Raw genomic sequence first — 117,320 nt, 5'->3', positions numbered from 1 at the left:
CATCTTGGGCTCAAACATTTAAAGCAGCTATATGATCAATATTTTTTCATCATAATAATGGATCTGTAACTGTGGCTGGCGCAGGACAGAAAAGACAAAAACCCCAAAGAGACAACAAATAAGGAGCAAATCCAAAATACAGTATTTAACCGTGAAAAAGGGCAGAGGGCAATAGGAAGCATGCTGAGCTACTGACAGGAGCAGGTCAGGTGGAGTTATTAGAGGGATGGTGAGCCTGGCTGGAATACTATAGTATGGAAAACCAGACGTGAGTGAGGGAGTGAGGAGGTGAGTGAGGAGGGATTCCTGACAGGATTGTTTCGAGTTATAAACTGGTGATAAATTATCTCCAAGCTTTTCAGCATCTTTCAGCACATTGTTTTTGGTTTTATGGACCACATCAGTGACGTTTTCTAACTTTCAGATGTTTTCAGCAAAAAAGCTTTGAAAACCCACTGTACCCTGAAACATCTTACCACAAGTAGACAAAGGTAGCAAAAAGCTGGTGATCAGAGGCTGCTTTTCCTTATGCAAACCTGTCTCCTTGATTCCTTTCCTCGTCTCCTCTCCTTGAAGCAAGGAGAGAAGAGTTGAGGCAACAGGCATTAAACCAATGAGACAGCCTAGCCAGTTAAATATGTGCACAGCTGCATCAGTTGTCTATTATTCTGTTGTACCGCTGTATTCTATGATCTTGGTCATATGACCGTAAGTCCATGGCAACTTATATACATACTGACGTTGCGTCTAGTTGCTTTCAATTTCATTATATCAACTTAAAAGGTGGTGATATGTCAATGTTGTGTTTATGGCTTGTTTCCGCTGCGCTTCAAGGGGCAGGGAAATGTGTTTTTGGAGCCTAACTTCAACCTCCCAGAGGTTCTTTAAGGTCTCCTATACTCCGCTGCTTTATAAACTAGACTCTTAATGAGTGTCTGGAACTTTTTCTAAGACACAGCTGCAAACTGTGAGGCCCATCTCGAGGTCTTCCGCTCAGGTTGCTAGATTTTGTTATTTTATGCTTTCATTGAGGGTGATTTATCGTTTCACTCCTTGAACGTCATGCAGGCTGTCCAGGGTTCCTGTAGACAGTCACCCAGCTGGAGTCGCCCAGAATTACGGTACTTGCTGTCGTCTCTCTCTCACCACGTTCCCCTGACCTTTGTTTGACTACGTATAGGCTACCATCTCTCAGGATGATCTCAAATCTAATCATGTAATTAAATTATAAGAACCTCATTACTTTGAATCGCCTGCAGAAGTAAAGCCTTGTCTCAGGTCTCATTACATGACATTTCTTCTTCCGTGAACAGTCTGGTTTGTTGGATGATGAAGGACGAGTAGAAAAGAGGGGGGGTCTTCACTTTGAGAAATTAAGCCCCTTAAATCTTTCTTCTATTAGAGGAGGATGAGCCATCTGACAGCTGCAGTTAAAAGTCTCCTTTTAAAATGATATCTTTTATGTTATGTTTAATGTATGTCAATAGTGTGTCAGTGAAGGGTTAATTCAAGTGTTGCTGTTACTTTGTGTTCTTTTGAAACAAAAGTTAATGAGCTGATTATCAAGGGGAACAATGATGAAACATTTGTAACCCAATAAAGCATTGTTTGGGCAAGACTTCTGGAAAAAAAAGCTTTTTATTTTGGAAAGTTTCTCACCTTTTGTGCATTTGAAAGAAATGAACACTTGATGGAAAAAGAAACACTGATTGAAACAGGCTTTTTTTGGTTGATCACATTGTCTGCGTTTTGTTTAAGCCTTACATGTACGGATTCTTTGATTGCAAAGCTGCAGCAAAACAAATATGTGATATGCTGATAATGCAGGTTGCTTCAACATCTAATATTCATTGAAGTTATTTACCACACATTTGAGCAGCTGATCACATGAGCTGAACACAGTTGCTTTAGAAAGGCTATGAATGCAGGGTGTTCATTATGACCTAAATGTTCAAAACGTCACTTACCGTAGGATAATAAATATATTCCAAGTGGGCATATTTAGAACATATTTATATGTCATTTCTTGACGTGATTTCATTGCATATTTACTTCTGCTTTGCTGTATATCTACAGATGTGATAAAAAGTCAAGGTAGGGCAAAATAAAAGGGCACAAATTAATGAGGATGACCTTAAATCTGCAGTTATCGCACTGATGCATGTGTTTCCTATTTAATCCCTTTAAAAGTTTCCAACATAGTAAACTTCTTTTATGACTTTATTTGCAAACAGATGCAATGACAGTTGTCGTCACGCAGCGGCGAACATTATCTCCACAATCGGCAGGAAACGACTTGCTCTTGATGTGTAATCTAATAAATGTGAAATACGAAGCTGCATGGGACTGTCGGGACGTATTTCCTCCATCTTCAATGTTTGTCAGGATGTTTTTTTCATTTATTGTGTTCCGGCGACAGTAAACAAGTCTCCCCATACCTCACAGCGACTATGGCAAATTGCCAAATGAGATCAGGATCGTTTCTTTTTTTTCTCTTCATCACTTGTTTTCCATTTCTCTTCATGTCTCATTAGTCCAAACTTTGGGACGACAGAATAGTTAATATGAGCAGATCAGGTTCCTTGTCTCTATGGTTTTGCACAGGAACCACATCTAAAGATCACATTTCCCTGTTGATTTTGTGCATTTTATCTGAAGGCCAGTTTATTTAAACTCCTATGGGGACATAATAAGTAGGCCCATGTCTGTGTGAGAGAGAGATGGAAGGTTTTGGAAAGGCACAGATTTTTCTTCAATTTTCCAAAAGAGCGTTTTGTTTACTTACCTCGGTTGGCACAATAGTAAAATCTTTGACTGAACATAATTTCCTTTCTGCTGGCAAAACATCAAATTCTGAGGCAGATTTTAAAACTGTTGGAAACACGGTCGACGACCTTGATGCAGAGCAAACAATGGGGTGATGCTCTGACAAGTGGGAAATTCCTGAACAATCAAGGTCTGCAATAAGTAAAAGAAACTGGGGAAGAAAAGGTTCGAGGAAATGAAGAAAAGAATGAGAGAGATAAAAGAACTGGAACTACATCATGAAATATAAAAGCCAGCATTAGGCTATCAATTGAAATATAAAGAAGGGCTGTAGGCCAACACTAATTTTTAACGTTTTACAAAGTTGGGATGAACCAGATCCGTAGAAAACAAGTGTTAAATTGCGCAATGTTTAGCCTATTCATGGTCAAAACCAGGTCTCTGTTCATGTTATTCTGGTTGCTATAGCTCTGCCACACTGCTAACCACAACCCTTTGAGGAAGAAGACAAAACCGAGACAAATAATAACAAGGCTTCTATTTTTTGGGATCAGCTACAAAGACATCTCTATCGCTATCTCTACTGACTGTGTATTTGTGAGACCGATGCAGTCCTACAGTTTGCAGACATATTCCTGTCTGCCGTCCTGCATTTAGGGGGATCTATTGGCAAAAATGTAATACAATATTAATAAGTATATTTTCTTAAGTGAACAATCACCTGAAATCGAGAATCCTGTTTTCGTTACCTTTGAATGAGCCGTTTATATCTACATACGGATAGATATAACGGCATCTGCATCGCTGCTGCAAACCCTCAAGAGTGCTCTGAGCACAGAAGTTTTTGCAGTTGGGCTTGTGTGCTCATCTCAAATTCAAACAACGAATTGCACTCAATCTCCACTCTGTTTTAGAACAATGCGTACCACATAAAAGCCCGCTATTGTGTTTTCCAGATGGGTTTTGCATGAGGAGTTGATAATAAAATACTATTAAATGCACCATCGCCTCGGATGTCATGGTAGAAACTAAACTGCTGGATTCAGGGTTCCACTTGAAGGGCAAGTTTCCTGCAGCTGCTGTGGTTCAGGTGTCACAGAAGTACAGTGCCCATTTTAAAAGGATCGCTTCACATAAAATATTTCCTAAGCAGTGGATATGTCCCAGCGGCAGAAAAGTAATAAATTCTCAATTAAAAACTTAGCAGTGGTGAGAGGTTTTGAAAAGAAGTTAATGGCCCTGTTCTTAAGCCTTCGCTTAGCAAACAGATATTTTAAGCACAATAAAACACATATGTTTTCCTTCAAATGAATTTCTCAAAAGCATCTTTTATTATTCAGCTCACGAATCAATGTCTTTAAAAGGGAACATGTGGAACCTTTATGTTGATGTCCGATCAGTGTTGTGAAGTCAATTGAAGCAATAAACAGAGGCGACATTGGACAGAAGCTTGCGCGCAATGCTTCCTGGTATTAGACTATAGGGTTGTCTGGTAATGAATTCATTCAGCAGGAAAGGAGCATGGATAAACGTCAGGTTAGAATAGCTTATGCAGCTTTCAAAGTGTTTGTGTTCACTGTATTGTTTTGGATAACACTTTTATCTAATAAAGATATTGGATCAGTTACAGTTTGGAGTTGAGTGGAGCTTGCCAAACAGCTCACTTCTCCTGGCGCCATCTTGGAGTACGTGAATGAGTGACTTCTATATAGAAGGCTACATCCCATAGACTGTAAATAAGAAGACGTCATTGACATTGACGTCAACCATTAGTTTGTGGACTGCCGTTCTCAAGCCATGGGTTCAGCATTTTGGCCGTGGGTATTAAGATTTGATGCTGTCGCCATCTTGACATTTTGCAACCAGACGTGATACGAGAGGGTGAAGTACTACCCAACGCTGAAGAAGACATTTTTAGACGACCAAAGCAGTAGCAATTAACTTTCATGATCTGAAAACACACTGTGAAAGGGTTAAGGACGAAAACACGGACAACTCCTAGACCGGACAATGCCGTGGTAGCAACCTGTCAATCACAAGGTGTCCACGCCCTAAAACATATTCTGCTTTCTCTGCCTTATTGTTCATCGCACCACAGTGTGCTAAATGAACATCATGCTGTATTGAAGAAGACTTGAAACTAGCGATTGAGACCATAAAAGTTGTTTACTGAGCTACTGACTTCTATGTATTCAGACTTCTTTTTGCAACCAGAGGAGTCGCCCCCTGCTGGTTATTAGAATGAATGCAAGTTTCAGGCACTTCTGCATTGGCTTCACTTTTCAAACAAGGTGGTTGTCGCATGCAACATTCACAGAAATACGTTTTCATTGAAAATCGTTTTTACCTCAACATTTCGATCCCTGCAGGAGCCAGGTGTGAAATGATGGCCTCACACTCTTCAGTTTCAGGTGTCATAAAAGACAGAAAGTGACCTTTCCTTTCCTGACACTCACCAACAGCAGGAAGGGAAAACAGGGCTCAGAGTCAACAACCAATTACTCAGACAGAGTTGTCAGAGGCCGAATAGGCCGCAGCAACAGTCCAAACCAGCAGCATTAATGATCTCAAACCAGGCTTCACTTCAAGCTCAACGTGGCCTACTTAACACTGTGTGCCTCAGATCAAGTGCTCTGCAGGCAGATAATGAAGAAGCCGAAGAATAATGAGAGAGAGAAACAGAGGGGACGCAGCCCGGATGACGAGTGCTCTGTTACTTGTGTTTTGTTAATACTCAACAAGCCCATCTGTGATCTTCTTCAGTGATAGAAGAGTAGTCATCTCTGGAACAAATCTCCAGTGGATTGTGATTCAACCACAGCTATGTAGACTATTATGATAAAAAAAAAACAATTAAAGAGCTATTTCTATGCTTGTCAGCATTATAGGTTGAATATTATAAATTATATTATAGGTTAAAGGTGGCGTTATGGAGGATAACTTTATGAGATGCAACAGATAAGCTGCTTTGAAGAGTGTTTGTTTTGTCATATCTTCATGATCCAGCATCTTTCCTGCTATACCCACTAGATATATTCGCCAGTGGCATCTCCTCCTCGGTGATTTTTCTTCGATCATGCCCTGTAAAACACATACAAATAAAAATAGGGGTGTGAGACTGTGATTTACTGTGTAAAACTGCAGTGCTTACATTCTAAAAGATTCCAATTTTAGTGATTTGCAGGTTAAGCTGTCTAGACAGGCTACATTTGGTTGCAAAGTGCTCATCATCTTTACCCTGATAGTGTACAGATTCTGTAAAATTATTAAAAAAAAGCTTTAGTTAGCAGGCTTAGTTTAAATATACAAATTTGGATTTTTAAAACAACCTGAGCCAGGTTTTAATATCGTCTGACCTGCAAATCAGAAAAATAAATGCTAGCTGTAGTTTGTTTAATTAACTGGATTGGAAGGTTTTATATTTTGGAATATTTTCATCTTGAAAAACGTGAATAAATAAGATTCGATTTCTTCGTTCCAGAGGGAAATTTGTTTCCACAGCCAGCACACAGAAACATACAGATATGATGCAGGAGCAATATACTGCATATATACGATATAAACAGTATACAAAGTCTTCATGTAAGACTGCATGTGCAGTGACATCATTGTATATATTGTGTTGGCATTTTAATGCCACAATTAACACATGACCAGGTAAACAAACACGTGTTGTTGATGATTGTGGTTATGGCTTGGATTAGTTTTGATCTTTAGCTCCTGTTTTAGCCTCTCCACCGACCTGAAACTATACTGTCTATATCTACCAGACTCACAAACTGACAAAGACTGCTTCATGGTCAATAGGACACTCACTGCTTTTCCCAGCCAGCCTTTGACATAATGGCCTGAAAACAGGTCAAATAAGCTTCCTGAACTATTATTAGAGCCTCTGCAATTTGCAACAAACAGCTCCATTAAAACATCAATGGAGCACCAAGCAGGCACTTCACTGCTTCATTTAAGGTTTTTCTAACCACACTAGTGCTTTGGCTGTGCAATTAAAGCCAAATTATTTTTTTAATTTTACTTTATATGGTGTTATGAAGCTAGGATTTTAATTAAAAATTATAGTTAAATGTATCAGCGGCCATTTAATGCTCTGATTAATGTTTTTAGCATGCTAGCGGCACCATTTCCGCACTGAAATATCTCATCAAATATAGCCATGAAATTTGATACACCCTTGTTCCCCCCAGGAAGAACTGGAGTAACTTTGGTGATCCTCTAACTTTTTATAGCACCATCATCGGGTCAACGTTTTTATTTCCATCTGTGCAATACTTTGCTTTATACTAAAAACTGGACATTCCCATCACCCTCAGATGCACTTCTTATTTAGACAGAGCGGCCAGCGTGGTTGTAGACTTCTTTCTTTGTGTAATTATAAAAACTATAGAAGTAATGAAAATATTTCAGTGGCAAATACTCAACAACCCAAAAGGGAGAAATGTAAAGTGTGATTTAGGGTCTGACCGATCGGCTATTTTTGAAAAAGGTATCTTTTTTTTACAGAATGGAGGGTCAGAATGGAAACTCAGGGAAAGTGAATACAAATAAAAAATAAATATGGTTAGAGACAAGCTGCTGTCTTTCATTTTGTAAACATACTCAAAATACTTTCACACTTTCAAGAGAAAATATATAGGCCACACCATCAATATCACAACCAGTGCTCAATCATGAAAACATCAGGAGTAAAACTGTTCTGGGCATAAAGTTTCCTCACAAGGGATTCATTGGAAGTAATAAAATGGTAGTCACTCAATGTGTTTTAACAGTAGATGAACTGCTGAAAATTGGAAGCAAGGTGTTATTAAACATGTTATATCTTGCAGTTTCATATAAGTCAAGAAAGCAAATAAGCGTATTTGTCAACATGTCAAACTTGGTAAATATATATGTATATAATCTAAGAAAGCAGAATTCAAGTATCCTACTTTCAGCAACAGGGGAGCCAAAAGACTGCATTGAAACTACTTCAGGAATGCTGACTGTCTGTTTTCGATCCACTAAAGGAAGTGATGAGGTAATGGGAATGATAATGACAGCTCTGAATAAAGGCCGAGAGAGGGACCTGTTTGTCCTTCATCTCGCCGACCTCTCACTAGTCTCCAGGATTTGGCTTTTGAACGGAGCAGAAGCAGCAAAAATCTGATTTAAGTGATCAAAGATGCAGCTGGTGATTCTCCTGAGTCAACACAAACTTTACTGTGAAAGTGTGTGTGTGTGTGTGTGTGTGTGTGTGTGTGTGTGTGTGTGTGTGTGTGTGTGCACCACAGATAACAGTGTTGTATTTGATCCCATGAATTTTCATTCATACTGGATCAATTAATCCATCCAAAACCAAACTAGTGACATGTTCTGTGACCTATAAACCATTTCCTACTGGACGGATGTGCTTTAATAAATTAGGGGTCATTATAACTCTTGGTAGATATGTTTAGTCCTCTTTGGGGAATTGGCCTACCAAAGCATTTTGAGCCCAACCCACTGGGGGAACCACACATATCACAACCTCAAAACACATTGAACAGAATTTCACCCTTACTGGTGCTCTTGGGGCAATTATTAACCAACATCTGAAGAGGCATATTGATACATTTTGGCATGGCCTATTTAGCATTATATGCTACAGTATGTTAAGCCTTTGCTCAATTAGCTTATGCTTCCCATAAGATATGATCCCAATCATGAAGATGGTGCTGTCAAGTGAAAACATTGAAAGGCCGACAGATTGACTTACAAATTTAAAAACATTGGCATCTCAGTTTGCTCTCCATTAAACCTCTTGGACAATAAAGAACAAATCTTTAATATAAGTGTGAAAAGATTGGTAAATAAAACATGGCCGCTATCTTTTAAAAAAAACGTTGCAAGGCGCGGGGCTTTGCAGGATATTTTCCATCACTCAGGTTGTCTTTGAGCAATCCAACTCAGTGAATAAATCCTGCAATCAGTCCTGAACGTACATACCAAGTCTAGTTCACATCTGGTACAAGGGGAGCAAAAGTTGGGAGTTTGAGTGTGTAGTTACTGAAATGCTGCATACGTTGTAATGATAAATGAATGAAGCGTTTGATTGGCCTCACTCCTTAAGACTAAAACCAGCTGAGGTGGCTTTGCTCGGCTTTGTGAAGCACTAAACCCTTTCACTGCTGCGTGCAGCCTTGATTTTGGCAAAGACAATGGGGACAGGCTTTCTGTTGGCCGACAACGGGTTAGAATACGTTTTGTTTTGTGTCAAGCTGTCAGCCACAGTTTATATTTGCTGTGGTCTCTTTGTACATTTTTGTGATTAATAAGCCAAAGTTCTAATTTGTATGACTTGAGGATGTGAGAAACTGACACCTTGCAGCAAACTATCTAATGGTCAATCAGCTATTTAGTGAGTGCTATCTTATTTAAAAACTATTGATATTACAGGCTTTTTGCTCCAACGGTTGCTCCTCCATTGTTGATTTTCAGACTACCCTCTCTCTTATTATCCATCAATTTCATCCGACAGTATCAAGAGCCTTGAACCCACATGGTTTGATTTAATACCCACATGTCTGTGCATTTTAAAGTCAAAATCAGTATTTAGCCCAAACTGCAACTGTGTTATACAACTAACAAAGAACCTTTGATTAGAAATTGACAAAGAGAATAAATATTTTTTGAAGTGGAGTTCCCATTGTTCTCTTGTGTACCCCCAGAGCCCTCTAAACGGCTTCGACTTGTTCCACGTGTTAATTTGAATCGATTTGAAACTGGTTGTTATTTAATACGATTCATTATATAAAGATTGATATTGTTTACAATTGTTTTTCATTCATGTGATTTGTTATGTTCAGTGTAGTCTCCTTTATTCAGTAGGTTTAAGTTTGCAGCATATTGACAAATTCTATTTTTCATGTTGAGTAAGTTCTGTTTATCGTTAAAAATTAAAATTTAATCTATTGAATTCAGATTGTAACCAGCCAGCTCCGTCTAATTCTTCAAATAGCTGCGCTACTCTCCAATCTTCTCTCCCTGTAAACGGCAGAAGTACCGGAGGTTGAGAAATAACAGACAGAGACGTGTCCCTAGAAAAGTGCAGCTAACAAAACCATTGTTCTGTGTTTGCGGTTTTTTTCTAGCAGTTTTTAAAAGCACATAAAAGTTATTCAACTTTTTAGCGCAAGGCACGGAGCCACAGCTCTCGTCATTGTCACACTTTGCCCAGGCAGCCAACCAAATCAACCAAGACTTCCTCCATATGTGCTGTATACATGCAGCAGATTTTAGGACTAACTTGAACAAGTTTTCACCGGCCTGAACTCCATTCCTCACAGATGTCTCCTCCCATGGACTCCACATTTACAGTATTTGCATCACCAAACAGAGGAGACGGAAGAAATCCCTGGAAATGTGTGCGTCTGCTGCTGCTGGTTAATCTGACAGGTCAAGCTATATAAGCATCCAGCATGGAGAAGCCATGCCTTGCTGTGTCAGCTTCATGTTTGCAGGTAGGTGGAGGAAAAAGAGGATTATAATCCAAAAGGGAACAAAGAATCCACCCAGCTTCTCTGGCATGCCGCTGCAATTGCCGCTGCAATTGCCGCTGCAATTCATTCAAATAATTTCTTTGACTGTATTATTCACATGGGCCAGACAGTAATACTACAGCTGGTGTTATTAATGATACTCTATTTTATCAGCATATCATTGTCTAACGTGTATTGGATGGATGAGTATGGGGCTTAATAAGCCCAGTGCTGTTCTTCGTCAGGTCCATCGCTCCACTCTGGCTAGGGATCTATTGCTCACGCGATAATTTATGATCGCTTTCTTTCTGGCAAAATTATCAGCAAAGACATTCCTGTTGAGAAGAACTCAAGACAAACATTTTTGGACTTCCATCTATCAGTATCTCCTCTTCTCCTTCCATGACCTGGTATTTGAATGTGCTTCAAGTTCTATCTTGCCAATTTTAAATCTGTGTGAGCTGTGGAGGCCAACATCAAGGAACCAGAGCTCTCTAATAAAAAGATGAGGTCAAATGTAAAAATGTTCTGGATTGTGGCTCTGAGAGGCTGTTCGTTTGTTTGAGCTAACATGCTAACAAACTCAAAGCTAATATGCTTATGTCCCGCAGCTACAACGTTTACGGTCTTAGTTTAGCATGTCATTTTCTGATTTGCACTAAACACAAAGCGCATCTGAGGGTGATGTCATTGCAGGTTTTTGGTCATCAACCAAAGTATTGGACAAATTAGAATTTTGACCTGATTATTACATGTTATCCTGAGAAAAACATGAATGTCTGCACCAAGGGTCACGGCAATCCAATATTTGTATAATAGTTGTTTTACTCAAAGACACAAATATGGACGTCAAAGTCAGTTGGATTCATCATCTGGGGAACAAAAAAAATCTGTAATGTTTATGTCAATCCAGCCAAAGTTATTGAGACGGTCACGGTTGGTTTAAGCAGGGCCCAAATGCAGACTAATACAGAGAATGATACATTTTTGGTCTTTATTTTTAAAAAATGGAAGAGTAAAAGAGCTTACAGAATCATGAGCAGGCAAGGATCGAATACGAGGAGGCAGTCCAAACAGGTGATGAGGAAAGGAGGGATAGTCCGAGGTCAGCTGGTGGACGGATGGAAAATAGCAATGGCTTTATTTGGGGAACTAGAAATGTGGCTGGAGAGACAAAGTGTGATCAAGATACTACATTGTGGACCAAAATGGTGGACAAAACGACATTCAAGAGGAAGTTGTGACAGTTCAAGGAAAAATACGACAAAAAGACTTCAATCAGGAATAACAAATGAATGAAGTAAAGATAGTTTGACAAAGTCTTGACAAAAAACGTTCAGACTCCACATGTATTCGAGGGGCGTCTGTGCTGAGCAGCAGCAAGATAAACCCCCCCCCCCCGTGGAGTCCAGGCACCAGTGATGGTGTTGGCTGATGATTCTGCTGAGAGGACATGATGAAGCTGATGAAATGATGAAGTTGATGAAACTGCGATGATGGAGAGGCGGAGCAGCATGAACGCACTAAAGGCAGAGAGAGAATCTTATTCAAGAAGAGACAGCAGCCACATGATGGGCTAACAATGTCGTTGTGTCACTGCGCTATTCAAAAGATTTCACCAGCTGATGAGAGCATGCTGATATTACGATCGACAGCCCCAAACAATGACAGCACGAAATCCTGAGTGATGCGTGTGTGAGAGGGAATGGCAGGGTGTGTGAGAAGTAAACTACAGGCCCAAGCATGCAAAAGAACAGTCTTCCTGATGGAACTTACTCTAGAGCTTCATTATAATCAATCCAAGGCACACGTGTGAGAGGAAACAGAGCAGCAGCAGATATATCCCTGATGATCCATTCACATCTCCGGTCTGTTTACATTCCCATCCTATTCACAAGAAGCATTCTCTTTTTCCAAAGAAAAGAAAACAGGCAGCTACAAATTCCACTTGAATCTGATCAAAGAATTGTTTATTCTGACTGATGTGAAGAGCATTTCACTGAGAAAACCTGTGGAGATTATGTGGAGAATGGAAATGACACGGCCCTCACACAGCCAGGAACGTCATGGACGTCTGCACATGTGGAATGACAACAAAGCTGCACACACACGTCACGGACACACACACCAGGACTAATGTGGCTCGAGCTTCCAGCTCGATGTGAACGTGCGAAGGAGAGAAAGCCAAAGCAGCAGGAGGGGAGGATCGCCTGTCCAAAAGATTTACGTGTCTGGAATAGTTCATATCAATCTGAGCCGGAATGGTTTGAGAGCTTCCAAATTGACACCAAATGTAATTTTCACAAGGAATCGTATCATATCCACGTGAAGAGTTAAACAGCAATACAAGAATACCAGAATACAAGGTAACCCGCAGTGAGCAATACATTATGCATTGGTCAGTTTAAGGGTAATGTATTCCTTTAAGCCCATGAGTTATAGTGGCTTAATGTTTTACACATGACTATAAAGGATCATTAATAGGAATGAACCTACAGAGAATTAACACCAGACTGCATTTCCCCTTAGCGTGACAGAATTTTATAGCTTTTTATAGCATCCTTCAAGTGATGATGTCAGTGTTGTGTTAAGCGTGTTTCCGCTGCATGTTTAAGAGAGTCGAAAGGGGCACAGAAGGACTTCACAAGGATCGTAACTTTTTAACGGAGCACTCCGCTCACACATGGAATTCAGTTTGGTTGTTACAAGGATCACTTCTCTGCCTGTGAAAACAGCTGTAAAACAGCTTCTGTGGCTTTACAAAGATTCACAACACATCCATAATGATGTCATCAGGGCTATCTCGACTCCACGTTTTTAACAGAAAGCCTTCGTTACAAACTGGAGGTGTGGTGTTTGAGTGAAGGATTGATAGGATATAATAAACGAGTTGGCATTACAGATTCAGTGTTTTTGGAGCTTAACCGGGACTATAAAGGTCTGGATAGCTCGGCCTATTGTGACAACTCTGTTCCAGTAATTATTGTAATGCAATGCAACAAATGCTTTTGTTATTAGTTACACATTGGGTTTGGGAGGTGAAAGAGAAAAGAAAGCCACAGAAAACACTATCAACAGGTGATTCTTTTCTCTCACTCATGTTTTGTTCTTGAAGACTTTTTCAAATGTAACTTTCCAATCCTGTGACCACCAAAAAACATTCCCTCCCGTTGTTTTCTTTTGTTTGATTTTGGGTGAACCAACCCATTAAACATGCTTCGTGTAGCAGGTTGGCTGCATACGTTGATAAAATGAACACGCAAGAACCAAGTCCTCACTCAGTCAACTGTGTCCTCTGAATGTTTCCAAAAGTCTGCCTCCATGACCACACACACACACACACACACACACACACACACACACACACACACTAGGGCTTGGCTGGGTCGTTAACTGGGTCGACTTAATCCTAAAGTATGATCGTCCCGCACTTCCTGCTCACACACACTCACACACACTCTCACACACACACACGCACACACACACGCACACACACACACACACACACACACACACACTAGGGCTTGGCTGGGTCGTTAACTGGGTCGACTTAATCCTAAAGTATGATCGTCCCGCACTTCCTGCTCACACACACACACACACAATCAATATCTCTCTTTGTTTGAAAGTGCATGTGTGTGTGTATGTGTGTCACATCACACTGAGGGTGTTTAAGAGAAAATGATTAACACAAAGCTCCTGTTTAAAGTGATCTCTTCGATATTGACGGTTTTAATGGGTTTATAAGTGCACACACACAGACACACACAGCGCTCTAATTAATTAGTTTGCACTGACTCTCTCACTCTGAACTACTGTTTTGTCGCAGCATTGCTGTCCTCATTGTAGGTTAATGGCTGTAATGGAAAAAGCTTCATTCCATTTACGTGGATGTTAATGTGTTTTTAATGCTCTCATGTAAACAGGGATTAGTTGTCTGTGGTGCCATCATTACAGGTTTAGGGGTCAGGATGTTTGACACATCGCTTCAGCCTTGTTAACATGAGAAAAAGGATCTTTGATACCTCAGAGGAAGAAACTGCATCAACTTATTGTGGGCATAGTGTGTGTGTTGTTTAAACGTATCATCACAATCTGTTTTATTCCCCTTTTTTAAATACATCAAAGTTTAGTGGCTTGCAACATCGTGCAACAACAAAACTAAACCACCCAAATGAAATTTTGCTTTGGATATTGTTTGGATTTCCTGATATATTTAAGAGTAAATATTTAAGATAAAACTGAAATCACTCTAGGTTAATACATAAGGATATAGTAAAACATTTTAAATGTAAAAACCTCAGTAAAGGACACAGAATGTATTTCCCCCCCATAATTCATATAGCAAAATCACAGCAGCCTTTCAAGTCTTCACGAAGCTTCAAGTCTTCATATTGAATCCAAAGACAACTCTGTCAAGCATCCTCATCAACCATGAGAGGATATGAGGGACATTTACATATAAGAAGCCACGCGATGCTTGGATCCACCCTGTCCAACGTGAAGTATCATCAAAGAGACAAAAACGCCTTCTGGGTCGTTGGTGGAAGATTCAGCTGAGTTTGGTGTAACTGACAAAGGTTATTAACAGGTTATAACGTTATAAACATTCATCACAGTTTACAGACTCCAGATTTTAATGGGGTTTTTTTGCTGTTTTTAAACATGCATTTAAAGATTGTCTGGCCACTTGGGTGCATTACAAGCTGTAAACACAATACTGACATTTAACATCTTCAACAATATTCCACTTCGGCCTTTCATAGTCACGCAGATATTCAGACAACAGCACAACCTCGACGGTGATATTACTTTTATACAACAGTTCTGCAAGCACCGTTTATTAGTTAACAGTTATCGGCATGAAATGATTATGATTTGAATCAGCTAAGAAATAAATAGTTGAATTCAGTGGTCTTTAACTTTCAATATTAAGTATTCAGTAGCTGTGCAAATGCAAATACTGATGTTCCAAACACCTTTCATGCCGGGACACTCGGCTCCTTCAGCTTCACACATCTCCGGCCCTGATCGAGAAGCATGGCCCCTTGCTAGCAAGGCATTAAATATTTAACATTCCCCCAACTACAGAGAAAGACGAGACCGTGGACCAGAAAGAGAGAGAAGCGAGCAGCAAACGTGACACAAACACATAGCGGCAGCGAGTCAGTGCTGCGCTTTGAACATGCAACCAGAAGTTTAAGGGTAAGCGCACACTTGAGTTAGCTTTATTGGGAAAATAAAGCATTATACGGGTAAATGCAGACACTGACGAACGTGTTATGTTCTCTTTCGGTCTGGTTTGTTTTATACTTTTTAATGAATGGCCCAGGGAGAACATCTTATTGAAGTTTGTAACACTCACACTGTTGAACCAGCTCCTTAAAATGAAGATTAATGAATTCAGTGTGTTCTTTTTCTTTGACGCCTGATGATAGGCATTAATCTATACTCATTAATAAAAATGTTGTGGGATGTACTTTAACAAATGCAGTTCATTTACATACTACACATACATATAGCCAAGCATTAGCACGGTCAAATGAATGCATTCTGAGCTTTTCATCGACACACATGATCCCTTTCAAAAAAGTTTCACACCAGCTGCTTTGTAAAGTCACATCTCTCCCCCTCTCTCTCGCTCTCTCTCTCTCTCTCTCTCTCTCTCTCTCTCTCTCTCTCTCTCTCTCTGTCTCTCTCTCTTCTTGTTTTTCAATCTACCATCTGAGTAGCCGTGGCCTGAAGGCAGGCTTTGTTAGCGGGACATCGTGAGAGCATCATGCCCCCCCCCCTCTAATGTAATCAGTCTCAGTGAATTACAAGAGCGCCCTAATGGCATTAGGACCTGGTGACACTCATTTAGTCCACTTAAGTCCCCGCATGTCTCCAACTTTGGAAAGTTGGAACTGAGAGAGTGACAGCTGTCTAAACAGCATCTCTTCCTGGTGAGACAGGAGAATTACAGTCAGGATTTTTCATGCTGAATGACGTCTAAAATCTCACTCCGGAGCTGTCAAATTCTTCAAAGAGGATCTCTAATCTTCACTCGAGGCACTATCTTAAAATACGATAATCTGAGTTAAGCTCGATTTTGTCATATTAAATATTTAACTTATTTGTCCAGAATGCAAATCAAAACCTCGGAGAAAGAGAAATGTTTGTTGAAACTCTGAACCAGGAAATAAAGGGAGCCAAAAAGAGACTTTGGTCTAACATTATCCCCACTTTCACATTAGGCAGAAGCCAAATCAGCTCCTGTCATTTATTCATACCTGCGTTGAGGCTTCGCTGATAACGTACAGTGCTTGCTCTTAGCATGTTAAACGCGCTGTTCATGGCCCCTCATGCCTTTGAAGATGCTCTGCATGTGATTCTGTGACTGATGAGAGTGAGCTACACGCAACATCAGTCATCAATCATCTTCAAAGCTCACTTCTTTTGCTGTCAAAAGCAAACAGAATACAGTTAAGGCTCATTATTTATACACACACGCACACACACAGACGTATTATTATACTTGTACAGCTGAGGTGGGCTAACAGTGGTCGTAATTAATAATTCACACCATCTCAACCTCTTCGATCAAAATATTATATTGTTTATAACCTTCTGCGGCTCAACAGTTCAAAGTGTGTGTGTGTGTGTGTGTGTGTGTGTTTTTTTATTATCAGAGACCTCGTTAGCCACTTCCTTGGACATGGTCCCCTATTTTTTCTAAAGGAATGAACTTCTGACGGGTTTTTTTTCCATAGCAGTCACTTCAAACCATGTCTACTAACACTTTTAGATCTGAGTGGAATATGTGATGAATATGTCAAAAGAAGAGGGGGCAGTTTTCTTTGAATCAGCATGTTCAAGGTCAAACTCATCTGGGAGCAGCTCTGGTGTATACATTTTTTATGACTTGACTTCTCTCGTACTTTACAACTCAAATCAAAGGACTTGATGAAAGACCCGCAGCAGACTGAGGCAATTAAAGACGACCATTTATGAACTGTTTTCCATTCTTCTGTCGTTTTGAAAATATAATGACTGTATCATTTTTGTATTGATCTCATATTTGTACATAAAAGTGTTGAATTCCAAATCCAGAGCATATTTATGATTGAGAGATTGCCTCCACACAGCAACAGCTGAGCTGGCGGCTAGAAGCTAACAGCACGAACAGTGCAAACAACAGCAACAGTGCTGGCAGAGCGAACAGCGTTAACTACATGCGAGCCATTGAGGCGCACAAACACACATTGGTACTCACGTGGACAAACATCGGTCGGTCAGCCGATAACACACTGACGCATGCAACCGATTCAACACAACAGCCTTTCATTGTTACAGGAAATCTTCATGGAGTGAAACAAAGAACTTGTAAAACAATAACACAATATAAACTATGTCTACAGCATCACAATATCACATATAGGATAAGCAGCAGGCTCCTCGTGAGGTGCACCTCCTGGATGTTCGTATCTGGATTCTGTCTGCATGTTTTTAGAAATTGACTGGATTAGTGGAAAAACAAACTTCGAAATGTACTGTGTCCACTTATTGGCTCTGATTTACATGCCTGAGAATAATTGAAAGAGACTTTTATTATAGGAATAATTGCACTGGGTGCTGAAACAAGCTACGAGCTGTAAAAAATAAGCACCGACTTATTTGCCAATTATACAACATCTTTATTTGAAGGTTTACTCTCAGAGGTATGTATTTAATTGCCTCCAGATTCCTGTGGCTGAATAAAACAGTCAATCTGCATCTCTCAATAATTGAAAGCAACATGTGCACAATCTGCCACATTATGTTCCACATGTAAGAAAACAACAAACAAGTCAGGCATCACAGCACATAATTAAGCCTATTTACAAGAATGTTATATTATGTGATCATCTTGGGAAAATGTATGTTCATCATTTAATAATAAATACATGAAATACATATTTTTTCTTATGGAAAAAGGAGGAATAGCAGACGTAGTATTGACAAAATTGGACATTTTATGATCAAGTCTAATTGTAGTTTCTCTGTAAATAATTGAATTTAGAATCACATTGGGCAATTTTACAGCTAAGTTAGGTGGGACTGTTTGCAGATTCTTCTCTCGTAGCGGAATGATTCTGCACATTTTCCCATGAATGAGACCACATACAGACCATGAGGTGGAGGGAACCGTGTGACCAGTAGTACCCTCAGATACACCATTGTCTTTCACCGGCCAATTAGACGCAACGGAATTTTACCGGGAAACAATCGAGCCAATAAATCAATCGACTTTTTGTCTTAAAAATAAAAACAAAATCAGGTCGGGGCAGTTTATCAGAGACAGCCAAACAAAGGAGGCAATAAATAACACCTGTTTTCAAGCTGTCTGTTTGTGTCTATGCTCTGACTTGTTATGTGCATATTGTGAACTTGTTAAATCCCTTTAACAAGCAGGAGTTTGGAGGCGAACCACAAAAACCTGCTGCTCATTTTGACGAAGATGGACTCCACCTGTACGAGCACAATCTGTTTTGAAATGTCAGTGAGCCGTTTGTCTCTGAAACAGACTGATCTCACTCCAAAAACCAGAAGAGTGGACAGAGTGGAGGAGATTTTACAGCTGCAATACAATCATAGTGAGAAGATTATAGGCATTCAAAAATGGGCATTTGAACAGATGACGGTAATTGCCCAGAATCAATTTATTCTTATTATTGTTATCGTAGAAGCCGTGGTATAACTTTTAACAGGGGGAAAAGACTAAACTTTTGCCAGCAGTAACACAATTTGATTCTGCAATGTCTGCATTCTCCGGGTGGTTTTTACTCCGGCATCTGGTGGGATTTAGAGATGTTGTGTATTTTAAGCTGCACTGTTGCCATTTGTTATACACCAATGTCCGTGACACTATAAAAAGAAAACACGGTTTTTAAGTGCATCCGGTCCCTCTGAGACGATGTACTGCGAGCCATCATGAGCATGAAAAGGATAGAAGAGACAGGTTAGATTGATGGAAATACTGCAAATCTAAAGTTTGTGGAATTTTTCTCAACCCACAGAGGAGCTTGTAAACAGAATGTTTATGCTTATAAATGATTAAAATCACCAAAACCCTGATTTACAAGGTTTTCTGGTAAACGTGTATTATTATTAATCAGACTATTTATAATTTGTAAAAGTACAACCATCTATATATCTCAAGTTATATCTAAAAATATCCAAATTCAAGTGGGATATCATATATACTGGTTACATAACTAGTTTTACTTCATATGTATGTGAAGTTGTACCTAAACTTTAGTTTAAACCTAAATCAAATCATCCGTGCCGTGGTTGTCTATAAAGAACAGCTCTTACAAAGTCAGCTATAATGTATGGGTTATAATTAGGAGCATTGTGATTAAAGAAAAGAAATTGAGGTAAAACAAACTTGAAAAACTGTTTTATTCACACAAGAGACACTTTCAGGCATTTGTAAAGAAGAACATGTCTTTACGCCGAGATGCCAACAATTATCCTGTACTGTTCCAGACACACACCTACTTTGGCAAAATGCTGGTGTTACAAGGAAAGTAAATTGTATTTAACCTTTGGGTTGACTTTACTGTTTGTTTTTTTTCAGTTCAGACAGGTTTAAGTAACCTGAGAATATCAAAACTTTATCAGACTTTCAGATCATTTCCACTACCAGTCTGTAAAATATAGTCTTAAATTAATAATAACTTTACCTTTATTATGCCCGAAGCAGAGGGCTGGCCAAATCTATCACAGGTTGGGTTTCCTTTAAGAAAAAGATTTCTTATGACCGTGATGAGAAACTTTTAGAATTTGAAATGAATGTCTCACTTTGTGTCCTTTCTTTTTCAGCATCTTCTTCTCTCAGTCCCATATTGTCCCTCCTCCAGAACTGCTGTTTTTGGTTCACTACCTTTCTCATTTTTCCACTTCCTGCTGCTTTCAGTCTCCTTTGTCATCGCTGCTGTCCTGCTGTCTCAGGACCCTCTCCAGACGTTTTGCCCTAATTGGAGGCAGTTGCTCATACAAATCAAAGCCAAACTCTGAGCGCTGTTGTGGCAGACGGAAGAGCAGCAAGTGGTTCCTCAACACCTGGAAAGAGGAGGTGAGAAGAGCAGCAGAGGTTATGGTTACCAGGATGTATGTGGGAAAATTGTGGAGTAGTTCAACTAATTTGAAAAAATGATATGATTAAAACATGGATATCGACATTTTGATTCAGCTGTAACACCAGAACTAGTTAGCAAGTTAGCAGAGAGGTCTAAACAGCTATTAGTCTGATGACTATTTAGCCTCTGGAGACAAGGCCCACATTTCAAAGAGGGTCTAACTGCAGGTAGTGCTGAGAAGACTGCATGAAATGCAATAATAAATAAATAATAGTAAAAATGATTTAATGAGGACTGAAGGCCGTAGTATTTATTATTGCAGCGCGGCCTCTCCCTTGCTCTGTGTTGGGGCTGAGCCTCTAACACACAGAGAGATGTCAGCGGATCAGAGGGGCAGCGGTGAAGACAGTGAAGATAACTCCAGTTAATGAGCAACGATGCTCGTTATTGTAAGTGCAGTGATTCGTGCATACGTATGGAGAATAGACAGAATATGATACTAACTTGTGTCTGTGTTCTTTATTTATTCTTTATTTAATTCACATTTTAGATTGTTTCCAGATATGAGATATTAATTAAATTTAAATATATTTTGTATTTCATTCTAAAGCAGTTCAGAGTGCTTTACATTAAAATGAAAATGAAAATAAAAGCCACATGAATATTGAAGAAAATTCTCGATTAAAACTAAGGTCTGTAGTTTGGAAGAACAGTCTTGGAGCAAGTCAAAGGAAAACTGTTTACTTCTTTAGGTGCATGAAAGCCTGAAAACCATCTCACAGGACTTACAAAGTGCTCTGGACACATGCAGGAGATTTCCACCTTGCTACCAGATTCCAGGTACTCACAGACAAGCTGTCTTTAGCTTTAGCACCCACCACCAAAATATCAACTTTCTGACTGTTCAGCTGGAAGAAGTTTGCTGCCATCCAGAGGTCGATTTCTTCAGAGCAGCTGACTTGGTTGGAAATTGTCAGTGGATAGATGAGAAGCTGCATGTCATCTGCATAATTATGGGAGCTTGTTATGTTTGCTTATGATGTAGCCAAGGGGAAGCATATGTTAAATAGAGGAGGACCAAGGATGGAGCCCTGCGGGACCCCACACACTAATGTGTGACTGTCGGAGTTGAAGTCTCCAAGTGTTACAATAAAACTTTGATTATGCAGGTTAGTTACAAACCACCTGAACCTGAACCGTGCCAAGCAGACCCACTCAGCTCCTTAACCTTTCCAGCAGGATCCCTCCTTATTAGGACTTAATTAATTAAATAAGGGCTTTAGGTTTTCATATTGGAAGTTGATTTACTTGAAAGAATAAGCCACAGGGTGTCTGACAACAGCTCAAAAGGTTGCGTTTCACAGAGTGACACAGCCAGTCAGGGCATGGAGCCATGGAAATAATGCGAAAAAAATAGATATTTGAATAGTTTGAGTTTAAGAAAAAATATTCAAACATCATTATTGGCCAATTCTGACACACTTAATACATGATTCACCCTGAGAGATAAAAATAAAACTGGTGGTGGATGGTGGTGAAGAAGAGAAACAGACTGATTTGTCAAAGGATGTGGAGAAAACACCCTTGAGGGGCAGAGTTGGTCAAAAAACACCTCGCAGCGTATAAAGACCAGAGAGTGTGAAGGATGAAAAAGGCAGTTGATTGCAAAAAGTAGAGAAGTACCTCATCGGTCAGGTAGTAAATCTTCCTCAGCATACTGTGTCGAGCTGCTTCAACCTCCTGGAGAAAGGACGAGAGCATTAAAGATCAAACGGCCTCACTGAAGTATACTGCACTGACGCACTTCAAGTCTTAAATGTATATTTAATATATTCTACACCTGCATGCATGAGCGTTTTCAGCAACATTGCTGTAAAAGAATGTCTTTGTGAAAGGAGTAAATAAGTTTAAGTCGCTGAATGTGTTTCGTATTCGAGGGCGTTCGCCCCAAACCTAATATATAGTCACAGACCATGACTTAAATCAATATTTAGGATCATGAAAGAGTCAAGTGTGAGACCAACTCAGAGGATGCTCCTCTGACAGTTAATTAACAGCATGTGAGTTTTGCAGAAGCATAAAACCTGAAGGCTATGAAGGCTCATATTTGGTGCAGAAAACGTGCAGAAATCCTCGAAAAAACATTCACGCAAATCCAACCTTCTATTCAGTGCAGCTGTAGCAGCTCCCGCATTCGCTAAATTACAACATGTGTGGCAGTTTGCGCTATGTTTTACTGTGGCTGACATTGAAAAAATGCACGAAGCACAATCTTAACATTAATAAATAATCAGAGAAATTCAGAGAGGGCAGGGCAACAGAATTCACCAACAGCTGCTCGGATGCCACACAATGCCGTACCTGTGCTGCAGCGTCCTGAGAGAAGATGAAAGCATTGACGTGAGACAAGGTAACCATATACAAGACAGGACACCAGCGAGGCTTCAGGGTCCCCGTAACCAAAGAGCGGAAGTAGAGGTGGAGGAGAGGGAGGGAGTCTTCAGGGGGGGAGGTGAACCGCTCGATAGGAATGGAGAGCTTCAAATGAAGTGACAGAAAGATAATACATTAATCATAGTATATTCAGGCAACTGTTAAATTACTCTAAAAGTAATCTTAACACATGAAAAGGCAACTAATGAGAATCAAAGCAGGAACATCCTCATCCTCACCTGTTCCACAGTGACTCCCAGTGACCTCATCATTCCCACATGTTCTCCAAACACAGCCAGCCTCATGGTGGCGCTGTACCTCCGCTGCAAGGGTAAGAGCACCCAGGAGCCAAACAGCCGGTCTCCAAAGGACACAGCTTCGTACTGGGACAAAAGAGCCGAGTACAGGTCCTGGAAGGAAGCTAGACCGGGAGGAGGGACGTTCAGGTCCAAAGAGTCCAGCCTGGATCGCCTGAAGGTGGAAGAGATTTGGTTTAACACCATTCTCTGTGCACAATTTAGCTTTTGTACTGAAAGAATAAGGATATCAAAACATTTTAAGACCTGGTCATCAGTCTGAACAAACCCCAGGTCAGTTTCTGAACAGGTCTCTCCAGGAACAAGTCACTGGAACACAGGAACACACAGGACAGGCGGGCGAGTTTGGCTACAGGAAGGATCACCTACATGACAAAATGTTCTGGAGGTTAGTTACAATTACAAATAGAATTAAAACTGCGAGCAGTGATGAACGGGCCCTCGCCTCCCTTGCGCGTCGGGGCTTGCGGCGGACTCCGGCCTGCGCGTCGGAGAACGTCCGCGACCGCGGGACGGCGGGTCCGCGAGCGAGACGTCGTCGATCCCGCGTGGGACCGCCCGATGCTGGAAATGATGCTTTGCAAATAGTACTACGCTAAGGAAAAATGACACCAAAATCAAAATGGCCGACTTTGGTAGGTTTTAGAGCATGGTGCCAAGAGACTTATTTTTAAGTCTCCGCAGGATACGTGCGCCTACCGAGTTTCGTACGTGTAGCTCAAACGTAGCGCCGGGGCTGCTCTTTTGAAATATTGTAGGGGGCGCTACAGAGGCAATTTAAAACGGACAAGGCCAGAAATCGTACCACATATTTCTTCCGATGCCTTTGACACATGTGCAAAGTGCCATGAATTTTTGAGCATCCTAACCTACTATGCTATGGAAAAATGACACCAAAATCAAAATGGCCAACTTCGGTAGGTTTTAGAGCATGGTGCCAAGAGACTTATTTTTAAGTCTCCACAGGATACATGTGCCCACCAAGTTTCGTACATGTAGCTCAAACGTAGCGCCGGGGCTGCTCTTTTGAAATATTGTAGGGGGCGCTACAGAGGCAATTTAAAACGGACAAGGCCAAAAATCATACCACATACTTCTTCCGATGCCTTTGACACATGTGCAAAGTTCCATGAATTTTTGAGCATCCTAACCTACTGAACCATATTTCCTTCAGCCAGTAGGTGGCGCTATGAGTTTTCTGAATTTTTTCAAATCAGGTATGTTCAGGCTTTAAGTGGCATCATGCACAAGAAGTTTTGTGCAAATTGGATAATGTACCTTGGAGTTATAACAACTTCAATTTTGCATGGCGAACGATGCGTCGCCACGGCAACAGCGTTCAACGAAAACGCACAATACTTATGGCGATTCTTCATCAATGTCTTAAAGCCATCCTAGCACAATTTGTGACTAATCGGGTCACGTGGCTAGGAGGAATAAATGAAAGTCTAAAAAAAAACATTGCCTTCAGCCAGTAGGTGGCGCTATGAGTTATCGAAATTTTTTTAATTTTTGTGTGTTCATGCTTGAAGAGGCTTCATGCACAAGAAGTTTTGTGTGGATTGGATTATGTACCTTGGAGTTATAACAACTTGATTTTTCATAAAAATGATGCAAAATGGCCGCCACGCCACGTCAAGGTTCTTCGATGAAAGCGCTAGCTTTTAATAATTTTTAATCACAAAGGTCTTAAGAGCACCCTGAACAAATATGAAGTCGATCGCATAAATGCTCTAGGAGGAGTTCGTTAAAATACGAAGGCTGCAAAATGCGAAAAGTGCCAAAAAACACAACTTTGCGGGTTTACTGTACCGCCCCCTATTGGTTGAATGCAACAAAAGTCTCAGGGTATGTTACGGTATGCGATGTGCACATATGCTGAAAGTTTCGTGAATTTTCGACAATGGGTTGAGAAGTTATGTGTATTGATATTAAGCCACGCCCCTAGGAAGTTCATTGGTCCATATCTTTTCAACGCAAATAGATATCAAAAAGCTTTTGATAATTCTGAGTGATCTACATCCACTAATGATCCACAGCAATTTTGGTAGCAATAGGAGCCAGCGTGTAGGAGGAGTTCGCAAAGATGTGTTTTACACTAAATTCAAGATGGCGGAAAATCTAAGTAGGCGGAGCTTAGGGGTCTGAGAGGCTTTTTTTTAGATCTAGCGGATTAGGACATGTGTGTCGAATTTCAAGTCAATCGGAAAAACTGGCCGAGGGGCGTGGCCGGTCCGCTTTGTAGGGGGCGCTAGAGAGCCATTTTTTTACACACAAGTATGCAACCTTGCGCAGCAGAGTTTCTCCACCACACCTGAGAGGTGTCCAAATTTGGTGAGTTTTCATGCATGGCAAGTGCCCCTACTAGCTCATTCCCTACAAAAATTAAAACTGCGAGCAGTGATGAACGGGCCCTCGCCTCCCTTGCGCGTCGGGGCCGGCGGCGGACTCCGGCCTGTGCGTCGGAGAACGTCCGCGACCGCGGGACGGCGCGTCCGCGAGCGAGACGTCGTCGATCCCGCGTGGGACCGCCCGATGCTGGAAATGATGCTTTGCAAATAGTACTATGCTGAGGAAAAATGACACCGAAATCAAAATGGCCGACTTCTGGTAGGTTTTAGAGCACGGTGCCAAGAGACTTATTTTTAAGTCTCCGCAGGATACGTGCGCCTACCCAGTTTCGTACGTGTAGCTCAAACGTAGCGCCGGGGCTGCTCTTTTGAAATATTGTAGGGGGCGCTACAGAGGCAATTTAAAACGGACATGGCCAAAACTCATACCACATACTTCTTCCGATGCCTTTGACACATGTGCAAAGTTCCATGAATTTCTGAGCATCCTAACCTACTGAACCATATTTCCTTCAGCCAGTAGGTGGCGCTATGAGTTTTCTGAATTTTTTCAAATCAGGTATGTTCAAGCTTTAAGTGGCATCATGCACAAGAAGTTTTGTGCAAATTGGATAATGTACCTTGGAGTTATAACAACTTCAATTTTGCATGGCGAACGATGCGTCGCCACGGCAACAGCGTTAAACGAAAACTCACAATACTTATGGCAAATCTTCATCAATGTGTTAAGGCCATCCTAGCACAATTTGAGACTAATCGGGTCACGTGGCTAGGAGGAATAAATGAAAGTCTAAAAAAAAACATTGCCTTCAGCCAGTAGGTGGCGCTATGAGTTATCGAAATTTTTTTAATTTGTGTGTGTTCATGCTTGAAGAGGCTTCATGCACAAGAAGTTTTGTGTGTATTGGTTAATGTACCTTAGAGTTATAACAACTTGATTTTTCATAAAAATGATGCAAAATGGCCGCCACGCCACGTCAAGGTTCTTCGACGAAAGCGCTAGCTTTTAATAATTTTTAATCACAAAGGTCTTAAGAGCACCCTGAACAAATATGAAGTCGATCGCATAAATGCTCTAGGAGGAGTTCGTTAAAATACGAAGGCTGCAAAATGCGAAAAGTGCCAAAAAACACAACTTTGCGGGTTTACTGTAGCGCCCCCTATTGGTTGAATGAAACACAAATCACAGGGTATGTAACGGTATGCGATGTGCACATATGCTGAAAGTTTCGTGAATTTTCGACACTGGGTTGAGAAGTTATGTGTATTGATATTAAGCCACGCCCCTAGGAAGTTCATTGGTCTATATCTTTTCAACGCAAAGAGATATCAAAAATCTTTTGATACATCTGTGTGATCTACATCCACTAATGATCCACAGCAATTTTGGTAGCAATAGGAGCCAGCGTGTAGGAGACGTTCGCAAAGATGTGTTTTACACTAAATTCAAGATGGCCGAAAATTTAAGTAGGCGGAGTTTCGGGGTCTGAGAGGCTTTTTTTTAGATCTAGCGGATTTGGACATGTGTGTTGAATTTCAAGTCAATCGGAAAAACTGGCCGAGGGGCGTGGCCGGTCCGCTTTGTAGGGGGCGCTAGAGAGCCATTTTTTTACATACAAATATGCAACCTTGCGCAGCAGAGTTTCTCCACCAGATCTGACAACTCTCCAAATTTGGTGAGTTTTCATGCATGGCAAGTGCCCCTACAAGCTCCATCCCCACAAAAATAAAAATCAGAATAAAAATTAAAACTGCGAGCAGTGATGAACGGGCCCTCGCCTCCCTTGCGCGTCGGGGCTTGCGGCGGACTCCGGCCTGCGCGTCGGAGAACGTCCGCGACCGCTGGACTGCGCGTCCGCGAGCGAGACGTCGTCGATCCCGCGTGGGACCGCCCGATGCCGGAAACGATGCTTTGCAAATAGTACTATGCTGAGGAAAAATGACACCGAAATCAAAATGGCCGACTTCTGGTAGGTTTTAGAGCACGGTGCCAAGAGACTTATTTTTAAGTCTCCGCAGGATACGCGCGCCTACCGAGTTTCGTACGTGTAGCTCAAACGTAGCGCCGGGGCTGCTCTTTTGAAATATTGTAGGGGGCGCTACAGAGGCAATTTAAAACGGACAAGGCCAAAAATCATACCACATATTTCTTCCGATGCCTTTGACACATGTGCAAAGTGCCATGAATTTTTGAGCATCCTAACCTACTATGCTATGGAAAAATGACACCAAAATCAAAATGGCCGACTTCGGTAGGTTTTAGAGCATGGTGCCAAGAGACGTATTTTTAAGTCTCAAGAGGATACATGTGCCCACCAAGTTTCGTACATGTAGCTCAAACGTAGCGCCGGGGCTGCTCTTTTGAAATATTGTAGGGGGCGCTACAGAGGCAATTTAAAACGGACAAGGCCAAAAATCATTCCACATATTTCTTCCGATGCCTTTGACACATCTGCAAAGTACCATGATTTTTTGAGCATCCTAACCTACTGAAACAAATTTCCTTTAGCCAGTAGGTGGCGCTATGAATTTTTTGAATTTTTTCAAATCAGGTATGTTCAGGCTTGAAGTGGCATCATGCACAAGAAGTTTTGTGCAAATTGGATAATGTACCTTTGAGTTATAACAACTTCAATTTTGCATGGCGAACGATGCGTCGCCACGGCAACAGCGTTCAACGAAAACACACAATACTTATGATGGCTCTTCATCAATGTCCTAAGACTATCCTTACTGATTTTGAGACTAATCGGGTCACCTGGCTAGGAGGAATAAAGAAACGTATAAAATATGACATTTCCTTCAGCCAGTAGGTGGCGCTATGAGTTATTTCATTTTTTTCAATTTAAGTATGTTCAGGCTTGAAGTGGCATCATGCACAAGAAGTTTTGTGTGGATTGGATTATGTACCTTGGAGTTATAACAACTTGATTTTTCAGAAAAATGATGCAAAATGGCCGCCACGCCACGTCAAGGTTCTTCGACGAAAACTCTAGCTTTTAATAATTTTTAATCACAAAGGTCTTAAGAGCATCCTGACCAAGTTTGAAGTCGATCGCATAAATTCTCTAGGAGGAGTTCGTTGAAGTACGAAGGCTGCAAAATGGAAAATGTGCCAAAAAACACAACTTTGCGGGTTTATTGTAGCGCCCCCTATTGGTTGAATGCAACAAAAATCTCAGGGTATGTTACGGTATGCGATGTGCACATATGCTGAAAGTTTCGTGAATTTTCGACAATGGGTTGAGAAGTTATGTGAATTGATATTAAGCCACGCCCCTAAGAAGTTCATTGGTCCATATCTTTTCAACGCAAATAGATATCAAAAAGCTTTTGATAAATCTGAGTGATCTACATCCAATAATGATCCACAGAAAATTTGGTAGCAATCGGAGCCAGCGTGTGGGAGGAGTTCGCAAAGATGTGTTTTACACTAAATTCAAGATGGCGGAAAATTTTCCTAGGCGCGGTTTCGGGGTCTGAGAGGCTTTTTTTTAGATCTAGTGGATTAGGACATGTGTGTTGATTTTCAAGTCAATCGGACAAACTGGCCGAGGGGCGTGGCCGGACCGCCTTGTAGGGGGCGCTAGAGAGCCATTTTTTTACACACAAGTATGCAACCTTGCGCAGCAGAGTTTCTCCACCAGATCTGAGAGGTGTGCAAATTTGGTGAGTTTTCATGCATGGCAAGTGCCCCTACGAGCTCATTCCCTACAAAAATAAGAATCATAATAAGAATACCCCTTAGAAACTCAATAGGGCCTTCGCCGGCCCGACGTTGTCGGCGGCTCGGGCCCTAATTAAAACTGCGAGCAGTGATGAACGGGCCCTCGCCTCCCTTGCGCGTCGGGGCTTGCGGCGGACTCCGGCCTGCGCGTCGGAGAACGTCCGCGACCGCTGGACTGCGCGTCCGCGAGCGAGACGTCGTCGATCCCGCGTGGGACCGCCCGATGCCGGAAACGATGCTTTGCAAATAGTACTATGCTGAGGAAGAAATGACACCGAAATCAAAATGGCCGACTTCTGGTAGGTTTTAGAGCACGGTGCCAAGAGACTTATTTTTAAGTCTCCGCAGGATACGCGCGCCTACCGAGTTTCGTACGTGTAGCTCAAACGTAGCGCCGGGGCTGCTCTTTTGAAATATTGTAGGGGGCGCTACAGAGGCAATTTAAAACGGACAAGGCCAAAAATCATACCACATATTTCTTCCGATGCCTTTGACACATGTGCAAAGTGCCATGAATTTTTGAGCATCCTAACCTACTATGCTATGGAAAAATGACACCAAAATCAAAATGGCCGACTTCAGTAGGTTTTAGAGCATGGTGCCAAGAGACTTATTTTTAAGTCTCCGCAGGATACGTGCGCCTACCGAGTTTCGTACGTGTAGCTCAAACGTAGCGCCGGGGCTGCTCTTTTGAAATATTGTAGGGGGCGCTACAGAGGCAATTTAAAACGGACAAGGCCAAAACTCATACCACATACTTCTTCCGATGCCTTTGACACATGTGCAAAGTTCCATGAATTTCTGAGCATCCTAACCTACTGAACCATATTTCCTTCAGCCAGTAGGTGGCGCTATGAGTTTTTTGAATTTTTTCAAATCAGGTATGTTCAGGCTTCAAGTGGCATCATGCACAAGAAGTTTTGTGCAAATTGGATAATGTACCTTGGAGTTATAACAACTTCAATTTTGCACGGCGAACGATGCGTCGCCACGGCAACAGCGTTCAACGAAAACTCACAATACTTATGGCAAATCTTCATCAATGTCTTAAGGCCATCCTAGCACAATTTGAGACTAATCGGGTCACGTGGCTAGGAGGAATAAATGAAAGTCTAAAAAAAAACATTGCCTTCAGCCAGTAGGTGGCGCTATGAGTTATTGAAATTTTTTTAATTTGTGTGTGTTCAGGCTTGAAGTGGCATCATGCACAAGAAGTTTTGTGTGGATTGGTTAATGTACATTAGAGTTATAACAACTTGATTTTTCATAAAAATGATGCAAAATGGCCGCCACGCCACGTCAAGGTTCTTCGACGAAAACTCTAGCTTTTAATAATTTTTAATCACAAAGGTCTTAAGAGCATCCTGGCCAAGTTTGAAGTTGATCGCATTAATTCTCTAGGAGGAGTTCGTTAAAGTGCGAAGGCAGAAAAATGCAAAAAGTCCCAAAATGACAACTTTGCGGGTTTACTGTAGCGCCCCCTATTGGTTGAATGCAACAAAAGTCTCAGGGTATGTTACGGTATGCGATGTGCACATATGCTGAAAGTTTCGTGAATTTTCGACCAATGGTTGGGAAGTTATGTGAATTGATATTAAGCCACGCCCCTAAGAAGTTCATTGGTCCATATCTTTTCAACACAAATAGATATCAAAAAGCTTTTGATAAATCTGAGTGATCTACATCCACTAATGATCCACAGCAATTTTGGTAGCAATAGGAGCCAGCGTGTGGGAGGAGTTTGCAAAGATGTGTTTTACACTAAATTCAAGATGGCGGAAAATCTAAGTAGGCGGAGCTTAGGGGTCTGAGAGGCTTTTTTTTAGATCTAGCGGATTAGGACATGTGTGTTGATTTTCAAGTCAATCGGACAAACTGGCCGAGGGGCGTCGCCCGTCCGCTTTGTAGGGGGCGCTAGAGAGCCATTTTTTTACACACATTTATGGCACCTATATCAAACCCCAAGTTTCGCCAGACCTGGCAAGTATGCAAAATTTGGTGAGTTTTCATGCATGGCAAATACTCCAAATATGCAGCCAAAGTACAAAAATAAAAATCAGAATAAAAACGACCGAGAACCCCTACAATTTCAATAGGGCCTTCGCTGGCCCGACGTTGTCGGTGGCTCGGGCCCTAATTAAAACTGCGAGCAGTGATGAACGGGCCCTCGCCTCCCTTGCGCGTCGGGGCCGGCGGCGGACTCCGGCCTGCGCGTCGGAGAACGTCCGCGACCGCGGGACGGCGCGTCCGCGAGCGAGACGTCGTCGATCCCGCGTGGGACCGCCCGATGCTGGAAATGATGCTTTGCAAATAGTACTATGCTGAGGAAAAATGACACCGAAATCAAAATGGCCGACTTCTGGTAGGTTTTAGAGCACGGTGCAAAGAGACTTATTTTTAAGTCTCCGCAGGATACGTGCGCCTACCCAGTTTCGTACGTGTAGCTCAAACGTAGCGGCGGGGCTGCTCTTTTGAAATATTGTAGGGGGCGCTACAGAGGCAATTTAAAACGAACAAGCCTAAAAATCATATCACATATTTCTTCCGATGCCTTTGACACATGTGCAAAGTCCCATGAATTTTTGAGCATCCTAACCTACTATGCTATGGAAAAATGACACCAAAATCAAAATGGCCGACTTCTGGTAGGTTTTAGAGCATGGTGCCAAGAGACTTATTTTTAAGTCTCCACAGGATACGTGTGCCCACCAAGTTTCGTACATGTAGCTCAAACGTAGCGCCGGGGCTGCTCTTTTGAAATATTGTAGGGGGCGCTACAGAGGCAATTTAAAACGGACAAGGCCAAAAATCATACCACATATTTCTTCCGATGCCTTTGACACTTGTGCAAAGTCCCATGAATTTCTGAGCATCCTAACCTATTGAACCATATTTCCTTCAGCCAGTAGGTGGCGCTATGAGTTTTTTGAATTTTTTCAAATCAGGTATGTTCAGGCTTGAAGTGGCATCATGCACAAGAAGTTTTGTGCAAATTGGATAATGTACCTTGGAGTTATAACAACTTCAATTTTGCATGGCGAACGATGCGTCGCCACGGCAACAGCGTTCAACGAAAACGCACAATACTTATGGCGATTCTTCATCAATGTCTTAAAGCCATCCTAGCACAATTTGAGACTAATCGGGTCACGTGGCTAGGAGGAATAAATGAAAGTGTAAAAAAAAACATTGCCTTCAGCCAGTAGGTGGCGCTATGAGTTATTGAAATTTTTTTAATTTGTGTGTGTTCATGCTTGAAGAGGCTTCATGCACAAGAAGTTTTGTGTGTATTGGTTAATGTACCTTAGAGTTATAACAACTTGATTTTTCATAAAAATGATGCAAAATGGCCGCCACGCCACGTCAAGGTTCTTCGACGAAAGCGCTAGCTTTTGATAATTTTTAATCACAAAGGTCTTAAGAGCACCCTGAACAAATATGAAGTCGATCGCATAAATGCTCTAGGAGGAGTTCGTTGAAGTACGAAGGCTGCAAAATGCGAAAAGTGCCAAAAAACACAACTTTGCGGGTTTACTGTAGCGCCCCCTATTGGTTGAATGCAACAAAAATCTCAGGGAATGTTGCGGTATGCGATGGGCACATATGCTGAAAGTTTCGTGAATTTTCGACAATGGGTTGAGAAGTTATGTGTATTGATATTAAGCCACGCCCTTAGGAAGTTCATTGGTCCATATCTTCTCAACGCAAAGAGATATCAAAAAGCTTTTGATAAATCTGAGTGATCTACATCCAATTATGATCCACAGCAATTTTGGTAGCAATCGGAACCAGCGTGTAGGAGGACTTCGCAAAGATGTGTTTTTCACTAAATTCAAAATGGCGGAAAATTTAAGTATGCGCATTTTCGGGGTCTGAGAGGCTTTTTTTTAGATCTAGTGGTTTGGGACATGTGTGTTGAATTTCAAGTCAATCGGACAAACTGGCCGAGGGGCGCCGCCGATCCGCTTTGTAGGGGGCGCTAGAGAGCCATTTTTTCCCACACATTTATGGCACCTATATCACACCTCTATTTTCGCCAGACCTGACAAGTCTGCAAAATTTGGTGAGTTTTCATGCATGGCAAGTATCCCCAAAAAGCTCCCAAAGAGGAAAAATAAAAATCAGAAAAATAATTAAAACTGCGAGCAGTGATGAACGGGCCCTCGCCTCCCTTGCGCGTCGGGGCTCGCGGCGGACTCCGGCCTGCGCGTCGGAGAACGTCCGCGACCGCTGGACTGCGCGTCCGCGAGCGAGACGTCGTCGATCCCGCGTGGGACCGCCCGATGCCGGAAACGATGCTTTGCAAATAGTACTATGCTGAGGAAAAATGACACCGAAATCAAAATGCCCGACTTCTGGTAGGTTTTAGAGCACGGTGCCAAGAGACTTATTTTTAAGTCTCCGCAGGATACGCGCGCCTACCGAGTTTCGTACGTGTAGCTCAAACGTAGCGCCGGGGCTGCTCTTTTGAAATATTGTAGGGGGCGCTACAGAGGCAATTTAAAACGGACAAGGCCAAAAATCGTACCACATATTTCTTCCGATGCCTTTGACACATGTGCAAAGTGCCATGAATTTTTGAGCATCCTAACCTACTATGCTATGGAAAAATGACACCAAAATCAAAATGGCCGACTTTGGTAGGTTTTAGAGCATGGTGCCAAGAGACTTATTTTTAAGTCTCCACAGGATACGTGTGCCTACCAAGTTTCGTACGTGTAGCTCAAACGTAGCGCCGGGGCTGCTCTTTTGAAATATTGTAGGGGGCGCTACAGAGGCAATTTAAAACGGACAAGGCCAAAAATCATACCACATATTTTCTCCGATGCCTTTGACACATGTGCAAAGTTTTAGGAAATTTTGAGCATCCTAACCTACTGAAACAAATTTCCTTTAGCCAGTAGGTGGCGCTATGAGTTTTTTGAAATTTTTCAAATCAGGTATGTTCAGGCTTGAAGTGGCATCATGCACAAGAAGTTTTGTGCAAATTGGATAATGTACCTTGGAGTTATAACAACTTCAATTTTGCATGGCGAACGATGCGTCGCCACGGCAACAGCGTTCAACGAAAACACACAATACTTATGCTGGCTCTTCATCAATGTCCTAAGACTATCCTTATTGATTTTGAGACTAATCGGGTCTCCTGGCTAGGAGCAATAAAGAAAAGTATAAAATATGACATTTCCTTCAGCCAGTAGGTGGCGCTATGAGTTATTTAATTTTTTTCAATTTAAGTATGTTCAGGCTTGAAGTGGCATCATGCACAAGAAGTTTTGTGCGGATTGGTTAATGTACCTTAGAGTTATAACAAGTTTATTTTTCATAAAAATGATGCAAAATGGCCGCCACGCCACGTCAAGGTTCTTCGACGAAAGCGCTAGCTTTTAATAATTTTTAATCACAAAGGTCTTAAGAGCACCCTGAACAAATATGAAGTCGATCGCATAAATGCTCTAGGAGGAGTTCGTTAAAATACGAAGGCTGCAAAATGCGAAAAGTGCCAAAAAACACAACTTTGCGGGTTTACTGTAGCGCCCCCTATTGGTTGAATGCAACAAAAATCTCAGGGTATGTTGCGGTATGCGATGGGCACATATGCTGAAAGTTTCGTGAATTTTCGACAATGGGTTGAGAAGTTATGTGTATTGATATTAAGCCACGCCCCTAGGAAGTTCATTGGTCCATATCTTCTCAACGCAAAGAGATATCAAAAAGCTTTTGATAATTCTGAGTGATCTACATCCACTAATGATCCACAGCAATTTTGGTACCATTCGGAGCCAGCGTGTGGGAGGAGTTTGCAAAGATGTGTTTTACACTAAATTCAAGATGGCGGAAAATTTAACTAGGCGCGGTTTCGGGGTCTGAGAGGCTTTTTTTTAGATCTAGTGCATGTGGACATGTGTGTTGAATTTCAAGTCAATCGGACAAACTGGCCGAGGGGCGTCGCCGGTCTGCTTTGTAGGGGGCGCTAGAGAGCCATTTTTTTAAATGCATATTTGCAACCTATATAATATGAAAATTTTCACCAGACCTGACAAGTCTGCAAAATTTGGTGAGTTTTCATGCATGGCAAGTCCCCCCCAAATAGTCCCCAAGTGTAAAAATAATAATCAGAAAAATAATTAAAACTGCGAGCAGTGATGAACGGGCCCTCGCCTCCCTTGCGCGTCGGGGCTTGCGGCGGACTCCGGCCTGCGCGTCGGAGAACGTCCGCGACCGCGGGACGGCGGGTCCGCGAGCGAGACGTCGTCGATCCCGCGTGGGACCGATCGATGCCGGAAACGATGCTTTGCAAATAGTACTATGCTGAGGAAAAATGACACCGAAATCAAAATGGCCGACTTCTGGTAGGTTTTACAGCACGGTGCCAAGAGACTTATGTTTAAGTCTCCGCAGGATACGTGCGCCTACCGAGTTTCGTACGTGTAGCTCAAACGTAGCGCCGGGGCTGCTCTTTTGAAATATTGTAGGGGGCGCTACAGAGGCAATTTCAAACGGACAAGGCTAAAAATCGTACCACATATTTCTTCCGATGCCTTTGACACATGTGCAAAGTGCCATGAATTTTTGAGCATCCTAACCTACTATGCTATGGAAAAATGACACCCAAATCAAAATGGCAGACTTCAGTAAGTTTTAGAGCATGGCGCCAAGAGACTTATTTTTAAGTCTCCACAGGATACGTGTGCCTACCGAGTTTCGTACGTGTAGCTCAAACGTAGCGCCGGGGCTGCTCTTTTGAAATACTGTAGGGGGCGCTACAGAGGCAATTTAAAACGGACAAGGCCAAAAATCATACCACATATTTCTTCCGATGCCTTTGACACATGTGCAAAGTTTTAGGAATTTTTGAGCATCCTAACCTACTGAAACACATTTCCTTCCGCTAGTAGGTGGCGCTATGAGTTTTTTGAATTTTTTCAAATCAGGTATGTTCAGGCTTGAAGTGGCATCATGCACAAGAAGTTTTGTGCAAATTGGATAATGTACCTTGGAGTTATAACCACTTCAATTTTGCACGGCGAACGATGCATCGCCACGGCAACAGCGTTCAACGAAAACACACAATACTTATGATGGCTCTTCATCAATGTCCTAAGACTATCCTTACCGATTTTGAGACTAATCGGGTCACCTGGCTAGGAGGAATAAAGAAAAGTATAAAATATGACATTTCCTTCAGCCAGTAGGTGGCGCTATGAGTTATTTAATTTATTTCAATTTAACTTTGTTCAGACTTGAAGTGGCATCATGCACAAGAATTTTTGTGCGGATTGGTTAATGTACCTTAGAGTTATAACAACTTGATTTTTCAGAAAAATGATGCAAAATGGCCGCCACGCCACGTCAAGGTTCTTCGACGAAAGCGCTAGCTTTTAATAATTTTTAATCACAAAGGTCTTAAGAGCATCCTGACCAAGTTTGAAGTCGATCGCATAAATTCTCTAGGAGGAGTTCGTTGAAGTACGAAGGCTGAAAAATGGAAAATGTGCCAAAAAACACAACTTTGCGGGTTTACTGTAGCGCCCCCTATTGGTTGAATGCAACAAGAATCTCAGGGTATGTTACGGTATGCGATGTGCACATATGCTGAAAGTTTCGTGAATTTTCGACAATGGGTTGAGAAGTTATGTGTATTGATATTAAGCCACGCCCCTAAGAAGTTCATTGGTCCATATCTTCTCAACGCAAAGACATATCAAAAAGCTTTTGATAAATCTGAGTGATCTACATCCAATAATGATCCACAGAAAATTTGGTAGCAATCGGAGCCAGCGTGTGGGAGGAGTTCGCAAAGATGTGTTTTACACTAAATTCAAGATGGCCGAAAATTTATCCAGGCGCAGTTTTGGGGTCTGAGAGGCTTTTTTTTAGATCTAGCGGATTCGGACATGTGTGTTGAATTTCAAGTCAATCGGACAAACTGGCCGAGGGGCGTGGCCGGCCCGCCTTGTAGGGGGCGCTAGAGAGCCATTTTTTTACACACAAGTATGCAACCTTGCGCAGCAGAGTTTCTCCACCAGATCTGAGAGGTGTGCAAATTTGGTGAGTTTTCATGCATGGCAAGTGCCCCTACTAGCTCATTCCCCACAAATATAAGAATCATAATAATAAGAACCCTTAGAAACTCAATAGGGCCTTCGCCGGCCCGACGTTGTCGGCGGCTCGGGCCCTAATAATACCCCTTAGAAACTCAATAGGGCCTTCGCCGGCCCGACGTTGTCGGCGGCTCGGGCCCTAATTAAAACTGCGAGCAGTGATGAACGGGCCCTCGCCTCCCTTGCGCGTCGGGGCCGGCGGCGGACTCCGGCCTGCGCGTCGGAGAACGTCCGCGACCGCTGGACTGCGCGTCCGCGAGCGAGACGTCGTCGATCCCGCGTGGGACCGCCCGATGCCGGAAACGATGCTTTGCAAATAGTACTATGCTGAGGAAAAATGACACCGAAATCAAAATGGCCGACTTCTGGTAGGTTTTAGAGCACGGTGCCAAGAGACTTATTTTTAAGTCTCCGCAGGATACGCGCGCCTACCGAGTTTCGTACGTGTAGCTCAAACGTAGCGCCGGGGCTGCTCTTTTGAAATATTGTAGGGGGCGCTACAGAGGCAATTTAAAACGGACAAGGCCAAAAATCGTACCACATATTTCTTCCGATGCCTTTGACACATGTGCAAAGTGCCATGAATTTTTGAGCATCCTAACCTACTATGCTATGGAAAAATGACACCAAAATCAAAATGGCCGACTTCGGTAGGTTTTAGAGCATGGTGCCAAGAGACTTATTTTTAAGTCTCCACAGGATACATGTGCCCACCAAGTTTCGTACATGTAGCTCAAACGTAGCGCCGGGGCTGCTCTTTTGAAATATTGTAGGGGGCGCTACAGAGGCAATTTAAAACGGACAAGGCCAAAAATCATACCACATACTTCTTCCGATGCCTTTGACACATGTGCAAAGTTCCATGAATTTTTGAGCATCCTAACCTACTGAACCATATTTCCTTCAGCCAGTAGGTGGCGCTATGAGTTTTTTGAATTTTTTCAAATCAGGTATGTTCAGGCTTGAAGTGGCATCATGCACAAGAAGTTTTGTGCAAATTGGATAATGTACCTTGGAGTTATAACAACTTCAATTTTGCATGGCGAACGATGCGTCGCCACGGCAACAGCGTTCAACGAAAACGCACAATACTTATGGCGATTCTTCATCAATGTCTTAAAGCCATCCTAGCACAATTTGAGACTAATCGGGTCACGTGGCTAGGAGGAATAAATGAAAGTGTAAAAAAAAACATTGCCTTCAGCCAGTAGGTGGCGCTATGAGTTATTGAAATTTTTTTAATTTGTGTGTGTTCATGCTTGAAGAGGCTTCATGCACAAGAAGTTTTGTGTGTATTGGTTAATGTACCTTAGAGTTATAACAACTTGATTTTTCATAAAAATGATGCAAAATGGCCGCCACGCCACGTCAAGGTTCTTCGACGAAAGCGCTAGCATTTAATAATTTTTAATCACAAAGGTCTTAAGAGCACCCTGAACAAATATGAAGTCGATCGCATAAATGCTCTAGGAGGAGTTCGTTAAAATACGAAGGCTGCAAAATGCGAAAAGTGCCAAAAAACACAACTTTGCGGGTTTACTGTAGCGCCCCCTATTGGTTGAATGCAACAAAAATCTCAGGGTATGTTGCGGTATGCGATGGGCACATATGCTGAAAGTTTCGCGAATTTTCGACAATGGGTTGAGAAGTTATGTGTATTGATATTAAGCCACGCCCTTAGGAAGTTCATTGGTCCATATCTTCTCAACGCAAAGAGATATCAAAACGCTTTTGATAAATCTGAGTGATCTACATCCAATTATGATCCACAGCAATTTTGGTAGCAATCGGAGCCAGCGTGTAGGAGGACTTCGCAAAGATGTGTTTTTCACTAAATTCAAAATGGCGGAAAATTTAAGTATGCGCATTTTCGGGGTCTGAGAGGCTTTTTTTTAGATCTAGTGGATTAGGACATGTGTGTTGAATTTCAAGTCAATCGGACAAACTGGCCGAGGGGCGCCGCCGATCCGCTTTGTAGGGGGCGCTAGAGAGCCATTTTTTCCCACACATTTATGGCACCTATATCACACCTCTATTTTCGCCAGACCTGACAAGTCTGCAAAATTTGGTGAGTTTTCATGCATGGCAAGTATCCCCAAAAAGCTCCCAAAGAGGAAAAATAAAAATCAGAAAAATAATAACTCTTACAATTTCAATAGGGCCTTCGCTGGCCCGACGTTGTCGGTGGCTCGGGCCCTAATAACTCTTACAATTTCAATAGGGCCTTCGCTGGCCCGACGTTGTCGGTGGCTCGGGCCCTAATTAAAACTGCGAGCAGTGATGAACGGGCCCTCGCCTCCCTTGCGTGTCGGGGCTGGCGGCGGACTCCGGCCTGCGCGTCGGAGAACGTCCGCGACCGCGGGACGGCGGGTCCGCGAGCGAGACGTCGTCGATCCCGCGTGGGACCGATCGATGCCGGAAAGGATGCTTTGCAAATAGTACTATGCTGAGGAAAAATGACACCGAAATCAAAATGGCCGACTTCTGGTAGGTTTTAGAGCACGGTGCCAAGAGACTTATTTTTAAGTCTCCGCAGGATACGTGCGCCTACCCAGTTTCGTACGTGTAGCTCAAACGTAGCGCCGGGGCTGCTCTTTTGAAATATTGTAGGGGGCGCTACAGAGGCAATTTAAAACGGTCAAGGCCAAAAATCGTACCACATATTTCTTCCGATGCCTTTGACACATGTGCAAAGTGCCATGAATTTTTGAGCATCCTAACCTACTATGCTATGGAAAAATGACACCAAAATCAAAATGGCCGACTTCGGTAGGTTTTAGAGCATGGTGCCAAGAGACATATCTTTAAGTCTCAAGAGGATACATGTGCCTACCAAGTTTCGTACATGTAGCTCAAACGTAGCGCCGGGGCTGCTCTTTTGAAATATTGTAGGGGGCGCTACAGAGGCAATTTAAAACGGACAAGGCCAGAAATCATACCACATATTTCTTCCGACGCCTTTCACACATGTGCAAAGTTTTATGAATTTCTGAGCATCCTAACCTACTGAACCATATTTCCTTCAGCCAGTAGGTGGCGCTATGAGTTTTTTGAATTTTTTCAAATCAGCTATGTTCAGGCTTGAAGTGGCATCATGCACAAGAAGTTTTGTGCAAATTGGATAATGTACTTTGGAGTTATAAGAACTTCAATTTTGCATGGCGAACGATGCGTCGCCACGGCAACAGCGTTCAACGAAAACACACAATACTTATGATGGCTCTTCATCAATGTCCTAAGACTATCCTTACCGATTTTGAGACTAATCGGGTAACCTGGCTAGGAGGAATAAAGAAAAGTATAAAATATGACATTTCCTTCAGCCAGTAGGTGGCGCTATGAGTTATTTCATTTTTTTCAATTTAAGTATGTTCAGGCTTGAAGTGGCCTCATGCACAAGAAGTTTTGTGTGTATTGGTTAATGTACCTTAGAGTTATAACAACTTGATTTTTCAGAAAAATGATGGAAAATGGCCGCCACGCCACGTCAAGGTTCTTCGACGAAAGCGCTAGCTTTTAATAATTTTTAATCACAAAGGTCTTAAGAGCACCCTGAACAAATATGAAGTCGATCGCATAAATGCTCTAGGAGGAGTTTGTTAAAATACGAAGGCTGCAAAATGCGAAAAGTGCCAAAAAACACAACTTTGCGGGTTTACTGTAGCGCCCCCTATTGGTTGAATGCAACACAAATCACAGGGTATGTTGCGGTATGCGATGTGCACATATGCTGAAAGTTTCGTGAATTTTCGACAATGGGTTGAGAAGTTATGTGAATTGATATTAAGCCACGCCCCTAAGAAGTTCATTGGTTCATATCTTTTCAACGCAAATAGATATCAAAAAGCTTTTGATAAATCTGAGTGATCTACATCCAATAATGATCCACAGAAAATTTGGTAGCAATCGGAGCCAGCGTGTGGGAGGAGTTCGCAAAGATGTGTTTTACACTAAATTCAAGATGGCGGAAAATTTTTCCAGGCGCAGTGTCGGGGTCTGAGAGGCTTTTTTTTAGATCTAGCGGATTCGGACATGTGTGTCGAATTTCAAGTCAATCGGACAAACTGGCCGAGGGGCGTGGCCGGCCCGCCTTGTAGGGGGCGCTAGAGAGCCATTTTTTTACACACAAGTATGCAACCTTGCGCAGCAGAGTTTCTCCACCAGACCTGAGAGGTGTGCAAATTTGGTGAGTTTTCATGCATGGCAAGTGCCCCTACTAGCTCATTCCCCACAAATATAAGAATCATAATTAAAGCTGCGAGCAGCGATGAACGGGCCCTCGCCTCCCTTGCGCGTCGGGGCTTGCGGCGGACTCCGGCCTGCGCGTCGGAGAACGTCCGCGACCGCTGGACTGCGCGTCTGCGAGCGAGACGTCGTCGATCCCGCGTGGGACCGCCCGATGCTGGAAACGATGCTTTGCAGATAGTACTATGCTGAGGAAAAATGACACCGAAATCAAAATGGCCGACTTCTGGTAGGTTTTACAGCATGGTGCCATGAGACTTATATTTAAGTCTCCGCAGGATACGCGCGCCTACCGAGTTTCGTACGTGTAGCTCAAACGTAGCGCCGGGGTTGCTCTTTTGAAATATTGTAGGGGGCGCTACAGAGGCAATTTAAAACGCACAAGGCCAAAAATCATACCACATATTTCTTCCGATGCCTTTGACACATGTGCAAAGTGCCATGAATTTTTGAGCATCATCACCTACTATGCTATGGAAAAATGACACCAAAATCAAAATGGCCGACTTCGGTAGGTTTTAGAGCATGGTGCCAAGAGACTTATTTTTAAGCCTCCACAGGATACATGTGCCTACCAAGTTTCGTACATGTAGCTCAAACGTAGCGCCGGGGCTGCTCTTTTGAAATATTGTAGGGGGCGCTACAGAGGCAATTTAAAACGGATAAGGCCAAAAATCATTCCATATATTTCTTCCGATGCCTTTGACACTTGTGCAAAGTACCATGATTTTTTGAGCATCCTAACCTACTGAAACAAATTTCCTTTAGCCAGTAGGTGGCGCTATGAGTTTTTTGAATTTTTTCAAATCAGGTATGTTCAAGCTTGAAGTGGCATCATGCACAAGAAGTTTTGTGCAAATTGGATAATGTACCTTTGAGTTATAACAACTTCAATTTTGCATGGCGAACGATGCGTCGCCACGGCAACAGCGTTCAACGAAAACACACAATACTTATGATGGCTCTTCATCAATGTCCTAAGACTATCCTTACTGATTTTGAGACTAATCGGGTCATCTGGCTAGGAGGAATAAAGAAACGTATAAAATATGACATTTCCTTCAGCCAGTAGGTGGCGCTATGAGTTATTTCATTTTTTTCAATTTAAGTATGTTCAGGCTTGAAGTGGCATCATGCACAAGAAGTTTTGTGTGGATTGGATTATGTACCTTGGAGTTATAACAACTTGATTTTTCAGAAAAATGATGCAAAATGGCCGCCACGCCACGTCAAGGTTCTTCGACGAAAGCGCTAGCTTTTAATAATTTTTAATCACAAAGGTCTTAAGAGCACCCTGAACAAATATGAAGTCGATCGCATAAATGCTCTAGGAGGAGTTCGTTAAAATACGAAGGCTGCAAAATGCGAAAAGTGCCAAAAAACACAACTTTGCGGGTTTACTGTAGCGCCCCCTATTGGTTGAATGCAACAAAAATCTCAGGGTATGTTGCGGTATGCGATGTGCACATATGCTGCAAGTTTCGTGAATTTTCGACAATGGGTTGAGAAGTTATGTGAATTGATATTAAGCCACGCCCCTAAGAAGTTCATTGGTCCATATCTTCTCAACGCAAATAGATATCAAAAAGCTTTTGATAAATCTGAGTGATCTACATCCAATAATGATCCACAAAAAATTTGGTAGCAATCGGAGCCAGCGTGTGGGAGGAGTTCGCAAAGATGTGTTTTACACTAAATTCAAGATGGCGGAAAATTTTTCCAGGCGCAGTTTCGGGGTCTGAGAGGCTTTTTTTTAGATCTAGCGGATTCGGACATGTGTGTCGAATTTCAAGTCAATCGGACAAACTGGCCGAGGGGCGTGGCCGGCCCGCCTTGTAGGGGGCGCTAGAGAGCCATTTTTTTACACACAAGTATGCAACCTTGCGCAGCAGAGTTTCTCCACCAGACCTGAGAGGTGTGCAAATTTGGTGAGTTTTCATGCATGGCAAGTGCCCCTACTAGCTCATTCCCCACAAATATAAGAATCATAATAATAAGAACCCTTAGAAACTCAATAGGGCCTTCGCCGGCCCGACGTTGTCGGCGGCTCGGGCCCTAATTAAAACTGCGAGCAGTGATGAACGGGCCCTCGCCTCCCTTGCGCGTCGGGGCTCGCGGCGGACTCCGGCCTGCGCGTCGGAGAACGTCCGCGACCGCGGGACGGCGGGTCCGCGAGCGAGACGTCGTCGATCCCGCGTGGGACCGATCGATGCCGGAAACGATGCTTTGCAAATAGTACTATGCTGAGGAAAAATGACACCGAAATCAAAATGGCCGACTTCTGGTAGGTTTTACAGCACGGTGCCAAGAGACTTATTTTTAAGTCTCCGCAGGATACGTGTGCCTACCGAGTTTCGTACGTGTAGCTCAAACGTAGCGCCGGGGCTGCTCTTTTGAAATATTGTAGGGGGCGCTACAGAGGCAATTTAAAACGGATAAGGCCAAAAATCATTCCATATATTTCTTCCGATGCCTTTGACACTTGTGCAAAGTACCATGATTTTTTGAGCATCCTAACCTACTGAAACAAATTTCCTTTAGCCAGTAGGTGGCGCTATGAGTTTTTTGAATTTTTTCAAATCAGGTATGTTCAAGCTTGAAGTGGCATCATGCACAAGAAGTTTTGTGCAAATTGGATAATGTACCTTTGAGTTATAACAACTTCAATTTTGCATGGCGAACGATGCGTCGCCACGGCAACAGCGTTCAACGAAAACACACAATACTTATGATGGCTCTTCATCAATGTCCTAAGACTATCCTTACTGATTTTGAGACTAATCGGGTCATCTGGCTAGGAGGAATAAAGAAACGTATAAAATATGACATTTCCTTCAGCCAGTAGGTGGCGCTATGAGTTATTTCATTTTTTTCAATTTAAGTATGTTCAGGCTTGAAGTGGCATCATGCACAAGAAGTTTTGTGTGGATTGGATTATGTACCTTGGAGTTATAACAACTTGATTTTTCAGAAAAATGATGCAAAATGGCCGCCACGCCACGTCAAGGTTCTTCGACGAAAGCGCTAGCTTTTAATAATTTTTAATCACAAAGGTCTTAAGAGCACCCTGAACAAATATGAAGTCGATCGCATAAATGCTCTAGGAGGAGTTCGTTAAAATACGAAGGCTGCAAAATGCGAAAAGTGCCAAAAAACACAACTTTGCGGGTTTACTGTAGCGCCCCCTATTGGTTGAATGCAACAAAAATCTCAGGGTATGTTGCGGTATGCGATGTGCACATATGCTGAAAGTTTCGTGAATTTTCGACAATGGGTTGAGAAGTTATGTGAATTGATATTAAGCCACGCCCCTAAGAAGTTCATTGGTCCATATCTTCTCAACGCAAATAGATATCAAAAAGCTTTTGATAAATCTGAGTGATCTACATCCAATAATGATCCACAGAAAATTTGGTAGCAATCGGAGCCAGCGTGTGGGAGGAGTTCGCAAAGATGTGTTTTACACTAAATTCAAGATGGCGGAAAATTTTTCCAGGCGCAGTTTCGGGGTCTGAGAGGCTTTTTTTTAGATCTAGCGGATTCGGACATGTGTGTCGAATTTCAAGTCAATCGGACAAACTGGCCGAGGGGCGTGGCCGGCCCGCCTTGTAGGGGGCGCTAGAGAGCCATTTTTTTACACACAAGTATGCAACCTTGCGCAGCAGAGTTTCTCCACCAGACCTGAGAGGTGTGCAAATTTGGTGAGTTTTCATGCATGGCAAGTGCCCCTACTAGCTCATTCCCCACAAATATAAGAATCATAATAATAAGAACCCTTAGAAACTCAATAGGGCCTTCGCCGGCCCGACGTTGTCGGCGGCTCGGGCCCTAATAATAAGAACCCTTAGAAACTCAATAGGGCCTTCGCCGGCCCGACGTTGTCGGCGGCTCGGGCCCTAATTAAAACTGCGAGCAGTGATGAACGGGCCCTCGCCTCCCTTGCGCGTCGGGGCTTGCGGCGGACTCCGGCCTGCGCGTCGGAGAACGTCCGCGACCGCTGGACTGCGCGTCCGCGAGCGAGACGTCGTCGATCCCGCGTGGGACCGCCCGATGCCGGAAACGATGCTTTGCAAATAGTACTATGCTGAGGAAAAATGACACCGAAATCAAAATGGCCGACTTCTGGTAGGTTTTAGAGCACGGTGCCAAGAGACTTATTTTTAAGTCTCCGCAGGATACGCGCGCCTACCGAGTTTCGTACGTGTAGCTCAAACGTAGCGCCGGGGCTGCTCTTTTGAAATATTGTAGGGGGCGCTACAGAGGCAATTTAAAACGGACAAGGCCAAAAATCATACCACATATTTCTTCCGATGCCTTTGACACATGTGCAAAGTGCCATGAATTTTTGAGCATCCTAACCTACTATGCTATGGAAAAATGACACCAAAATCAAAATGGCCGACTTCGGTAGGTTTTAGAGCATGGTGCCAAGAGACTTATTTTGAAGTCTCAAGAGGATACATGTGCCCACCAAGTTTCGTACATGTAGCTCAAACGTAGCGCCGGGGCTGCTCTTTTGAAATATTGTAGGGGGCGCTACAGAGGCAATTTAAAACGGACAAGGCCAAAAATCATTCCACATATTTCTTCCGATGCCTTTGACACTTGTGCAAAGTACCATGATTTTTTGAGCATCCTAACCTACTGAAACAAATTTCCTTTAGCCAGTAGGTGGCGCTATGAATTTTTTGAATTTTTTCAAATCAGGTATGTTCAGGCTTGAAGTGGCATCATGCACAAGAAGTTTTGTGCAAATTGGATAATGTACCTTTGAGTTATAACAACTTCAATTTTGCATGGCGAACGATGCGTCGCCACGGCAACAGCGTTCAATGAAAACACACAATACTTATGATGGCTCTTCATCAATGTCCTAAGACTATCCTTACTGATTTTGAGACTAATCGGGTCACCTGGCTAGGAGGAATAAAGAAACGTATAAAATATGACATTTCCTTCAGCCAGTAGGTGGCGCTATGAGTTATTTAATTTTTTTCAATTCAACTTTGTTCAGGCTTGAAGTGGCATCATGCACAAGAAGTTTTGTGTGGATTGGATTATGTACCTTGGAGTTATAACAACTTGATTTTTCAGAAAAATGATGGAAAATGGCCGCCACGCCACGTCAAGGTTCTTCGACGAAAGCGCTAGCTTTTAATAATTTTTAATCACAAAGGTCTTAAGAGCACCCTGAACAAATATGAAGTCGATCGCATAAATGCTCTAGGAGGAGTTCGTTAAAATACGAAGGCTGCAAAATGCGAAAAGTGCCAAAAAACACAACTTTGCGGGTATACTGTAGCGCCCCCTATTGGTTGAATGCAACAAAAATCTCATGGTATGTTACGGGATGCGATGTGCACATATGCTGAAAGTTTCGTGAATTTTCGACAATGGGTTGAGAAGTTATGTGTATTGATATTAAGCCACGCCCCTAGGAAGTTCATTGGTCCCTATCTTTTTAACGCAAAGAGATATCAAAAAGCTTTTGATACATCTGTGTGATCTACATCCAATAATGATCCACAGCAATTTTGGTAGCAATAGGAGCCAGCGTGTAGGAGGAGTTGGCAAAGATGTGTTTTACACTAAATTCAAGATGGCCGAAAATTTAAGTCGGCGGAGCTTAGGGGTGTGAGAGGCTTTTTTTTAGATCTAGCGGATTAGGATATGTGTGTTGAATTTCAAGTCAATCGGACAAACTGGCCGAGGGGCGTCACCGGTCCGCTTTGTAGGGGGCGCTAGAGAGCCATTTTTTTACTAACAAATATGCAACCTATGTCAGATGGCAATTTTCACCAGACCTGACAAGTCTGCAAAATTTGGTGAGTTTTGGGGTATGGGCAATACTCCAAATATGCGCTCAATGTTCTCAAATAAAAATCAGAATAAAAATTAAAACTGCGAGCAGTGATGAACGGGCCCTCGCCTCCCTTGCGCGTCGGGGCTCGCGGCGGACTCCGGCCTGCGCGTCGGAGAACGTCCGCGACCGCGGGACGGCGGGTCCGCGAGCGAGACGTCGTCGATCCCGCGTGGGACCGATCGATGCCGGAAACGATGCTTTGCAAATAGTACTATGCTGAGGAAAAATGACACCGAAATCAAAATGGCCGACTTCTGGTAGGTTTTACAGCACGGTGCCAAGAGACTTATTTTTAAGTCTCCGCAGGATACGTGTGCCTACCGAGTTTCGTACGTGTAGCTCAAACGTAGCGCCGGGGCTGCTCTTTTGAAATATTGTAGGGGGCGCTACAGAGGCAATTTAAAACGGATAAGGCCAAAAATCATTCCATATATTTCTTCCGATGCCTTTGACACTTGTGCAAAGTACCATGATTTTTTGAGCATCCTAACCTACTGAAACAAATTTCCTTTAGCCAGTAGGTGGCGCTATGAGTTTTTTGAATTTTTTCAAATCAGGTATGTTCAAGCTTGAAGTGGCATCATGCACAAGAAGTTTTGTGCAAATTGGATAATGTACCTTTGAGTTATAACAACTTCAATTTTGCATGGCGAACGATGCGTCGCCACGGCAACAGCGTTCAACGAAAACACACAATACTTATGATGGCTCTTCATCAATGTCCTAAGACTATCCTTACTGATTTTGAGACTAATCGGGTCATCTGGCTAGGAGGAATAAAGAAACGTATAAAATATGACATTTCCTTCAGCCAGTAGGTGGCGCTATGAGTTATTTCATTTTTTTCAATTTAAGTATGTTCAGGCTTGAAGTGGCATCATGCACAAGAAGTTTTGTGTGGATTGGATTATGTACCTTGGAGTTATAACAACTTGATTTTTCAGAAAAATGATGCAAAATGGCCGCCACGCCACGTCAAGGTTCTTCGACGAAAGCGCTAGCTTTTAATAATTTTTAATCACAAAGGTCTTAAGAGCACCCTGAACAAATATGAAGTCGATCGCATAAATGCTCTAGGAGGAGTTCGTTAAAATACGAAGGCTGCAAAATGCGAAAAGTGCCAAAAAACACAACTTTGCGGGTTTACTGTAGCGCCCCCTATTGGTTGAATGCAACAAAAATCTCAGGGTATGTTGCGGTATGCGATGTGCACATATGCTGAAAGTTTCGTGAATTTTCGACAATGGGTTGAGAAGTTATGTGAATTGATATTAAGCCACGCCCCTAAGAAGTTCATTGGTCCATATCTTCTCAACGCAAATAGATATCAAAAAGCTTTTGATAAATCTGAGTGATCTACATCCAATAATGATCCACAGAAAATTTGGTAGCAATCGGAGCCAGCGTGTGGGAGGAGTTCGCAAAGATGTGTTTTACACTAAATTCAAGATGGCGGAAAATTTTTCCAGGCGCAGTTTCGGGGTCTGAGAGGCTTTTTTTTAGATCTAGCGGATTCGGACATGTGTGTCGAATTTCAAGTCAATCGGACAAACTGGCCGAGGGGCGTGGCCGGCCCGCCTTGTAGGGGGCGCTAGAGAGCCATTTTTTTACACACAAGTATGCAACCTTGCGCAGCAGAGTTTCTCCACCAGACCTGAGAGGTGTGCAAATTTGGTGAGTTTTCATGCATGGCAAGTGCCCCTACTAGCTCATTCCCCACAAATATAAGAATCATAATAATAAGAACCCTTAGAAACTCAATAGGGCCTTCGCCGGCCCGACGTTGTCGGCGGCTCGGGCCCTAATAATAATTAAAACTGCGAGCAGTGATGAACGGGCCCTCGCCTCCCTTGCGCGTCGGGGCTTGCGGCGGACTCCGGCCTGCGCGTCGGAGAACGTCCGCGACCGCGGGACGGCGGGTCCGCGAGCGAGACGTCGTCGATCCCGCGTGGGACCGATCGATGCCGGAAACGATGCTTTGCAAATAGTACTATGCTGAGGAAAAATTACACCGAAATCAAAATGGCCGACTTCTGGTAGGTTTTACAGCACGGTGCCAAGAGACTTATTTTTAAGTCTCCGCAGGATACGTGTGCCTACCGAGTTTCGTACGTGTAGCTCAAACGTAGCGCCGGGGCTGCTCTTTTGAAATATTGTAGGGGGCGCTACAGAGGCAATTTAAAACGGACAGGGCCAAAAATCATTCCACATATTTCTTCCGATGCCTTTGACACATGTGCAAAGTGCCATGAATTTCTGAGCATCCCAACCTACTATGCTATGGAAAAATGACACCAAAATCAAAATGGCCGACTTTGGTAGGTTTTAGAGCATCGTGCCAAGAGACTTATCTTTAAGTCTCCACAGGATACATGTGCCTACCAAGTTTCGTACATGTAGCTCAAACGTAGCGCCGGGGCTGCTCTTTTGAAATATTGTAGGGGGCGCTACAGAGGCAATTTAAAACGGATAAGGCCAAAAATCATTCCATATATTTCTTCCGATGCCTTTGACACTTGTGCAAAGTACCATGATTTTTTGAGCATCCTAACCTACTGAAACAAATTTCCTTTAGCCAGTAGGTGGCGCTATGAGTTTTTTGAATTTTTTCAAATCAGGTATGTTCAAGCTTGAAGTGGCATCATGCACAAGAAGTTTTGTGCAAATTGGATAATGTACCTTTGAGTTATAACAACTTCAATTTTGCATGGCGAACGATGCGTCGCCACGGCAACAGCGTTCAACGAAAACACACAATACTTATGATGGCTCTTCATCAATGTCCTAAGACTATCCTTACTGATTTTGAGACTAATCGGGTCATCTGGCTAGGAGGAATAAAGAAACGTATAAAATATGACATTTCCTTCAGCCAGTAGGTGGCGCTATGAGTTATTTCATTTTTTTCAATTTAAGTATGTTCAGGCTTGAAGTGGCATCATGCACAAGAAGTTTTGTGTGGATTGGATTATGTACCTTGGAGTTATAACAACTTGATTTTTCAGAAAAATGATGCAAAATGGCCGCCACGCCACGTCAAGGTTCTTCGACGAAAGCGCTAGCTTTTAATAATTTTTAATCACAAAGGTCTTAAGAGCACCCTGAACAAATATGAAGTCGATCGCATAAATGCTCTAGGAGGAGTTCGTTAAAATACGAAGGCTGCAAAATGCGAAAAGTGCCAAAAAACACAACTTTGCGGGTTTACTGTAGCGCCCCCTATTGGTTGAATGCAACAAAAATCTCAGGGTATGTTGCGGTATGCGATGTGCACATATGCTGAAAGTTTCGTGAATTTTCGACAATGGGTTGAGAAGTTATGTGAATTGATATTAAGCCACGCCCCTAAGAAGTTCATTGGTCCATATCTTCTCAACGCAAATAGATATCAAAAAGCTTTTGATAAATCTGAGTGATCTACATCCAATAATGATCCACAGAAAATTTGGTAGCAATCGGAGCCAGCGTGTGGGAGGAGTTCGCAAAGATGTGTTTTACACTAAATTCAAGATGGCGGAAAATTTTTCCAGGCGCAGTTTCGGGGTCTGAGAGGCTTTTTTTTAGATCTAGCGGATTCGGACATGTGTGTCGAATTTCAAGTCAATCGGACAAACTGGCCGAGGGGCGTGGCCGGCCCGCCTTGTAGGGGGCGCTAGAGAGCCATTTTTTTACACACAAGTATGCAACCTTGCGCAGCAGAGTTTCTCCACCAGACCTGAGAGGTGTGCAAATTTGGTGAGTTTTCATGCATGGCAAGTGCCCCTACTAGCTCATTCCCCACAAATATAAGAATCATAATAATAAGAACCCTTAGAAACTCAATAGGGCCTTCGCCGGCCCGACGTTGTCGGCGGCTCGGGCCCTAATAACCCCTACAATTTCAATAGGGCCTTCGCTGGCCCGACGTTGTCGGTGGCTCGGGCCCTAATTAAAACTGCGAGCAGTGATGAACGGGCCCTCGCCTCCCTTGCGCGTCGGGGCTTGCGGCGGACTCCGGCCTGCGCGTCGGAGAACGTCCGCGACCGCTGGACTGCGCGTCCGCGAGCGAGACGTCGTCGATCCCGCGTGGGACCGCCCGATGCCGGAAACGATGCTTTGCAAATAGTACTATGCTGAGGAAAAATGACACCGAAATCAAAATGGCCGACTTCTGGTAGGTTTTAGAGCACGGTGCCAAGAGACTTATTTTTAAGTCTCCGCAGGATACGCGCGCCTACCGAGTTTCGTACGTGTAGCTCAAACGTAGCGCCGGGGCTGCTCTTTTGAAATATTGTAGGGGGCGCTACAGAGGCAATTTAAAACGGACAAGGCCAAAAATCATACCACATATTTCTTCCGATGCCTTTGACACATGTGCAAAGTGCCATGAATTTTTGAGCATCCTAACCTACTATGCTATGGAAAAATGACACCAAAATCAAAATGGCCGACTTCGGTAGGTTTTAGAGCATGGTGCCAAGAGACTTATTTTGAAGTCTCAAGAGGATACATGTGCCCACCAAGTTTCGTACATGTAGCTCAAACGTAGCGCCGGGGCTGCTCTTTTGAAATATTGTAGGGGGCGCTACAGAGGCAATTTAAAACGGACAAGGCCAAAAATCATTCCACATATTTCTTCCGATGCCTTTGACACTTGTGCAAAGTACCATGATTTTTTGAGCATCCTAACCTACTGAAACAAATTTCCTTTAGCCAGTAGGTGGCGCTATGAATTTTTTGAATTTTTTCAAATCAGGTATGTTCAGGCTTGAAGTGGCATCATGCACAAGAAGTTTTGTGCAAATTGGATAATGTACCTTTGAGTTATAACAACTTCAATTTTGCATGGCGAACGATGCGTCGCCACGGCAACAGCGTTCAATGAAAACACACAATACTTATGATGGCTCTTCATCAATGTCCTAAGACTATCCTTACTGATTTTGAGACTAATCGGGTCACCTGGCTAGGAGGAATAAAGAAACGTATAAAATATGACATTTCCTTCAGCCAGTAGGTGGCGCTATGAGTTATTTAATTTTTTTCAATTCAACTTTGTTCAGGCTTGAAGTGGCATCATGCACAAGAAGTTTTGTGTGGATTGGATTATGTACCTTGGAGTTATAACAACTTGATTTTTCAGAAAAATGATGGAAAATGGCCGCCACGCCACGTCAAGGTTCTTCGACGAAAGCGCTAGCTTTTAATAATTTTTAATCACAAAGGTCTTAAGAGCACCCTGAACAAATATGAAGTCGATCGCATAAATGCTCTAGGAGGAGTTCGTTAAAATACGAAGGCTGCAAAATGCGAAAAGTGCCAAAAAACACAACTTTGCGGGTATACTGTAGCGCCCCCTATTGGTTGAATGCAACAAAAATCTCATGGTATGTTACGGGATGCGATGTGCACATATGCTGAAAGTTTCGTGAATTTTCGACAATGGGTTGAGAAGTTATGTGTATTGATATTAAGCCACGCCCCTAGGAAGTTCATTGGTCCCTATCTTTTTAACGCAAAGAGATATCAAAAAGCTTTTGATACATCTGTGTGATCTACATCCAATAATGATCCACAGCAATTTTGGTAGCAATAGGAGCCAGCGTGTAGGAGGAGTTGGCAAAGATGTGTTTTACACTAAATTCAAGATGGCCGAAAATTTAAGTAGGCGGAGCTTAGGGGTGTGAGAGGCTTTTTTTTAGATCTAGCGGATTAGGATATGTGTGTTGAATTTCAAGTCAATCGGACAAACTGGCCGAGGGGCGTCACCGGTCCGCTTTGTAGGGGGCGCTAGAGAGCCATTTTTTTACTAACAAATATGCAACCTATGTCAGATGGCAATTTTCACCAGACCTGACAAGTCTGCAAAATTTGGTGAGTTTTGGGGTATGGGCAATACTCCAAATATGCGCTCAATGTTCTCAAATAAAAATCAGAATAAAAATTAAAACTGCGAGCAGTGATGAACGGGCCCTCGCCTCCCTTGCGCGTCGGGGCTTGCGGCGGACTCCGGCCTGCGCGTCGGAGAACGTCCGCGACCGCTGGACTGCGCGTCCGCGAGCGAGACGTCGTCGATCCCGCGTGGGACCGCCCGATGCCGGAAACGATGCTTTGCAAATAGTACTATGCTGAGGAAAAATGACACCGAAATCAAAATGGCCGACTTCTGGTAGGTTTTAGAGCACGGTGCCAAGAGACTTATTTTTAAGATGTGTTGACATGTGTGTTGACTTATTTTTAAGTCTCCGCAGGATACGCGCGCCTACCGAGTTTCGTACGTGTAGCTCAAACGTAGCGCCGGGGCTGCTCTTTTGAAATATTGTAGGGGGCGCTACAGAGGCAATTTAAAACGGACAAGGCCAAAAATCATACCACATATTTCTTCCGATGCCTTTGACACATGTGCAAAGTGCCATGAATTTTTGAGCATCCTAACCTACTATGCTATGGAAAAATGACACCAAAATCAAAATGGCCGACTTCGGTAGGTTTTAGAGCATGGTGCCAAGAGACTTATTTTTAAGTCTCAAGAGGATACATGTGCCCACCAAGTTTCGTACATGTAGCTCAAACGTAGCGCCGGGGCTGCTCTTTTGAAATATTGTAGGGGGCGCTACAGAGGCAATTTAAAACGGACAAGGCCAAAAATCATTCCACATATTTCGTCCGATGCCTTTGACACTTGTGCAAAGTACCATGATTTTTTGAGCATCCTAACCTACTGAAACAAATTTCCTTTAGCCAGTAGGTGGCGCTATGAATTTTTTGAATTTTTTCAAATCAGGTATGTTCAGGCTTGAAGTGGCATCATGCACAAGAAGTTTTGTGCAAATTGGATAATGTACCTTTGAGTTATAACAACTTCAATTTTGCATGGCGAACGATGCGTCGCCACGGCAACAGCGTTCAACGAAAACACACAATACTTATGATGGCTCTTCATCAATGTCCTAAGACTATCCTTACTGATTTTGAGACTAATCGGGTCACCTGGCTAGGAGGAATAAAGAAACGTATAAAATATGACATTTCCTTCAGCCAGTAGGTGGCGCTATGAGTTATTTCATTTTTTTCAATTTAAGTATGTTCAGGCTTGAAGTGGCATCATGCACAAGAAGTTTTGTGTGGATTGGATTATGTACCTTGGAGTTATAACAACTTGATTTTTCAGAAAAATGATGCAAAATGGCCGCCACGCCACGTCAAGGTTCTTCGACGAAAACTCTAGCTTTTAATAATTTTTAATCACAAAGGTCTTAAGAGCATCCTGACCAAGTTTGAAGTCGATCGCATAAATTCTCTAGGAGGAGTTCGTTGAAGTACGAAGGCTGCAAAATGGAAAATGTGCCAAAAAACACAACTTTGCGGGTTTATTGTAGCGCCCCCTATTGGTTGAATGCAACAAAAATCTCAGGGTATGTTACGGTATGCGATGTGCACATATGCTGAAAGTTTCGTGAATTTTCGACAATGGGTTGAGAAGTTATGTGAATTGATATTAAGCCACGCCCCTAAGAAGTTCATTGGTCCATATCTTTTCAACGCAAATAGATATCAAAAAGCTTTTGATAAATCTGAGTGATCTACATCCAATAATGATCCACAGAAAATTTGGTAGCAATCGGAGCCAGCGTGTGGGAGGAGTTCGCAAAGATGTGTTTTACACTAAATTCAAGATGGCGGAAAATTTTCCTAGGCGCGGTTTCGGGGTCTGAGAGGCTTTTTTTTAGATCTAGTGGATTAGGACATGTGTGTTGATTTTCAAGTCAATCGGACAAACTGGCCGAGGGGCGTGGCCGGACCGCCTTGTAGGGGGCGCTAGAGAGCCATTTTTTTACACACAAGTATGCAACCTTGCGCAGCAGAGTTTCTCCACCAGATCTGAGAGGTGTGCAAATTTGGTGAGTTTTCATGCATGGCAAGTGCCCCTACGAGCTCATTCCCTACAAAAATAAGAATCATAATTAAAACTGCGAGCAGTGATGAACGGGCCCTCGCCTCCCTTGCGCGTCGGGGCCGGCGGCGGACTCCGGCCTGCGCGTCGGAGAACGTCCGCGACCGCTGGACTGCGCGTCCGCGAGCGAGACGTCGTCGATCCCGCGTGGGACCGCCCGATGCCGGAAACGATGCTTTGCAAATAGTACTATGCTGAGGAAAAATGACACCGAAATCAAAATGGCCGACTTCTGGTAGGTTTTAGAGCACGGTGCCAAGAGACTTATTTTTAAGTCTCCGCAGGATACGCGCGCCTACCGAGTTTCGTACGTGTAGCTCAAACGTAGCGCCGGGGCTGCTCTTTTGAAATATTGTAGGGGGCGCTACAGAGGCAATTTAAAACGGACAAGGCCAAAAATCGTACCACATATTTCTTCCGATGCCTTTGACACATGTGCAAAGTGCCATGAATTTTTGAGCATCCTAACCTACTATGCTATGGAAAAATGACACCAAAATCAAAATGGCCGACTTCGGTAGGTTTTAGAGCATGGTGCCAAGAGACTTATTTTTAAGTCTCCACAGGATACATGTGCCCACCAAGTTTCGTACATGTAGCTCAAACGTAGCGCCGGGGCTGCTCTTTTGAAATATTGTAGGGGGCGCTACAGAGGCAATTTAAAACGGACAAGGCCAAAAATCATACCACATACTTCTTCCGATGCCTTTGACACATGTGCAAAGTTCCATGAATTTTTGAGCATCCTAACCTACTGAACCATATTTCCTTCAGCCAGTAGGTGGCGCTATGAGTTTTTTGAATTTTTTCAAATCAGGTATGTTCAGGCTTGAAGTGGCATCATGCACAAGAAGTTTTGTGCAAATTGGATAATGTACCTTGGAGTTATAACAACTTCAATTTTGCATGGCGAACGATGCGTCGCCACGGCAACAGCGTTCAACGAAAACGCACAATACTTATGGCGATTCTTCATCAATGTCTTAAAGCCATCCTAGCACAATTTGAGACTAATCGGGTCACGTGGCTAGGAGGAATAAATGAAAGTGTAAAAAAAAACATTGCCTTCAGCCAGTAGGTGGCGCTATGAGTTATTGAAATTTTTTTAATTTGTGTGTGTTCATGCTTGAAGAGGCTTCATGCACAAGAAGTTTTGTGTGTATTGGTTAATGTACCTTAGAGTTATAACAACTTGATTTTTCATAAAAATGATGCAAAATGGCCGCCACGCCACGTCAAGGTTCTTCGACGAAAGCGCTAGCATTTAATAATTTTTAATCACAAAGGTCTTAAGAGCACCCTGAACAAATATGAAGTCGATCGCATAAATGCTCTAGGAGGAGTTCGTTAAAATACGAAGGCTGCAAAATGCGAAAAGTGCCAAAAAACACAACTTTGCGGGTTTACTGTAGCGCCCCCTATTGGTTGAATGCAACAAAAATCTCAGGGTATGTTGCGGTATGCGATGGGCACATATGCTGAAAGTTTCGCGAATTTTCGACAATGGGTTGAGAAGTTATGTGTATTGATATTAAGCCACGCCCTTAGGAAGTTCATTGGTCCATATCTTCTCAACGCAAAGAGATATCAAAACGCTTTTGATAAATCTGAGTGATCTACATCCAATTATGATCCACAGCAATTTTGGTAGCAATCGGAGCCAGCGTGTAGGAGGACTTCGCAAAGATGTGTTTTTCACTAAATTCAAAATGGCGGAAAATTTAAGTATGCGCATTTTCGGGGTCTGAGAGGCTTTTTTTTAGATCTAGTGGATTAGGACATGTGTGTTGAATTTCAAGTCAATCGGACAAACTGGCCGAGGGGCGCCGCCGATCCGCTTTGTAGGGGGCGCTAGAGAGCCATTTTTTCCCACACATTTATGGCACCTATATCACACCTCTATTTTCGCCAGACCTGACAAGTCTGCAAAATTTGGTGAGTTTTCATGCATGGCAAGTATCCCCAAAAAGCTCCCAAAGAGGAAAAATAAAAATCAGAAAAATAATTAAAACTGCGAGCAGTGATGAACGGGCCCTCGCCTCCCTTGCGCGTCGGGGCTTGCGGCGGACTCCGGCCTGCGCGTCGGAGAACGTCCGCGACCGCTGGACTGCGCGTCCGCGAGCGAGACGTCGTCGATCCCGCGTGGGACCGCCCGATGCCGGAAACGATGCTTTGCAAATAGTACTATGCTGAGGAAAAATGACACCGAAATCAAAATGGCCGACTTCTGGTAGGTTTTAGAGCACGGTGCCAAGAGACTTATTTTTAAGTCTCCGCAGGATACGTGCGCCTACCGAGTTTCGTACGTGTAGCTCAAACGTAGCGCCGGGGCTGCTCTTTTGAAATATTGTAGGGGGCGCTACAGAGGCAATTTAAAACGGACAAGGCCAAAAATCATACCACATACTTCTTCCGATGCCTTTGACACATGTGCAAAGTGCCATGAATTTTTGAGCATCCTAACCTACTATGCTATGGAAAAATGACACCAAAATCAAAATGGCCGACTTCAGTAGGTTTTAGAGCATGGTGCCAAGAGACTTATTTTTAAGTCTCCACAGGATACGTGTGCCTACCAAGTTTCGTACATGTAGCTCAAACGTAGCGCCGGGGCTGCTCTTTTGAAATATTGTAGGGGGCGCTACAGAGGCAATTTAAAACGGACAAGGCCAAAAATCATACCACATACTTCTTCCGATGCCTTTGACACATGTGCAAAGTTCCATGAATTTTTGAGCATCCTAACCTACTGAACCATATTTACTTCAGCCAGTAGGTGGCGCTATGAGTTTTCTGAATTTTTTCAAATCAGGTATGTTCAGGCTTGAAGTGGCATCATGCACAAGAAGTTTTGTGCAAATTGGATAATGTACCTTGGAGTTATAACAACTTCAATTTTGCATGGCGAACGATGCGTCGCCACGGCAACAGCGTTCAACGAAAACTCACAATACTTATGGCAAATCTTCATCAATGTCTTAAGGCCATCCTAGCACAATTTGAGACTAATCGGGTCACGTGGCTAGGAGGAATAAATGAAAGTCTAAAAAAAAACATTGCCTTCAGCCAGTAGGTGGCGCTATGAGTTATTGAAATTTTTTTAATTTGTGTGTGTTCAGGCTTGAAGTGGCATCATGCACAAGAAGTTTTGTGTGGATTGGTTAATGTACATTAGAGTTATAACAACTTGATTTTTCATAAAAATGATGCAAAATGGCCGCCACGCCACGTAAAGGTTCTTCGACGAAAACTCTAGCTTTTAATAATTTTTAATCACAAAGGTCTTAAGAGCATCCTGGCCAAGTTTGAAGTTGATCGCATTAATTCTCTAGGAGGAGTTCGTTAAAGTGCGAAGGCAGAAAAATGCAAAAAGTCCCAAAATGACAACTTTGCGGGTTTACTGTAGCGCCCCCTATTGGTTGAATGCAACAAAAGTCTCAGGGTATGTTACGGTATGCGATGTGCACATATGCTGAAAGTTTCGTGAATTTTCGACCAATGGTTGGGAAGTTATGTGAATTGATATTAAGCCACGCCCCTAAGAAGTTCATTGGTCCATATCTTTTCAACACAAATAGATATCAAAAAGCTTTTGATAAATCTGAGTGATCTACATCCACTAATGATCCACAGCAATTTTGGTAGCAATAGGAGCCAGCGTGTGGGAGGAGTTCGCAAAGATGTGTTTTACACTAAATTCAAGATGGCGGAAAATCTAAGTAGGCGGAGCTTAGGGGTCTGAGAGGCTTTTTTTTAGATCTAGCGGATTAGGACATGTGTGTTGATTTTCAAGTCAATCGGACAAACTGGCCGAGGGGCGTCGCCCGTCCGCTTTGTAGGGGGCGCTAGAGAGCCATTTTTTTACACACATTTATGGCACCTATATCAAACCCCAAGTTTCGCCAGACCTGGCAAGTATGCAAAATTTGGTGAGTTTTCATGCATGGCAAATACTCCAAATATGCAGCCAAAGTACAAAAATAAAAATCAGAATAAAAACGACCGAGAACCCCTACAATTTCAATAGGGCCTTCGCTGGCCCGACGTTGTCGGTGGCTCGGGCCCTAATAACTCTTACAATTTCAATAGGGCCTTCGCTGGCCCGACGTTGTCGGTGGCTCGGGCCCTAATAAGAATACCCCTTAGAAACTCAATAGGGCCTTCGCCGGCCCGACGTTGTCGGCGGCTCGGGCCCTAATAATAATAACCCCTACAATTTCAATAGGGCCTTCGCTGGCCCGACGTTGTCGGTGGCTCGGGCCCTAATTAAAACTGCGAGCAGTGATGAACGGGCCCTCGCCTCCCTTGCGCGTCGGGGCCGGCGGCGGACTCCGGCCTGTGCGTCGGAGAACGTCCGCGACCGCGGGACGGCGCGTCCGCGAGCGAGACGTCGTCGATCCCGCGTGGGACCGCCCGATGCTGGAAATGATGCTTTGCAAATAGTACTATGCTGAGGAAAAATGACACCGAAATCAAAATGGCCGACTTCTGGTAGGTTTTAGAGCACGGTGCCAAGAGACTTATTTTTAAGTCTCCGCAGGATACGTGCGCCTACCCAGTTTCGTACGTGTAGCTCAAACGTAGCGCCGGGGCTGCTCTTTTGAAATATTGTAGGGGGCGCTACAGAGGCAATTTAAAACGAACAAGCCTAAAAATCATATCACATATTTCTTCCGATGCCTTTGACACATGTGCAAAGTGCCATGAATTTCTGAGCATCCCAACCTACTATGCTATGGAAAAATGACACCAAAATCAAAATGGCCGACTTTGGTAGGTTTTAGAGCATGGTGCCAAGAGACTTATTTTTAAGTCTCCACAGGATACGTGTGCCTCCTAAGTTTCGTACGTGTAGCTCAAACGTAGCGCCGGGGCTGCTCTTTTGAAATATTGTAGGGGGCGCTACAGAGGCAATTTAAAACAGACAAGGCCAAAAATCATACCACATATTTCCTCCGATGCCTTTGACACATGTGCAAAGTTTTAGGTATTTCTGAGTATCCTAACCTACTGAACCATATTTCCTTCAGCCAGTAGGTGGCGCTATGAGTTTTTTGAATTTTTTCAAATCAGGTATGTTCAGGCTTGAAGTGGCATCATGCACAAGAAGTTTTGTGCAAATTGGATAATGTACCTTGGAGTTATAACAACTTCAATTTTGCATGGCGAACGATGCGTCGCCACGGCAACAGCGTTCAACGAAAACTCACAATACTTATGATGGCTCTTCATCAATGTCCTAAGACTATCCTTACTGATTTTGAGACTAATCGGGTCATCTGGCTAGGAGGAATAAAGAAACGTATAAAATATGACATTTCCTTCAGCCAGTAGGTGGCGCTATGAGTTATTTCATTTTTTTCAATTTAAGTATGTTCAGGCTTGAAGTGGCATCATGCACAAGAAGTTTTGTGTGGATTGGATTATGTACCTTGGAGTTATAACAACTTGATTTTTCAGAAAAATGATGCAAAATGGCCGCCACGCCACGTCAAGGTTCTTCGACGAAAGCGCTAGCTTTTAATAATTTTTAATCACAAAGGTCTTAAGAGCACCCTGAACAAATATGAAGTCGATCGCATAAATGCTCTAGGAGGAGTTCGTTAAAATACGAAGGCTGCAAAATGCGAAAAGTGCCAAAAAACACAACTTTGCGGGTATACTGTAGCGCCCCCTATTGGTTGAATGCAACAAAAATCTCAGGGTATGTTGCGGTATGCGATGTGCACATATGCTGAAAGTTTCGTGAATTTTCGACAATGGGTTGAGAAGTTATGTGAATTGATATTAAGCCACGCCTCTAAGAAGTTCATTGGTCCATATCTTTTCAACGCAAATAGATATCAAAAAGCTTTTGATAAATCTGAGTGATCTACATCCAATAATGATCCACAGAAAATTTGGTAGCAATCGGAGCCAGCGTGTGGGAGGAGTTCGCAAAGATGTGTTTTACACTAAATTCAAGATGGCGGAAAATTTTTCCAGGCGCAGTTTCGGGGTCTGAGAGGCTTTTTTTTAGATCTAGCGGATTCGGACATGTGTGTCGAATTTCAAGTCAATCGGACAAACTGGCCGAGGGGCGTGGCCGGCCCGCCTTGTAGGGGGCGCTAGAGAGCCATTTTTTTACACACAAGTATGCAACCTTGCGCAGCAGAGTTTCTCCACCAGACCTGAGAGGTGTGCAAATTTGGTGAGTTTTCATGCATGGCAAGTGCCCCTACTAGCTCATTCCCCACAAATATAAGAATCATAATTAAAACTGCGAGCAGTGATGAACGGGCCCTCGCCTCCCTTGCGCGTCGGGGCCGGCGGCGGACTCCGGCCTGCGCGTCGGAGAACGTCCGCGACCGCGGGACGGCGCGTCCGCGAGCGAGACGTCGTCGATCCCGCGTGGGACCGCCCGATGCCGGAAACGATGCTTTGCAAATAGTACTATGCTGAGGAAAAATGACACCGAAATCAAAATGGCCGACTTCTGGTAGGTTTTAGAGCACGGTGCCAAGAGACTTATTTTTAAGTCTCCGCAGGATACGTGCGCCTACCCAGTTTCGTACGTGTAGCTCAAACGTAGCGCCGGGGCTGCTCTTTTGAAATATTGTAGGGGGCGCTACAGAGGCAATTTAAAACTGTCAAGGCCAAAAATCGTACCACATATTTCTTCCGATGCCTTTGACACATGTGCAAAGTGCCATGAATTTTTGAGCATCCCAACCTACTATGCTATGGAAAAATGACACCAAAATCAAAATGGCCGACTTTGGTAGGTTTTAGAGCATGGTGCCAAGAGACTTATTTTTAAGTCTCCACAGGATACGTGTGCCTACCGAGTTTCGTACGTGTAGCTCAAAGGTAGCGCCGGGGCTGCTCTTTTGAAATATTGTAGGGGGCGCTACAGAGGCAATTTAAAACGGACAAGGCCAAAAATCATACCACATATTTCCTCCGATGCCTTTGACACATGTGCAAAGTTTTAGGTATTTCTGAGTATCCTAACCTACTGAACCATATTTCCTTCAGCCAGTAGGTGGCGCTATGAGTTTTTTGAATTGTTTCAAATCAGGTATGTTCAGGCTTGAAGTGGCATCATGCACAAGAAGTTTTGTGCAAATTGGATAATGTACCTTGGAGTTATAACAACTTCAATTTTGCATGGCGAACGATGCGTCGCCACGGCAACAGCGTTCAACGAAAACTCACAATACTTATGGCAAATCTTCATCAATGTCTTAAGGCCATCCTAGCACAATTTGAGACTAATCGGGTCACGTGGCTAGGAGGAATAAATGAAAGTCTAAAAAAAAACATTGCCTTCAGCCAGTAGGTGGCGCTATGAGTTATTGACATTTTTTTAATTTGTGTGTGTTCATGCTTGAAGAGGCTTCATGCACAAGAAGTTTTGTGTGGATTGGTTAATGTACCTTAGAGTTATAACAACTTGATTTTTCAGAAAAATGATGCAAAATGGCCGCCACGCCACGTCAAGGTTCTTCGACGAAAGCGCTAGCTTTTAATAATTTTTAATCACAAAGGTCTTAAGAGCACCCTGAACAAATATGAAGTCGATTGCATAAATGCTCTAGGAGGAGTTTGTTAAAATACGAAGGCTGCAAAATGCGAAAAGTGCCAAAAAACACAACTTTGCGGGTTTACTGTAGCGCCCCCTATTGGTTGAATGCAACAAAAATCTCAGGGTATGTTGCGGTATGCGATGGGCACATATGCTGAAAGTTTTGTGAATTTTCGACAATGGGTTGAGAAGTTATGTGTATTGATATTAAGCCACGCCCTTAGGAAGTTCATTGGTCCATATCTTCTCAACGCAAAGAGATATCAAAACGTTTTTGATAAATCTGAGTGATCTACATCCAATTATGATCCACAGCAATTTTGGTAGCAATCGGAGCCAGCGTGTAGGAGGAGTTCGCAAAGATGTGTTTTTCACTAAATTCAAAATGGCGGAAAATTTAAGTATGCGCATTTTCGGGGTCTGAGAGGCTTTTTTTTAGATCTAGTGGATTAGGACATATGTGTTGAATTTCAAGTCAATCGGACAAACTGGCCGAGGGGCGTGGCCGGTCCGCTTTGTAGGGGGCGCTAGAGAGCCATTTTTTTACACACAAGTATGCAACCTTGCGCAGCAGAGTTTCTCCACCACACCTGAGAGGTGTCCAAATTTGGTGAGTTTTCATGCATGGCAAGTGCCCCTACTAGCTCATTCCCTACAAAAATAAGAATCAGAATAATAATACCCCTTACAAACTCAATAGGGCCTTCGCCGGCCCGACGTTGTCGGCGGCTCGGGCCCTAATTAAAACTGCGAGCAGTGATGAACGGGCCCTCGCCTCCCTTGCGCGTCGGGGCCGGCGGCGGACTCCGGCCTGCGCGTCGGAGAACGTCCGCGACCGCGGGACGGCGCGTCCGCGAGCGAGACGTCGTCGATCCCGCGTGGGACCGCCCGATGCTGGAAATGATGCTTTGCAAATAGTACTATGCTGAGGAAAAATGACACCGAAATCAAAATGGCCGACTTCTGGTAGGTTTTAGAGCACGGTGCAAAGAGACTTATTTTTAAGTCTCCGCAGGATACGTGCGCCTACCCAGTTTCGTACGTGTAGCTCAAACGTAGCGGCGGGGCTGCTCTTTTGAAATATTGTAGGGGGCGCTACAGAGGCAATTTAAAACGAACAAGCCTAAAAATCATATCACATATTTCTTCCGATGCCTTTGACACATGTGCAAAGTCCCATGAATTTTTGAGCATCCTAACCTACTATGCTATGGAAAAATGACACCAAAATCAAAATGGCCGACTTCTGGTAGGTTTTAGAGCATGGTGCCAAGAGACTTATTTTTAAGTCTCCACAGGATACGTGTGCCCACCAAGTTTCGTACATGTAGCTCAAACGTAGCGCCGGGGCTGCTCTTTTGAAATATTGTAGGGGGCGCTACAGAGGCAATTTAAAACGGACAAGGCCAAAAATCATACCACATATTTCTTCCGATGCCTTTGACACTTGTGCAAAGTCCCATGAATTTCTGAGCATCCTAACCTATTGAACCATATTTCCTTCAGCCAGTAGGTGGCGCTATGAGTTTTTTGAATTTTTTCAAATCAGGTATGTTCAGGCTTGAAGTGGCATCATGCACAAGAAGTTTTGTGCAAATTGGATAATGTACCTTGGAGTTATAACAACTTCAATTTTGCATGGCGAACGATGCGTCGCCACGGCAACAGCGTTCAACGAAAACGCACAATACTTATGGCGATTCTTCATCAATGTCTTAAAGCCATCCTAGCACAATTTGAGACTAATCGGGTCACGTGGCTAGGAGGAATAAATGAAAGTGTAAAAAAAAACATTGCCTTCAGCCAGTAGGTGGCGCTATGAGTTATTGAAATTTTTTTAATTTGTGTGTGTTCATGCTTGAAGAGGCTTCATGCACAAGAAGTTTTGTGTGTATTGGTTAATGTACCTTAGAGTTATAACAACTTGATTTTTCATAAAAATGATGCAAAATGGCCGCCACGCCACGTCAAGGTTCTTCGACGAAAGCGCTAGCTTTTGATAATTTTTAATCACAAAGGTCTTAAGAGCACCCTGAACAAATATGAAGTCGATCGCATAAATGCTCTAGGAGGAGTTCGTTGAAGTACGAAGGCTGCAAAATGCGAAAAGTGCCAAAAAACACAACTTTGCGGGTTTACTGTAGCGCCCCCTATTGGTTGAATGCAACAAAAATCTCAGGGAATGTTGCGGTATGCGATGGGCACATATGCTGAAAGTTTCGTGAATTTTCGACAATGGGTTGAGAAGTTATGTGTATTGATATTAAGCCACGCCCTTAGGAAGTTCATTGGTCCATATCTTCTCAACGCAAAGAGATATCAAAAAGCTTTTGATAAATCTGAGTGATCTACATCCAATTATGATCCACAGCAATTTTGGTAGCAATCGGAACCAGCGTGTAGGAGGACTTCGCAAAGATGTGTTTTTCACTAAATTCAAAATGGCGGAAAATTTAAGTATGCGCATTTTCGGGGTCTGAGAGGCTTTTTTTTAGATCTAGTGGTTTGGGACATGTGTGTTGAATTTCAAGTCAATCGGACAAACTGGCCGAGGGGCGCCGCCGATCCGCTTTGTAGGGGGCGCTAGAGAGCCATTTTTTCCCACACATTTATGGCACCTATATCACACCTCTATTTTCGCCAGACCTGACAAGTCTGCAAAATTTGGTGAGTTTTCATGCATGGCAAGTATCCCCAAAAAGCTCCCAAAGAGGAAAAATAAAAATCAGAAAAATAATTAAAACTGCGAGCAGTGATGAACGGGCCCTCGCCTCCCTTGCGCGTCGGGGCCGGCGGCGGACTCCGGCCTGCGCGTCGGAGAACGTCCGCGACCGCGGGACGGCGCGTCCGCGAGCGAGACGTCGTCGATCCCGCGTGGGACCGCCCGATGCTGGAAACGATGCTTTGCAAATAGTACTATGCTGAGGAAAAATGACACCGAAATCAAAATGGCCGACTTCTGGTAGGTTTTAGAGCACGGTGCCAAGAGACTTATTTTTAAGTCTCCGCAGGATACGTGCGCCTACCCAGTTTCGTACGTGTAGCTCAAACGTAGCGCCGGGGCTGCTCTTTTGAAATATTGTAGGGGGCGCTACAGAGGCAATTTAAAACGAACAAGCCTAAAAATTATATCACATATTTCTTCCGATGCCTTTGACACATGTGCAAAGTGCCATGAATTTTTGAGCATCCTAACCTACTATGCTATGGAAAAATGACACCAAAATCAAAATGGCCGACTTTGGTAGGTTTTAGAGCATGGTGCCAAGAGACTTATTTTTAAGTCTCCACAGGATACGCGCGCCTACCAAGTTTCGTACGTGTAGCTCAAACGTAGCGCCGGGGCTGCTCTTTTGAAATATTGTAGGGGGCGCTACAGAGGCAATTTAAAACGGACAAGGCCAAAACTCATACCACATACTTCTTCCGATGCCTTTGACACATGTGCAAAGTTTTATGAATTTCTGAGCATCCTAACCTATTGAACCATATTTCCTTCAGCCAGTAGGTGGCGCTATGAGTTTTTTGAATTTTTTCAAATCAGGTATGTTCAGGCTTGAAGTGGCATCATGCACAGGAAGTTTTGTGCAAATTGGATAATGTACCTTGGAGTTATAACCACTTCAATTTTGCACGGTGAACGATGCATCGCCACGGCAACAGCGTTCAACGAAAACACACAATACTTATGATGGCTCTTCATCAATGTCCTAAGACTATCCTTACCGATTTTGAGACTAATCGGGTCACCTGGCTAGGAGGAATAAAGAAAAGTATAAAATATGACATTTCCTTCAGCCAGTAGGTGGCGCTATGAGTTATTTAATTTTTTTCAATTCAACTTTGTTCAGACTTGAAGTGGCATCATGCACAAGAAGTTTTGTGTGGATTGGATTATGTACCTTGGAGCTATAACAACTTGATTTTTCAGAAAAATGATGCAAAATGGCCGCCACGCCACGTCAAGGTTCTTCGACGAAAGCGCTAGCTTTTAATAATTTTTAATCGCAAAGGTCTTAAGAGCACCCTGAACAAATATGAAGTCGATCGCATAAATGCTCTAGGAGGAGTTCGTTAAAATACGAAGGCTGCAAAATGCGAAAAGTGCCAAAAAACACAACTTTGCGGGTTTACTGTAGCGCCCCCTATTGGTTGAATGCAACACAAATCACAGGGTATGTTACGGTATGCGATGGGCACATATGCTGAAAGTTTCGTGAATTTTCGACAATGGGTTGAGAAGTTATGTGTATTGATATTAAGCCACGCCCTTAGAAAGTTCATTGGTCCATATCTTCTCAACGCAAAGAGATATCAAAAATCTTTTCATAAATCTGAGTGATCTACATCGAATTATGATCCACAGCAATTTTGGTAGCAATCGGAGCCAGCGTGTGGGAGGAGTTGGCAAAGATGTGTTTTACACTAAATTCAAGATGGCGGAAAATTTAACTAGGCGCGGTTTCGGGGTCTGAGAGGCTTTTTTTTAGATCTAGTGGATGTGGACATGTGTGTTGAATTTCAAGTCAATCGGACAAACTGGCCGAGGGGCGTCGCCGGTCTGCTTTGTAGGGGGCGCTAGAGAGCCATTTTTTTAAATGCATATTTGCAACCTATATAATATGAAAATTTTCACCAGACCTGACAAGTCTGCAAAATTTGGTGAGTTTTCATGCATGGCAAGTACCCCCAAAATGCTCCCCAAGTGCAAAAATAAAAATCATAATAATAATACCCCTTAGAAACTCAATAGGGCCTTCGCCGGCCCGACGTTGTCGGCGGCTCGGGCCCTAATTAAAACTGCGAGCAGTGATGAACGGGCCCTCGCCTCCCTTGCGCGTCGGGGCTTGCGGCGGACTCCGGCCTGCGCGTCGGAGAACGTCCGCGACCGCTGGACTGCGCGTCCGCGAGCGAGACGTCGTCGATCCCGCGTGGGACCGCCCGATGCCGGAAACGATGCTTTGCAAATAGTACTATGCTGAGGAAAAATGACACCGAAATCAAAATGGCCGACGTCTGGTAGGTTTTAGAGCACGGTGCCAAGAGACTTATTTTTAAGTCTCCGCAGGATACGTGCGCCTACCGAGTTTCGTACGTGTAGCTCAAACGTAGCGCCGGGGCTGCTCTTTTGAAATATTGTAGGGGGCGCTACAGAGGCAATTTAAAACGGACAAGGCCAAAAATCATACCACATATTTCTTCCGATGCCTTTGACACATGTGCAAAGTTCCATGAATTTATGAGCATCCTAACCTACTGAAACAAATTTCCTTCAGCCAGTAGGTGGCGCTATGAGTTTTTTGAATTTTTTCAAATCAGCTATGTTCAGGCTTGAAGTGGCATCATGCACAAGAAGTTTTGTGCAAATTGGATAATGTACCTTGGAGTTATAACAACTTCAATTTTGCATGGCGAACGATGCGTCGCCACGGCAACAGCGTTCAACGAAAACACACAATACTTATGATGGCTCTTCATCAATGTCCTAAGACTATCCTTACCGATTTTGAGACTAATCGGGTCACCTGGCTAGGAGGAATAAAGAAAAGTATAAAATATGACATTTCCTTCAGCCAGTAGGTGGCGCTATGAGTTATTTCATTTTTTTCAATTTAAGTATGTTCAGGCTTGAAGTGGCCTCATGCACAAGAAGTTTTGTGTGGATTGGATTATGTACCTTGGAGTTATAACAACTTGATTTTTCAGAAAAATGATGGAAAATGGCCGCCACGCCACGTCAAGGTTCTTCGACGAAAGCGCTAGCTTTTAATAATTTTTAATCACAAAGGTCTTAAGAGCACCCTGAACAAATATGAAGTCGATCGCATAAATGCTCTAGGAGGAGTTCGTTAAAATACGAAGGCTGCAAAATGCGAAAAGTGCCAAAAAACACAACTTTGCGGGTTTACTGTAGCGCCCCCTATTGGTTGAATGCAACACAAATCACAGGGTATGTAACGGTATGCGATATGCACATATGCTGAAAGTTTCGTGAATTTTCGACAATGGGTTGAGAAGTTGTGTGTATTGATATTAAGCCACGCCCCTAAGAAGTTCATTGGTCCATATCTTTTCAACGCAAGTAGATATCAAAAAGCTTTTGATAAATCTGAGTGATCTACATCCAATTATGATCCACAGCAATTTTGGTAGCAATAGGAGCCAGCGTGTAGGAGGAGTTTGCAAAGATGTGTTTTACACTAAATTCAAGATGGCGGAAAATGTAGGTGGGCGGAGTTTTGGGGTCTGAGAGGCTTTTTTTTAGATCTAGCGGATTAGGACATGTGTGTTGAATTTCAAGTCAATCGGACAAACTGGCCGAGGGGCGTCGCCGGCCCGCCTTCTAGGGGGCGCTAGAGAGCCATTTTCTTACACACAACTATGCAACCTATATAATATGAAATTTTTCACCAGACCTGACAAGTCTGCAAAATTTGGTGAGTTTTCATGCATGGCAAGTCCCCCCCAAATAGTCCCCAAGTGTAAAAATAATAATCAGAAAAATAATTAAAACTGCGAGCAGTGATGAACGGGCCCTCGCCTCCCTTGCGCGTCGGGGCTTGCGGCGGACTCCGGCCTGCGCGTCGGAGAACGTCCGCGACCGCTGGACTGCGCGTCCGCGAGCGAGACGTCGTCGATCCCGCGTGGGACCGCCCGATGCCGGAAACGATGCTTTGCAAATAGTACTATGCTGAGGAAAAATGACACCGAAATCAAAATGGCCGACTTCTGGTAGGTTTTAGAGCACGGTGCCAAGAGACTTATTTTTAAGTCTCCGCAGGATACGCGCGCCTACCGAGTTTCGTACGTGTAGCTCAAACGTAGCGCCGGGGCTGCTCTTTTGAAATATTGTAGGGGGCGCTACAGAGGCAATTTAAAACGGACAAGGCCAAAAATCGTACCACATATTTCTTCCGATGCCTTTGACACATGTGCAAAGTGCCATGAATTTTTGAGCATCCTAACCTACTATGCTATGGAAAAATGACACCAAAATCAAAATGGCCGACTTCGGTAGGTTTTAGAGCATGGTGCCAAGAGACTTATTTTTAAGTCTTCACAGGATACATGTGCCTACCAAGTTTCGTACATGTATCTCAAACGTAGCGCCGGGGCTGCTCTTTTGAAATATTGTAGGGTGCGCTACAGAGGCAATTTAAAACGGACAAGGCCAAAAATCATTCCATATATTTCTTCTGATGCCTTTGACACTTGTGCAAAGTGCCTTGAATTTTTGAGCATCCTAACCTACTGAAAAAAATTTCCTTCAGCCAGTAGGTGGCGCTATGAGTTTTTTGAATTTTTTCAAATCAGGTATGTTCAGGCTTGAAGTGGCATCATGCACAAGAAGTTTTGTGCAAATTGGATAATGTACCTTGGAGTTATAAGAACTTCAATTTTGCATGGCGAACGATGCGTCGCCACGGCAACAGCGTTCAACGAAAACACACAATACTTATGATGGCTCTTCATCAATGTCCTAAGACTATCCTTACCGATTTTGAGACTAATCGGGTCACCTGGCTAGGAGGAATAAAGAAAAGTATAAAATATGACATTTCCTTCAGCCAGTAGGTGGCGCTATGAGTTATTTAATTTTTTTCAATTCAACTTTGTTCAGGCTTGAAGTGGCATCATGCACAAGAAGTTTTGTGTGGATTGGATTATGTACCTTGGAGTTATAACAACTTGATTTTTCAGAAAAATGATGGAAAATGGCCGCCACGCCACGTCAAGGTTCTTCGACGAAAGCGCTAGCTTTTAATAATTTTTAATCACAAAGGTCTTAAGAGCACCCTGAACAAATATGAAGTCGATCGCATAAATGCTCTAGGAGGAGTTCGTTGAAGTACGAAGGCTGCAAAATGCAAAAAGTGCCAAAAAACACAACTTTGCGGGTTTACTGTAGCGCCCCCTATTGGTTGAATGCAACACAAATCACAGGGTATGTTACGGTATGCGATGTGCACATATGCTGAAAGTTTCGTGAATTTTCGACAATGGGTTGAGAAGTTATGTGTATTGATATTAAGCCACGCCCCTAGGAAGTTCATTGGTCCATATCTTTTTAACGCAAAGAGATATCAAAAAGCTTTTGATACATCTGTGTGATCTACATCCAATAATGATCCACAGCAATTTTGGTAGCAATAGGAGCTAGCGTGTAGGAGGAGTTGGCAAAGATGTGTTTTACACTAAATTCAAGATGGCCGAAAATTTAAGTAGGCGGAGCTTAGGGGTCTGAGAGGCTTTTTTTTAGATCTAGCGGATTAGGACATGTGTGTTGAATTTCAAGTCAATCGGACAAACTGGCCGAGGGGCGTCACCGGTCCGCTTTGTAGGGGGCGCTAGAGAGCCATTTTTTTACACACAAATATGCAACCTATGTCAGATGGCAATTTTCACCAGACCTGACAAGTCTGCAAAATTTGGTGAGTTTTGGGGTATGGGCAATACTCCAAATATGCGCTCAATGTTCTCAAATAAAAATCAGAATAAAAATAATAATAACCCCTACAATTTCAATAGGGCCTTCGCTGGCCCGACGTTGTCGGTGGCTCGGGCCCTAATTAAAACTGCGAGCAGTGATGAACGGGCCCTCGCCTCCCTTGCGCGTCGGGGCCGGCGGCGGACTCCGGCCTGCGCGTCGGAGAACGTCCGCGACCGCGGGACGGCGCGTCCGCGAGCGAGACGTCGTCGATCCCGCGTGGGACCGCCCGATGCTGGAAACGATGCTTTGCAAATAGTACTATGCTGAGGAAAAATGACACCGAAATCAAAATGGCCGACTTCTGGTAGGTTTTAGAGCACGGTGCCAAGAGACTTATTTTTAAGTCTCCGCAGGATACGTGCGCCTACCCAGTTTCGTACGTGTAGCTCAAACGTAGCGCCGGGGCTGCTCTTTTGAAATATTGTAGGGGGCGCTACAGAGGCAATTTAAAACGAACAAGCCTAAAAATCATATCACATATTTCTTCCGATGCCTTTGACACATGTGCAAAGTGCCATGAATTTCTGAGCATCCCAACCTACTATGCTATGGAAAAATGACACCAAAATCAAAATGGCCGACTTTGGTAGGTTTTAGAGCATGGTGCCAAGAGACTTATTTTTAAGTCTCCACAGGATACGTGTGCCTACCGAGTTTCGTACGTGTAGCTCAAACGTAGCGCCGGGGCTGCTCTTTTGAAATATTGTAGGGGGCGCTACAGAGGCAATTTAAAACGGACAAGGCCAAAAATCATACCACATATTTCCTCCGATGCCTTTGACACATGTGCAAAGTTTTATGAAATTTTGAGCATCCTAACCTACTGAAACAAATTTCCTTCCGCCAGTAGGTGGCGCTATGAGTTTTTTGAATTTTTTCAAATCAGGTATGTTCAGGCTTGAAGTGGCATCATGCACAAGAAGTTTTGTGCAAATTGGATAATGTACCTTGGAGTTATAACAACTTCAATTTTGCATGGCGAACGATGCGTCGCCACGGCAACAGCGTTCAACGAAAACACACAATACTTATGATGGCTCTTCATCAATGTCCTAAGACTATCCTTACCGATTTTGAGACTAATCGGGTCACCTGGCTAGGAGGAATAAAGAAAAGTATAAAATATGACATTTCCTTCAGCCAGTAGGTGGCGCTATGAGTTATTTCATTTTTTTCAATTTAAGTATGTTCAGGCTTGAAGTGGCATCATGCACAAGAAGTTTTGTGTGGATTGGAGTATGTACCTTGGAGCTATAACAACTTGATTTTTCAGAAAAATGATGCAAAATGGCCGCCACGCCACGTCAAGGTTCTTCGATGAAAGCGCTAGCTTTTAATAATTTTTAATCACAAAGGTCTTAAGAGCACCCTGAACAAATATGAAGTCGATCGCATAAATGCTCTAGGAGGAGTTCGTTGAAGTACGAAGGCTGCAAAATGCGAAAAGTGCCAAAAAACACAAATTTGCGGGATTACTGTAGCGCCCCCTATTGGTTGAATGCAACACAAATTTCAGGGTATGTTACGGTATGCGATGTGCACATATGCTGAAAGTTTCGTGAATTTTCGACAATGGGTTGAGAAGTTATGTGTATTGATATTAAGCCACGCCCCTAGGAAGTTCATTGGTCCATATCTTTTCAACGCAAAGAGATATCAAAAAGCTTTTGATAAATCTAAGTGATCTACATCCACTAATGATCCACAGCAATTTTGGTAGCAATAGGAGCCAGCGTGTGGGAGGAGTTTGCAAAGATGTGTTTTACACTAAATTCAAGATGGCGGAAAATCTAAGTAGGCGGAGCTTAGGGGTCTGAGAGGCTTTTTTTTAGATCTAGCGGATTAGGACATATGTGTTGAATTTCAAGTCAATCGGACAAACTGGCCGAGGGGCGTCGCCGGCGCGACTTGTAGGGGGCGCTAGAGAGCCATTTTTTTACACACATTTCTGGCACCTATATCACACCTCTATTTTCGCCAGACCTGACAAGTCTGCAAAATTTGGTGAGTTTTCATACATGGCAAGTACCCCCAAAATACTCCCAAAGTGCAAAAATAAAAAGAAGAATAATAATAATAATTCTTACAATTTCAATAGGGCCTTCGCTGGCCCGACGTTGTCGGTGGCTCGGGCCCTAATAATACCCCTTAGAAACTCAATAGGGCCTTCGCTGGCCCGACGTTGTCGGTGGCTCGGGCCCTAATAACTCTTACAATTTCAATAGGGCCTTCGCTGGCCCGACGTTGTCGGTGGCTCGGGCCCTAATTAAAACTGCGAGCAGTGATGAACGGGCCCTCGCCTCCCTTGCGCGTCGGGGTCGGCGGCGGACTCCGGCCTGAGCGTCGGAGAACGTCCGCGACCGCGGGACGGCGGGTCCGCGAGCGAGACGTCGTCGATCCCGCGTGGACCGCCCGATGCTGGAAATGATGCTTTGCAAATAGTACTATGCTGAGGAAAAATGACACCGAAATCAAAATGGCCGACTTCTGGTAGGTTTTACAGCACGGTGCCAAGAGACTTATTTTTAAGTCTCCGCAGGATACGTGCGCCTACCCAGTTTCGTACGTGTAGCTCAAACGTAGCGCTGGGGCTGCTCTTTTGAAATATTGTAGGGGGCGCTACAGAGGCAATTTAAAACGGACAAGGCTAAAAATCGTACCACATATGTCTTCCGATGCCTTTGACACATGTGCAAAGTGCCATGAATTTCTGAGCATCCCAACCTACTATGCTATGGAAAAATGACACCAAAATCAAAATGGCCGACTTTGATAGGTTTTAGAGCATGGTGCCAAGAGACTTATTTTTAAGTCTCCACAGGATACGTGTGCCTACCAAGTTTCGTACGTGTAGCTCAAACGTAGCGCCGGGGCTGCTCTTTTGAAATATTGTAGGGGGCGCTACAGAGGCAATTTAAAACGGACAAGGCCAAAAATCATACCACATATTTCCTCCGATGCCTTTGACACATGTCCAAAGTTTTATGAAATTTTGAGCATCCTAACCTACTGAAACAAATTTCCTTCCGCCAGTAGGTGGCGCTATGAGTTTTTTGAATTTTTTCAAATCAGGTATGTTCAGGCTTGAAGTGGCATCATGCACAAGAAGTTTTGTGCAAATTGGATAATGTACCTTGGAGTTATAACAACTTCAATTTTGCATGGCGAACGATGCGTCGCCACGGCAACAGCGTTCAATGAAAACACACAATACTTATGATGGCTCTTCATCAATGTCCTAAGACTATCCTTACCGATGTTGAGACTAATCGGGTCACCTGGCTAGGAGGAATAAAGAAAAGTATAAAATATGACATTTCCTTCAGCCAGTAGGTGGCGCTATGAGTTATTTCATTTTTTTCAATTTAAGTATGTTCAGGCTTGAAGTGGCATCATGCACAAGAAGTTTTGTGTGGATTGGAGTATGTACCATGGAGCTATAACAACTTGATTTTTCAGAAAAATGATGCAAAATGGCCGCCACGCCACGTCAAGGTTCTTCGACGAAAGCGCTAGCTTTTAATAATTTTTAATCACAAAGGTCTTAAGAGCACTCTGAACAAATATGAAGTCGATCGCATAAATGCTCTAGGAGGAGTTCGTTAAAATACGAAGGCTGCAAAATGCGAAAAGTGCCAAAAAACACAACTTTGCGGGTTTACTGTAGCGCCCCCTATTGGTTGAATGCAACACAAATCACAGGGTATGTAACGGTATGCGATGTGCACATATGCTGAAAGTTTCGTGAATTTTCGACACTGGGTTGAGAAGTTATGTGTATTGATATTAAGCCACGCCCCTAAGAAGTTCATTGGTCCATATCTTTTCAACGCAAAGAGATATCAAAAAGCTTTTGATAAATCTGAGTGATCTACATCCACTAATGATCCACAGCAATTTTGGTAGCAATAGGAGCCAGCGTGTAGGAGGAGTTTGCAAAGATGTGTTTTACACTAAATTCAAGATGGCGGAAAATCTAAGTAGGCGGAGCTTAGGGGTCTGAGAGGCTTTTTTTTAGATCTAGTGGTTTCGGACATGTGTGTTGAATTTCAAGTCAATCGGACAAACTGGCCGAGGGGCGTCGCCGGCGCGACTTGTAGGGGGCGCTAGAGAGCCATTTTTTTTCACGCAAAAATGGCTCCTATATCAAAACCCAAGTTTCGCCAGACCTGGCAAGTATGCAAAATTTGGTGAGTTTTCATGCATGGCAAATATTCCAAATATGCAGCCAAAGTGGAAAAATAAGGATCGGAATAATAATAATAATACCCCTTAGAAACTCAATAGGGCCTTCGCTGGCCCGACGTTGTCGGTGGCTCGGGCCCTAATTAAAACTGCGAGCAGTGATGAACGGGCCCTCGCCTCCCTTGCGCGTCGGGGCTTGCGGCGGACTCCGGCCTGCGCGTCGGAGAACGTCCGCGACCGCTGGACTGCGCGTCCGCGAGCGAGACGTCGTCGATCCCGCGTGGGACCGCCCGATGCCGGAAACGATGCTTTGCAAATAGTACTATGCTGAGGAAAAATGACACCGAAATCAAAATGGCCGACTTCTGGTAGGTTTTAGAGCACGGTGCCAAGAGACTTATTTTTAAGTCTCCGCAGGATACGCGCGCCTACCGAGTTTCGTACGTGTAGCTCAAACGTAGCGCCGGGGCTGCTCTTTTGAAATATTGTAGGGGGCGCTACAGAGGCAATTTAAAACGGACAAGGCCAAAAATCATACCACATATTTCTTCCGATGCCTTTGACACATGTGCAAAGTGCCATGAATTTTTGAGCATCCTAACCTACTATGCTATGGAAAAATGACACCAAAATCAAAATGGCCGACTTCGGTAGGTTTTAGAGCATGGTGCCAAGAGACTTATTTTTAAGTCTCAAGAGGATACATGTGCCCACCAAGTTTCGTACATGTAGCTCAAACGTAGCGCCGGGGCTGCTCTTTTGAAATATTGTAGGGGGCGCTACAGAGGCAATTTAAAACGGACAAGGCCAAAAATCATTCCACATATTTCTTCCGATGCCTTTGACACTTGTGCAAAGTACCATGATTTTTTGAGCATCCTAACCTACTGAAACAAATTTCCTTTAGCCAGTAGGTGGCGCTATGAATTTTTTGAATTTTTTCAAATCAGGTATGTTCAGGCTTGAAGTGGCATCATGCACAAGAAGTTTTGTGCAAATTGGATAATGTACCTTTGAGTTATAACAACTTCAATTTTGCATGGCGAACGATGCGTCGCCACGGCAACAGCGTTCAACGAAAACACACAATACTTATGATGGCTCTTCATCAATGTCCTAAGACTATCCTTACTGATTTTGAGACTAATCGGGTCACCTGGCTAGGAGGAATAAAGAAACGTATAAAATATGACATTTCCTTCAGCCAGTAGGTGGCGCTATGAGTTATTTCATTTTTTTCAATTTAAGTATGTTCAGGCTTGAAGTGGCATCATGCACAAGAAGTTTTGTGTGGATTGGATTATGTACCTTGGAGTTATAACAACTTGATTTTTCAGAAAAATGATGCAAAATGGCCGCCACGCCACGTCAAGGTTCTTCGACGAAAACTCTAGCTTTTAATAATTTTTAATCACAAAGGTCTTAAGAGCATCCTGACCAAGTTTGAAGTCGATCGCATAAATTCTCTAGGAGGAGTTCGTTGAAGTACGAAGGCTGCAAAATGGAAAATGTGCCAAAAAACACAACTTTGCGGGTTTATTGTAGCGCCCCCTATTGGTTGAATGCAACAAAAATCTCAGGGTATGTTACGGTATGCGATGTGCACATATGCTGAAAGTTTCGTGAATTTTCGACAATGGGTTGAGAAGTTATGTGAATTGATATTAAGCCACGCCCCTAAGAAGTTCATTGGTCCATATCTTTTCAACGCAAATAGATATCAAAAAGCTTTTGATAAATCTGAGTGATCTACATCCAATAATGATCCACAGCAATTTTGGTAGCAATCGGAGCCAGCGTGTGGGAGGAGTTCGCAAAGATGTGTTTTACACTAAATTCAAGATGGCGGAAAATTTTCCTAGGCGCGGTTTCGGGGTCTGAGAGGCTTTTTTTTAGATCTAGTGGATTAGGACATGTGTGTTGATTTTCAAGTCAATCGGACAAACTGGCCGAGGGGCGTGGCCGGACCGCCTTGTAGGGGGCGCTAGAGAGCCATTTTTTTACACACAAGTATGCAACCTTCCGCAGCAGAGTTTCTCCACCAGATCTGAGAGGTGTGCAAATTTGGTGAGTTTTCATGCATGGCAAGTGCCCCTACGAGCTCATTCCCTACAAAAATAAGAATCATAATTAAAACTGCGAGCAGTGATGAACGGGCCCTCGCCTCCCTTGCGCGTCGGGGCTCGCGGCGGACTCCGGCCTGCGCGTCGGAGAACGTCCGCGACCGCGGGACGGCGGGTCCGCGAGCGAGACGTCGTCGATCCCGCGTGGGACCGATCGATGCCGGAAACGATGCTTTGCAAATAGTACTATGCTGAGGAAAAATGACACCGAAATCAAAATGGCCGACTTCTGGTAGGTTTTACAGCACGGTGCCAAGAGACTTATTTTTAAGTCTCCGCAGGATACGTGTGCCTACCGAGTTTCGTACGTGTAGCTCAAACGTAGCGCCGGGGCTGCTCTTTTGAAATATTGTAGGGGGCGCTACAGAGGCAATTTAAAACGGATAAGGCCAAAAATCATTCCATATATTTCTTCCGATGCCTTTGACACTTGTGCAAAGTACCATGATTTTTTGAGCATCCTAACCTACTGAAACAAATTTCCTTTAGCCAGTAGGTGGCGCTATGAGTTTTTTGAATTTTTTCAAATCAGGTATGTTCAAGCTTGAAGTGGCATCATGCACAAGAAGTTTTGTGCAAATTGGATAATGTACCTTTGAGTTATAACAACTTCAATTTTGCATGGCGAACGATGCGTCGCCACGGCAACAGCGTTCAACGAAAACACACAATACTTATGATGGCTCTTCATCAATGTCCTAAGACTATCCTTACTGATTTTGAGACTAATCGGGTCATCTGGCTAGGAGGAATAAAGAAACGTATAAAATATGACATTTCCTTCAGCCAGTAGGTGGCGCTATGAGTTATTTCATTTTTTTCAATTTAAGTATGTTCAGGCTTGAAGTGGCATCATGCACAAGAAGTTTTGTGTGGATTGGATTATGTACCTTGGAGTTATAACAACTTGATTTTTCAGAAAAATTATGCAAAATGGCCGCCACGCCACGTCAAGGTTCTTCGACGAAAGCGCTAGCTTTTAATAATTTTTAATCACAAAGGTCTTAAGAGCACCCTGAACAAATATGAAGTCGATCGCATAAATGCTCTAGGAGGAGTTCGTTAAAATACGAAGGCTGCAAAATGCGAAAAGTGCCAAAAAACACAACTTTGCGGGTTTACTGTAGCGCCCCCTATTGGTTGAATGCAACAAAAATCTCAGGGTATGTTGCGGTATGCGATGTGCACATATGCTGAAAGTTTCGTGAATTTTCGACAATGGGTTGAGAAGTTATGTGAATTGATATTAAGCCACGCCCCTAAGAAGTTCATTGGTCCATATCTTCTCAACGCAAATAGATATCAAAAAGCTTTTGATAAATCTGAGTGATCTACATCCAATAATGATCCACAGAAAATTTGGTAGCAATCGGAGCCAGCGTGTGGGAGGAGTTCGCAAAGATGTGTTTTACACTAAATTCAAGATGGCGGAAAATTTTTCCAGGCGCAGTTTCGGGGTCTGAGAGGCTTTTTTTTAGATCTAGCGGATTCGGACATGTGTGTCGAATTTCAAGTCAATCGGACAAACTGGCCGAGGGGCGTGGCCGGCCCGCCTTGTAGGGGGCGCTAGAGAGCCATTTTTTTACACACAAGTATGCAACCTTGCGCAGCAGAGTTTCTCCACCAGACCTGAGAGGTGTGCAAATTTGGTGAGTTTTCATGCATGGCAAGTGCCCCTACTAGCTCATTCCCCACAAATATAAGAATCATAATAATAAGAACCCTTAGAAACTCAATAGGGCCTTCGCCGGCCCGACGTTGTCGGCGGCTCGGGCCCTAATAAGAATACCCCTTAGAAACTCAATAGGGCCTTCGCCGGCCCGACGTTGTCGGCGGCTCGGGCCCTAATAATAAGAACCCTTAGAAACTCAATAGGGCCTTCGCCGGCCCGACGTTGTCGGCGGCTCGGGCCCTAATAATACCCCTTAGAAACTCAATAGGGCCTTCGCTGGCCCGACGTTGTCGGTGGCTCGGGCCCTAATAAGAATCAGAAGAATAAGAACCCCTAGAAACTCAATAGGGCCTTCGCCGGCCCGACGTTGTCGGCGGCTCGGGCCCTAAATATAACGTTACATTGCCTGACAAAGACACACTAGAAGAGAAACTTGACAACCAGACGATCAATAATAATGACTAGTATGTATTTAACATAAATATATTGGGCCTCATTTATATTATGTGGTGGTAAAAATAGTTCTAAAGTGGAGGTACTTCTGCAGGAAGTGAATTCCAAACGAGCGGTCTAGCAGCGTCAGAAGTGGATATAAAATAACAATGTATGGGACACTAGTGTTTAAGTGTTAGTGTAGTGTCTATCTATGCTAAAATACCATAATGCAAACATTGATGAATGTCAGAGTCTTTATGAAAACTGCATTAAGCAGAAGTTCTTGGATAATTCTGCGAAATAAAAATTGAAATACCCTGACTTGACTTGTTTGTGTACCTTTAGCGCCTCCTCCCTCCAGACCTCCAGCAGCAGCAGCCACTGCAGACAGTGGGTCACGGCCTGCAGAGCCCCCTGTGGGAGGTCTTCCACCTCCAACCCTCCACCGTCGGCCTGCCCCGTCCGCTCATACAGGCTGACGAGCGGGAGGAAAGCCCAATCGGATGGCACGGTGGGACCAGTGAGCTCCGGGAGGAGATGGGAGCTGATCCAGGGGTTGTGGCCGAGGAGAGCGTCCCGGGACGTCAGTACGGACGGCTCTAGATGGGCCAGGTGAGTGAGGAAGCAGCCTCGTATGGACGGCAGCTGGATGCAGGCTTCTCTCAGGAGAGCGCCAACCGTCTGCAGAGAGGGAGAGGTGTGGGGTGTTTCCTCTTGCAGTCTCAGCTCTCCCAGCTCTACAGCCTCAGGTCCTCCGCTGTGGCCCTCTCTGGAAAGCAAACAAACATAAACTGTCACAAGGAAGAGGCAAAGAATGAGATATATCACTTTTGGGGGGAAATGGATCATCTGCTAAATCGATCAAATTCCAAAGAAATGTTACTTTTAATAGAACGATTACAAAGAAAGAATGTATGGAATCAACAAAAGCAAAAAAGGCTATCAATGTTGATTGTGTTGGCACCTACTGGTAATCAATTCAAAGTAAAGTGGACTTACGATATAAAGTCCTTGTTGAAGATGATGGTGGACAGCAGTTCATGTCCCAGGTATTCACTGCCTGGTAACAACCATGGCAGCAGAACCAGCGCCACCTGGTGGTACAGTGAGGCAAGCTTGGCTACTTCAGGCTCAATGGAAACCTGAGAAGAAACAAAGATTCGGACGTGTTATTATGCATTACTAATGAGAGGGGGCTTCTGTTCGTAACAGAAGCTATCACAACCTAAAAGAACAGCAGAAGATGGTGCCGCCGACTGAAACAAAGACTTTAACTGCATGCTTTAGGTCGACACAATCATTTACGTGACTTTGACCAAAGTTGGAGCCTTACCAGTCTGTGTGCCAGCCGGAGCAGCAGGTAGAGGAGGTGGTGCTCATGACGGACCAGCCAGGCTCTGGAGTGAGACAGCGTGGGCATAGCCTGACTGCAACTTCTCAGGTAACCAATCACAGGTTCTGACAGGAGGAGGCCGTTGAACTAGAGATAGAGGGGGAGTGAGATCAAATACATTTGATTTTGGCCAACGCGTGCACTAGAGTGCCAAGAGGCCGCAACCAAAGATTACACTGGATCCTTTTACTGATTAGCATCTTATCTTTGGCTGAAAATGTACTTAGCAGTGATACAATCTAATGAAAGAAAGGTCTGTATTGCTTGGCTCATTATTGTCTGTCGCTTGCATGATAAAAAAAAACTCCCTAAAGTTCTCCCTATAAATGTACCTTGAGGCTGAGGCCTTTGTGAATGCCTGTGATTGTTTCCAGGAGAAGCCCCAGGGCCGTGAGGAGAGGGAAGGGGGAGTTAGGAGCAAGCGGGCCCGGGCGGTGCCTCCATCCTGAGCAGGCCAGGCCAGGGAGGCTGGGAGTGGTGTCTGGGTCCAGATGACTAGACCGGACATTACACACCACTGAGGAAGACCTGGTGTAAAAACAAGTCATAATCAAAGAAAAAAACGTCAGACTGTGCTGATAAAAGGTCAAGAACCAAACAGAGGCAACTGCCACCAGTTTTCATTATTTAGACATTATTATTTGACAATATGACGAGGAATAACAACAGGAACTACAAGGACTACGCTGTAAGTCAGACATACTTTAGGTTCTTAATCAGGCCTTGAACAACATGGTGCGACAGCAGGGGGAGGAGAACCTCAGACGTCAGCCGCTCCAGTTCTTGGAGGGTCTCTACTGGCTTGAAACCGCTCTGAGGAAGAGAGTTGTGTAGTTCATGGATTCATAGCTTGGTAAAGCACACAGAGCTCAACCACGTGTGCTACTTGAGAGATAACAATGCACTTGTTACAGAAAGTATAACTTGATTTGTCCTAACGCAGCAGGAAGCGGTACCTGTCTGGAGAGCTGATGGTAGTAGGCTTCTAGGTAGGCCAAGTAAGCTGGTATGACAACCAGGCTGATGTCTTTCTGAACGGGATTGTCAAGGTTCTTCACAAAGGCCCTCAAATGTCCCAACAAGGACGCCTGCAACCCTGTGACGTGACCCCAAGATACTGGAGGAGGAGGAGGGCACTCTTCTCCCTGAGAGCTGTGGCAAAACAGAGAGGCTAATGTGTACAGGGCTGCAACTAACAAGTATCTGCATTGTTGATTATTTTCTTTATTAAATCGATTCGTGGTTTGGTCTATAAAATGTCAGAAAATGGTGAAAGAGGACGGTGTCTCCCAAAGCCGAGGTTGACGTCCTCAAATGTCTTGTTTTGTCCACAACTCAAATGTTACATTTCTAAAATAAGAAGCTTGTATGAGAGAATTTAACCTTTTTTTTTTTTTCTTTAAAAATGACTCAAACCAATTAATCTATTATCAAAACAGCTGCCAATTATGTGTGATGATTTGTTTGAAACATCTGTACCTGACCATGCCGGCCTGTAGCTCCTGGTGGCAACCAGCTGTGTGTGTGACCTGTGTGAGCAGAGAGAGCAGAGCCAGGACCCGCTGGAGCTGCAGAGGCAACAGAGGACCTGAGAGGGCCAGGACTGTGTGAACCGACTGCAAGGTCTTCGCTAAGCCCGGATACAGGTCTCTGGGGAAACATAATGACATGCACTGTGAGAGCAGAGCGGAGCATTAGAGTGTCGAGCTAATCAGCACAGAAATTATGAAGCGGTTCCACGGATTCGCCGTCTCTAATCCGGCTACTTAACACTCCTGGAGAGGACGTTCTCTGCCCCCGGTAGTCAGATTGAATGTGTTCACTTGCATGTATAATTTGCAGGCCTGTCCGTAGCCGGCTGCCACGGCCCACAGCCTGTAGGCCTCGGTGGAGATCCTGAGGGCCTCGGTCGGCTCCAGCAGCAGCTCACTGGGCTCAGCGCTCAGCAGACAAGGCAGACGCTCCTTCACTCCAAAAGAGTTTAACTGGGGAGACAAAGAATAACGGAATCATTTAGATCGGAAAATTGGATAATGATTATATGGTACTTATTGTGAGGTTAAAAATACGCAAATAAATCAGAGTTTAGTATTTTATTTCCCACTTGACTCTTTTTGTATTTTACAGATTTTAGAAGAAAGGTGTCAACGCAACACCCGTCACACACCACTGGACATACAGGCTGCATCAGTCTGGACACAGTTCATCCAGTTATTAAACACCTCTCTCAAACACACGGTCATTCTAATACATTATAAAGCAATTAAACACCGTTGCTTGCACAGCAGATCCCATAGCGGCACTTACCAGTCTGGCACAGGCGTGTCTGCCAGAGGTGGCCAACACTCTCAACAGCTTCATGGCGCTGGCCAGCGGGAGTCCGTAAACAGACTGAGGAATGGAAGAAGATGGCGCCGTCCAGGAAGCGGGAAGGAACTCTGACAACACCGTCTCCATCAAGCGAGGACAGTCGAGCACCTGTGAGTGAAATGCAATCTTACTGAATTTGGCAAGATGAAAATATAGACGATAAAAATGAATTGTACGACAAGCATGGTTACAACAAGTAGTTGATTAAGTGACTGTAACTGTTGTTACCTGCATGGCAGATGGGGAAGAGTGCCTCGCGATACGAGTCAGGATCTGCAGGACGTCCTGGACCACTCGAGGAGAAGGTCGGAACACCTCGAGGATGTAACGCAGCCTGGGGAGCAGTTTCATCTTTAACAGACCCTGAAACACAGACAATAAGCATTCCACCTTTATCTACAGAGCTTCTTAATTATCCTACGTTTACATTACAAAACCAAAATGGAAGTCTGTCTGTATGGCCTTTGATTTTCTGTTTACCTTGACAACATCCTGCCTGGCCACATCATGATCACTCTTCCTCTCCTCCTTCTCCTTCGCCGTCTCCTTCATACATTCGGGGAGCCCTTCGTCGTCCTCCTCTTCCTCCTCCTGAGCAGACGGCAGCAGAGGGAAGGAGGCCAAGCCGCGAAACCACGAGAATGTGCAGTCCAAACACTCCTGAGAGGACAAACAATGGATATTTGAACATGAGGGACAAGACATTGGGACACTCTTGTAGAAAAACAGTAACAGACAACCAAAGTGTATTATCTCTTCTACATATTACGTTTTTGCTTCTGTGTTTCTGACATACTTTGTGATGGCTTCTGCAGTTCCTAATCAAACTTTAGTAGTATTTGCAGATAAAATGACACAATCGCATGTAAAAGACGGCGTGTTTTAATGGATCGTCTTACTTCATCGTCTTCACACACAAGGAGGGCTTTCAGTGCATGCACAGCTGCAGACAGTACTCCCTCCACACCGTCGTCCAATGCAAAGCGGAGCAGGAAGAGCAGGCCGGCGTCGAGCAGAGTGGACACCACGCTGCCTTTCAGAACCGACAGGTACTCCCCAGCACGTGCCTACAGGGTCAGAAGAGCCACCACTTCAGTGACTACAGACATGTGCCTCTGCAGCTACACTGTGTGTTTGTTTACGTACCTTTGAGAGGATGTTGGCCAGAGTGCCGAGGGCCAGACTCCTCTGCTGGATGAGCTGACTCCGAGACAGCAGGAATAGTTCCTGCAGGGAGTAACCGGCCCGCTGCAGAGGAATCCTCAATGTTAGGAGCAAAATCATCTCAAAGCAAAAGACCTGGAGCCCGGTCTAAAACTCTAACTTTGAGATGAATCTGGTTTTCAGTCTCACAATGATGCTTCACCTTTTTTTACAGGTGTCATAAAGCAGAAAGTGGAATTTTTACTGAAGAGCAGGTTACGTTTAAGGCTACAAAGGCGCTCTCGGGAGCAAATGTAATCGATAGTTCGACATTACTCCAAGTTCTATTTACAAAATTAGATCCGAGCGAAACACTGCAATCAAATGAACAAATTAAAAGGACGGTTCCCGGAGCAATGAGCCACCATAATGAGATTTATAATTACAGGTGATGTTCAGAACTAATCAGAACTTAACTTTGCAATTAGCTGGTACCGCTATTGGGCTTTGTGAGCCAAACCCCGATATTAAACACAACAGAAAATAGATCTGATGGTGTTATAAACATTTGTTCATTACAATAATCCTTAGTATGAATAAAACGACTTATTGTCCACTGACCTCAGGCTCCTCTCCATGGTGGTGTAAGCCTAAATGGGTGGGCAGATCCTCCGTGGGTGGAATCAACATCCCCGCGAAGTCAAACCGAGCCTGCATGGCCTATCAGTACACAGAATCAACGCAGAAAAACTCGAGCTTTAAGTTGAAATTAATAAAAATGTCATCTGCTGGTGTCATAAGAATTATCTCCTGACCTTTTTGGTTCCTTTCCTTCTGGGTGCCGGCAGGTCTCTCATCCACTCCAGCTTCTCTGGCTCCAGCTTATCCATGTGGACCCATTCCTTCTGAGGCTTCAGCAGCAGGTCCTTCTCTGAATTCACACACAGACAGACAGAAGGGTAAAAGCGAGACTCGGAACTATGTATCATTTCTTGTAACAATTGGTACAACTGTTGTCTGTTGTAGGCAGCACAGATAACGTGACAACTCCAACACCGTGGCACCGCTGTAAACACAAACTATTCCTATTTGTTCTCAACCGCAAAAACAAGGGTTGTTTTCTCTAAAAAAAGGAGGTAGAGAAGGCAATAAATCATCTTTGTGAAGAAAAAAGTAAATCGCCTTGACACATGTCTTGAAAAAGGTCCTTGAGACCAAAAATTGACAACTCTTTTTAAATAAATCAATGCAGAATTGATGACTGTTTTTGCATTCTACTCATCTAATAAATCATCTTTGGCCAGAATAACAGAATGACAAAAGCAGCTCGGTTCATAAAATTGATGGTACATGATGTGCAAGCTCTGTCTTCATACGGCCCATTAGCAATACTTTCATCAGGATTGGGACCGTTCTGTGAATGATCTGCAGTAACTTCATTGCAGAGAGTGGCTACTTCTGGCTCAGTCTGGCCTTTCTGCTAATCACACAGAGTGAAGTCGATGATCCGCATTATGTCGGGATTTTAGCCTTGCAGCAGAAGCATCGCACATTAACTATACAATTAGGAGAATGGCTCCTTGAGAGAAAGGGAGAGCAGAGAGAGAGGATGAAAGAAAAAGAAGTGAGTGAGAAACATCAGGAGGGAGATGGAGGCAGAGAAAGCTGGCAGACGGACAGGTGTGATGGTGGCACATTTAGGGCTTTTCCCTTCAAGATGTACCACTAATCATAACAATCTGATAGTCTCAGCAACAAGATCATCATATATTTGTAGCGACGCTGTCCTGTGAGAACCACGTATCCCTAATGAGCTCAGACAGACAGTCCTGTTTTTAGCCATGTGACGAACTTAAGCAGTAGGAGACGTTTACTCCACCTACATAAGGACACTTAACACAAACATCCACATTCAAAGTCAATATATCTGGAAATACGTGTTTTTCGTGTACAACAAGGGTGTGTGGGAAAGGATAATCTGAAAAGTAACTACAGCTGTCAGATGAATGCATTGGAGTCAAAAGTACAATATTTACCTCTGAGATGTAGTTGCATGGAAGTATAAACTTAAGCATAATATGGAAATATTCAAGTAAAGTACCTCAAATGTGTACTTGAGTAAATGTACTTTGTTACATTCCACCACTGCAATTTAAACAAACCTAAAGAGGCAAGAAGTAGTGTGAAATAACAGCATAGTCATCCCCATAACTTTGATGTATTTATTTATCTCCAGCAGCAGCAGCAGAGACCAGGAACACCGGACCAGGTAGACCTGATAAAAAGGTTATTTTTAAATCCATCTTACCCGTCACAGCAGGTGGTGGTGGTGGCAGATCCTCCTCCTCTCTTTCCATCTCTACTTCTCGGGGTTTCTGAAACAGCACAGCAGCACCAGAGGAGACCGACTGTCTGCTCAGATCTTCAAGAGGAGAGTTGTCCTCGCTGCTTTTGCCCCGGGGTTGTTTGGATGCGGAGGCAGAGGACGGGACGCTCTGGGCTTTGCGAGCTCTTACAAAGTCCACTAGTCTGGGATCTGGGAAGCAGAAATAATCGCGTTATATACGCAGTGGAACCAACAAAATGTACTTTACTAGTTATTATACAAGCGCAACACATATCATGTCTTCATCTCAATGTATATTACATATGAATAAAGCATCATGTGGACAACATGATTGCCTACCGAGTTGAGATAAGAGTTTATTCTGCTCCTGTAGTATCTCCGACTGAGACATGGCCTGGAGCTTAGCCTGGTTCTCCCTGTGGATCCTTGTGGTTTCTCCTGAGCTATCTGGGCCCCCAAGACCCCGATCAGACAGCAGACTGGGACCCGACACTGCAGTTGGCTCTGGAGAGAGGAGATAAAGACAAAAGGGAGACAAAAATAATGTGAAGAGGGGGTTCTGTGGAGAAAGATACCGCAGACCAAATCCAAAATTGAATTATTTACTCTCGATGATCTGCAGAAACCACACTGACCTGTGTCCATGCTGGTCTCAGGCGGCAGCGTCTGCTCTCTGTGTTCAGCTTCAGGAGCACAATGAAAAGGTGTCTGTCCCTCCTTTAGCCTCTGAGCTGCTATCTGACGAGCAAAGATACTCTTCTTTCCAAAAGCGGAAGACAGTGGCACCTGGTCGTAAGGATGAATGAATGTTAAACAATCAAGTTGAATGATTTATTGTGACGATACAATGCGTCTGTTTGTAATTAAACGATTTACACACTGTAAGAATCACACTCCTTATTAAGAATTGGCATTAACGTTTTCTTACCTGGCTGCTGGTTTCTGAACGGTGCGATACTTTAGGGAACGCCACGCCTGTAAGTGCTGGTAGCGATATCGGAGTAGAGCTGGTGTCTCTCTCCTAAAACAAAGAGCGACGTTACGGATCCATTGATGAAATAATAAATCCGAACACTGTCAATTATGTCGAGCTTAACATGATACCAGCAAACTTGGATAACTAAAATACTTGGAGAGGTCCAACAAGGGGGGGAAAAAGCGACTTTATTAAGCACACAGTCACTGATTTATACTTGGCATTTGCATTCAACGACAGGTACTTACAACTATTCTGGAGAGAACAGCAGTGACGTGAATGTCATGTCTGTCCAGCATCTCCTCAGCATCCTCATCCTCAAAAGTAACCCGACTGGCTTTGAACCGAGACTTCTTAGGAGGGGCTGGCGTCAGAGATGGGAGTTGGTCTGGAAGATCTAGAGGAAACACAAACGATATTTAATAACCTTACATACTAGTATAAATGGTTCATTGTTAGCGATGGGTGTAACTTATGCTTGTTTAAGTACCACCTTAGTCTCATGTTGAGCATGAGAAAAACCCTGTAACTGTCGATGAGTTAATATTCTCAAAAAACAGACACATCTCTTGCCTTCTATGGTGACAACATCCCTCTGTCTTCCTTCATCTTCCCTGTTACAGTCCCCTCCTCCTCCTCCTCCTCCAGCCTCGCCTCTCCTCTTGTCAGGTCTGCGGACCACATTGGCAGCAGGCTGAGCACCAGAGGTCAGAAACTTCTCCTGCTCCCTGAGGAGGTCTGCCTCAGAGTCGGATGGCTTCGGACGCCGCAACATCCCTCTAAAGGACACACAAGATCATGTTAAATACATTTACACTGTTGGATCTAATTCTAGTGTCCCGTATCCATGTATGTCCGTCTATACTTCCACGTGAAGACAAACAGTCAGTTCTCCAACACATCGCTAACCTTAAGGCGAACTAACGTTATCGTAGTGTAAGAAAGGACAGAAAGCAACACTTTAACTAATACACCAAATAAATTACACATATCTAACGTGCGCTAACTATCATTAGTTGATATTGCTTTCTTTTCGCGTGTAACGTTAGTTAAGTTCCGACACGCACAGTTAACGTTAGCTATCGTTAGCTTGACGTTAGCTTGAAATGTCAAACCGTACTCAGCTGAAGGTACAATTATCCAACACAAAGCTAAACTGAGTCATTAAAATATGGCAGTCTTTGTTGTTCTAAAATATGTCAGAACTGTGGTAGCTAACCTTCAGTTAACGCTCAGTGTTGGTGTCCGTGTTACCAGCGTGAATACACAACACCCGGTAAACCACACGGAAGATTTCTAATGTGACACCAAACTCCACCTTCACAATAAAAGCTCGGCCCAAATAAACAGAAAGGAATGCGGAGGGACTTCCTTTTCTCTACATCCCCCTATTTTTCCCAAATATTATTAGGATATTTAGAGGCTTGGAAGGCACACGCAAGGTATCTGAAGTTGTTGGCAAATATGTTAATGCATCCTTGCTGATTTATCTCGTGTAACGCGCAGGGTTTACCACATACCTCAGCTCTATATCTCGCGGTGTCCTCCCTTCTCCAGGACACTGGGCAGCGCACCGACATCTGGATCACCTGGGTCAACATTGCGCAGTGACGTTTTCTGTTATGTATGGGTTTTATTAGATAATTTAAAGTGGCCATTGACAACAAGCCTCGCTTACTGCATAATGGTCAGCCTCTGCTGCCTTTGCTGCGGTGAAATCCCTCAACCCCGCCCCCCTCTGTCCGGCCAGGCGGGACCACCGAGGGATCCCCGCTCCGTGCAGCAGCAGCAGCCTGCTGGCTCCGGCCCAGACGGTGTGGGGCTGAAGGGGACACAAAAAGGGGGAGCAATCTGGGAGAAACGGAGCAAGAAGGAGTGAGTTTATAATCTCTCACTGACATGCGAAAAGTGCAGCATGCTCTCCTCCGATCCGGACTCTGCGGAGGACACGGCGGCCAGCGCTCCCAATGATGCTGAGGAAGAGGAGCAGCAGGAGGAGGAGGAGGACTCGCCAGCTGAGAGTGATGTTCTGGAGGAGGTAGGTGTAGTCATTCATTAGCTTGAATAAAAACATCAATCAATATTTTTAAAAATGGTTGCAGTTCTTATGAATTATCAGAAAAGTATAACAAATAACAGCAATGACGAACCAAAACATTGTTGTTGTGCAAAACAAATAAGCCCACTCTTAAGTGCAAGTTCCTTACGCTTATGCTTATTATTGCCTTTAAATATATATTTATATATATATATATATATAAAAATTAAATATTAAATATTAAAGACATTTTAGTTCTGATCACTGGAAAAATAAATACAATATTGACATCCTCCCTGTGCCATCAAAGTGCAAATGCTTCCACCTGCAGCCAGACAGCCTCTCTGCTTGATGAAATGTCAGAATAGTCCATTTCACATAGTGGCAGTAGAATCCATTGTTGTGGAAATATACTCTCACTAACGCATGCATAATATTCCCAAAGGGAGTTGTTAAGCCAGCAAACATTGCAAAGCCAGACCACGATTTTAAAGTGTTGATCAATTGTATACATGCATGTGTCTGTGTTTGCTCCACAATGTCCTCTGTCTTTACTGTCACGGAATAATTACTGTGATTCCATCTGGGGGATTGGCTGTGTGCAGCCAGCCATGCACAGATAAGAGAGCACGAGTTGTCTTACCTCAGAGCCATTGTCCATGTAACTGCCAGGTCCTATTTTATACTGCGGAGTAGATTAAAGTACAATTTAGTTACAAGCAACTTTTTTCCACAAACGTCCTATTTATCTTCAGCCAACAGATTTAGTTTATTAGGGCTTATATTTTTTGGATTAGTATAATCTTTAATTTGACTAAGAAGCACTATTTAAAGTGACACTCTTGCACATCTAAACTGTATAGTGTGTAATGTCTGCAGTCCAGAGCCCTGGACTACTGAATGCCATCCTCTCTACAAGAATTGCATCCCTGTTTGCTCCATAAATAACTGAGGTGGAACCCGCAAAGTGACATCCCTACCCCTGTGTCAGCGCAGTAATGGATGGGCTGGTTGTCACCATAAATTGTTTCACTCCATAAAACACCAGAGGTAGTCTACAAGAACACAGGATCTCATGGGGACGATTGTCACCACAAAAAGCTAAAATATTAGAAAGTACCATAAAGACATTTAGAACTTATGATAAATGTGACTGACAAGATGGGACCAAATTACTTTTGAATGTGTGAAACTCCCAAACTAAGAGATGCACACATTAAATGTGTCGGTCCTGGTTTGCTCTTTTTGTGCACAAAGGGTTACACTCGAGCTTCTTTTACTGTTAGTGTTACTGATGAAATAGCTTGAGGCCATTGTGTCTTTGCTGAATGTAAGCACTTTCTGTTTCTGTTTGTCTGCCCGGAGGCTAATCCCCCAATACTCAGCAGATACATGTAGATCAGAGGTGTGCGTGAGTGTGTGTGTGTGCGTGTGTGTGTGTGTGTGTGTGTATGTGTGTGTGTGTGTGTGTGTGTGTGTGGGTGTGTGTGTGTGTGTGTGTGTGTGTGTTAAGCAGTGCTGGGAGAAGTATTCTGATTCTTGTCTAAAATAATCAAAATCAGAATTTAAAAATACTACATTATATGTAAAGCATGTCACAAATGTAAGTGCAACAGAAGGGCCCTTGTAAGTGTTATATTATTATAAAATTATAAATATCAGAAAGTAGTGAAAGTCCCCAGAGTCCAAGATGACGTCTTAAAATGTCTTGTTTTTTACCAACAGTCCAAAACTTAAAGCTATTTCATAAAAAAAAAACATTAAACAGGGAAAAGCACTGAATCCTTACATTTGGAACCAGAAATATTTGGAGTTTTTCCTTGATGAATGAGGTAAATGTTTAATTCATTTTTCATTTTCTGTTATTTATTCCGAAGCTAGAGCATAATTTCTGTGCAAGGTGCCTATATGAGGCTCTATTAAAAAACAAGCTTATAAGTAACAAGAAATTGAAACAGAAAAATGTGTGTTGGTCGGTCAGGCTCCATTTCTACAATGGATTTTAATCTCCAATGTTTTTAGGAATGTTGTCTACATATACACAAGTGCTATCATAAGTGTGCTATTAATGTGACAACTTTACCAGCTAGTACATTAGCCCATGTGCAATATAAATGTAATTAATTTCAGAGAAAGATGTGTGACAACATCTCAGCTAACATTTATATATGTTATATATAAATATTTGTTTGCGTTGAGTCACAGCCTACCAGGGACACTGGGTGCTTTAATTTAATTCCTGTGTGCTTTCTTTAGTTTGATTTACTTTGTGCTTAGGTATGGGAAAGCTTGGAAGTCCAAAGTGGAGCCACGTTCATTTGCATTTCTACTGTATGTCACTGCCAAGTTTTAGAGCCTCATTGCTTTAAGTACCTTTTTCTCATTACTCTCTCTCTCTCTCTCTCTCTCTGCAGCAGCATCCAGTGAAGCAGTCCCTGGGTGCTTGCATCTGCCGGGAGTCCCATTGGCGCTGCCTGCTGCTCTCTCTGCTCATGTACAGCTGCCTGGGCGCGGTGGCCTGGTGTCAGCTGACCCGGGTCACCAAAATCAGCTTCAACTCCGCCCTAACCTCCTCCTTCACGGCCTCCTTCCCCTCCTCCCTGCGGGGGGCCTCTGGGATGAGCGTTGGAGGACACTCTATGATCTACCACGACAGCCCCTGCTCTGACGGCTACATCTACATCCCTCTGGCCTTCCTGCTCATACTCTACGTCTTATACATGATGGAGTGCTATCACTGCAGAGCCAGGAGCGAGCTGCAGAGCAAAGCGGACGTGGACAGTGTGTATGAGCGCGTGCTGCGATTGAGGGAGGCCCAACCTTGCATATGGTGGAAGGCCATCAGCTACCACTTTGTGCGACGGACTCGGCAAGTCACCCGATACCGCAACGGGGACGCGTACACCACCATGCAGGTGTACCACGAGAGAGTGAACACCCACGTCGCCGAGGGCGAGTTTGACTACAGCCACTCTGGGATGAAAGATGTCTCGCGTGACCTCAGCGGCTTGGAGGGACTTCCGGCAACTCGCCTGCGCTTCACCAAATGTTTCAGCTTCACAGAGGCCGGTCCAGAAAATGAATACCTCAACCAGAGAGCCAGGTTCTTCTCCGAAATTGAGGGTTTGGACGATTACATGGAGGCCAGGGAGGGGATGCAGCTGAAGAATGTGGACTTCAGAGAAAACCTAATAGCCTATGTAGACCCAGATAGGATGCCTTGGTACACTTCCCAGGTTGCCTTCTGGCTGGCAGCTCTGCTGATGTTGTCCTGGCCTCTGAGAGTGCTGACCGAGTACCGCACTGCCTATGTGCACTACCGCATAGAGAAACTATTTGGGCTGGAGTACAGCCCCTCTCCTCTAGATGAAGACAGGCCTCTGGGGAATAATACTGGTTGTGGTATTCCCAGAGTAGACACGCTGGACAGCACTGAGATGGAGTGGCACATACGCTGTAACCGTCAGGTGATTCCCAGCTACTCAGAGGCCATGCTGATAAACATGAGCACAGCAGACTCCAACTCATTACAAGACACCGAATTCACCTCGTCCTCAAACTGCTTCCTTCTGGACAGCAGCCAGACTGCTCAGAGTTACGGCGCTCTGCAAAGCCAGGAGGACTGCGAGCAATGCGAGGAGCCCAACGGACGAGGCGACGGAGGAGGCAGGAGGAGGACCATGGCCAGCTCCAGCTGCTCCTCCATCTTCTCCTGCCGGGGAGCGCTGCTCCGCTCGCACCCCTCCTCGGACACGTCCCGATTCTCTCTCTGCCGCATGTACGGCTCCCATCGCACCGTGTCTCTGTGGAGGAGCCACAGCAGCAACCTGACTGACCCCTGCTGCGCCGACGAGCAGTGCTGCCGCTCCGACTCCAGCCGGCTGGAGCTCAGCGATAGTCCACCGACTTATAGGGACGCCCGGTTCTTCCCAGTGCTCATTGTGCATCGGTCTGAGGGCCGTGGCGGCGAGGACGGGAGGGATGTGAGGCGATATTACATACGCAGAGGGTCGTCCTGTGTGGAGACGGATCTGTGAGGGACATAGAGACACTTATTGATGAGTCAAGATAAGATTCAAAACAGTAATGATGGATGATGTTGGTCACTGTTTGCTCCATAGACAGAATGACATTAATGAAGATGTATGGAGCTCTTTCAGAAAATTCCACTTGTAAGTGAAGTAATAGTCACTTCTATTTTTTAACACAGTCACCAACAGGACAAAGAGTCCTCGCGTTGAATTGCACATGCTGCAGTGTGTATAATGACAATAATAATCTGATTCAATGGTGCACTGAGACATGAAAACTGCATGACATCAGCATCCTACTGTTTTCATCACTCACATTTCTCAAAAATCACAGGATGCAAAACTTCACCGGTTCTTACATTGACCTTGTATGTGTTATTATACGTGTGAGGATTGTGCCACTTAAAGGTGGGAATAATACCAGTAAAAAGTCAAAGTCGCATGTCATTACCATAAGCTTTTGTTTTTTAGTTGATTTATAGTGAAACCAAAGACATTTTTTCAGTTTATTTCGTTTTTTCCAAAGGTTTTTATTCAACACCACAAAGCTTTTATTGATGAGTAGGAACATGAACTGAGTGTCAAAATGTAAGCAATAAAAGTAGTCCTGACAAATTATTTTTGTAAAGCAGTATTGTGACTTGTACCACGTCAGATTGAAGGGAATAACATGGCGTTTTATTCACTCAAATTTGTTGATTAAATCATACATTGAATCATATCACTGTTACACATTTCTATATTTCAAGTTAAGGTCACAAACAAATGTATACCCTGTATGTCCCTGTTGTGTGTGCTGATGAATAAAAAGAAAAAGAAGAAGAGAGAAACGTTTGTCCTGTGGTCATGTTGATCTGAGGTGACAGATACTCTCAGCTCACTGGTTCCTCAAGTACAACTAGAAGGAAAGAAGCACTGGAATGACTACACGGACATCCAATGACTCCAACCAATAAACATTCTTTGTGGTTGCCTGCCAGACCAAGTGCTGGTACAAATATACCATGTATGCAAGCAAACGTGTAAATCCAGAATGTTGTTGCTAACTGGGCAAGATAGAAGCAATACTTTTACTATGATAAAAGCAATACTTAAAAAACACTCCATTACAAGTAAAGGTGCAGCAGTATTATCAGACCAAAATAATTCTAGACTGTTATAATACTACACAGTATATTACTTCTCGGGATTATTATCACCGATGTATGAATGAGTATAGCATTGTAATGCTGTTGTTGGAGAAGTTCAATCTATAACAATGCATCATGTTTATAAGATGACCGTGTGATTTATTTTGAAAATCTGAATCTACAAAGTAACAACAGCTGTCAAAGACATGCAGCATCTCTGGTCTTTCTTTCTGGTCTTTCTTTCTGCTGACCACTAGATGCCACTATTGCTAAGGACTATATTGATTTATTTATATTAAAAATGTATATATTTCTTCATGGGTACAGTCAACAGTACAACAGAAACAATTCAATAGCTTCTCAGTTTTCCTCAGCAGATGGAGTTTTGGCTCAGTTGTAGAAACTTCAGTGAGTAACGTGCAATAGAACAGGGGAGGGATAGTTGAAAAGCCCCAGAAAACCTTTTTTGTAAGTGGAGTTTTTGTCAAACCTCTGTCAGTTGCTTTGTGATCAACAGAAACTGTGGCTGCATTAGAGATGATTAAATAGCATTTTATATATATTTATATTTTTGTCAAACAATGTACCGCATAACCCAGTGGTGGAAGAAGTACTCAGACCTCAGAAGTAGCAATGCAACACTATGGAAATACTTTGTTCCAAGTAAAAGTCCTGCATTCAAAATGTGACTTTGTATAAGTATATTATCATCAAAATATAGCTGCTTGAAGTACCAAAAGTAATAGTTGGCAACTCATTAAGCAGAATGGCCTATTGCGCAATAGTGTATAGCCTAATAGCCGACTGGATTAAAATGAGTGATGCATTAAGTGGAGCTAAATTAAATTGATAGCTATCTTTACATAATAATAGCCTACATCACATTTATTTGTTGATTATATTTTTGTATTACTAATCTGAATGTGAAATGTGATTAGTCACTAAAATTAGGAAATAAATGTTACTATTTGTAGTATAAAGTAGCAGAACATGTAATCAAGCCGCTTATTTTATTAATTATTATTAATAAAAGTATTATTATTTTCTTATTCAGAACTGTACAGTGCTCGAATAAATGTACTTCCCACCAGTGGTGTCACGTTTTCTTGATTGTTTATTAAAAAAGTAATTCGAGCAAAACGGTTGTCCGACTATGGAAGTAGGGTCTGCCCCTCTGCTGCTAAACGCGCGCCAGGGCCCCGAGCGCTTCCATGACGTCACTTCCCACGCGCGCGCGATATCATGCTAACGGAAGCTACCTCACCGACAACAGAGAACTATCCGGGGCCTTTTACAATGTGTCACGATACCGTCAAACTCACCGCGGTTGCCCACTGAAGACTCGGTCTACCGGCTGTGTGTGGTGCGTTCGACAGCCGGTCAGATGCCGCTGCGGCTCGGTGGAGACCACCGGTCTGCTTGTTGACATCCATGACCGGGGACGGACGTGTGTGTTGTGCCCCGGGGAGCTCCAGGACGTTTTTCCGCGGAAGTTTGTGTTTTTCTCTCTCTGGTATGCATTTAAACCCGTAGTTTAACTCTGACTCGGCCTTAAGCCGGGACATCAAGAGTTTGTGTTTTTTTGTTTCGTATTCGGTTGTGATGAAGCTGCAGTGTGATGTCGAGGTGGTGAACCGGATGCTTCCCTCGTTTGGGATGAAAAGTCGAGGGAAGGGCGCGAGAGCGGTGCTGTCCATCGGGAAGCATGCGGACAAGACGAATCAACGCTGCAACATCTACATGATGATCTGCACCGCTAAGGACAGAGCAGGCTCAAAGTACAAGGTCAGGGTCTGTTGTTGTTTGTACAGTTCTGAAGCTGGACTTGCGTCCCTGGGTGTGTGCCCCTCTATGTTGACTGAATTCAGATTTAGTTTAGGGAATTTTATTCATCACTCAGAGAGCATTTCATGGCTAAAATCTAAAAAGAGTAACCTCATCAACACACAGTTACAAAAACAGGTGTGATACTGTTGTTGTTGTCGTTTGGCTCCTTAAACTATCATTTAAAAAAAAATTTAATATCTGGATGCTAAAAGGCTAAATAAACAGTCGTTGAATGTAATTTAACACACACAGCATGGTACATCCAGCGCACAGGTCACGTTATAACAGAGTATGTACATACTTTTTCAATAAGTATAGTTTAATAAGACAGTAAATGATCTTCATGTCATATTGTTTGTCAGGTTTCTACAGTAACATTTTTAAAATGACAGTATTAAAGAAACATATTCCAGCAACTGTGTTTTTAGGTTTTCAGTTAACTCAAACCCATGCCACTTAATAAATTTACTTTGATTCCTCTTTTATTATTGCCAGAAAGACCTAGAAGCTCTCAACGTACAGTGTTCATGTTCGCTAATGCTGCCTTCAGGTGCTCTTCGGGAGCTTCTGATTTAAAAACGTCGTAGCTCTGTAGAAATATACACCTGCATGTTGAGTAAAAGGTTCAAAAGCTTTCAGTATTCCCGTCTACACTTGTTGGGAACGTGAATCACTCCTGGTTGAATGGTAACGCGTACCCACCCTGTTGTGTCGAGTATTTTTCCACCACTGACATGTTGCCAACTTTCTCTTGCAGCTGAAAGACAACATAGAGAAGTTCTTCACCTGGTTTGTGGAGGAAGGCAAGGCCACCGTGAGATTAAAGGAACCTGCTGTTGACATTTGTGTGAGCAAGGTACGACTTCCAGCTAAACACAGTCTGAGTACTACAGTGTTTATAAGTGAGGACTGTGCCACAAGACTCCACCTACTCGTTTATTCAACTAGACGCATTCGGTTTTTTTGACTGCATCAACCTACAGGCCCACCATTTTTAAAATCCTAAATAATTTGACCATACATTTAAATGAACACCCTGATGTGTCTTTGGGTGTTTTTTGGTTGACGGTCTATTATTTCGGACTGCATTAAATTGTACAGGTATTCCCCATCCACTAATCCACCTGTATCTTCATCTATTCCTTTATTTGTAGGCTGATGCGAACAGCTTGAAGAACTTCCTCTCGGCGGCTCGTTTGGCCGACAGAGGAAGTGACGCGAGTAGCCTTCCTCTCTCCACGCTCACTCCTGTTCGCGCCAGAGACGTAGAGCAACCCAAGAAGAAGCTCTCCATCGTCTCCAAGAAGGACTACCCCCTCACCTCCTGCTTCCCCTACTCTCTGGAGCAGCTGCAGGTCTCCTACTGCAAACTGTCCCGGGTGGACATGCGGATGCTGTCTCTCAAAGGTAGAATGAGTTTAACTTAATACAATACTTTGTGCAGTACTACATAGCTGGATTAAGTTGTGGTGTTTTTCCTTTGTTGTTTTTTTTGCAGCTCTCCGCAAGCTAGACCTCAGCAACAACCACATCAAGAAGCTCCCTGCCACCATCGGGGACCTGGGCTGCCTCTCCGAGCTCGTCCTCCACAACAACCACCTGGAGGCCTTCAGCGAGGCCCTCTGCCTGTCCACCCTGCAGCGGACCCTCCAGCTCCTGGACCTCAGCCAGAATCGACTGCAGTCCCTCCCGGCTCAGTTCTGCCAGCTCAAAGAACTAGTGAACCTCAAGCTGGACGACAACAAGCTCGTCTGTTTGCCGTTCCACGTGGGCCGACTCTCCAAGCTGAGGTTCCTGTCGGCGGCGCACAACCAGCTAGCCATGTTGCCCTCCGACTTCCGTAAGCTCAGTCTGGAGAACCTGGACCTGTTTGGGAATCCGTTTGTCCAACCGAACCCTCTTGACCACACGATGAAACTCACGTTCCCACTTCCTCTTCAAGAGATGGCTTCCAGAGCCGTGGCCAACCTCAGGTTAGACTTAAACGGTATACCGAACTGTATCTTCACTGTGGTGCTTACAGCAGCCTCCCAATTGTACCCTCTCTGATTCACCTCGCAGGTTACCGTACGGACCTCACCTCATCCCTGCCCACTTGTGTCGGGACCTCGAAGTAGCCAAGCTGTGCGACTGCGGCCGTGTCTGCATCAATTTCTACATCAAGACGGCGGTCAGCATGAACCTGCACCAAGTCTCTCACACGGTCGTCCTGGTGGACGACATGGGGGGCACGGACGCTCCGGTGCAGCAGCACTACTGCTCCCTCTCCTGCTACTCCGAGTTTTTAGACAACTCGCTCCAGAGAGGAATCAGATGAGGAAGAACAAACTGTTTTTGTTTGACAGGAAACGGACCGACTGCTATATGGGAATTGCGGTGGATTTTGCAACAAATGAAAGGAGGATATTGACTCTTATCGGGCTTTAAAATCGCTTGAAGCAGCCTGTTTTACACTCTCACTCAGCTTATATTGCACTCTCTTACCTAACTGCTGACTTTATGGAATGAAAGCAGGCAGCCACACTGACAGTTTGCCATTGCTGCCGGTGAATGTCACACATCGTCTTTCCTGCCTCAGAGCAGACTGCAGGCTCCCCTACCGACCCACTTCTACACGGCAGGAATAAAAAAAATTAGATTCATTTGAGTTTCTTCCTGAACACAGTGCCTCAGGGTCCGTCAGCGTTGGCTAAAGGGAGTTTTTACTGTGCTAATGACCCACAATTTTTATATTCATGTGAAAGATGCAATAAAATAAAAGTATTCACATTATTGTCCTAAGTGGTTTATTCAGAGACATTTAAATGATTTATGTGATTTAATGATTTGAGAATATGAACATTTAATATTGTTGCATTTAACGACATAACTTGCATTCAAACCTGCTGTAATACAAAAAAAAAAACACTTCACCACCTCTGAACCCTCAGTCCAGCTCATACATCAGGGAGTTTTGGAAGATGAACCCAGCAGAGGTGGTATGGTCACTGATGAGCTTTTCGTTTCCATCTTTATCAATTTCCCTTAAAAACACAGGTGGTGGCTTGCTGTCTCGCTTTGGTTTGTGGAGGATTTGCACCGTTGGCCGGTCATCTTGGTCGATATTCTCCCTCTGCTCCTGCTTCACTGAACCCACGGCCGGTTCCTCTGTGACCCCGTCAGAGAAGTCCTTTGTGTCGTTCTGGCTCTGAGGTTCAGCAGATATGGAAGTTTGGGATTCCTCACTCGATCTGTGAGTTAGAAATGCAGCGTCTGTTTCCACCTACAAAGGAAAAATACAAACGGCTTAGCTTGACCACACACGTTTACCTTCTCGTCTACAGTTTATTCATTTTTTGTAGGATATATCTCACCTTCTCCTCTTTGATGTCTGAAGTCTTCATTTTGTGTGGTGACTCCGAACAAGAGTTCAGAGGGACTTCTCCCTCTTTTTCTTCGCAGCTTAAACGTTCAGCAGGGATTAAAACAAGCTGGTTGTCTGTTTCAGGTGTGGCCACAAGCCTGTTATGATCAGGCAAGTGTTCTCCTTCATCAGCAACACCGACCGTCTCCCACTGAAAGCTTAGACCAGAGTCCTCGTTATCTTCAAGTTGCTGCCTTTCCTGTAAGTTAGACTTTTCAACCTCTATTTCATTTTCCTGTTTCAGTGTCTCATCCACACCTTCTCGGCCTTTTCCATTCTGCTTTTCCCATTTTGCCTCCTCCCCCAAACCAACTTTCTCTTCTTCGTCACTGTTTTCTCCTTCCCGTGTTTCCTTCTCACCCACTACACCGTCATCGTCTGCCCTCATCTGCTCCTCTCCTTTCTCATGACCAGTTTCCCCCTCTTTTTCAACTTTCTCTTCCCTTGTCTCCTGCCTAAAATCCTCCTCAACAGCTATTTGCTCCTCCTCACTTTTCTTGCTTTCCCTCTCCTCCCGCTCCTCCTCTTCGTCCACCTCTCTTTTCTCCTCCTCTATCTCATCATCACTAACACTAGTCTGAGCAGACCCTCCGGATAAATCAAAAGCTTCATCAGAAGGAAGAACAGACAGCGTCACTGTGAGCTGCCCTCTCTGTTTGTTGAACTTGGCCTCTCCCTTGTCTTCATCCACAGGGTAGGCTAAGGGCAGCTCCAGTCTGTAGGCTGGTTTCTTGGACACCAGCAGCAGCTGTCTCTCTTTCACCTCGAGGCTGGCGTCTGAGGCCGCCTTCAGAAGTGGCACGGCGATGGTAACCACTATCTCTTTGGGCCTGGGGCTTTGGGCAGAGTCTCTGGAGCATCTGAAGTCCTGTATATCCACAAAAGATCGATATTTGACTGTGTAGTGTGGCTTGGTAGGCTCTCTGGCTTTCTCAGGCTGACTGCTGTAGCTTTTAGGTTCAGCATCGCTGCTGTTTTGTGTTGCAGGCGACTCTGTGGGCTTCATTTGCAGGGACGCGGTAGGTCTTTTTTCGTCTGGGTATGGGAATGCAAGAGGGTCCGGCTCCTCTGAGGGCTCCTTGGATTTGTATCCAGGTATGGGTTTTCGGATGACACAAGGCTGAGGGGCACCCTTGTATTTAGTACTCATCTCCCTCACATTGTTTTTATCCAGAGTCACTTTGAAAGCATCCTGGATTCCCTGGATGGCTGTGCTGTCCACCGTGTCCATGAATCGCTTGTTTTTGCTTGCAATGTGGACTGTGTCAGGGTGGAAGATAACATCATAGATCATGATCTTGTTCCCTTTTGAGTCTGTGTCTTTTCTCCCTGGGTGCAGACTGTGAGGCAGGGACCAGCACTGTCCTCTGCGGCCATCCTCCGACACCCCGCATTTACATTCAGGCTTTCCAACCTTTTCACTGGCGCAGATATTGATGAAACACTTCTGCTTGCCGTTCACACTCGTCCTGAGAGACCGAAACGGTTCCGGGTGGATAAACTCAATCGTGTTACCTCTCTCCTTCTCCAAAAGTTCGATCTCCTCTTCGTACCTTTTCTTATTCTCCGGGTCCGATAATTCATGTGCGTAATTGCGCAGCATTTCCCCGAATTTCTCGTCTTTAAGAGCTTTTGTCAGTGTGTCAATTTCATCTCCTGTCATGTTTAGTTCTTTCAGCTTATCTCCAACCTCCATACTGATGATTACGAGAAGAAATAACGTTACTGAGGCGGATGAAGTATGCGGAAACACAACTTTCGTGAGCTAAACGTCCAAGAAAAAAGTCCAGAAGTGAGCTAATTAATATTAATAATAATATTAATAAGTGGTACGAGCTGGAAGGGGAAAGAATTGCAGAATTTGGTGTCGTTTTAAGTCGATGTCCGTGTGTTTACCTAGTTTTAGACCTCCAGCAAACGGTCCTAGTTGTGTTGATGTAACCATAGCAACATGAAAGTATTTGGTGCAACAATGAAACACTTCCGGGTGAAACTATTGTTTTGCCTTGCTTAGATCCGACAGATTTGATAAATCAATTAAAAAAGTATAACTGAATAAATATAATCATAAGAATTTAAAAAGTTATATAATTTAGTTCAAAATAAAAGTTGAATCCAGTAAAGAAAAAACTTCTCTAACCATTTCGTACTGGGGTGTTCTTGTGTAGATAGTGAAATAACATGAATTCGCCACCAGATGTCGCTCTGGTGGAAGAGAGCCAGTGTGTAAATCGGTCAGTAAGGCAAAGGGGCGGATATGCAGGACAGAGAAGTGATTGGTCGCACCCCCAACAGTTCATATTTCTCACTGTCTGATTGGAAGCGCTGTGCTGTAACTGGGTGCAGGACCATTGATTATGAATGTGTAGGTGAGAGAGAGAGAGAGAGGATGGATGCAGCACACTGAACCACTCTGTGGTCCCGCAGCATCTTAACGGGTTTCTCTTTACTGTTTGCTTTACAAATTTTCCACTTGCATCCTCCCAATTTCTCCAGCTGAAAACGTCTTCTTTGGTAATAATTTATATGACCAAGGATGGTCTCTAGACTTTATGAACAAGGACAGCTTTCTCCTATAATTTGTTAATTACGTATATACATTTACTACATTACTGCACAACCTGTTAACATTACAATCCATACATTAAACTATGACTGTACACCTGTCTACCACAGTGTTATATAGTATAGTGTATTCCTACATTCTAACTGCTGCACTATTTTGTGCCTTTATAATCTATCATAAGATTTTACTTACAAATATGTATAAAAAATACATTTGTATCAGCTTGTTGTTGTTACAGGGAACGAGTGCTTCACTGTAATTGTTGTGCATATGCCATTACTAAGAATTTGGACTTGTAACCACTAAGCACACAAACAAGAGATGCTTGCCAAACGACACCACACTGGTAAGAGATCTTTCACTGAATAAAACGGAGTGGTTTATTATGCAAGAGTCCCACAGCCCCGCCACCTCCTTGTCATCATGTGACAGTGCTGGATGGGGTCAAGTGGTCAGTTAAACTCTAAAACAAGGCAAACAAACGTGTGTTGTCTGCTGACTCATCAACAATCTGGCACTGAGCTAATGAACGGGAGACAATGTCCCTAGATGGTCTCGCCAAAGACCTTTTATAACACCGAATTTCATTCAGCCAGTAGACCAAAAGAGGGGGTGGGGGGGGGGGGGGGGGGGGAGTCACAGTTTGACGCACACAGGATGTGGGCAGGCACCACTGTGGGAAAGATTGCTGACTATACCGAGATCAGTTTTTTCGATCAGAAAGGTAAAAAAAAAAAAAAAGCACAAAGAAATGACTCACTTAATCTTTTTTTTTATTACAAATATGTATTAAATAATATGAAAAGTTAGACAGGGAGATATAATCAAGGTATAATCATAGTACTGATGGTTAATATTCATGTCATTTTTGCATGTTTTCCCAAAAATGACAAATAAATGCATTTCATAGTACAACAGACAATACATTCCTAGACATATATATTATATATATATATATATATATATATATATATATATATATCAGTATCAACACAAACCAAGAGAAAGTGTTGGAGGAGGGGTGGAGGGTGAAATGTATAAGACAAACTTCATACAAAGGCTTTGGCAAGAGTGCATTGATATTATCAAATATATCAAAGTAAACAAAAGAATCCTTTAAAGAAAAATACATGTACAAATGAGCAGTAGAGAGGAATAAAAGAGTCCAGTGCATGTTTTTCTGTCATTCCCATGAGTAAAATAGCAGCAGCCGTGTGTGCTTGGCTGATCCCTGTGTCCCTGTGGTATCGTGGGTAGGATGGCAGTGTTCATAGTCTACTTTGAGCCGGCAGGTACCAGCATGCTTAGTGTGGCCAGGCCCGGTTTTGAGGGAGGTGCTTTGCCAGCGGCCATTTTGTTCAGGCTCCGGACATCGGCCTGCCAGGAGGGCATTTTCTTCGTGGTCATGTGGCGGCGGGCGTGCTTGGTGAGGTGATCACTGCGCATGAATCGCCGGTCGCACACGGGACACACAAATTTCTTCTCACCCGTATGCGTCCGCCGGTGACGGGAGAGCTCGTCAGAGCGGGCGAACCTCTTTTCACAGCCGTCCCAGCTACAGCTGAAAGGCTTCTCACCTAAGGGAGGGAAAGCGGGGAGAGCAGGGAGTCAGCAAGGGAGTCAGATTGCAGTCATAAGAGATACAACAATGAGCTCAACTTTCTTCTCATCGAGAATAACAAGGCCAAGAAAGGAATGTTTTACAAACAGGATGCAACACTCATCCGTGGTCCCAATTCTTTCCCACATCCTCGCGAGTATCAACCAAACCAAACACTTGTGTATGCAGTTAACCCTCACCTGTGTGTGTTCTCAAGTGAGCCTTGAGGTGTGAGCTCTTAAAATACGTCTTCCTGCAGCCCGGGAAGGTGCAGACATAGTTTCTCCTGCGGGAAAAGTCCATCTTTGTTGCCGTTATACCGCAGCTGGGCCCCGCTGGCACATACACAGGGGCCGGGGCCAGAGGTAGCAGCTTGGTGTTGCCCAGAGTCATGACCGTCTGAGGGCAGTGAGGGGCCTGAGAGAGAGAGGACTGAGGGAGAACCAGCATCACCGTGCCCTGGGGCATCGCTGAGCCCATGATGAGGGACTGCTGGACGGGGGCGGCGTTAGCCGAGGCGGGCTGGGGAAGGATGGGTGTGGCGGCGGTCCGAATCCCATTATTGGATGTAACTGCACCGGGGATGAAGGCGGAGATTATACCCGATTGGCTGCTGACGGGGAACATCTGGCAGATGATTTGAGGGCTGGGGATTGAGGGCGGGGACAGGGCAGTCGGAGGGCTGCTTTGCGGTCGCATATTGACAGAAGTGGGGGTGGAGACACTGTTCAAACAGAGGTTTGAGGGACTGGCGTGCTGCTCTGTTCTTAAGGCGAAAAATGCGGGTGTGAGAGAAGTAGATGGAGGTGTGGTTATCTCAGTCTTTGTAATACGCTGCTGCTGCTGCTGCAGGCAGACCGTTGCAGCCGTTACTGTCTCTCCGGTTTTCTTTGGATTGGGGGCCACTGGAATGCGGTGTTGGCAGTGGGTGCCGTCTGCGGTGTGGCGGATGACGCTGGTCGCCATGGCTCTGCAGGGCTGTGGCAGAGGAGGGAGGGAGTCCGTCTTTTCAGCAATGGGTGCCAGGACAGGTTGATGGAGCCCGGACACAGCCAGGCCAGAGCTTGACTGGAGCGCTGTGCCGGAAGCCTCAATGAAGCTGGGGCTATGTGGGGGAGTCATACACTGGAAAAGAGAAGGGAGGGGAGAACATTAGAAGGTTTAACCAGTGTACCTTGATGACATGGTAATAAGATGTACAGGGGAAAGTGTTTGCAGAGACAAGACAAGCAGGTACACACAAGACTAATGATCACTCGGAGCTATAAACTGTGATTTTTATGACTGAGAGGAGACACTCTGTCTGAAGGTCAGATGACGTTTCCTGCTGCAGCACCTCTCACCTGCCCGGGTCTCACATAATAAACCATGATCCCACACTTATCTTTCCACATTCACATCAAGGGAACCTTGTCAGTGTCTGCTGTTATTAGGGGTGGGGGTGGGGGGGGCAGTACTTGATGGTGCAAATCTAACCTACATATTATTCAATAGTTTGACACCCGTGCGGCATGAGAAGTCACTCACCAGGGAGGAGAGGGACACAAAGTCCTTCGGGGGCTCTGGAAGTTCTGACGGCATGAGGGAGTCACAGGAGTCCGAAGCCGGGGTGAGGGGCCTGGGCTTGCAGGGGCTTGGCCGGCTGCCGAGGAAGTGGCCCCGGCCCCAAGAGCTCATGCACACCAGCGCTTCAGCGGCCTCCAGGTCGGTGTACTCCAGGCCACAGGTTCCACTAGGGACAGACTGTTCGCTGTCGTGCCGCCTTCTCTTTGCATAGGACCCGCAAGGATCCATGTACTCAGCCTGAAAAGGAACAATAAAGAAACTTTGTGATCGTGGCACAAAATGCAAACAAAAGGTGAGCTTTCTGTTCTATTGAGCGGAATGGAGGAAAAAACATCTATTTCCAGTCATCATCTGCTCTTCCTCAATCTAAAGTTCCCCATTCTAACTGCACATGTTGCCAATAAGAGAGGGGGGGGGGGGGGTTGGTGACTACACCCCAGCCCAGCATGGACTGCCTCTGGTTCACAGCCAGGACACCTCCCATCGCCAAATATAGACCAAACAGTGACGTGCTGCAGAGATGAGCGCTGTGAAATCCCCATAAAGCGGGTTTGCATCAGGAAGTAACCTCGGCTAGTTACGTTATAACTTTACTACACACATATTACTGATCCTGCGCAAACACACACACCAGATTGGATCATTTGTCAACAATGACATGCTACTTGTTTAAATTAAGAGATGTCCATAAATACGTCTAGGTAATTAGCTATCTTTTAAATTATTTCCAAGGGTTCAGATTTAAATGTAACATGGTTGATTTGGCTGACTTGACTAATATTAATGATATTGTTTAACGCTAAATATGTTGAATTAGCTTACAACTCAGCTTTAGTACTGAAATATAACATCTGTAAACACGTGAATGTTGCTGGACGGCAACATAGATGTCGCGCCCAAATTGAAGTAACGTAAACAGTTTTAAAAATAAAAAATCTTACCTCGTTTGAGTCCATTTCTGTATATTTTCGCGATGGCATTGAGGAATACAATGTCTAAATATCACTTTGTGGTTGTCAGAGCCCGAACAGAACAAAGAGACGGAGGTTGCCAGAGCTGCTGCGTGTACCGGGGTAGGGTTGAGGTCGCTTTTCTCTCTGACTGACTCCCTTTTCTCTCAGCTGTGTGTGTAAAACACGGGGGGGGAGAAAAAAAAAGGAAAACAACACTCACAACACGCACCGGCGGGTGGCAACACTGAGCCAATCACAATTGAGTGTGTGCGGAGCTTCAGCCAATGGGAGAGCAGGGAGCGCGTGAACAGTGCGTGCTCGCCGAACGGTTGGAGGAAATAGGGTGCGTGGCCGTTGGTGGGCGTGTCTCTGAGAGTCAGCAGTGTCAGGGTAAACCCGATGAACTGCCATCCGCTAAATAGGCGAAAGGTCGATCCGGTCTATGCTGCATTCAGGGGGTGCAGGAATAACATCTTGGAAAGAAAATTCTTTCGTTTACAGAGATAATCGCTGAGCATAATTGTTATTGATATGTTTTGATAAAGAGAAATTGCAAATATAGCTAAAGTGCCATGACTACAAGGCAGATAAGTAAAAAATAATTGACACTGAATCTATTTTTCTATATTAATAAGGCTAGGTTGACTATAACACTTTATAAACACAGGATTGCGTTTTAGAGTATTAGAAATTGACATATTCTGCTTGACTTGATTGCATTTAACTTCTACTTGCCAGCGAAAAGAAATGTCAAGCTCTGCTGTCCACTTGAGAGCGAGGGGCCAAGGCGAAAGTTATTTGTCCCACGTTTCCCACAATACTTGAATGCAACAGTAGTGTCCCGTTGAAGCGTGAGTTTCTGTCTTGTTTTTCTGAGCTGTTTGTGCAGCTTTCTCACAGGAAAAGCAGATAAACAAGTGCTTGAATGAACAAATTGCACAAACACATACTCACTAAGCTTAACAGTGAGTTCATTTATTTCTTTTATCCATGTTATCACTGTAGCCCATAACCATGTTATTAGTGTAATAATGTAATCATTGTTATAAAAAGTACATGTTTCAATGTGATTTTGTAGCAAATCAGGTCAGCCAAGAGAGGCCACTAATTATAAATGATACATTTAGCAAATATCTAACTTATATACCCTATTCTTGGCATGATTTCACATGATTTTCTCACTTGTTTTGTCTGTGGGTGTAGCCACTCTTTAAGGGATTCTGGGGTGGAGCCAACCTCATTGACCCATTATATAACTGTGGACTATATTGGATTTTTGATTTATATTATTACTGTTAGATTTGCAGACAAATTAATTATCTTGAGACTTTAAGTGTACAGATGCACTACACTAAAAAATGATGACTAAAAAATTGTGCTTTGTTCTCCTGTTAGTGAATATATTATTTAAACTGTATGTAAAGGTGATGTATGTTGGGCTGTTTTTCCTGTGGCCCATTGTCTGACAATTTCTATGAGATCATTCCCACAAGCACATGTCAAACTCAAATTGGCCTTGACCTACATGCTGTTATATCAACAACTGCAATTTGACAAAGAGAAACCGTGTCAGAAGTCCGAATGAATTTCTGGAAGCCCTGATGTAAAAAAGGCTCCACAAGAATGTGTAAATATTACGAATTGGTAAAAACAATATAAATGTACCTTTGGTAAAAACAATAGTAGACCCAGTATCATTTTCATGAGCATCAGACTCATGATATTTCATATTCTGTTTCTGATATTCCCTGCTTCTATAAACAAACAAAACGCATATGACCTCACTTTCACACATGGCATTAAATTGGTAAATTGGTGTTTGTTTGCAACTTGCTTGCAGGAGAAGGTAGTACAGCAGGTGTGTTAGCCTGGCCCTGGCAGCGCTGTGCCTCCGTATGACACACATAAGCGTGACCTCAGGGAGCAGCGAGGGCTTGGCACTGTGGCATTGTAGCTGCAGTGCCAGCAGTTAGTGAGAAGAGAGTGGGAGAGGGAGGAGTTACGAGGAAAACGTGTTAGCATGCCGGCATGACAGGCAGCGCGGGCCTAAGCACAGCAGCCTGTTTGTGATATAAGTGGGGCAGGCCGCTTCAACTCAGTTATGGAATCTGGAGGAAAGGTTACGCTGGCCCTATCTGGGCCTCCACACGCACACCTCCCCTGTCCGGCCAACTCCCCCTACTCAGGAACTCCCAGAGCAGACTCAAAAAGGGGGAAGTTGGCCCAGCAGGATTAAATATATCACCCACGGGCTATATTTCACTCAAAGCCCCTGAGCTGTGACAGACAGCCATAGGCCATGTCATCTAGACAAGAGTGTTATTTCCAAATGAAGTACATCCACTCTAAATGTGAAATGTTGCCATATTAGGTAGGCTGCCATTACAAGTTTGAGCACAATCAACACAAAACTTAATCCAAAAAAATATCTTGAGCTCATAAATTTAGATTTACATTGTTTTACATTCATGTAAGAGCACACACTTCATTGCGATGTCAATGGGTTTACATTTTTGTTGCGATGGAATGCTGAGCCAAACTGGATTTTTCTGATTATTGTTGAAGATAATCTAGTAGCACTTGGCTCTTACGCCTCTGAAATACATTTTTTCACTATAACTTTACAAGGTGTAGTGATGATATCTTTTTCACAGAAGCTGATGCCAGTGTTATACAAATACCCAGTTGTCCGCTCCTCCCCGCCACCACTACAGGCTGGCATCTGGGGGAAAGGGCACAGCAAGCAACGAGTTCCCAGGTAGTGTGACAACATCTAAAGAAGGATCCTTCATCCTTCCTTCCTTCTACTCCTTTTTTTTGTAGCCTTCTTTGATTGCTTTTTTAATTTCAGATTAATGCAAATACTGGACACAGGCAGAAAAGACTGTAGAAAAACTCTTCTGCTTTGTGTATAAGTGTGAAAAATGTGATGGAGAAGTACATAGAAAAGTAATTCCTTTACTATTGCAGACAACTGTTGTTCAGACAGACCATGTAACACAAAACAGTAATGACAAGTCAAAGCATGTGGAGTTGATGTGTGCAAGTGCTCTTCCTGAAATAATGACATGATTTCTGTATCTCAGAATGCTGCTATGTTTATGCATGGGGAAAGAGTCCCCGCCACATGTACTTTGTTTGTTAGTGAAGTATAACTGAACGAGTGAAGTGCATGGTATCGCATTTTAAAGGAAAAATTCAGCTTCAAATCACTTTAATGTTTAAACCCAAGTCAGCCTTTGCTTCAGCTCCTTCTAAAGATACAGAATGGCCATCAAATGTAGCACAAATTCATATCCATTACCTTATATCCTACAACGTATATTAAAGTCATGTGTGCATACTACAAACTAGCACAAATAAGAAATTAAATAAGAGATATTGCACTAAATATTGGATTAGACTCACAGTAAACCACAATTCAATAACATGGCAACAAAACATTCGGATAATGCTGCAAAATCTATGTGGGAAGATTAAAAGGCCAGGTGGTCTTCATCAATCAGTGGAGGTTAAGGCTTTCAACCAGGGTGAATAGATAATAGTCATCTTATTTTTGCAGAGAGCAACCCCTCGTATACTGACGTGGTTTATAGCCTTGGATTCTTAAACATCGACAATCTTTGGTGTGGTTTCTGTCAAAGCACACTGAAAGTAACATGTTTATGTGAATCCCATTGAAAGTACAGAAATAAAACTTTGAAACACAACAAGAGCTCACAAAGTCAATGTTTAAAATGCTGTCTATGGTACAAAAGCACAACCACTCTGTCTGGCAGGGGTGTGAGTAAAGCTTTCATTTCCTTATACAATTGTTAGCCTTCTGTACATGTGATTAGATTATGTTTTAAATTGATTCCAAAATATGTCATGATCAGTTATTGCTGGAACGGAGCCAACACAGAGATTTTTGATAACATTTTGTGTACATATTGCCTTACAACAAACCACAGATGGCCTGTTGTTGGAGCCATCTCTTACAGTCAACACTACACTGAAGGATGCTTTGTGTACCACACATACACACGTGGCCCCCACCCTCTCTTCTCCTACACATTTGAATGGAGGGATAACAGGGATTCCTCTACAAGCACCAGGCTCCTGATTGGTCGGAATCGGATTCTCATCTGTTACTATGAGACACTGGCTGCGGTGGAATAGTCCTTTTTGGTTGGGAAGGTTCCTAACTGAGTGATAAGAGCTGTTCAAATTCTCTAAATGCAAAGGAAAGGCGCTTCAATGCTTCCTTTATTAGCTCATTTAGCATAGGAAACACTGCACCTTCCTTTACAAAAGATAAGTAGATAATTAGGCCCCTCAACACCATGTATTAACATTTAAAGTGACGCACCATCAGGCCGTCCATGAAAACAAACGATATGCTTATATTACACATAACAGTCATAAAGTAATGGGATTCATGTTGATGAATATGAATAGACAGTATATCCTTACATTTCATTTCATATGTATTTATTTACTTCGAACATGAAACAAATAAATAAAAATAAATAAAAAAGAATACGACATAAAATGAACAGTAAATATAGCAAACTGTCTCAAATTCTCGATCTTTAAACCATTTGTAAAAAAAACAAATCAAGCTATAGATTATTAAACTGATAAAAAGCACAATATAACCGAATCTACATTATTGCTCAAAGGAAATGTTTATATTAAATAGTGAATAGTTAAGTGAATTGTCAGTCTCTACTGACGCAGTGTTGATTGTTAAGTGTGACAGCAGCAGGAAGGAAGGAGCTCCGGTTTCTCTCCTTCACACCACGAGTGAAGCAGCCTCTCACAAAATAACCTGTTTGAATAGCCTGCATGTTGATCAGTAGCAGATTTCATGGAGACATGTTTCAGTTGCGCTTTTTGTAGTCCTTCTTCGTTGTAGTTTCGCCATGGCAGACCTACGTCAGTGATGAGGAACAGGAGGCGGGCTTGAGGGCTCCTTGGAGGAGCTCCCCCTGCTGACGGTCTGAGTATGTGTGGTGCCTAATGATGAAGGCTCGGAAATCTGGGATATTATTAAATAATACATTTCATCAAAATGAAAACTCTGAGTCAGGACGACATTATTTTATCGGCTGTGAACCACTGCGGATTGGATTGAGAGTTCAATCCATGCTCCAGTCAACCACTGAAATGGCTTTGGCCAGAAACGCAATTTTGTCAAGATAGCAAGTTGGTTCTTTCCAGCAAAGTGCAGTTGCCAGTAGATACACATATACCAGTGAAGCATGGCATACAACCTCTTGGCTGGATCACTATATATGTACAGCTGATGCTGATGACTGTCTCCAGGATGTTGCAATCCTGTATGAACTGGCTAGATCACATACCTGTCTCAATTAAATGTTAAGTCTATGTGTTGGTCAAAGCTAAAAAAAGACGATTTCTTGCATTACTCACTAACTGATAAGAGCCTATAAGTAATATTGATTTACCACTTGATGCAATTCTGTGTGGCAACATAACGTAAGAACCAAAACCACAATAGTGATCTACATGCATAATGTATGATAACATGTGAATTGTCTAAATAATGGCAGTGAATCATTCTGGTAAAAAAGGGGCTAAACAACATAATCTTAGGCCAGGATGGAATGAATGTGTCTGAACTCCATATAGAGGATAAATAAGCTTTTAAAAACTGGGTTTTATCAGGAAAAGCAAGACATGGTTCAGAGTGTGAATACAAGAAACATGCAAATGCTAGATTTAAATATGCTGTGCGCTTTATTAAAAGCAATGAGCAGGCCATGAGGGCAAACTCCATGGCCAAAAAGCTTGAGCAGAATAACGTCTATGATTTAAGGTTGGCAATAACATTAAGATGCCCTTGTCATCCAATATTGATGGGGCCACTGGTTCGGAAAGTATTGTGGAGTAAACATTACAGGGATATTTTTAACAGTGTTAACAGTGATGAATTTAATGTTGGTGATGTTCTAATAATGGTGGTGTGTTTATTATACCTGATGGAAGTGTTGTATGCCATTGACAAATTGGCAGTGAACAAAGCATGTGGCCTTGACAAGATAACAGCAGAACAGCTGAAGCATGCTAGCCATAGAATTCCAGTGTTACTTGCTCTGTGTTTTTCTGGATTGTTAATGCCTGGCGTACTTCCTGACTCTATGCTGACTGTTTTATTAATGCCAGTAATCAAAGATAAAACCAGTAAAATATCCAGCATTGAAAATTACAGACCAATTGCTCTGGCTAATGCGCTTTCTAAAGTATTAGAATGAATTTTCTTAGGCTACAAGAATACATGATAACCACTGACAATCAATTTTGTTTTAAAAATAAACATAGCACAGACTTATGTATATATGAAAGTATAGGACACATAACATTACAATAATTATGTCTTTCCTGGATGCATCTAAAGCTTTTAGCCGAATTAACCGTTCTAAATTGTTTGTCAAACTACAAGGGCAAGGGGTCCCTCCATATTTGATTTTGCACTTTTAATATTCGCATCAAACCATGCGAGCTAGATGGGGTAAGAGTGTATCTGCACCCTTCCTAGTGACCAATGGGGTCCGACAAGGTGGAATACTGCCAGCACTCGATTGTCTCTCTGAGAAGAGCTTCTCTTTAGCTTTGAATATTCAGAAGATATGACTGCTTCATCCATTTTGTGACATGAACATCAACATGCACTTGGCACTTGGAATTCAACATGGCACCTTCACGATCATGGCAGGTGGACTCATCATCAGCAGATGGTGTCAGACTTAAACAAGAGGATGCTGTAGTCTGACTGTCAATGTCCTGAGGGGACTCCTGCTTGGGGGAAGTGGGTGGGGTCAGCATTGCTGTGATTAAGTCTTGGATTTCGGTGAGTGCACCAGAAACGTTGTCTCTGTGACTTGCTTTTTCTGAAGGCTCTTTCTCAAACCAGAGCAGCACCTGCTGCAAGAACTTCCCCACTGTGTCCTCTGTCATGGCATATAGAACTTCAGGAGAAAAGGCGGACTTAGTGGCAACCACCTCCCTCCTGACCTCAGAGATGACAGAGTCAGAGAGATATTTTCCAGTTTGAATCATGGGAATCTGATATGTCGGGCCAGCCATCAGACGGTTTATAAGTTTGGATGAATTCAGTGACAAATGTAAGTGTGTAGATGGGCTCCGCTCCACAATATATTCAGGTAACTTCTCACATTAATAGCAGTGTTTCAAAGTTCTAGTGTCCTGGGAGAACAGTAAACGGTCGTGGTTTAACTGTGTGGGTACAGTAGGTGTGTGTCTATTTTCAGAGCTAGATTGAAATGATCATATTTTCAGTAGGCAAAATAAAAAATACACTTCCTGTTATGTCACCAAGTGCACACTTGGCAAGTAAATAACTTCACAGCAGAAGGGATTTTTTTCTATAAAAAAAGGAAATATATGAATCATACAAACACAAAAAATATCTGTTTCATAATATTAGAAGTTGTTGTTGCTGGAGATTGTTACAGAGATTTCTGATGGAGAAGATGATTGTTAAGAAATGTAATTTAATACTTTCCAAAATTAAATCTCATCACTTTGTTGTTTATTTCTTAACTGTACGAGAACCCAGTCTTTCAGTATGAAGACATTACCATATTTATCTGGACTCCAGTCTGATACCAGATATGGTACAAGACAAATCGGTGTCAACTTGAGAAGGATTGCAGTGTTGAAGGAGGAATTTGTTTAGTTTTCTCAAAGTGCGAAACTAGAGCTGCGGCTAGAGCTGCACTTGGTATGTTTGAACAGCATCAAAGTAGGTCACTTGTGGTCTGGTCTGCCAAGGGTACACAAAATCATAAGAGTGTGCAATTTAAGAGGGCAGAACCCAAAATGGTTCTGAACTCAACCTCAGAAAAGTTATGTTTTGCCTGAATATACTCAGTTATGTGAAAGAAGTAGCAATGAAACTGCATATTATGTAACACCATGAAGACTACAGACGCAGTGCAAAAACACATATTCTCATGTAAAACATAATTCCCCAGCAGTTTGAAGATGAATCAACTTAATCTGAATCGAAGTGATATTCCATGGTATTTAAGAAACACTGAACGTAAACGAAAACGTCTCCACCCACAGAAATGCAAACTGTATCACCAAAACGTCCAACAAAAAAATATGGAAGCTCATGTGTGTGTTTTGAAAATAAAGGTAGCAAGGTAGAAGAAGTGGTTTGAAAAGTCTGTTGTGTAATTGCAATCATAAAAGCATTCTAAACAAAAAGAAAATATCATAAAATATGCATATTATTTTAATTACATCCAATCTTTCAGTCATAAATCATCTTAGAGAGATACAAGGCAAACTAAACTGAAATACTTTATGCCAGTTAGTAGCCCCAATGCAAATCAGTGCAACCCTAACACATGATCACACCCACGGGTTTTGTAGTCTTATGACACATGTGACTACAAAAATAGAGGACATCGAATGTGATATGAGGAACGACATTTACATTTTATGAAAAATAATCCATTGAAAAAACAAAACACCAGACAAATCCAGAAAAAAAGCAAACAGAGATAGGTGGATATTCAATGTCTGGCCAATACCCACATTATTCTTTGTCTTCTCTTATGTTGACTTAACATTTTACTGTAGGAAAATGTGATGGAAACCAAGGAGAGAGCATATGCCAGTTTCCCAACCTTGCTTAGAGTCATCTATACATCTTGACACCAACTGTTGGGTTGAAACAAGGACATCTCAAGAGAGAACGAGAGAGACCGTAAAACAGAGACACACCAGATGGCTTTGCACCAACGGACAACAGGGCAGCATGACAATGTTGGCGTGACCAGTTGGTTGAATTATAACCAAATGAGTCTTTAGGCCTTTCCTTACCTGCACTCCTGAGCCTTTAGAGAGTGTCATGTGCTTGGTAGGTGGTGGCATCATGAGTCCAACGTCTGACAGTCATAATAAACACAGGAAGTATAGCCTACGTGTGCCTGTCATACTGTAACTATCACTTCTAAAAGACCAAGTGTCTGTATAGACATTTAATGTCAATCCATTTAATAGATGATCAGATATTTCCGTCTGGACCAAAGTGGTGGCCCGGCTGATTGACATTACACCGTGTCAGTAATGTGACTCAAATATTAAAAACCATTTCCGAGGTTTCCGACAGAGCAGCTTCTCTGCGCCAGGCTGTCCTGTCATGCCTGTTTCCTGTGCATATATACTTACGGTTGATGCCCTGACATCTGTTCCTGTGGACACACACAGAAAACAGTGGCATGGAAAAGTTAATGTGTGCTGCAGCTCAACACATCATCCAGACAGATCTACTCTAACTTATTTAAAACCATTTCCTATTCATAGAGTACAGGTCTGTTGTAAAATGGACAGTTTGAGTTATATGTGGGCTGTGTTTGAAAAGGAATGAAATATGTGAAACAGTATGAGAGATCACAAGGAAGGAAAGGTCTCAGACAACCGAAACAGAAGCTGCTGGAGAGCTTTTATTGGTCAAATCCTTTACAAAAAAAAACACATTAATAACTTTTTATCCCTTGACATGTAAGGTGAGAATAACTTCATATAAAAAGGAAAAAAAAACATTATATTAATAGGAATAATAGAAATTTGGATATATATAGTTAATAAAAAAAAAACAATGACCCACATCCATCTCTTAATAAATATATACACATAAGTACTGAAATACAAAAGGAGGGATCAGATAGATCCATTTTTTCAGTGGATATATACAACAATATTTCCTTAAAAAACATTTAGTTTTATCAGATAATTTGTATTATATACCGTAGTTATGGCAATAGAGGAGATGTTATTTTTCCGAATGTGTCTGAACCTAAATGTGATATTGCACTTCCAGAACAGCCTGACTGTTCTAGACATTCATTGACCTATTTCATCGACATTCAGAAAACTACTCTACAGGGGAACGGTAGCTGTGTTTTAGCATCGTTATCGATATATATATATATTTAATGACTATTTAATACTTACAAAAAGGCCATTTTTATATTGATCTGACAAAAAAACATATTTTAAGTCATTTCATTCACAAACAACATGTATCCTATGCTAAAAAAGTACAACAAACATTTACATTATTCTACCCTAATTGTATGATGGTTGAAGAGTTTTGCACACTAAATACTGC

General features: G+C 43.4%; 6 protein-coding genes across 7 annotated transcripts in view; 2 read left to right on the top strand and 4 right to left on the bottom strand.

Annotated features, from left to right (window-relative positions):
* Nucleotides 1-19,680: 19,680 nt before the first annotated feature.
* rpap1 (RNA polymerase II associated protein 1) lies at nt 19,681-89,322 on the bottom strand. Its single transcript, XM_079174836.1, has 27 exons — nt 89,273-89,322; nt 88,627-88,832; nt 88,302-88,450; nt 88,006-88,098; nt 87,713-87,863; nt 87,417-87,581; nt 87,039-87,266; nt 85,546-85,661; nt 85,352-85,450; nt 84,734-84,835; nt 84,487-84,654; nt 84,068-84,247; nt 83,816-83,950; nt 83,525-83,695; nt 83,045-83,202; nt 82,697-82,867; nt 82,174-82,369; nt 81,921-82,030; nt 81,550-81,745; nt 81,158-81,304; nt 80,824-80,966; nt 80,164-80,593; nt 23,374-23,492; nt 23,050-23,281; nt 22,739-22,915; nt 22,061-22,117; nt 19,681-20,360 (listed from the first exon to the last, which is right to left on the bottom strand). The coding sequence occupies exons 2-27, from the start codon at nt 88,826-88,828 to the stop codon at nt 20,211-20,213; spliced, it is 4,245 nt and encodes a 1,414-aa protein (XP_079030962.1). The 5' UTR covers nt 88,829-88,832; nt 89,273-89,322; the 3' UTR covers nt 19,681-20,210.
* Nucleotides 89,323-89,968: 646 nt separating this feature from the next.
* Nucleotides 89,969-94,128, top strand: LOC306706856 (transmembrane protein 151B; the record flags this gene model as incomplete). Its single annotated transcript, XM_079174088.1, has 2 exons — nt 89,969-90,091; nt 92,506-94,128. 2 exons carry the CDS (start codon nt 89,969-89,971, stop codon nt 94,126-94,128), a joined length of 1,746 nt encoding a protein of 581 aa, XP_079030214.1.
* Nucleotides 94,129-96,519: 2,391 nt separating this feature from the next.
* On the top strand, nt 96,520-99,822 carry lrr1 (leucine rich repeat protein 1). 2 transcript variants are annotated; one of them, XM_079174306.1, is made up of 6 exons: nt 96,520-96,765; nt 96,861-97,037; nt 97,837-97,935; nt 98,234-98,486; nt 98,578-99,052; nt 99,141-99,822. In XM_079174306.1, the coding sequence occupies exons 2-6, from the start codon at nt 96,891-96,893 to the stop codon at nt 99,394-99,396; spliced, it is 1,230 nt and encodes a 409-aa protein (XP_079030432.1). In that variant the 5' UTR covers nt 96,520-96,765; nt 96,861-96,890; the 3' UTR covers nt 99,397-99,822. The 2 variants fall into 2 exon arrangements, with proteins under 2 accessions (XP_079030432.1, XP_079030431.1); XM_079174305.1 differs by having other exon boundaries at nt 96,520-97,037.
* Nucleotides 99,823-100,005: 183 nt separating this feature from the next.
* Nucleotides 100,006-102,178, bottom strand: dnaaf2 (dynein axonemal assembly factor 2; the record flags this gene model as incomplete). The annotated part of the gene is made up of 2 exons (XM_079174693.1): nt 100,006-100,341; nt 100,433-102,178. The coding sequence occupies 2 exons, from the start codon at nt 102,176-102,178 to the stop codon at nt 100,006-100,008; spliced, it is 2,082 nt and encodes a 693-aa protein (XP_079030819.1).
* A 1,687-nt stretch (nt 102,179-103,865) lies between these two features.
* Nucleotides 103,866-107,317, bottom strand: klf11b (Kruppel like factor 11b). Its single transcript, XM_079175148.1, has 4 exons — nt 107,156-107,317; nt 106,176-106,451; nt 104,849-105,773; nt 103,866-104,625 (listed from the first exon to the last, which is right to left on the bottom strand). The coding sequence occupies exons 1-4, from the start codon at nt 107,192-107,194 to the stop codon at nt 104,324-104,326; spliced, it is 1,542 nt and encodes a 513-aa protein (XP_079031274.1). The 5' UTR covers nt 107,195-107,317; the 3' UTR covers nt 103,866-104,323.
* A 9,315-nt stretch (nt 107,318-116,632) lies between these two features.
* grhl1 (grainyhead-like transcription factor 1) overlaps nt 116,633-117,320 on the bottom strand; it is a 14,621-nt gene continuing 13,933 nt past the window's right edge. Inside the window, exon 16 of the mRNA XM_079174507.1 lies at nt 116,633-117,320. This exon is cut by the window's right edge and continues 685 nt beyond it. The gene's annotated coding sequence lies outside the window, so the exon portion shown is untranslated.

This window comes from Pholis gunnellus, assembly GCF_910591455.1.
Source record: "Pholis gunnellus genome assembly, chromosome: 15".
Lineage (NCBI taxonomy): Eukaryota > Metazoa > Chordata > Actinopteri > Perciformes > Pholidae > Pholis > Pholis gunnellus.
Note: the sequence above shows the minus strand (reverse complement) of the source record. Positions and strands in the feature narration are given on the sequence as shown.

Coding starts and splice junctions, on each gene's coding strand:
- rpap1 (XM_079174836.1), bottom strand. CDS start 88,828: ATGTTGCGGCGTCCGAAGCCATCCGACTCTGAGGCAGACCTCCTCAGG. Junction 83,696..83,815: donor CTTCCCCATCTGCCATGCAG/GTAACAACAGTT, acceptor TTTCACTCACAG/GTGCTCGACTGTCCTCGCTT. Junction 20,361..22,060: donor TTTACTACCTGACCGATGAG/GTACTTCTCTAC, acceptor TCCTCTTTCCAG/GTGTTGAGGAACCACTTGCT.
- lrr1 (XM_079174305.1), top strand. CDS start 96,855: ATGAAGCTGCAGTGTGATGTCGAGGTGGTGAACCGGATGCTTCCCTCG. Junction 97,038..97,836: donor GAGCAGGCTCAAAGTACAAG/GTCAGGGTCTGT, acceptor TTTCTCTTGCAG/CTGAAAGACAACATAGAGAA. Junction 97,936..98,233: donor TTGACATTTGTGTGAGCAAG/GTACGACTTCCA, acceptor CTTTATTTGTAG/GCTGATGCGAACAGCTTGAA.
- klf11b (XM_079175148.1), bottom strand. CDS start 107,194: ATGCCATCGCGAAAATATACAGAAATGGACTCAAACGAG. Junction 106,452..107,155: donor CAGAAATGGACTCAAACGAG/GTAAGATTTTTT, acceptor GTTCCTTTTCAG/GCTGAGTACATGGATCCTTG. Junction 105,774..106,175: donor TTGTGTCCCTCTCCTCCCTG/GTGAGTGACTTC, acceptor TCTCTTTTCCAG/TGTATGACTCCCCCACATAG.